The sequence below is a fragment of the Salmo salar genome, chromosome ssa15, assembly GCF_905237065.1.
Source record: "Salmo salar chromosome ssa15, Ssal_v3.1, whole genome shotgun sequence".
Taxonomy (NCBI): Eukaryota; Metazoa; Chordata; class Actinopteri; order Salmoniformes; family Salmonidae; genus Salmo; species Salmo salar.
Window position 1 is genome coordinate 65945700 of NC_059456.1, and position 144179 is coordinate 66089878.

A 144179-nucleotide genomic window follows, 5' to 3' on the forward strand; every position below is an offset into this window, starting at 1 on the left:
ATAAGATCTGGTGCAACCAATTATCTTCAGAAGTCACATAATTAGTTACATAAAGTCCACCTGTGTGCATTCTAAGTGTCACATGTTCTGTCACATGATCTCAGTATATCTACACCTGTTCTGAAAGGCCCCAGAGTCTGTAACACCGCTAAGCAAGGGGCACCATGAAGACCAAGGAGCTCTCCAAACAGGTCAGGGACAAAGTTCTGGAGAAGTACAGATCAGGGTTGGGTTATAAAAAAGTATCTGAAACTTTGAACATCCCACGGAGCACCATTAAATCCATTATTAAAAATGTTTAAGAATATGGCACCACAACAAACCTGCCAAGAGAAGGCTGCCCACCAAAACTCCAAGACCAGGCAAGGAGGGCATTAATCAGAGGCAACAAAGAGACCAAAGATAACCCTGAAGGAGCTGCAAAGCTCCACAGTGGAGATTGGAGTATCTGTCCATAGGATCACTTTAAGCCCTACACTCCACAGAGCTGGGCTTTACGGAAGAGTGGCCAGAAAAAAAAGCCATTGCATAAAGAAAGAAATAAGAAAACACTTTGGTGTTCGCCAAAAGGCATGTGGGAGACTCCCAAAACATATGGAAGAAGGTACTCTGGTCAGATGAGACTAAAATTGAGCTTTTTGGCCATCAAGGAAAATGCTATGTCTGGCGCAAATCCAACACCTCTCATCACCCCGAGAATACCATCCCCACAGTGAGGCATGGTGGTGGCAGCATCATGCTGTGGGGATGTTTTTCATCGGCAGGGACTGGGAAACTGGTCAGAATTGAAGGAATGATGGATGGCGCTAAATACAGGGAAATTCTTCCAGAGATTTGACACTGGGATGGAGGTTCACCTTCCAGCAGGACAATGACCCTAACCATACTGCTAAAGCAACACTCGAGTTGTTCAAGGGGAAACATTTAAATGTCTTGGAAAGGCCTAGACAAAGGCCAGACCTCAGTCCAATTGAGAATCTGTGGTGTGACTTAAAGATTGTTGCACCCCAGCAGAACCCATCCAAATTGAAGGAGCTGGGGCAGTTTTGCTTTGAAGAATGGGCAAAAATCCCAGTGGCTAGATGTGCCAAGCTCATAGAGACATACCCCAAAATACTTGCAGCTGTAATTGTTGCAAAAGGTGTCTCTACAAAGTGTGTGTGTGTGTGTGTGGGGGGGGGGGAATAGTTATGCACGCTGAAGTTGTTTTTTTTTGTCTTATTTCTTGTTTGTTTCACAATAAAAATGATTTTTCATCTTCAAAGTGGTAGGCATGTTGTGTAAATCAAATGACACAAACCCCCCCCAAAAAATCTAGTTTAATTCCAGGTTGTAAGGCAACAAAATAGGAAAAATTCCAAGGAGGGTGAATACTTTCGCAAGCCCCTGTATCAAGTTAATCAACTGAATGTTCATGCACTAAAACAATCAGTAGATAAACACTAACCAAAAACAAGTAAATTGTCACATTTATTTTTCAACTATCCAATATAAGCAGGGTAATGTGAAAAACTGTCACAATAACATACGAAACAACTTTTGAACAGAGTATATACAGAGTGAAGCATCATTGAACAATATACATTTATTGTATTTACTGCAGCCACAAGTACTAAACAAACCTGTATAAAACACAATTTTTTGTATATTTTTTTTTTTTTACAAATATTAGAATTCAAAGATGCACATACGATTAAGAATAACTAAACTGAAATCTAGTCAGTGGATGATCACGTTTTCATTAACTCTTCAATGCCAGAGAAACAGTGCCACCTGTGCAAGATATTCAGTAAATTGCTCTTATTTTTTTGGAAAAAGTTTATTGCCTCAGAATCACAACTATGTAAAGTTGTATAAAAAACATCTCTCCTCTACAGTAACCTGATCTATATGAGCCCTTGAGTGCAGTTAAACTTGCATTGTATAACCCAGGCCCTCAGTCAAAAAGTTGGTTTGTTACGTACATGGTCTGAAACTTAAAACGTTCCCCCGTTTAATTATTGTCATTCATGAGGTTTGGAAGTGAAGCTAATTTGAAATATCAGTCAAACTATCAGGATACTTTTTATCAAAATACAAATGTATGAAATCTGACAAAAAATTATGGCCAAATGATGAAGATGGAAAATTACATGTTTGAGTACATGCCCTGTTAATGAGGCTAATAATCACATTGAGGTACAATTATACTTCATATAATAAATAGAATAATTATTAAATAGGTGTAATAACTCTAAAGCTGGCTGTACACATAACGATTTTGGCCACGATTTAGCTGTCCCAGACAAGTGTGAGATTTTTTTCTAAACTTGTCATTGCACATCTCACACTACAAGAGAATTGCAGATTTTGTGGCAATAAAATCAAACCTGGACGTCTGGGACTGCTCGGTAGCCCTCAGATTGCGTCTTTGACCCACTCACATTAAGCGAGCGTCGCTGACGGCCGCACGCCCTGAGTAGGCAACGACATTGGGGATTTTGTCTTCGACCTCAAAAACTTGTCTGGGACAGCTACATCGTGGCCAAAATCGTGTAGCGTCCACCCGGCTTAAGACGTTGTTGCCTGTGGGTCGCTTGGTGGCTCTGCAGTCTCCTGGCAGACCATGACCTGGCATAAGACACTGCTAGGCTTGATCCGCTGACCAGTCTTACCACAGAATGTGCTCTGGAAATCCTGAGGGAGAGGAGAAAGTCACCACAGGAGAATAGCACTCTATGGCAGGGTTTCCCAAACTCTGTCCTGGGGCCCCTCCGGTGGTATGTTTTTATTTATTTTTCGCACCCAGGGGTGGCACCAAGACAGAGTCTGGGAAACCCTGCTTTATGGTACCTCAGGACATTACAGCAGCACGACACAAAAATGTGTCTGTTCAGGGCTTGACATTCACTTTTTTAGACACAAGTAGGACAGATTTTTTACTTGTCCAAAAGCTCAATTAATTTGCCCCCAATCAGACACAAATGTAAGCTACACTCTGCCTATTGGCTTCTTCGCATATTCAAGCCTGTCTCAAAATACAACACTGCCCCTTTAAGGGTGGTTGGCCAACCTTGGAAGCCTATAAAATATTGCAACATAAAAATTACTTTATAAAATTACACACAAAGCTCCTCCCCGGGCACTCAGAACAACAAAAGATGAAAGATCACTTCTTCCACTCTGACAAAAAGCGGTTTCAACTCGCTATATGCATTTGAGGTTTGGTCCAATAGAATCGCTCATGTGGACACCAAAACACGTTCAGACATCGTTTTAATGTAACAGAGGATAACGTTACCTTTCTAACGATACCCTTTTTATGTCTCACCTCCTCAAACTAAGCAAAGAGCAGACGCCTAAAATAAGAGTATGAATGAACATTGATTCTGGAAAATGAATGCTCAGTTTATTGAGCACAGCATTAGCAGAATTTTAGGCAGACTGTTATACTAGCTATCTAGTCTGTGTTTTGATAAATGTGAGAATAAAAAAACAAGTATATAAAGGAATTGGCAACTCGTTCTCCTTCTGAGAAATAAGGTAGGCCACTTGATTTCAACATCTGAACAAAGTGGCCAGGCTAGCATGCTGTTCAAACAGTTTGAGGACAGAAGGGTGCATTCATAACAATTAAACTGCTTTAGCTAGCAAATACTAGATCCAAGTTGGCTAGATTTTAAATATAAAGATTAGCTGGCCACTCACTAGCACGTGGGCTTATGCTTGAGAGATTGTTTATAAGACCTGTGCTCATTTTCTATAATGCCTGCTACCAGAAGTCGGTCATTATTAGTGAATGTGCATTATGCATGGTTCTGGTTACATTTGTAACAAAAGGGCATTTTCATAGACTGACTTGAAAACCAAAATAAAAGCAGGGTACATTTAGTTGATAAAATACATTATTAGTGGGTCTTATGATTGTGGAAGGCTTATATTTGGCCTAAGTATAATTTCACAAGCCCTGAATTCATTAGATTATTGCTGACTGTTTGAAATGCAGTGTATTTTAACTTTAATTGTACAACAAAGCTTATTTAAAGAAAAATAAATAAACAGACATATTGTGAATCGCCCAAAAGAAATGTATGATTTGTAGGGGATATCACCTATCTCTACAATGAGGCTGATGTAAGAGATCAGACCTTGATAGCGTTTTATTTATTCATATTATAAGCTCAACAATGCACAGTTGGTTGTAGGCTACGTGGGAATGTTCTAAAATGCAATTGCGGGAAAACACCATTCTCAAAAGTGTACCGCACGTGTGAGCTGTTTCATGTGACAGAGATGAAAATATCAGTTAGAAATTAAGAAAGAGGGGAGCTCTAAAGATGCATCAACTAGCATGGGTTACTTACAGTGCATTCGGAAAGTATTCAGACCCCTTGACTTTTTCCACATTTCGGCACACACCTGTCAAAATAAGTTCCAACGGGTTGACAGTGCATGTCAGAGCAAAAATCAAGCCATGAGGTCGAAGGAATTGTCCGCAGAGCTCCTAGACAGGATTGAGTAAAGGGTCTGAATACTTATGTAAATGTGATATTTCATTATATATATATATAAAATATAAAATATACAAACCCATATATATATATATAAAAAAAATAAACATTCAGCAAAAAAAGAAACGTCCCTTTTTCAGGACCCTGTCTTTCAAAGATAATTTGCAAAAATCCAAATAATTTCACAGATCTTCATTGTAAAGGGTTTAAACACTGTTTCCCATGCAACACCAAAAGAAAGACGCTCTTCTGCGTGAACGTGCCTTAGGCATGCTGCAAGGAAGCATGAAGACTGCAGATGTGGCTAGGGCAATAAATTGCAATGTCCGTACTATGAGACACCTAAGACAGCGCTACAGGGAGACAGGATGGACAGCTGATCGTCCTCGCAGTGGCAGACCACGTGTAACAACACCTGCAGAGGATCGGTACATCCGAACATCACACCTGCGGGACAGGTACAGGATAGCAACAACAATTATGTAGGCATCATCGGATTGAGCTTGTTGTCATTGCAGGCAATCTCAACGCTGTGCGTTACAGGGAAGACATCCTCCTCCCTCATGTGGTACCCTTCCTGCAGGCTCATCCTGACATGACCCTCAAGCATGATAATGCCACCTGCCATACTGCTCGTTCTGTGCGTGATTTCCTGCAAGACAGGAATATCAGTGTTCTGCCATGGCCAGCAAAGAGCCCAGATCTCAATCCCATTGAGCACGTCTGGGACCTGTTGGATTGGAGGGTGAGGGCTAGGGCCATTCTCCCCAGAAATGTCCGGGAACTTGCAGGTGCCTTGGTGGAAGAGTGGGGTAACATCTCACACCAAGAACAGGCACATCTGGTGCAGTCCATGAGGATGAGATGCACTGCTGTACTTAATGCAGCTGGTGGCCACACCAGATACTGACTGTTACTTTTGATTTTGCCCCCCCCTTTGTTCAGGGACACATTATTCAATTTCTGTTAGTCACATGTCTGTGGAACTTGTTCAGTTTATGTCTCAGTTGTTGAATCTTGTCATGTTCATACAAATATTTACACATGTTAAGTTTGCTGAAAATAAACGCAGTTGACAGTGAGAGGACGTTTCTTTTTTTGCTGAGTTTAGTTATGTTTTGTAGGCAGTGCTTAATTTGAGCCAGAGCCTGTCAGAACAGGATCCCGCACCTCTCAGTTTTGGACTGTTTCGTGCTGGAACCTATTTTCCCAGATCTGGTACATCTCCTGACATGACAAATCATTTTCACTGTTTGCAATGTAAATCTTCCTTTGAAAACGCTTAGCGTTAATTCGAGTTGCCTCCTCTGTAATTTTCCTGCCTCCTAATAAACGTAATGTAAAAATGTGCCTGGTATTCTAATTCATTTGTGTTGGGCTGGCCGGGTTTATGGTTTGTGCAACATTGTAGGCTAGCCTAGAGACTGACCAAACGTGGCCGTTACTGTTGTGAGAGAGAGAAGGGCGCCTGAATCTCCCACATAACTACAGTGAGATTCACTGAAATAATTCTGAATTCTAAATAAGGAGTAGGTCTAATATTTAGCCACAGAGTATTAATAGTTTTTTAAAAAATTTTTATAGCCTAGCTGTGGGTTGTGTGTAGCCCAATTACATGGTATAGCCTAGTCGGGAACGGGCGGCAAATCTGTCAGTGAACAGAATGCAGCCAAAACAGGCATTTCACAATATTTCAAATACAATCGCGCGAAAACGCAGGTTGGATAGCAAATCTGCCCTACCAAGCAAAAAGGCAGTAACTGCTCGTGTGGTCAAAAATGAGTTAAAGTCATTTTTGCTACATTAAATACATGCTTAATCATGTGGACAAATATCCTGCTTCTATTGTATTGTGTTTTGGAAAAAATGGGGGTCATGTTAGCAGTAATTGCATAAAGTTACTGTGAAACCAAGTTAAATAAAAGCCATTTTTCTCAGTTCCACTCAATGAGCAGTTATTGGAAACTTTGTACAATATTGTACAATATGTGTGTCTTCACACACTTAGGCCTGGATTCAAGACAAGGTCGTTGTTGTTGATCTCAGATTCTCAGTTTGTCAGTGTCAAAGTAGCCTGTCATTTCCATCATTTGTGCGGTAATACAAAATACTCAGTCATGAAATACTTTGTAGAATTGCATGAAATGCATTATAAAAGGCCACATTTTTCCCAGGACCCTCGGGTACAAAATGTTCCCCATGTGTGCAACTTCTGCAAGCCCCTCCACTCTACTGCTCTATGCCACTACGCAAAAGCAACGACAATGCATGCAATGCTTTATTATAAATGTTTTTTTTTTTTCATGCGTTCTGGTAACTCAGAGCCCGCCAGATCTATTATGTTTATTTTTAATAAGATTGTGCAAGTAGAGTAACCCAGTTTCACAATGAATTCAATCACTTTCTGACTGCACAGCTTTGATTTTAATTAAACGTTCCACACATGTTTGGCAGTGGTAGAAGTGGGCAGAAAGTGATGTTACTGGGCACAGACGTCAGTTCCGTCTATTCCATGTTGGTTCAACATCATTTCATTGAAATTACGTGGAAACAACGTTGATTCAACCAGTGTATGCCCAGTGGGACTTTTTTTTACGCGAATATGCCGATAGAGGTTCTCTAATTTGACAGATTTTGCATACTACACCTCCGCATGAGACATACATGTCATACATGTCATTGATAAATGGTTGAGTTTGATATCATTTGAAAGCCATCAAACTGAGTTGTCAAATCATTTTATAATTTCTTTAACTGGTAGAAAATTGACATTTTAAATTGAATTTAAACATTTACTTCCAATTACTCGCGCCATTCCACCCAACGTCAAATGTCAACTTGAATGGGAATGTCGATTCTATTATCTATATTTCTAGGATTTCAATACGTTTCCTATGGAAGATTGATGTTCTAATTTAAAACAGTGGATATTCCCACTCAAGTCAACATTGGACTTCCAACCATCTTTGCGGTGCCATATGAAATGGACATTTTATTCATATTTTAGTACATTTATTATAAGCGAAAGCATGACACCCGCCCTGTATTCAAGAGTATGCTGTGTCTTATAAAACTCTTTGATAACCCTGATTGTAAGCTTTCAAACTATAGCAAACTCAGCTGTTCATCTTTTTCAGTGATGAAGACATGGATGTCTCATGTTAGGGTGGGGTATGGAAAATGGAGCACCATCTCCTGAATGTTTTGGCAAATGTCAGGTGTCCCCCCCCCCAAAAAAAAATCCCTTTGTGACCAATTCTACCATGGGCAAACATTTATCAGTCAAAAAATAATAGAAAATATATGTAAAAGACCCTATTGTGAGACAGTTTTTCCCCTTGTGTAATTTCTAAAAGGGGCGCAAAGGCCCCCAAAGCAACAAGAGGAGCAAGAGTTGGTATTGAACTACAGTACAGGGCTGAGTAGATAACTCATAACTGAGAAAGTGCTTTGGCTGTGGGCCTAAGTTTAGGTTAATAATGCCTCAGTGCTTGACCAAAAATAATATGGCATGACCTTTCGATTATGCATAGGCTACACAATACTTCTTCAATTCAATAAATGTACATTACAAGCAGAACTCAAAACGTATGCAATTCTTTAAAATATTAGGCAACAATTTCATCAGACAAATCTGATAATTGATTGTGGTTCAAAATTCAAAAGGCACTCACACATCTGGGCTATCTTTGTTGCAGGTGCATGCTAACAGTTGAATAAGATGCGAAAAAAGATCTGCTCTTGCTAGCATCACCGCTCTTTATTAAGCTTTACGTATCGGCCGATATTAGCAAGAGCAGTGTGTGGGTTTCTTCTTTCTCAATTGATTGTGGTTCAAATTAAACGCAAGCGGGATAATTCCTTAACAGTTTTTATTGGCCTGTGTTCAACAAATTAAAACATAATAAAAAAGAAAAAAATGAAATAAATAATGTTTTCATTTATCCAAAAACATTTAATCATGAGATTAACCAAAATGAAGGCTTTATAATCAGTGAACAGATGACAGCAGTATGGTCTAATAAGTTTATAGGCCTACATAGAAGAAAAATAAAGAATCATCTAGAAACACAGTGTGTGACTTGACCTGAGTTTTAATCTGGAAATGCAGAAAAGCAAGTCATCTGTACCATTTTAAAACTGTAAGATGAATGAAACAAGGTACGATCAGTCATGAAATTCCCAAAATTCTGGGTTGTTTTATGATGTGCTGAAAATGACTACGTAATAGCACTAACACGTTTCAGACATTTAGTTAAAATGACAATACCAGTCAGATCTTTTCCATCGTTTTCCATAAATTCTGCAACAATCACTTTTGCCGCAGATTTTCTTACTGTATTCATAGGATATATTCAATGTGTGTAGTGCTGAAAATGGCCCAACAGATAAAAAAAACGTCAAAATTCATGCATTTTTGTTAACCGTCTCCAGTCAAGCAGGCCCTTAACTCTCCTGGGAGGTATCTGTCTGGGGGGTGTCTGTTGATTCAACCTTGTTACCATTTCCCCCCATTTCTTCTTCTTTCTTTCCACTTCCATCCTTTAAACTGTTTCTGTCACTGTCTTTTGAAAGTGAACGTTTGTGCAGACTAGTGATAACTCTGTTTGCATCTCCTTCCATGCTTGTGGCTCTTCCAATGTCTTTGTCGTTTTCCGTGGGTGTCTTTTGCTTTTCACCCACCTCTTCTCTGGGCCTGTCTGCTTCCCTCCCTCTAACCCCTTCGCTCTCCCTACTCATAGGCCTACCTGTCCCCCTGCCCCTCTGCCTTCTATGACTGCCACCCAACTCTCTCCTGTTGTCCTCAGGCAACTGCCGCTCCTGGGACAAGCGGGGCGCTGAGCCCTGGAAGTTCCCCCTGTCTCTAGGGTTACCAGAATGGCCACGCTCCTCAGAGTGGCTTTCTCTGTCTCCATAGTTTCTAATTTCACAGTCCTCTCTGGGTAGGCTTGTTCTCCTGGTATCAGGTGATTGACTATTCTGCCACTGGTCTTCTTTAAAAGCTTCTGGACTGTTGTTCAGCAAACTAATGAGACCCTCCGGGGGAGTGGGGAGTAAACCTCCTTTATGCCTCAACGGTCTTACCACTGGCTGTGGACCGTCAAACCGTGGCTGCCCCCTGTTGTCTGCGAAATTCCCTGGAGATAAGCCTCTGGGCTGGTTGAACCTCAAGGGACGAGGAGCCCTGGGGCCATGGAAACCAGGACGATGTACTTCCCTCGGTCCTCCAAAATTGTTTGTTGTGAAGTGGTCTCTTCTTATAGCTGGAATTCTCATGTCTGGATCTGGGCTTGGGATTTCTGGACACCTGTCTGGTCCTGAACCACTCATGTCTAACTGTAAGATGCTCTGGATAAGAGCGTCTGATGAATTACTCAAATGTAAATGTAAAATGTCTGGCCCTGGACCTCTCCTGTCTGGCCCTGGACCTCTCCTGTCTGGCCTTGGACCTCTACTGTCTGGCCCTGGACCTCTACTGTCTGGCCCTGGACCTCTACTGTCTGGCCCTGGACCTCTACTGTCTGGCCCTGGACCTCTACTGTCTGGCCCTGGACCTCTACTGTCTGGCCCTGGACCTCTACTGTCTGGCCCTGGACCTCTACTGGCTGGCCCTCTCCTGTCTGGCCCTGGACCTCTACTGTCTGGCCCTGGACCTCTACTGTCTGGCCCTGGACCTCTACTGTCTGGCCCTCTCCTGTCTGGCCCTCTCCTGTCTGGCCCTGGACCCCTCATGTCTGGCCCTCTCCTCTCATCCCACATATCTGGCCTTAAAACTCTCATGTCTGGCCCTGGACCCCTCATGTCTGGCCCTGGACCCCTCATGTCTGGCCCTCTCCTCTCATCCCACATATCTGGCCTTGGACCTCTCGTGTCTAGTCCTGGACTTCTAATGTCTGGACCTCTCCTATCACCCCTTATGTCTGATTCTGGATCTTTCATGTCTGGACTGGGACCTCTCCTGTCTGACCCTCTCCTATCACCCCTTATGTCTGGCCCTGGACCTCTCATGTCTGGCCCTGGACCCCTCATGTCTGGCCCTGGACCCCTCATGTCTGGCCCTGGACCCCTCATGTCTGGCCCTGGACCCCTCATGTCTGGCCCTCTCCTATCACCCCTTATGTCTGGCCCTGGACCTCTCGTGTCTGGCCCTGGACCTCTCGTGTCTGGCCCTGGACCTCTCGTGTCTGGCCCTGGACCTCTCGTGTCTGGCCCTGGACCTCTCGTGTCTGGCCCTGGACCTCTCGTGTCTGGCCCTGGACCTCTCGTGTCTGGCCCTGGACCTCTTGTGTCTTGCCCTGGACCCCTCATGTCTGGCCCTCTCCTCTCATCCCACATGTCTGGCCTTGGACCTCTCATGTCTGACCTTGAACCTCTCATGTCTGACCTTGGACCTCTCATGTCTGACCTTGGACCTCTCATGTCTGACCTTGGACCCCTCATGTCTGACCTTGGATCCCTCATGTCTGACCTTGGATCCCTCATGTCTGGCCCTGGACCCCTCATGTCTGGCCCTCTCCTCTCATCCCACATGTCTGGCCTTGGACCTCTCATGTCTGGCCTTGGATCTCTCATGTCTGGCCTCTGACCCCTCATGTCTGGCCTCTGACCCCTCATGTCTGGCCTCGAACCCCTCATGTCTGGCCCTCTCCTCTCATCCCACATGTCTGGCCTTGGACCTCTCGTGTCTGGCCCTGGGCCTCTCCCATCATCCCTTGTGTCCTGCCGTGGACCTCTGATGTCTGGGCCCGGCCCTCTCCTATCACCCCTTGTGTCTGGTCCTGGATTTTTCATATCTGACCCTCTCCAATCACCTCTTGTGTCTGGTTCTGGATCTCTCATGTCTGGACCCGGACCTCTGCTGTCTGGCCCTCTTCTATCACCCCTAGTGCGTGGCCCTGGTCCCATCATATCTGGACTTCTGATGTCTGGCCCTGGGTTTCTCCTTCCCTCACTAATATCAGGATCTCTCCTCTCTAAACTGCTGGACCGCTCACCCTGGTTGTTTGGAGAGGCCCTGTGGGGAAGACCTTGTGAGGGTATCTGGCTTTCTTTCAGAATGTCCCAAGGGCTCTGTATACTGTGCTCCCTTGATGTTACAAGTGAGGCAGGAACAGGTGTTCCCACTGGCTGTGGACACTCAAAACGGAACTGTGGCTGCCCCCCATTGTCTGCAAAATGCCCTGGAGGTAACCCTCTGGGCTGGTTGAACCTCGAGGGACGAGGACCCCAGGGGCCATGGAAACCAGGATGATGTGTTCCCCTTTGATCCTCAAAATGTCCTCTTTGAACAGATGAGGAAATCTTTGGACTGTTGAAATAAGGCGATTGTGGCCTCTGTCCTCCAAATTTAGCTATAGGTGTGAAGTGGTCCCCTTTCACGTCTGGACTTCTCAGGTCTGGATCTGGGTCTGGCATTTCTGGATCTCTCATGTCTGGGCCTGAACTCCTCATGTTTGGATTCCTAATGTTGGGTCCTGGATCCCTCATATCTGGGTGTCTCCGTTCTTTTCTCATATGTGGATCTCTCATGTCTGGCTCTGGACCTGTCTTGTCTCGCCCTGGACCTCTCATTTCACCCCACATGTCAGTCTCTGGCCCTCTCATGTCTGGCCCTGGACCTCTTCGGTCATCCAAGATGTCTAGCCCTCTCCCATCACCCCTCATGTCTGGCCCTGGACTTCGCATGTCTGGGCCTCGACCTCGCATGTCTGGGCCTGGACCTGGACCTTGCATGTCTGGGCCTAGACTCCTCATGTCTGGGCCTGGACCTCTAATGTCTGGGCCTGGACCCCTCATGTCTGGCCCTGGACCTCTCATGTCTGGGCTTCGACCACTCATGTATGGCCCTGGTCCTCTTCTATCATCCCACATGTCTAGCCCTCTTCTATCATCCCACATGTCTGGCCCTGGACCTTGCATGTATGGCCCTGGTCCCATCATATCTGGCCCTGGTCCCATCATATCTGGCCCTGGTCCCATCATATCTGGCCCTGGTCCCATCATATCTGGCCCTCTGATGTCTGGGCCTTGGTTTCTTCTCCCCTCCCTCCTATCGGGAACTGTCCTCTCTAAACTGCTGGACCTCTCACCCTGGTTGTTTGGAGAAGTCATGTGGGGAGGACCTTGTGAGGAAAAATGTTTCTCTCTCATCATCTCTGATGGACTCTGTACAATGTGTTGCTCCTTTATTTCTGATTGAACAGGCCCACCTTCATTGTCATGATGCTGGTTGTTGGCGTCTCTTGTTATTCCTAGCAGCCCTTGAAGTCTGATCACGGGCTGATGTGGATCATCAAACCAGGACCGTGGTGGCTCCCCTTTCTCTGGGAAATGCCCTGGAGATGAGCCTCTGGGCTGGTTGAACCTCGAGGGACGAGGACCCCTGGGGCCATGGAAACCAGGACGATGTGCTCCCCTTTGGTCCTCAAAATGTCCTCTTGGAACGGATGAAGACATCCTTAGACTGTTGAAATGGGGCGATGGCGGTCCTCCAAAGTTAGTTGTTAGTGAGAAGTGTTCCCCTCTCATATCTGGACTCATGTCTTGCCCTTGTCCTATCATATCTGGCCCTTGGTTTGGAGACGCTTTGTGGGGAGGACCTTGTGAGGAAAACAGTTTTTCTCTCATAATGTCTGATGGGCTCTGTACAATGCATTGCTCTAGTATTTCCCGTTGAGAGGCCCTATGCCTATTGTCTTGACGCTGTAAGTTGAGGCCTTGCTGGTTGTTGAGGCCTGTTGGTGGTGATCGCAGCAAGCTTTGAGGAGGTTGTTGATCCCCAGGTTGCTGGGGAGTGGGATTTCCATGGGGCATTTGATGGCCTGCGTACTCAATCTCTCCCTGTGGTGGACGTCCAGACTCAGAACGATCACACAGTGATTCATTAATGTCCTTTCTATCAAGAGGGGGCTGAGGTGAGTCATTAGTCGCCATGACCAGTGCTGGAGCTGGGCTCATAGGACCGATGTCTTCAGGAGCCTCTGGACCCTTGGAGTCTTCTGACACTGGAGGAGGAGAAGACTCCCTTTGACCCTTTGAGACTCCCCTAGAGGCGGAATCTAGTGTTTTTCTTGGTGTAGATGGGGATCTTCTACGGCTACAAGAGCTGCGCCGAGAAGTGCGCTCTTGATGAGGGAGATGGCGGCCTGTGCGGTCAGAGTGGTCACAATCTCTGTGATACGGTTGGCTCCTCTCACCCCGTCTATGTCTGTCCCTTCGCCTATCAGACTGTCCAGGGGACCGCCTGCCAGATCTACGAGGAGGGCTTTTGTGGCGGTCCTTGATTTTACGGTCCCGTCTTTTGGGTGAGTGAGTATCCGGTTGGCTGCTATGCTTACGCCTCCTATCAGGAGTGTCCATGCGCGATGTGCCACGACACGAGCTAGACACCGAGGAGTCACGAGACCGCTCAGAACGCCTTGCTGAATGTGATAGAGTTTTCACCTTCTCTTCTACATTCATGTCTTGCAGCTCATCAAAGATAGTGGCATCCTCTGGGTCGTAAGCTACATCAGAGTCCTGGATCTCACCAGCTTCAGGATCTGAATTATCGGTTGCCTGAATATTTTCCTTTTTAATCTCTTTTACCCGCTTCGGTGTTGCACTGGGCATTTCCACATTTCTTGACTCTGAAAGAGGTACAGTCTTGGTCTCTGTCTTAATCTCTTGTTTTATTGGTACTTCTGTTTTCAAGAGACTCAAAGCTTTTTGATTCGCTGAAGGATTTGCCTCAGACTGCTCTCCTTCAGTCTGCTGTGTTTGGAATTGAGACCGCCCAGATTTAGGAGGGGGAGACATCAAGGCATCGGAAACGGAGAAGTGGGCCATGAACATGCCCACTGCTTCTCTCTGCTGACGCAGTGCCCACTCCTGCTCCTTCAACTGCTGTTTCTGCTCCTCGATCTGCCTGTTGAGCTCCTCAAACATTCGCTGTTGTTCAGTCAGAGTAGCGGCAGAGACAATTACATCACCAGTAATGGGGAGGCTCAGAGGGGCTGGAGTGGGAGCTAGGACTGGGGCTTGTACTGTGACTGGGGTAGGAGCTTGAGCTGGGGTAGGAGCTTGAGCTGGGGTAGGAGTTGGAGATGGGGCTTTTGCTACACCGACCCCATCGTTGTGCATATCCTCAAAGATAGTCTCATCTTCAGGGTCGTAAGCCACGTCGTCATCATCAGCACAAATGGCCAGAGAGGCAGCTTTCGCCTGAAACATTTTATCCGTACAAATTGGCGCAACCAATCCATAGCCCATTGCTGGATCATACTCTTCCCCTGGGTCGTATGGTCGATCATATTCATTTTCCTCCTCCTCAATCTCTTTGACTTTGGATTTCTGCCCGTACTGCTGGACTATTGGATCCACCATTGGGAGAGGGTGAAGAGTGGATGGAGGGGGCACTGCTGCAACTGCTGGGACTGCAGGAGAGTCCATCCCAAACAGTGACTTCAGGATGGTCTGCAGGGGACTGGTGGCGGTGCTGCTAGGTGCAGCGGAGGAGCTAGTGGTGGCAGGTGGGGCAGAAGCAGGCGGAGCAGCTCTAATGGAGGACAGAAGTGATGGGATAGTCAGTGAGCCAGAGGAGGAGGAGTGTGACAGGGATCCAGTGGAAGGAGGGGAACCAGGAAGGGTGGACATGATGGGCATCTCTGGGTCATAGGGCAAGAATTCCTCCATTCTAGGGTCAGACCCATACAGCGAAGGGGGTCTAGGGAGGCCAATATCACTGGGGTCTTTGGACATGTGGATCTTGGGTCTCTTCTCTTGTGGTATGCTTCCCGCACGTTTGGGTTTCTGGCAAATAACCAGTCCCAGGAGAAGATCGGGGCGATTTCTCTCAAGGCCTGTTACATAAAGAGGGTGTAGGGAGATTACTTTGGAATGCTGTCTTAAATAATGCTTGTGTGTGCAAACTTCAGTGTGCCATCTGTATGGCCTTCTACATGTTGGCCTAAATGACAGCATTTTCTTACCTGATCCTTCGAAAGGTTGGAGTTTGGATGGAATGGACTCCTTTGCGCTGACTGGGATGAGGTAGATATCCTTGATGCTGCGGCTTTTGTTGGCCACCACCCCAAAGCGCCGTCTGCTGCTGAAGTAGGAGAACAGAGACGCGTAGGCCTCCTCCTCCTCAGTCGCTGGGTGGAACCGAATCACACACAGCTCCTGTGGACCGACAATCACCTCTTAACATTAAGATACCAACACATACACAGACCCTATCTAAATTGTATAGTTTTTTTTTCTCCATAATGACAGAGGGAGGGCTTGCCTTTGTAACAGAGGCCTTCACTCTCCCGATGTAGTCCCACACAGTTTGAGGCATGATTCTTCCACCAATCTGGATGGTATCAGGCAGGTCCTGAACAAAATAAACTTGTTGTAAATATCCACATAAACAAACAACATAGCAGTTTTGGCTATGAGATGAATTGTCTTAAATGTTCAGAAAGAAACTATCCCAATGCTCGGTAGCAAAGTTATGTTCTGTTATATTTGTTACCTCTTTGAGATATTCGGAGGGCCCTGAGACCAGATAGCCCTTGGTGACGAACTTGGCCACACTGATCATGTTGAAGAAGCCCTTCCACACTACTTCCTGCTTGGCCAGGAACTGGGCCGTCTCCCCGTCTGGAGGGGTGTGGGAGTTCATAGCCCTGCAAACACAACATCCCAATGAGTTCACTACTACCCATTCACTCAGCTGTAAAGCAAATATAGCTCATGCACAGAGGACAAAACAAGACTCATATTATGACTGAAATGACCATGCACTAATTATCTTAAAACCCTTTCTTATCAAGGTTCACTTGTAGTGATGGTGACAAGCTGAGAGGAGATACCTTGAAGAGGATGCAGATGATCCAGATGAACCATAAAAGGATGAGGAGGATGGCTTCATCAGGATAGATTTCGGTAATGCTGGCATTGGTGGCAGGGATGGGGGGGGTGGCAAAGGCATGAATGGCTTGCTCAGAGTACCACTCTGTTTCACAGGGACATAAAAGACTGGTGGAAGTGGGGCTGTAGATAAGGCGACACTTGCCATGGCAGGAGTGCAGTTGTCAGCTGTGCGGGGGTCACCATACAGAGCAGCAGAACGGTTGCCAATGGTGCGGGGGTCATGCCTTGTGATGGTTACCGTAGAAACAGCCGGGATCATGACTGGGGTATACATTCTGGACGGTGTCTTGGCTTTGCAGTTTTCTGGAATAGGGGAGGCGGGAGAATCCATAACAGGGGAGGCAGGGGATTCCAAAATGAGGGAGGCGGGAGATTCCATTGTTGGAGAAGCCGGAGATTCCATTGTGGGAGAAGTGGGGGATTCCATGATGGTTAAGGCAGGGTCATCCTCCATTACTGGGGAAGCAGAGGAATCCATGGTGGGGGAGTCGGGGGATGCAAGGAGGGGTAATTCATCTCCAGCTGGAGATGTTCTGAGATCTGTTCTGGCATACATCCAGGGTGGCCGAGACGGCCTGTCTCTCCATTGGTCTGGTTTGGTGGAGGACAACGATGACCCAGAGAGTTTAGGCTTCTTGGCTAAAGGCTCCGCCTCATCCTCGACTGATATCTGACCTGAAGGGCAGAAACAGACACCAACCCACACAAAACATCTGTTAGCAGCATCATCACCCTCTACAGAATACAGAATGCATTAAATCATTAATTTGACGTTGGGAGTGATTGTAGTTGATATCAACACTGGAGCCAACCCTGTTGCCCTTCACGATCATAGTTTGACACATTGCAAAAGACAAACAGAATTTTATGGTGTTTGTTGGATGTTGTGATGTGTACACTGTAATTGTGCTTTCTCTTTTTTCCATTTACCTGTGCAGATCTTGCACTTGAGGTCAAACAGGTGAGCTCTGTGCTCGGCAGTTGTGTCTTTCAGCATGCAGATGAGGATGTCTGGCACTGAGCTGCTCTGGCTCGACTGGTTAGGTCTGGCATTAGGGGCAGCATGGAGAGTGGTCTTCTGTTCCTGAGAAAAGAGGATCATGTCACACTCTCATTTACTAAAATGTTACAACACAGATTCACACTCTCACGCACAAACACATACACAAATCTAATAAAACGTATGGCACATTTGAAGATGAAACAAAACATCTAGGAATCAGTTCATCAACATGACCAAACAATACATGTTAGATAACATGTCAAAGGTACAGCCATGCAAGACGTGGAGGTCATGGGCAATTCCACGGTAACATAATGATGCTTTGTGCGGTGCCATCATTCTGCTACCAAACATCTATAAAGTTAATGTGTTTTTGTAAAAAAAATCTGTGGAAATTCTTAACAGTCGTCCTTCGGGCATAGAGTTTTGCAATCATTGTTTTTTGTTTCACTTTGCAATCATTGTTTTTTGTTTCACTTTGCAATCATTGTTTTTTTTAAGTGAACACCTTCATATTGAGTTGCACACCCCCAGCATACAACCCAGCAGCATTGCAGTTCTTGACACAAACCGGTGCGCCTGGGAACTACCCTGTTCAAAGGCACTTAAATCTTGTCTTGCCTATTCACACTCAATGGCACAGATACACAATCCATGTCAGCTGTCTCAATGCTTAAAAATCCTTCTTTAACCTGTCTCCTCCCCTTCATCTACACTGATTGAATTGGATTTAACAAGTGACTTCAATATGGGATCATAGCATTCACCTCGATTCACCTGGTCAGTCTGTCATGGAAATCAAATCAAATGTTATGTCACATGCGCCAAATACAACAGGTGTAGACCTTACAGTGAAATGCTTACTTACAAGCCCTTAACCAACAATGCTTTAAGAAGTTAAGAAAAAAATGAAAAGAAAATAGAAAATAAAAGTAACAAATAATTAAACAGCAGCAAGCAGGTCTGGGTAGCCCGTTGATTAGCTGTTCAGCAGTCTTATGGCTTGGGGGTAGAAGCTGTTAAGAAGCCTTTTGGACCTCGACTTAGCGCCAGTGATGTACTGAGCCGTACGCTCTACCCTCTGTAGTGCCATGCTTGTAGGAGGCCGAGCAGTTGCCATACCAGGCAGTGATGCAACCAGTCAGGATGCTCTCGATGGTGCAGCTGTAGAACCTTTTGAGGATCTGAGGACCCATACCAAATCTTTTCAGTCTCCTGAGGGGGAATAGGCTTTGTCGTGCCCTCTTCACGACTGTCTTAGTGTGTTTGGACCATGATAGTTTGTTGGTGTGGACACCAACGAACTTGAAGCTCTGAACCTGTTCCACTACAGCCCTGTCGATGATAATGAGTTGCGCACCCCCAGCATACAACCCAGCAGCACGGTCCTCCTTTTCCTGTAATCCACAATCATCTCCTTTATCTTGATCACGTTGAGGGAGAGGTTGTTGTCCTGGCACCACACGACCAGGTCTCTGACCTCCTCCCTATAGGTGGTCTCATTGTTGTCGGTGATCAAGCCTACCGCTGTTGTGTCATCAGCAAACTTGATGGTGTTGGAGTCGTTCCTGGCCATGCAGTCATGAGTGAACATGGAGTACAGGAGGGGACTGAGCACGCACCCCTGAGGGCCACCCGTGTTGAGGATCAGCGTGGCGGATGTGTTGTTCCCTACCCTTATCACCTGGGGGTGGCCCGTCAGGAAGTCCAGGATCTAGTTGCAGAGGGAGGTGTTTAGTCCCAGGGTCCTTAGCTTAGTGATGAGCTTTGAGGGCACTATGGTGTTGAATGCTGATCTGTAGTTAATGAATAGCATTCTCACATAGGTGTTCCTTTTGTCCAGGTGGGAAAGGGCAGTGTTGTGGATCTGTTGGGGTGGAATGCAAATTGGAGTGGGTCTCGGGTTTCTTCAGATTTGTCAAATGGAGGGCGAGGGAGAGCTTTGTACGCGTCTCTGTTTGTGTAGTAAAGGTGGTCTAGAGTTTTTTCCCCTCTGGTTGCACATTTAACATGCTGATAGAAATTAAGTAAAACTGATTTGAGTTTCCCTGCATTAAAGTCCCCAGCCACTAGGAGCGCTGCCTCTGGATGAGTGTTTTCCTGTTTGCTTATGACCGTATACAGCTCATTGAGTGCGGTCTTAGTGTCAGCATCTGTCTGCGGTGGTATATAGACAACTACGAACAATATAGATGTAAACTCTCTTGGCAAATAGTGTGGTCTACAGCTTATCATGAGATACTCTACCTCAGGCGAGGAAAACCTCGAGACTCCTTTGATTTCGTGCACCAGTTGTTGTTTACAAATATGCATAGGCCGCCTCCCCTTGTTTTACCAGAGGCCGCTGTTCTATCCTGCCAAAAAAGCTTAAAACCCGCCAGCTGTATGTTAATCATGTCGTCGTTCAGCCACGACTCGGTGAAACATAATATATTACAGTTTTTAATGTTCCGTTGGTAGGATATACGTGCTCGTAGTTCGTCTATTTTATTATCGATTGATTGTACGTTGACTAATAGGACCGATGGTAGAGGTAGATTACCCTCTCGGTGACGGATCCTTACAAGGCACTCGGACCGTCGTCCATGATACCTCTGTCTTTTCTTCCTGCGAATGATGAGGATGAGGGCCTTGTCTGGAGTAAATCCTTCCCATTCGACTCATCGAAGAAGAAGTATTCCTCCGGTACGGGGTGAGTAATCGCTGCCCTGATGTCAAGAAGCTCTTTTCGTTCATAAGACACGGTGGCAGAAACTTTATGTACAAAATAAGTTACAAATTACGCAAAAAAACATACACAATAGGTTACGGGATCGTAAATGGCAGCCATCTCCCTCGGCGCCATTGTAACAGATAAGAGCATAATGTTAACATTCATAATGTTTTGTATACTCAGTGTACATACCATGTGTCTATTTGTCCTGGGGGGAAGATTGGGTAGGTCAACCTTCACTGGCTCAGGCGCTGGATTTGGAAGTACACATGGGGCTTTGGGAACAGACTCCTGGACCTGCAAGACACACCGACAACAATCAGGGAATTAGAATACAGCACCTCAATCAACTAGTAAAGTTATGGGTGATCAATACAGTTCTCATTGAAGTATGATAATGGCCTTCTTTAGTCATTTACTAGTCCCTAGTAGATGCTTTGTAGATGTGCAGTAGATTTTCAATAACTGTCAACAACATTTCAACTAACTATTCACTAACCCTAAACTAAACCCTTACCCAAACCTTTATTCTAAACTTAACCAAGCAGTTGCTTATAAACAGACAGTTTGTTGATAGTTTGGCCATCTGTAGATCATCTACATGACATGACCAAAAGTATGTGGACACATGCTCATCAAACATCTCATTCCAAAATCCTGGGCATGAATATGGAGTTGGTCCCCGATTTGCTGCTATAACAGCCTCTACTCTTCCGGTTAGGGTTTCCACTAGATGTTGGAACATTTCTGTGGCTTCCATTCAGCCAGAAGAGCATTAGTGAGGCCGGGCACTGATGTTTGGCGATTAGGCCTGGCTTGCAGTTGGCGTTCCAATTCATCCCAAAGGCGTTTGATGGGGTTGAGGTCAGGGCTCTGTGCAGGCAAGTCAAGTTCTTCCACACCAATCTTGACAAACCATTTCTGTACGGACCCCCAAGCCTCCAGTGTAATGGATTCTCCCGTCTCCCCCTATTCCGGAAAACTGCAAAACCAAGACACCGCATGGGGACATTGTCATGTTGAAACAGGAAAGTGCCTTACCCAAACTGTTGCCACAAAGTTGGAAGCACAGAATTGTCTAAAATGTCATTGTATGCTATAGCATTAAGATTTCCCTTCACTGGAAATAAAGGGCCTAGCCCGAACCATGAAAAACAGCCCCAGACCATTATTCCTTCTCCACCAAACTTTACAGTTGGCACTATGCATTCAGGCAGGTAGCGTTCTCCTGGCATCCGCCAAACCCGAATTAGTCTGTTGGATTGCCAGATGGTGAAGCGTGATTCATCACGCCAGACAACGTGTTTCCACTGCTCCAAAGTCCAATGGCAGCCTCAGATGGTGATCTTAGGCTTCTGTGCAGCCGCTCGGCCATGGTAACCCATTTCATGAAGCTCCCGAAAGAACAGTTATTGTGCTGACGTTGCTTCCAGAGGCAGGTTGGAACACTGTAGTGAGTGTTGCAACCGAGGACAGATGATTTTTATGCGCTTCAGCAGTCGGCGGTCCCATTCTGTGAGTTTATATGACCTACCACTTTGCGGCTGAGCCGTTGTTGCTCCTAGACATTTCCACTTCACAATAACAGCACTTACAGTTGACCGGGGCAGCTCTAGCAGGGCAGAAATTTGACAGACTGACGTTGAAAGTTACTGAGCTCTTCAGTAACGCCATTCTACTGCCAATGTTTCACTATAGAGATTACATGGCTGTGTGTAGCAACGGATGTGGCTAAAATAGCCAAATCCACTAACTTGAAGGGGTGTCCACATATGTTTGTATATATTGTATTTGGGACTATCCAAATATGGTGTAACTGACTGCCATACTAAAAAAGAGAAAGCTATCATAATTATACTCTACCGCTAGAGCGTCCCTTTTGCTCGTCTCAGACACCTTTGTGGCCTGCATGTCCCGCTGGCTCATCCTGGCCAGTCTGAAGGCACTGACTTCACCACGGATGACGCTGTAGAACAAACCCTGGAGACCCACCCCACCACAATCAGTGAAGCGTTCAACTACATAGTGAACTAGATGTCTACTTTGTGAGAAAGGGGCACATTTGTTAAATTGAATAGTGGATTTGACTACTTTTTGAATGAAGGGCACTAACTGTATAGCAGATAGTTTTATTATATAACTGGAGTTGAGATTGTATTCTTATGATAAGGCATGTGTTTTTTCTGCCATCTGAAGACAAACCTTATTTTTGGGGTCTTTAAGGTTGAACATGATGGTTCGGTACTTGTTCATGTACTTGCTGTCTGTGTTGTTAAATATGTTAAACATCTCTGTCTCGATGCTGGTGACCAGCTTTCCCACTTCACTCTCAGACCTCTCCAAATCGTCACAGTCGCACACCCTTATAAAATCAAAATGCAATTAGTCATCTTTCAATAAAAATGTTGTCCTACACTCAAAAGAGCTCAAGCAATGCTGCTTTGTCAACCAATGTCATCCAGTGTGTGTGTGTGTGTGTGTGTGTGTGAGAGTGAGTGAGTGTGAGAGTGAGTAATGCTATCCACCATCTCTATATGCTTGCATCTTTCTATATTCACCTCTTGAACAGGATGTTGGTAAGAGAGCGTTGGATGCTCTGCCTGACCTGGTTATTGGCTGGCTGGGGGGGTCTGGAGGAAGGGGCGATTGGGGCTGGTGCCACAGGCAGGGTCCTGGTTTCATTCAGTGGGACTGGGGGTGAAGGTGAGGGTGGAGTGGGGGTGACAGGCTGCTTCTTGGGGATGGTGAAGGAGGTCTTGACGATCCTCAGGGCCCCTGTTTCGTGGTGTCTGGAGACTGAGATGTTCGGGACCTCAGGGGACGGACAGAAGCTTGATTTGGGGGGGTTGGGTTGTTTGACAGGGGGCGTATCCTCAGAGGGTTTCTTGGAGACACTGCCGATGTTTGCTGGTCTCTTGGTTTTTCCTGGAGCACCTCGCAGAGGAGGAGCGGACTCAGTGATGTTGTCTGAAGGAGAGCTTTGTGGAGAATGTGTCTGAGGAGCCATGGGCTCAATCTCAACCTGCTCACTGGCACTTTTTGCTGTTAGAAAACAGAATAACAGGGGAGCTGAATCAGTGCTGATAAGTAAATATGGCATCTGGTAGCTATGACTGGAATCAACAAAACTTGTAATAGGAAGTCAGTGTAATAAGCTGTGAGGTAAATTTGTAAGCGTATGTATAAGCGTGTTTTAACCAGTTAAGCATGAATTGTGTATGCATGTGATTAACCACTACCATTAAGACAGCTTCACTACCATTAAGACAGCTTCACTACCATTGAGACAGCTTCACTACCCTTGACTAAGACAGCTTCAATATGGTATTTCTTGGCCTGAGAAATCAGTGTGAATGTGTACTCTCTCTAAAAGTGAATACTGCTAGGAGAAGCAGTAATATAATAAACCCTGAGAGAAAGATTTTAAAGCCACCGTCTAATATTAAGATTGAGTTATGTCAACTGGTTAAATACACCCCTCAATATAGAAGAAATACCTCAATGGGAATAGGTTTGTTTTACCTGATAATTACCAAAAAAAAGATAGCTTTGAATTGTAGACAAATGATGTAGAGCTTTAAATCATGTTTGTAAAAGGTAATGTTGCTCTCATGGAATGTTATTGCTTGAATACATGTTATTTGCGTGGGAAAATGTGATGGGATGTATTTGCACTATTGTCTATGTTTTTGTTAATGGCCCACTTATTGTACAGTGTGGCTTTAATTCATTGCTCAATTCATTACTCGAAATAAGAGTCCCACTTTGTGTTAGCCCATTGTGATGTTGTGCCATTGTGAACATCACAGCTAGTAAAATCCCAGGTAGGGAAATTATGAGTTTTCTTTGTCAGCTAAATGTAAGTATTTTGATTGAGAACAGTAAGGTAAGGGAAGAGGGCAGGATATGATAACGGGAAAACCAAAATATTTATGCCGCTAACAATGTTTAAGAACGGACTGTTCATACATAGCATACTTAGATTGTAGTTGTTACAAATACTAAGCAACAAGTGAATATAACACATTTACATCAAATTAACGGGGGGGGGGGTTGCTGGCATCCCATGTCAGGTGACGCCTTCTGCCATTTAGGCAAGACAAGACACCCTTAACCCAATGCTCTGCGGCTGACCCTGTGATGCGTACAGCCTCTCGTGTATGTGTGTGTTTGCGTCGGCTCTCTCAGGTAGTTGGGTGCCGGTGTTGTGACAGCTAAACTATAACCTATAACCAGATTTACATCCAACCATTTGATGCAAGTAAAATGTTGGATACAAAAATGTCATGACAGGCCTGATGGAAACAGAAAATTTGCCGGTTAACTTTCCAAATGTCGATAAAAACAAAATATGCTTGACAAAGGTGGGATCTTTTTGTGTCTGTAAAAATAAGTGAAATGTCAGTGGAAACGCTTTTACAGTGCATTCGGAAAGTATTCAGACCCCTTAACTTTTCCGCATTTTGTTACGTTACAGCCTTATTCGAAAATGGTTTAAATATTTTTTTCCCCCCTCATCAGTATACACAAAATACTCCATAATGACAAAGCATAAAGAGGTTTTTAGAACATTTTGCAAATGTATTAAGAATAAAAAACGTAAATATCACAATTACATAAGTATTCAGACCCTTTGCTCAGTACTTTGTTGAAGCACCTTTGGCAGCGATTACAGCCTCGAGTCTTCTTGTGTATGACGCTACAAGCTTGGCACTGCAGATTTTGTCAAGCTCTGTCAGGTTGGAATGGGGAGCATCGCTGCACAGCTATTTTCAGGTCTCTCCCGACGGTGAAGCATGGTGGTGGCAGTGTCATGCTGTGGGGATGTTTTCCAGTGGCAGGGACTGGGAGACTAGTCAGGATCAAGGGAAAGATGAACGAAGCAAAGTACAGAAAGATCCATGATGAAAACCTGTTCCAGAGCGCTCAGGACCTCTGATAGGGGCGAAGGTTCACCTTCCAACAGGACAACAACCCTAAACACACAGCCAAGACAACGCAGGAGTGGCTTCGGGACAAGTCTCTGAATGTCCTTGAGTGGCCCAACCAGAGCCGGGACTTGAACCCGGTCTAACATCTCTGGAGAGACCTGAAAAGAGCTGTGCAGTGCTCCCCCATCCGACCTGACAGAGCTTGGGAGGATCTGCAGAGAAGAATGCGAGAACCTCCTTAAATACAGGTGTGCCAAGCTTATAGCGTCATACCCAAGAAGACTCAAGGCTGTAATCGCTGCCAAAGGTGCATCAACAAAGTACTGAGTAAAGGGTCTGAATACTTATGTAAATGTAATATAAATTATTGTTTTTATTTATTTTTTGGGGGGGGAAAGAATCTAAAAACTTGTTTTTGCTTTGTCATTATGGGGTATTGTGTGTACATTGATAAGGAAAAAAACTATTCCTGTTGAACGTGGAACGAGGGAGAGCTCAGTTTTGTTGTTTTGAAAGTGTATTGGAAAGTTCTAAGTAGCTAGCTAACTTTTAGTTTGGATTCTGTGACCCAGTTGAGATCAGTTGCAGGGACTGCTAGTCTCTGTCCAGTGATCCTGCCGACCAAGGATGTGTCTGAGGAGCTATTTGGGGTAGCAGCTAACTAGCCTGCAGTTTGTTGTTTTCAATCTTCCCTGTGACCTGCCCTGTCTGGAACTGCGAGGAGTAACAGCCTAACATACGTTGCTAGCTACCATGACAAAGACCAAAGCCGGTGGGAGTACCGTTTGAGGACAGTGGTGTCTATCACACGTGAAGGATCTTTTAAAACTAACAAAAATAGTTATACAAGCAGTAGTTAAAACAACAAGAAAATTGCTTCTAATGTTTTGTGCAAATACTGGTTGATTCAACTAATAATAGAATGGACGACCTGACCAGAGAGGTCCAGGACCTGAAGAACTGTTTGCAGTTCTCCCAGGGTCAGCTCGATGAGTTGAAACAGGAGAACGGCAAGATAACAGCAATCTGTGAGTCATTGAGAAAGGACATTTTTTTTATGTGAATCCATGATAACAATGATGGAGAAATCAGATTATCTCGAGGGACAATAAAGGCTGAACAAAATGGTTGTGGGCAGAATTGCAGAATCTCCACATGAGACCTGGAGTCAGATAACAAAGTTAGGGAAATGATCTCTGAGAAATTGAAGATGGACCACAGGAAGATTGAGGTGGAGCGCACCCAAAGGACTGGAAAACCCATTACAGGCCCAGGTGACAGGCCCAGGCCGATAGTGGTCAAGTTCCTGAGGTTCAAGGACAAGGTAGCTGTTCTGGAAAGAGCCAAGAACTTGAGAGGAATGTACAATACCAGGCAAAAGTTTGGACACACCTACTCATTCCAGGTTGTTTTTTTTTTTTTACAATTTTCTACATTGTAGAATAATAGTGAAGACAACAAAACGATGAAATAACACATATGGAATCATTTAGTAACCAAAAAAGTGTTAAACAAATTAAAATATGTTTTAGATTTTAAGATTCTTCAAAGTAGCCACCCTTTGCCTTGACGACAGCTTTGCACACTCATGGCATTCTCTCAACCAGCTTCATGAGGTAGTCACCTGGAATGCATTTCGATTAACAGGTGTGCCTTGTTAAAAGTTAATTTGTGGAATTTCTTTCCTTCTTAATGCGTTTGAGCCAATCAATTGTGTTGTGAAAAGGTAGGGGTGGTATACAGAAGATAGTCCTATTTGGTAAAAGACCAAGTCCATATTATGGCAAGAACAGCTCAAATAAGCAAAGAGAAATGACAGTCCATCATTACTTTAAGACATGAAGGTCAGTCAATCCAGAACATTTCAAGAACTTTGAACGTTTCTTCAAGTGCAGTCGCAAAAACCATCAAGAGCTATGATGAAACTGGCTCTCATGAGGACCGCCAAGGAAAGGAAGACTCAGAGTTACCTCTGCTGCAGAGGATAAGTTCATTAGAGGTACCAGCCTCAAAAATTGCAGCCCAAATAAAGGCTTCAGAGTTCAAGTAACAGACACATCTCAACATCAACTGTTCATAGGAGACTGTGTGAATCAGGCCTTTATGGTCGAATTGCTGCAAAGAAACCAATATTAAAGGCCATCAATAAGAAGAAGAGACTTGCTTGGGCAAAAAAACACAAGCAATGGACATTAGACCGGTGGAAATCTGTCCTTTGGTCTGATGAGTCCAAATTTGAGGTTTTTGGAACCAACTGCCGTGTCTTTGTGAGACGCAGAGTAGGTGAACGGATGATCTCCGCATGTGTGGTTCCCACTGTGAAGCATGGAGAAGGAGGTGTGATGGTGTGTGGGTGCTTTGCTGGTGACTGTCTGCAATTCATTTAGAATTAAAGGCACAATTAACCAGCATGGCTACCACAGCATTCTGCAGCAATACGCCATCCCATCTGGTTTGTGCTTAGTGGGACTATTATTTGTTTTTCAACAGGACAATGACCCAACACACTTCCAGGCTGTGTAAGGGCTATTTGATCAAGAAGGAAAGTGATGGAGTGCTGCATCAGATGACCTGGCCTCCACAAATCATCCGACCTCAACCCAATTGAGATGGTTTGGGATGAGTTGGACCGCAGAGGGAAGGAAAAGCAGCCAACAAGTGCTCATCATATGTGGGAACTCCTTCAAGACTGTTGGAAAAGCATTCCAGCTGGTTGAGAAAATGCCAAAAGTGTGCAAAGCTGTCATCAAGGCAAAGGGTGGCTACTTTGAAGAATCTCAAATAACACTTTTTTTGGTTATTACATAATTCCATATGTGTTATTTCATAGTTTTGATGTCTTCACTAATATTCTACAATGTAGAAAATAGTAAAAATAAATAAAAACGCTTGAATGAGCAGGTGTCCCCAAACTCTTGACTGGTACTGTATACATCTTCCTCAACGAGGACTATCCTGAAGCTGTGCGCCAGAAGAGGAAACAACTTATCCCAGTCATGAAAGCTGCCAGAGTGAGTGGGGACATTGCTTACATCTGCTATGACTGGCTCATTGTCCACCCTCCCTCCCAGAAGCCTGGAAGGGTTGAGAGAGCCAAGCCTATGGTTTCGTAGCTTCAACCCCGCAGCACACACACCAATTGATTATGGACTGCAGAAGGTATATTTTTTTATCTTGCATTGTTTGCTCTTTTCAGTATTATGTCTATCTCTGATAAGCTACCGAGGAAAGGGCTGAAAATAGCCCATATTAATATATGTAGCCTTAGAAATAAGGTTCATGAAATCAATAATCAGTCATATATTACTTGATGATACAGAAGTACCAATACAAGGATATAACATCTATAGAAGAGACAGAAATGCTTATGGGGGAGGTGTTGATTATATATCTCTCAGCAAAAAAAGAAATGCCCTATCACTGTCAACTGCGTTTATTTTCAGCAAACTTAACATGTGTAAATGTTTGTATGAACATAAGATTCAACAACTGAGACAAACTGAACAAGTTCCACAGACTTATGACTAACATAAATTGAATAATGTGTCCCTGAACAAAGGGGGGGGGGGGGCAAAATCAAAAGTAACAGTCAGTATTAAGTACTGCAGTGCATGCATCTCCTCCTCATGGACTGCACCAGATTTGCCAGTTCTTGCTGTGAGATGTTACCCCACTCTTCCACCAAGGCACCTGCAAGTTCCTGGACATGGCCCTAGCCCTCACCCTCCAAACCAACAGGTCCCAGACATGCTCAATGGGATTGAGATCCGGGCTCTTCACTGGCCATGGCACAACACTGACCACAAGCAGTATGGCTGGTGGCATTGTCATGCTGGAGGGTCATGTCAGGATGAGCCTGCAGGAAGGGTACCACATGAGGGAGGAGGATGTCTTTCCTGTAACGCACAGCATTGAGATTGCCTGCAATGACAACAAGCTCAGTCCGATGATGCTGTGACACACCGCCCCAGACCATGACGGACCCTCCACCTCCAAATCGATCCCGCTACAGAGTACAGGCCTCGGTGTAACGCTCATTCCTTCGACGATAAATGCGAATCCAACCATCACCCCTGGTGAGACAAAACCGCGACTCGTCAGTGAAGAGCACTTTTTGCCAGTCCTGTCTTGTCCAGCGAAGGTGGGTTTCTGCCTATAGGAAACGTTTTTGCCGGTGATGTCTGGTGAGGACCTGCCTTACAACAGGCCTTCAAAGCCCTCAGTCCAGCCTCTCTCAGCCTATTGCGGACAGTCTGAGCACTGATGGAGGGATTCTGCGTTCCTGGTGTAACTCGGGCAGTTGTTGTTGCCATCCTGTACCTGTGTGTGGTGTGATGTTCGGATGTACCGATTCTGTGCAGGTGTTGTTACACATGGTCTGCCACTGCGAGGACGATCAGCTGTCCGTTCTGTCTCCCTGTAGCGCTGTCTTAGGCGTCTCACAGTATGGACATTGCAATTTATTGCCCTGGCCACATCTGCAGTCCTCATGCCTCCTTGCAGCATGCCTAAGACATATTCACGCAGATGAGCAGGGACCCTGGGCATGTTTCTTTTGGTGTTTTTCAGAGTCAGTAGAAAGGCCTCTTTAGTGTCCTACGTTTTCATAGCTGTGACCTTAATGGTCTACCGTCTGTAAGCTGTTAGTGTCTTAATGACTGTTCCACAGGTGCACGTTCATTAATTGTTTATGGTTCATTGACCAAGCATGGGAAACAGTGTTTAAACCATTTACAATGAAGATCTGTTAAGTTATTTGGATTTTTAAGAATTATCTTTGAAAGACAGGGTCCTGAAAGAGGGACGTTTCTTTTTTTTTTTCTGAGTATATATATATATATATATATATATATATATATATATATATATATATATATATATCAGAACCATATCCCTGTAATGCTTAGAGAAGATCTTATGTCAAGTGTTATTATTTTGGGGTGTTGCTGAAGTGCCAACAGTCAGTATCTAAATAATGTGTGTGAAATACTTGATAGTGTATGTGACGTAAACAGAGAGGTCTGCTTTTTGGGGGACCTGAATATTGACTGATTTCCATTAAGCTGTCCGCTCAAGAGGAAGCTTCTTACTGTAACCAGTGTCTGTAATCTGGTTCAGGTTATTAATCAACCTACCAGGGTGTTGATCATCAGGATCAAGATCATCCACATGTATGGATCACATTTTTACTAATACGTTAGAACTCTGTATCCCTACCCATTGATCACAATATAGTGGCTATATCCAGGAGAGCCAAAGTTCTAAAAGCTGGGCCTAAAATAGTGTATAAAAGATCATACAAAAGATTTTGCTGTGACTTATGTGAATAATGTAAAATATGTGTTGGTCTGATGTGATTAATAAGGAGCATCCAGACGCTGCAGTTGATGAATTTATGAAATTGCTTTGTCCAATTATTGAGAAGCATTCCGCTGTTAAGAAACAAACTGTTAGAACTGTTAAGACTCCATGGTTTGATGAGGAATTAAACAACTATATGGTTGAAAGAGATGGGGCAAAAGGAGTGGCTAATAAGTCTGGCTCCACATCTGACTAGCTGGCTTACTGCAAATTGAGAAATGAATGTGGGGGGGGGGGGTGTACTTTAAATGAAATTATGGGCAGAAAGACTAAATCAACTCCATCTTTCATTGAATCAGAAGGCTTATTCATCACAAAACCATTTGATGTTGCTAATAATTTGAATGATTGGCAAAGTGGGCAAACTTAGGTAGGAAATGCCAACACTGAACAGTGAGCCATCGTATAAATGCATAGAAAAACTAATAATAATGAAAGAAAAGCATTGCAAGTTTGAATTTTGTAAAGTAAGTGTGGGAGAGGTGGAAAATTATTGTTATCGATCAATAATGACAAACCTCCTGGCATTGACAACTTAGATGGAAAGCTACTGAGGATGGTAGCTGACTCTATAGCCACTCCTATCTGTCATATATTTAATCTGAGCCTAGAGGAAAGTCTTTGTCCTCAGGCCTGAAGGGAAGCCAAAGTCATTCTGATACCCAAGAGTGGTAAAACAGCCTTTACTGGTTCTAACAGCAGACATATCAGCTTGCTTCCAGCTCTTAGAAAACTGTTGGAAAAAATAGTTTTTGAACAAATACAATGTTATTTCTCTGTAAACAAATTAACAAGACTTTCAGCATGCCTATAGAGAAGGGCACTCAACATGTACTGCACTGACACAAATGACTGATGATTGGTTTAAATAAATTGATAATAAAAAGATTGTGAGAGATAGACTTTTAGATCTCAGTGCAGCCTTTGATATTATTGACAACCTGTTGTTGTAAAAACTACCAGCTGAATCTGGTAATGAATGGTGTGGCTGTTGAACTAGTTGAGGAGAGTAAATTAGTTGGCGTTACCTTAGATTGTAAACTGTCATGGTCAAAACATATACAGTGCATTTGGAAAGTATTCAGACCCCTTGACTTTTTCCACATTTTGTTATGTTACAGCCTTATCCTAAAATTGATTCAATAGTTTTTCCTCGCTCATCAATCTACACACAATACCCCATAATTACAAAGCAAAAAAAGTTTTTTATAAATGTTTGCAAATGTATTAAAAATTAAAAACTGATATATCACATTTACATAAGTATTCAGACCCTTTGCTCAATACTTTGTTGAAGCACCTTTGGCAGCGAGTACAGCCTCGAATTCTTGGGTATGACGCTACAAGCTTGGCACACCTGTATTTGGGGAGTTTCTCCCATTCTTCTCTGCAGATCCTCTCAAGCTCTGTCAGGTTGATGAGGAGCGTTGCTGCACAGCTATTATCAGGTCTCTCCAGAGATGTTCAATCGGGTTCAAGTCCGGGCTCTGGCTGGGCGACTCAAGGACATTTAAAGACTTGTCCCGAAGCCACTCCTGCGTTGTCTTGGCTGTGTGTTTAGGGTCGTTGTCCTGTTGGAAGGTGAACCTTCGTCCCAGTCTGAGGTCCTGAGCAGATTTTCATCAAGGATCTCTCTGTACTTTGCTCTTTCCCTCTTTCCCTCGATCCTGACTAGTCTCCCAGTCCCTGCCACTGGAAAACATCCTCCCGACATAATGATGCCACCACCATCCTTCACCGTAGTGATGGTGCCAGGTTTCCTCCAGACATGACGCTTGGCATTCAGAGCATTGAATCTTGTTGAGAGTCTTTAGGTGTATTTTGGCCAACTCCAAGCAGGCTGTCATGTGCCTTTTACTGAGGAATTTTTCCTAAAAGTTCAAACATGGTTACATTTCATTCAAATGTTTGTAATGTTCTAGGAATGTTCTCCAACTGTTTTGAAATTGGGAATGTTCACAAATAGTTCAGAGAACATTAAGAAACAACGTTCTTCAGTAAAAATGTTAGTACTTCAGCATAACGTTTCCTACAAGTTTACTCATGGTTCTATTTAAACTCATGTTCTCAAATTGTTCCAAGAACGTAAAGAAACAATGTAATTCTGTGGGAATTTCAGTACTTCAGCAATAATGTTTCCTCATGGTTCTATTTCAAGTAGTTCTCAAATTGTTTATAGAACGTTAAGAAACAATGTTCTTCTGTGGGAATTTCAGGACTTTAGCATGATGTTTCCTCATGGTTATATTTAAAGTTCAGAGAATGTTCTAAGAATTATATACCATGAGATCCTGAGGCCCATTGCCGTGACATTTATCCGCTGCCATCATTGAGCATGTTTGGGATGCTCTGGATCAACATGTATGACAGCATGTTCCAGTTCCGGCCAACATCCAGCATGTTCCAGTTTCCGCTAATATTTACTGGCTTCTGTCTAGCCACTCTACCATGAAGGCCTGATTGCTGGAGTGCTGCAGAGATGGTTGTCCTTCTGGAAGGTTCTCCCATCTCCACAGAGGAACTCTGGAGCTCTGTCAGAGTGACCATCGGGTTCTTGGTCACCCCCAGAACAGAGCAGCACGTCTTGCTCTTCATTGTAATCAGAGGGCTGATATAAATACTATGCATGGCCTTCTCTCTTGGCTAAGAATTGAGGAGACTGACTGCATCACTTCTTTTAATATAAGAAACGGTGTGTTGAAAATCCCAAATTGTTTGCATAGTCAACTTACACACACAGCTCTGACACACACACACTTACCCCACCAGACATGCCACCGTCAGACATTTTCAGTCCCCAAATCCAGAACAAATTTAAGAAACCGTACAGTATTTTATATAGAACCATTATTGCATGGAACTCCCTTCCATCTCATATTGCTCAAATAAACTGCAAACCTGGTTTCAAAAAACAGATAAAGCAACACCTCATGGCACAATGCCTCTCCCACCTCGATAGTTTGTGTATGTATTGATATGTAGGCTACATGTGCCTATTCATTTTTTTTTTTATGTAGTTCTGTCCTTGAGCTGTTCTTGTCTATTGATGTTCTGTATTATATCATTCTGTATTATGTTTCGTTTTGTGTGAACCCCAGGAAGAGTAGCTGCTGCTTTTGCAACAGCTAATGTGGATCCTAATAAAATACCAAATGTAATCAAATTTGTAACAAAATGTGGAAAAAGTCAAGGGATTTGAATACTTTCAGAATGCACTGTATTTGTAGTATAATGGACAATAAAGATACTATTATACTTAACAAAAGTATAAACCTAACATGCAACAATTTCAAAGATTTTACAGTTCATATAAGGAAATCAGTCAATTGAGATAAATTTGTTAGGCCCTAAGCTATGGATTTCACAACTGGGAATACAGATATTCATCTGTATTAAATAAAGGTAGAGGCGTGGATCAGAAAACCAGTCAGTATCTAGTGTGACCACCATTTTCCTCATGCAGCGCGGCACATCTCCTTCGCATAAAGTTGATCAGGCTGTTGATTGAGAGGAGTGGGACAACATTGCACAGGCCACAAGGGCTGTGTAAAGTTGCTGGATATTGGCGGGAACTGGAACATGCTGTCATACACGTCGATCCAGAGCATCCCAACCATGCTCAATGATAGCAGCGGATAAATGGCACGGCAATGGGCCTCAGGATCTAGTCATGGTATATAATTCTTAGAACATTCTCTGAACTTTAAATAGAACCATGAGGAAACATCATGCTAAAGTACTGAAATTCCCACAGAGAACGTTGTTTCTTAACGTTCTATAAAAAAATTTGAGAAAACTACTTGAAATAGAACCATGAGGAAACATTATTGCTGAAATTCCTACAGAATAACATTGTTTCTTTACGTTCTTGGAACAATTTGAGAACATGAGTTTAAATAGAACCATGAGTACACTTGTAGGAAACATTATGCTGAAGTACTAACATTTTTAATGAAGAACATTGTTTCTTAATGTTCTCTGAACTATTTGTGAACATTCCCAATTTCAAAACAGTTGGATGACATTCCTAGAATATTACAAACATTTAAATGAAATGTAACGATGTTTGAACTTTTAGTAAAAATTCCGTTAAAGGAATGAAATAGCAATACTTTTTGGGGTCAAGTTCCTTAAATGTGCTGAATGTTCCAAAAGCCAAGCAATCATCCTGCACCATTCCAAGGATGTTGTGGGCGGTTGTATGCAAAATAACCATAGGACAACCACGCTCTCACCAAGCTCTAAGAAACATATGGTTCTCAGAAAGTTGTGTGCTAGCTGGGGAATTTTTGTATGGTGGTCAAAAAGAGTATCGAATTTGGTTAACAAAAAAGTTGTGAATTTGCTATGTGAGGCATATTTGATTGAATAGAACTTTCGTAATATTTAGTTTGTTTTACGAATGCACTGATATAATTGGGCGCACGTGGCATTTCGGAAACTTTTAAAAAAACAACTGTGTATCAGAGGTGTGCCTGTTCACACACGTATTTGCCCTCTCATTGTCTAGAATGGTCCTACCTGATCTCGGCTCATCCTGCCTGCTTCCATCATAGACAGTACAGTGCTTGCATCTTTGAGGACATGTATTTCCATTGTTAGAGCGGTTACTTGTCAATATAATAGATCATCTTTGGTTACATGCGTCATAAAAGAAAGGGTAAGGGATAGCAATGGGCGGCTCCAGGGAGGGGCTTGACAGTGCTGAAGCGTCCTCAAAAATAGGCCTAGCACCCCCAAGAGACCATTAGTACCATAGATTGGTGTTTGTGAAGGGGTGCTTTTAAACTGCCCCAGCGAAGAATTCCTAGTGACACCACTGGACATGACAGATTTGTTCCATACAGATAGTGTGTATTCTAACTTCCTAATTCATCTTCTGTTATTATAAAGCAGAGGTACACAAAACTAGTACTTGGACGCAGTATACACTCCCTTTTCATAAGAAACAGATTTTCAGGATTTTCAGATGGCTAATCAATGACACAAATTGATCAATGAAGTGCCAAGGAGACACGACAAGTACGACCGCCAGCATGGTAGACCCCTGTCATGGAGGGACACGCGGTACATTCATTTCTCTTTCCTTCAGACATGTAGCCCCCTTTTATGATCACTGTTATTGAAGCCTGCCTGTATATACCGGAAAGTATACTATGGGTCCTGCCATGAGGTCTGGAGCGTTATGGCACAGGCACTAGAGGAATTGTCCTCTAACTACAGTGGTCACTGGTTCAAGTGCCGCTTTAGCTGTTCTCGCTTTAATCTCTATATTGATGGAGGAATTTAAATGACCCCTGTATTCTTTCTTACTCCGGGCTTTTGTTGAAGTGTTCCCTTATTGGCTTTGGGATGTGTGTGTGCAGGATGCTCCTTAACAGAGGAAGAGCCTCCCTGTATGTTAGCACACAATGACATCTGCTAGGGCTGATTTTCTTTCTACACTGAACAAAGATATAAACGCAACATGCAACAATTTTAAAGGTTTTACTGAGTTACAGTTCATATAAGGAAATCGGTCAACTGAAATAAATTCATTAGGGCCTAATCTATGGGTTTCATATGATTGGGAATACATATATGCATCTATTGGTCACAGATGCCTTAAAGAAAAGTAGGGATCAGAAAACCAGTCAGTATCTGGTGTGACCACCATTTTCCACATGCAGCGCGACATCTCCTTTGAATAGAGTTGATTAGGCTGTTGATTATGGCCTGTGAAATGTTGTCCCACTCCTCTTCAATGGCTGTGTGAAGTTGCTGGATATTGGCAGGAACTGGAACATGCTGTCGTACACATCAATTCAGAGCATCCCAAACATGCTCAATGGGTGACATGTCTGGTGAGTATACAGGTCATGGAAGAACTGGGACATTTTCAGCTTTCAGGAATTATGTACAGATCCTTGCTACATAGGGCCACATTATCATGCTGAAACATGAGGTGATGACAGTGGATGAATGGCACCACAATGGGCCTCAGGATATCGTCACGCTATCTCTGTGCATCTAAATTGCCATTGATAAAATGCAATTGTGTTTGTCCGTAGCTTATGCCTGCCCATACCATAACCCCACTGACACCATGGAACTCTCCTTTGACATCAGCAAACCACTCGTCCACATGACACCATACACGCTGTCTGCCACCTGCCTGGTACAGTTGAAACTGTGATTCATCCGTGAAGCGCACACTTCTCCAGCGCGCCAGTGGCCATCGAAGGTGAGCATTTTCCCACGGAAGTTGGTTACGACGCCGAACTGCAGTCAGGTCAAAACCCTGGTGAAGACGACGAGCATGCAGATGAGCTTCCCTGAGACCGTTTGACAGTTTGCGCAGAAATCTTTGGTTGTGCAAACCCACAGTTTCATCAGCTGTCCGGGTGGCTCGTCTCAGACCATCCCATAGGTGAAGAAGCCGGATGTGGAGGTCCTGGGCTGGCGTGGTTACTCGTGATCTGCGCTTGTGAGGCTGGTTGGAAGTACTAACAAATTCTCTAGAATGACATTGGATGCGGCTTTTGGTAGAGAAATGAACATTTAATTCTCTGACAACAGCTCTGGTGGACATTCCTGCAGTAAATGCCAATTGCACGCTCCCTCAACACTTGATACATCTGTGGCATTGTGTTGTGTGGCAAAACTGAACATTTTAGAGTGGCCTTTTGTTTTCCCCAGCAAAAGGTGACCTGTGTAATGATCATACTGTTTAATCAGCTTCTTGATATGCCACACCTGTCAGGTGGATGGATTATCTTGGCAAAGGAGAAATGTTCACCAACAGGGATGTAAACAAATTTGTGCACAAAATTTGAGCGAAATAAGCTTTTTGTGTGTATGGAAAATTCTGCGATCTTTTATTCAGCTCATGAAACATGGGACCATCACTTTACATGTTGCGTTTATATTTTTGTTCAGTGTAGATAACATTAAAATGTAACACACAGTAACCAAAAACCTGATCTAATTTGCATAGTCATACTGAGTTTGCACCATACTTGCAACAAACAGTACAATGTTCGCCACAAGTTTCCCCAGAGTCGAAGCAAATTTGCAGCAACAGTTAGCCAAAAAACTAATTTGCATGTGAAAATATGAGTGGTAAATTAGCTAAAATATTTTCCACAACTGCTTGCCAGAAGCCTGTTTTTTCGATAAGGGTGTGTTGAGATTCTAAATTGATCCTGTTGTGACCCTACTATTTAGGATAATCTAGATAAGGTCACTTCCAATCCACCCAATGTTGATCAAGGCTATAATGATGACGTACAGATAACAATTTATGCACTTTATCAGACTTTCATATGATAATTTGTCAGATTGAGGTTAAAGTGTGTCTATTGTGCATTTGGGAGAAGTATGTCTTTAAGGCATCTGTTTAGATTGTAAAAGCAACTATCAGCTGTACGCTTAATTCTTAAAAAGTAACATTAGCAAGTGAATGAAACTGCAACCTTGCAGCAATCAAGTGACTTGGATATACCGTCCATAATGAACAATTAAACTAATTACGACCAGGGCATTAATTGTGTGTAGTTTTATCATCTCTTTCTCTGGACTTTTACAGCATCTGATATGTCTACGGCAGAAAAACGCTATCCGAAAATTAAATGAGGACATTTCAGGAATAAACATCTTATTGTCACAGTCATTGAAGTATTAGTATTGGGGATTTTTACATGACACTTGCTCGGGGGTACGTGAATGTGATATATTCTCAGCATAGCAGAATACCACAGACACACAATGTACGAGCGCACTGTTGAAACACTATTCTAATGTCTGGCCAGTAGAGGGTGCTTGTGTTTAACAATTTTAACAAGTTTAACAAGAAGAGATGATAAAATGGCAGATACACTATATATACAAAAGTATGTGGACACCCCTTCATATTTGTGGATTCGGCTATTTCAACTACACCCATTGCTGCCAGGTGTATAAAATCAAGCACACAGCCATGCAATCTCCATACACAAACATTGGCAGAAGAACCGCCTTACTGAAGAGCTCAGTGACTTTTCAATCGTTATAGGATGCCACCTTTCCAACTAGTCAGTTCGGCAAATTTCTGCCTTGCTAGAGCTGCCCCGGTCAACTGTAAGTGTTGTTATTGTGACGTAGAAATATCTAGGAGCAAAAACGGCTCAGCCATGAAGTGGTAGGCCACACAAACTCACAGAATGGGACCACCAAGTGCTGAAGCGCGTAGCACGTACAAATCGCCTGTCCTCGGTTGCAACACTCACTACTGTTAGCCGGGAGCTTCATGAAATTAGTTTCCATGGCCGAGCAGCCGCACACAAGCCTAAGATCACCATGCGCAATGCCAACGTGGAAACATCTGGAGTGATGAATCACGCTTCACCATCTGGCAGTCCGACAGACTAATCTGGGTTTGGCAGATGCCAGGAGAACGCTGCCTATCCCAATGCATAGTGCCAACTGTAAAGTTTGGTGGTGGAGGAATAATGGTCTGGACTGGTTGTTATGGTATGGGCTAGGCCCCTTAGTTCCAGTGAAAGGAAATCTTAAAGCTACAGCATACAATGACATTCTAGACGATTCTGTGCATCCAACTTTGTGGCAACAGTTTGGGGAAGAAATGTTTTGTCGAGATCGGTGTGGAAGAACTTGACTGGCCTGCAGAGAGCCCTGAACTCAAGCCCAATGAACACCTTCGGGATGAATTGGAACGCCGACTGCAAGCCAGGCCTAATCGTCCAACATCAGTGCCCGACCTCACTAATGCTCTTGTGGCTGAATGGAAGCAAATCCGAGCAGCAATGTTCCAACATCTAGTGGAAAGCCTTCCCAGAAGAGTGGAGGCTGTTATAGCAGCAAAGGGGGGGACCAACTCCATATTAATGCCCATGATTTTGGAATGAGATGTTCGACCGATACTTTTGGTCACGTGTATTTATAACTGTTTAACAGAAAGCAGATTGTGGAAAAAATACCCATAATGCTTAGCTACACCTATCCAGTTCCTTCAGATCTGCCAACACTAAAGGAATAGTACTTTTCCTTAATCATGAGGACCAAGCAGGTGCACACCTCCTGGAGTGTCTCCATTAAAGTATTGAGTAACATTGGCAAAATAAGAAATGGGGAGTGCTCCACCAAGCATTCCTATAGTTCATTCAGATCAGCAAAACCTGAGGTGGTAAAGGATTGGGGTTATTTGAATGCGGCCTAAATTTAGCTTGTCACTAAATACAGTATATGAGGTATTGGTCTGGGGCTAGATGTCTCAGTCTGTGTCCTACCATAGTATTGGTAGTCAAAAGTTATCTCAGGTAGCGTGATAGGTCATGACTCAGTCCACATCTGCAAAATACCAGTTAGGGTATGATTGCTTAAAATTATCATTTGATTAACTTGTATGTGAATCTGACACATACATGATCGATATTCAAAATTCAATTGATCATGTATAGCTATTTTTTCCATATGAATGGTGAGGGCTGATGGGAGACACTTGTGGTCACATTGAAAGGGTATTAGCAATGAGGTTGCTTTCCTCAGATGTGTTCAGGACTTTTAACTGCCAAAAATAAAAACGTAACCACAGAAAAACTCAAAAGAAACTAGATGTACATAAAATGCATGTCTGTTGTGTGGTGGATCCTTCGATGGTATAGAATAATGCTTGTGTACTTGACCAGGTTACTAAATGTGTAACTGGGAACTATCGTTCTTCCATGTGTGAACTGAAGCCCATTCATGTGCAGGATTCAAACAGATGTTCATTGATGCACGTTATCCCAGTTACCCATAAACTATAACCCAACGGTAAAGCAAAGGAGCAACTGTCATTTTGTGAGTGATAAGTTATTTCCAAAAAGGAATTATTGGAAGGAGCATTTTACAACTCCTGCTGATTTGTCAGGCATTTCAGTATTGAGCACGTCAGTGGCATTGGCCAGCTAGGTACTTCAGCCTTCTTCACTGAAATGAATCAATGTGTCTGGCATTCACTGCTTGTCAGGATCCTGGGGGAAATCCTTCCTGGCATCTGGTCATCCTCTCAGGGCCTCCATGCTGCAGCTGAAAAACTGCTCTGCTCTCCAATCTCTCCCGAGTCCCTGTTTGCATGGACTCCTCTTTCCCTCTGGTTTGAGTGTCTTAAATGTAGAGTATGTCTGTGTGTGTTGATGTCTCGTGTGTGTGTGTGTGTGTGTGTGTGTGTGTGTGTGTGTGTGTGTGTGTGTGTGTGTCTCTGTATTTTTGAATGACACTCCAGGTTGTTGAAGATCAAAATTCTTCATTACAAAAAATGACAAAAGTTCCCCTTAAAAAGAAGAAGTTTGAAGACCACACAGGGCCAAAAAAAAGGCAAATACAATAAAAAAAGGTTACCCTTTGGAATTGTTTGAGTTTGTGTTTCATCAACAAATGATATGTACTGCAATATTAAGATATTTCTTTGCTAAATGTACTAACTAGAACCTGCAAAATCATGTCAGTTGCTGGCGAGTGTGAGAAGTCAGAAATTTGTTGGGAAAACATCTGATAGACCATTTAACACTGCGGAACATGAGAACTCTTTTGAATACTAAATCTGAAGTGGCATGGGTAAAGGGGCAGCATTTACCAGAGGGCAAAGCAGAGGACCCTTGAAGACCAAGTGCCTCTGTGGACATTAGTGAAAAGGACCAATGTCCAAACTCTCAATTTCTTTGGCAGGGTGGAAAGGTTCAAACTCACTGAGGGGAAAACTGTGCTCAAGAATGTATCTAGAGACCCTATCATGCATACCCAGGTGACAACCAAATCAAGGCCCCATTCAACAGCACTGAACATGTCAATGGTCTGATATGGAAAAGGTGCAAAAGTGAGCATAAGCACTGGCTGGTACTGCCTTTGTTGGAAACAATTACTATTGCCATTACAGAAAGCTATCCACCAACACTTCCAGATGCTGCTCTACTGCCCCATTCCCTCCGTTGCTGCTTTACCCTACCCGCTGATGCCTCCACATTGGCCCGACATATGTCCCATCATGCTGTGTCAGCAATGTCGACACCCAAAAACGTACGATTGTTATGGACAACTATCTGGCCAAAAGGTCTTTAACTGTGTGCGTCTCACAGATACGGAAAACAGTTTATCCCTACTTGTATTCTCTGGTACAGCCAGAGGAGGATGGGCCTCCCCTCAGTCTGGTTAACCTCAAGGCTTATCCCCCCCCCCCTTTGCGACAACTTGACATTAAAAAGGCTCTCTGGGGCCTCCCGGGTGGCGCAGTGGTCTAAGGCACAGCATCACAGTGCTAGCTGCGCCACCTGAGATTCTGGGTTCGAGCCCAGACTCTGCCGCAGCCGGCCGCGACCGGGAGGCTCATGGGGTGACGCATAATTGGCCCAGTGTCGTCCGGGTTAGGGAGGGTTTGGCCGGCAGGGATATCCTTGTCTCATCGCGCACTAGCAACTCCTGTGGCGGGCTGGGCGCAGTGGGCGCTGACCAGGTCACTAGGTGTACGGTGTTTCCTCCGACACATTGGTGCAGCTGGCTTCCGGGTTGGATGTGCATTGTGTCAAGAAGCAGTGCGGCTTGGTTGGGTTGTGTTTCGGAGGACGCATGACTCTTCGCCTCTCCCGAGTCCATACGGGAGTTGCAGCGATGAGACAAGACAGTAACTACTACCAATTGGATACCATGAAATTGGGGAGAAAAAGTGGTAAAATAATAATTTAAAAAACTAATAAAAAAAAGGCTCTCTGGGGATATAGCAAAAAGTTGCCAACTATGGTAGCTTTCTTTCAACCACATGTATAAGCTGTACCCTTTATGAACAGATGCTTCCCATGTCTGGATAGATAGTGAAGGCTCAGGTGAATATCATCATCCTTTCCTATGATGAATAGCTGAAGCTTTATTTTAAACAGCAAAGACAGCCTTGTAGATGTGGTTTATAAGTGAAGCAATGGAGCTGGAGTAGCTAGTCATGTGGCGATGAGCTCGATCTTGCATGTAAAGACTAATGCATCTCTAGAATGGCAATTCTCCTCCCTCCTCGTCCACTCTCCTTCATGAGCACTAGTCTGAATGTACAGTGTGTTTGTGTGTGTTGGCGTCCCGCGTGTATGACACTGCAGGTCATTGAAGATAAAAAATGTTTCATTATAAAAATGGACAAAAGTGCAGGTGCGTGGCGCTCGTCCTCTCTCCTCCATGAGCACTGATATGAAAAGACAGATTACATGAAAGCCACAGGAGGAGGTTGGTGGCAATCCTTGGCCTCTTCTACATTACTCTATAAATCTAATCATAAGCAAGACTGGATGATTCTGTATATTCCTCTGTACACTCCCCCGGTAACTGGTCCAACTCCATTGCGCAAAGTGTTCAAACCAATTCCTCCAAAAGCTCAACTGCTCTGGTTTGAGAGGCAGAAAATGTGTTATCGCTCGCATTGATCTGTATCGCCTGTGTTTTTCATCCATTGTTGAATTAATCTATTTCCCATATCAGGCACTACTGGATGGCTTGAGAGGCCTTGTGTTTGGACACAGTGCGCAAACATTCATTTTCTTTGACTCAGAGGGAATGTTTGTTTTCTAACTGCTTAGAACTAAAACCATATTCATGTGTCACTCAGTGAATGTTTTGTGCTTTCCATGAAGCAGTGATTTCTATCTGTACAACTTGTATAACCTATTATTTATTTCCTGAGACAATACTCTGTGCATTAGTAATTGTGTGAAGTATTTACTAGTATTTGTAAGACTGATGTAGTTATATTTTGTTGCCGTATAAGGCTCTTATTGAACCTGATTTATTATTTGTCAAATAAAAAAACATTGACAACTATTGAAATACTGGACTGTAGAAAAATGGTGGTATTGAAGTAGAATCATCTCTGAACCCAACTATACTAAACATTCTTCTACTATTTGGTAACTGAGGAAATGTAATTTGGATTGTTAATTGGTTCGGCTTGTTTTCTTTTTCAACGTTTCCAACTAGCTGAAGAAAAACATTTTATAGCACAATTGCCAACATTAGTACAATTACTCACTGCTGCCGACTACTGCAAATAACTTTGTATCCCTACACCTAAAGATTGTGTGATGGCAGAGGTAACGTTATAGCTGGTGTCTGATGAATACCAACTGAGTGAAAGTAAAGTATTCTTGTGTTGGATATGTGTTGGATATGGATGTGCTGTGAGTGATACATACTCGACTTGTAAAACATAGATGATTCTATGGATGTGGCCTGTACTGCAGTGAGACTAGGGTTGCAGGATAATGGAGATGTAGATGTGTCAGCTTCCTTGTCCTCAACTTCTTCAGCCTCCTTCTCCTCTTCATCACCCTCTTCTTCGGGCCACTCCGCTGACAACCTCTGGGGAATCCTAGCCGACCTCTGACCCTGAGGTCAAAATATTCACAGAGGTCAACATCAGCTAATTTGGGGTTTAATTAACTAATACTATGTGAGCGAGTCAAAGTGTCAGCTTTATCTGTTTCTAAGGCGAACGTAATCTCAGCACACATTCATCAACAAAATGAAACAAGCACAACATGCAAAATGAAACAAGCACAACATGCAGAAGAAAGAAAGAAATTACCAAAAAGGGAGAAAAAAAAGTTTAGGCATTGGTTACCTTAGGGCCAGGTTTGGCTGCTGCTCTCCTCTGTGGGCGTTGCTCGGCATTGGTCTCTTGGGAGTCAGATAGGGTCTTCATAGTGGCAGCCGCATGCCGGAGGATGCAGTCTGTGCCACAGTAAACAGAGTCGGGCAGAGCGTACATACTGCACCCTGGGCCAATGCACTGGGGCAGGGAACTGTCCGTCTCCATTTCAGCCTTAGCAACCACTTCAGTCTCCTCCTGCGCCACAGCCTCCTAAGACCAGACTCGCTTGTCAGCCTAGATCTCAAACATGCAACTAAACACCATTGTAAAATGGGCAGTCCAAAGCAAGGGAAACCAAATCACACTACAAACTAGAATTGATTTCCATTCTTCCTCGCAAAGGAATCAGTATGCGTTTCTTTTCTCACCTTACTGGCCTGCTCCTCATGCACTCTCTCCTCCTCCCCAGAGGAGGGCAGTGTCAGGCAGTCAGGGGGGCTCTGCTGGGGGTCTGCCTGGCTCTGGCTCTTATTCGTGCAGTTGGGGCAGATCCAGTCCCGTCCGCTCCTCTCCAGCTTGCTGCCCTGCGTCTCGCTGATGCCAACGCAGTCGCCATGGAACCACTCCTGACAATTGTCACAGGAGATCATGAACCTGGACAAGGAATCAAACGGGCAATAAGAAAATGACAACTAAAGAACAGCAATTAACTCCAGTCCATAACCATCCAAAATAAAAAGTATGGCAGATGAAAAGAGCTGAGATGTGGTGCTGCTATACCAACAACATTAGGCTTGCTTGTTTTCAGAGGTGAATATTGTCCTAGACAACGCTACACACATACCTTTTATTCTGCCTCTGTCGACAGATGCAGTAAAGGGCATTGGGGTTGTAGCCCTCACTGTCCGATGTGCTAGAATACTCTGACTTTTCTTCCTCGATCCTCTCCTCCACCTCGTCCTTCTCCTCCTCCACCTCGTCCTTCTCCACCTTCTCCACCTCGTCCTTCTCCACCTCGTCCTCCTCCACCTCGTTCTCCTCCACCTCGTTCTCCTCCACCTCGTCCTCCTCCACCTCGTCCTTTTCCTCCTCGTCCTCCTCCACCTCGTCCTTTTCCTCCTCGTCCTTCTCCTCCTCCACCTCGTCCTTCTCCTCCTCCACCTCGTCCTTCTCCTCCTCCACCTCGTCCTTCTCCTCCTCCACCTCGTCCTTCTCCTCCTCCACCGTTACATTATCATATTGGCTGGGCTTTTCTTCTGTTGTCTCTGGCTCTAGATCAGACTCGAGAGGAGGCATAGACTCGGAGCTGGACTGTTGAGAAGGAGAAGGGCTTTGCGGTTCAACCACTACAACAGCCTCCTCGGGACTCTGCTCCCTCTCCTCCTCCTGAGGCTGATACACCTGCTGCTGTTCATACTCTTTTACAAAAATCACGTCTTCTTCATCTGCAGTGCTCGACTCTGGCTCTACCCTCCTACCCCTCCCACGCCCCCTACCTCTCCCTCGTCCTCTCCCTCTACCTCTACCCCTTCCCCTAGCCCTGCCTCTCCCTCTGACCCCTCTGCCTCTGGCCTCACCTCTCCCCCTAATGCTCAGCCGCTCCTGAAGCTGCTTCAGGGTCAGCTCATCACTGTCCTCCTCTATACTGGAGGCAGCTTCCATGTCACCACTACCCCCATAGCTAGGAAGGGCAGCCATAATTTGGGCAGGGGCAGCCGTGGTCCTGTCCTCCTCTTTCTTCTCCCAAAGTAGGGAAAAAGCCGTGCTGAATGCAGATCCAAAGTCCCGCCAAGAGGAGGGGTCTAATCTGCCACCTGGGCAGGGCTCTAGGGCCTCTGAGGCAGGCTCTGTGTCCATTGGAGTAGGGGAGCTCGTCTCGGAGTGTTCCAGGTCAGCTGGGGCGCTCCTTCTCCCCCCTCGCCCACGTCTTGAATAGGTCTGGGCCGGGCGGCCTCTGCCCCGACGTGTGGGTAGGGGCGGAGATTCTGGATCTTCAATCTCATCCAATCCCACAAACTCTCTTCTGGCAACCGTGGTCCGCCTGAAGCCCCAGGTCTTTTTGAACTCGCTGATGGTCGGCCTAGCACCCCTCTCGGCCCCCTCCACCTGCTGCTCTGCATTACCATCGCCTCTGTGCTCCTCTACACCAAGAAGAGAAGAGCAGGGATAGAAAAACAGATAAAAAAGGTAGCAATATGATGTAGAAAGTAAACAGTTTAAACATCAAGCAGCAGTTACTACTCTTAAACCTTTGGATGCCGTCTACCATAGCGCCATTCGTTTAATCACTGGTGACAGTTTTAATACTCACCACAGCATCCCGTTTCAAAAGTCCTGTAGATCAATTCATTACTCCCTTTTTGTTTACAAAGCCCTACTACACAAGCTTCCAACTTACCTAACTTCGATGTTACAGAATTAAAAAAAACATGAGATACCAAACCCGCTCACAAGGTTGGTTAACCCTCGAGGTTCCTTGGGTCTCCACCTCATTGCTGGAACCAACTGCAAAATACACTGCAATAAGCTATGGATGGCGCTTGGGCAATTTAAAATATTGATTAGGGAACTATTTTCTGAGGAATGTGGCTGTTTTTGTTGATCGTTTGTTGTGCTGTATTTTAGTTTGCTTTGTACTGTCCGATTTTGATTTTGTCTATGAATTGTATGTGCAGGGCTCCCTTGCGAAAGAGGTCCTGGTCTCAATGGTGACTCCCTGTTTAAATGAAAAGGTAAAATAGCTGGTCAATTTCCGCAACAACTAAGAGCTTTGGTTCAACTTTTCCTCAGCTTTGGTGCCCTGGCTACCACGTTGTAACAGCATGAAGCAAACCAATGCACATGCACAGATACCGGGTGTTTCTCAATATGCATACTACCGTGCTCCACACTCTCATGCTCAGAGTGCGTTCTCCCAGGACGTTCTCGAGTAAGTTCTTGTTAGGAAGAGAGTCTGAAGAACGCATAAAACATTCCATTTGAGAAGCACTCACACCCTGTATTACCTCACGCTGCACCTCCCCATTCACTGACCCTTCCTCCAGCCAGGACAACGGCAATAGAGACCAAACAAGATATACACCAGACAAATGTTTTACTTCATAACTATCAGCTAGCTATAATAAACAAAAATATAAAACGCAACATGCAACAATTTTAAAGATTTGACTAAGTTACAGTTCATATAAGGAAATCAGTAATTTGAAATAAATAAATTAGGCTCTAATTTATGGATTTCACATGACTGGGCAGGGTTGCAGGCATAGGTGGGCCTTGGAGGGCATAGGCCCACCCACTGGGGAGCCAGGCCCAGCCAATCCGAATAAGTTTTTCTCCACAATAGGACTTAATTACAGACAGAAATTCTCCTCAGCAACCCACCCCTCCTCAGACGATCCTGCAGGTGAAGAAGCCGGAATTGGCTGGCCTGGGCTGGCGTGGTTACACGTGGCAACAGCTCTGGTGGACATTCCTACAGTCAGCATGCCAATTGCACGCTCCCTCAAAACTTGAGACATCTGTGGCATTGTGTTGTGTGACAAAACTGCACATTTTAGAGTGGCCTTTTAATTGTCCCTAGCACAAGGTGCACCTCTAATGATCGTGCTGTTTAATCAGCTTCTTGATATGCCACACCTGTCAGATGGATGGATTATCTTGGCAAAGGAGAAATGCTCACTAACAGGAATGTAAACAAATGTGTGCACAAAATTTGGAACATGCTTATGGACCATATCTGTGATTTTTGTTTTCAGCTCATGAAACATGGTACCAACACTTCAAATGTTGCTTTTATATTTTTGTTCAATGTATATGTGAATCGTAATAATGTAGCTAATCAGATTGTTTAACAGGCAAAAATGACCTAAAACTTATGTTATGCAAGGTAGATGTAAATTCTTCATGGGTAGTTGGCTAGTTAACAATTCTTTATGGCTATCTGGCCAGTTAATCCTATTGACCTATTATGGGCTTGCGACCGACGCACACTAGTGGCTTTGTAGGCAGGTAAACATGCCAAAATTAACATAGGTTTATAAATACATGCTATCAAGATAAAATATTGTAGTCAGGCAACATATGAAATGTGAACAGGCAACATTTCATTCTGAAATCTGACCGTATTTTAATGGCCGCCAGTTATTTCAAGAAATGTTGCATAATTATTTGTTGTTGCGTCATATTCTTTACATACTTTCCGTTGAAGTTTGTGTCGATGCATACTCCAAAATATGTACAAATGGAGTACGCATTCGAGAAGTGTCCTGCGTGCGTTGTTTCGCATACTTTGATTTGGACATATGAATAAAAATAAATATTCCCTCGTTATGTCGAGATCACAGCTTATTTATCTCATGATCACGACATAGCAAAAAAATTTTGTCGAGATCACAAGATAAACTCTATAAATAGGAGTGGACGTATTGATGATAGATTGACAGTATGGCTGAGGCAGCAGAGCCCACGGTGAATCAGTGCATACGTATTTATTTATTTTTTTCACCTTTATTTAACCAGGTAGGCCAGTTGAGAACAAGTTCTCATTTACAACTGCGACCTGGCCAAGATAAAGCAAAGCAGTGCGACACAAACACAGAGTTACACATGGGATAAACACACGTACAGTCAATAACACAATATAAAAATCTATATACAGTGTGTAAAAATGTAGTAAGATTAGGGAGGAAAGGCAATAAATAGGCCATAATGGCGAAATAATAACAATTTAGCAATTAAACCCTGGAGTTATAATGTGCAGAAGATGAATGTGCAAGTAGAGATACTGGGGTGCAAAGGAGCAACAACAAAAAAATAACAATATGGGGATGAAGTAGTTGGGTGGGCTATTTACAGATGGGCTGTGTACAGGTACAATGATCGGTAAGCTGCTCTGACAGCTGATGCTTAAAGTTAGTGAGGGAGATAAGACTCCAGCTCCAGTGAGTTTTGCAATTCGTTCCAGTCATTGGCAGCAGAAAACTGGAAGGAAAGGCGGCCAAAGGAGGAGTTGACTATGGGGATGACCAGTGAAATGTACCTGCTGGAGCGCGTGCTACAGGTGGGTGCTGCTATGGTGACCAGTGAGCTGAGATAAGGCAGGGCTTTACCTAGCAAAGACTTATAGATGACCTGGAGCCAGTGGGTTTGGCGACGAATATGAAGCGAGAGCCAGCCAATGAGAGCATACAGGTCGCAGTGGTGAGTTGTATATGGGGCTTTGGTGACAAAACGGATGGCACTGTGATAGACTACATCCAATTTGCTGAGTAGAGTGTTGGAGGCTATTTTGTAAATGACATCACCAAAGTCAAGGATCAGTAGGATAGTCAGTTTTACGAGGGTATATTTGGCAGCATGAATGAAGGATGCTTTGTTGCGAAATAGGAAGCCGATTCTAGATTTCATTTTGGATTGGAGATACTTAATGTGAGTCTGGAAGGAGAGTTTACAGCCTAACCAGACACCTAGGTATTTGTAGTTGTCCACATATTCTAAGTCAGAACCGTCCAGAGTAGTGATGCTGGAAGGGCGGGCGGGTGCGGGCAGCAATCGGTTGAAGAGAATGCATTTTGTTTTATTAGCGTTTAAGAGCAGTTGGAGGCCACGGAAGGAGTGTTGTATGGCATTGAAGCTTGTCTGGAGGTTTGTTAACACAGTGTCCAAAGAAGGGCCAGAGGTATACAGAATGGTGTCGTCTGAGTAGAGGTGGATCAGAGAATCACCACCTGCAAGTGCGACATCATTGATGTATACAGAGAACAGTCAGCCCCAGAATTGAACCCTGTGACACCCCCATAGACACTGCCAGAGGTCCGGACAACAGGCCCTCCGATTTGACACACTGAACTCTATCTGAGAAGTAGTTGGTTAACCAGGCGAGGCAGTCATTTGAGAAACCAAGGCTGTTGAGTCTGCCGATAAGAATATGGTGATTGACAGAGTCGAAAGCCTTAGCCAGGTCGATAAAGACGGCTGTACAGTATTGTCTTTTATCAACGGCGGTTATGATATCGTTTAGGACCTTGAGCGTGGCTGACGTGCACCTATGACCAGCTCGGAAACCAGATTGCATAGCGGAGAAGGTACGGTGGGATTCAAAATGGTCGGTGATCTGTTTGTTAACTTGGCTTTCGAAGACTTCAGAAAGGCAGGGCAGGGTAGATATAGGTCTGTAACAGTTTGGGTCTAGAGTGTCTCCCCCTTTGAAGAGGGGGATGACCGCGGCAGCTTTCCAATCTTTAGGGATCTCAGACGATACGAAAGAGAGGTTGAACAGGCTAGTAATGGGGGTTGCAACAATTGCGGCAGATAATTTTAGAAAGAGAGGGTCCAGATTGTCTATCCCAGCTGATTTGTAGGGGTCCAGATTTTGCAGCTCTTTCAGAACATCAGCTATCTGGATTTGGATCTGAAGGAGAAATGGGGAGGCTTGGGCAAGTTGCTGTCGGGGGTGCAGAGCTGTTGACCGGGGTAGGGGTAGCCAGGTGGAAAGCATGGCCAGCCGTAGAAAAATGCTTATTGAAATTTTAGATTATCGTAGATTTATCGGTGGTGAGAGGGTTTCCTATCCTCAGTGCAGTGGGCAGCTGGGAGGAGGTGCTCTTATTCTCCATGGACTTTACAGTGTCCCAAAAGTTTTTGGAGTTGTGCTACAAGATGCAAAATTCTGTTTGAAAAAGTAAGCCTTTGCTTTCCGAACTGCCCTGAATCAATCTTCTATGCCTAAAACAGTCACTGCTTGGGCATTTTTGTGTCTTTTTAACACTTATACCTCGTAGTCAGGCTCTGGTTCAGAGACTCTCTTCATCGTCTCTCTCCCATTTCTAGAGTGTATTGGTTCCTAACTTCCCTGAAAAGTTGTATGTCTCGGGGGCTATTCGATGCTAATGCAGTACACCACAGGATGTTTTTGTGTTGGTCAAGGGCAGTCAAGTCTGAAGTGAACCAAGGGCTATATCTGTTCTTAGTTCTACATTTTTTGAATGGGGCATGCTTATTTAAGATGGTGATGGTTTTTGCCTGCCATATGAGTTCTGTTATACTCACAGACATCATTCAAACAGTTTTAGAAACTTCAGAGTGTTTTCTATCCAAATAATATGCATATTCTAGTTCCTGGGCCCGAGTAGTAGGCCGTTTAATTTGGGTACGTTCTTCATCCGGCCGTGAAAATGGACCAATTAGTAGATTTGGATAGAAAACACTCTGAAGTTTCTAAAACTGTTTGAACGGTGTCTGTGAGTATAACAGAACTCATATGGCAGGCAAAAACCTGAGAAAAATTGAATCAGGAAGTGGGAGAAATTAGAAATGTACTTTTTCTTTTGAATCCCTTGAGAAACTACAGTGACATAGGATTTACGTTGCACCTCCTAAGGCTTCCATTGGCTGTCAACAATCTTTAGGAACTGGTTTCATCCATCACCTGTTACCGAGCACAAAATTGTGGCTCAGTCAATCAGTGGCCAATCTGAGAACAGGTGTCTCGTGACGCGCATGCACGCGAGTTCGCTGTTTGTTATTTTTCTTCTGGGATGAATACCTATTGCCCGGTTGTAAAATTATCGCAATTTTACGTTAAAAAATACCCTAAAGGATTGATTGTAAACATCGTTTGACATGTTTCTACAAACGGTAATGGAACTTATGAACTTTTCGTCTATGGATTTGGGCCCACGCCACATGGCATTTTAAAGTGTTCTGGATGGGTCAACAAAACGGAGGTATTTGGACATAAATGATGGACTTTGTAGAACAAATGAACATTTCTTGTGGAAGTGGGAGCCCTTCCGAGTGCATTCCGCCGAAGATCAGCGAAGGTAAGAAAATATTTCAAACATATTTTTTAGAGATTTGTGGACGCCGTGGTTGTAGGCTAACTGTATAGCTTAGCATTGAAGGCTAATTTCTGTACTCAGAATATTGAACAATGTGCTTTTTCCGTAAAGTTATTTTGAAATCTGACACAGTGGTTGCATAAAGGAGTAGATTATCTCTAATTCTTTAAATAATTGTTATACATTTTGTCAACGTTTATGAGTTCTTCTGTAAATGAATGTGCCCATTCACCGGAAGTTATGGGGAGAAAACATTTTCTGAACGTCACGCGCCAATGTAAAAATTGGGTTTTTGGATATATACTGCTCAAAAAAATAAAGGGAACACTTAAACAACACAATGTAACTCCAAGTCAATCACACTTCTGTGAAATCAAACTGTTCACTTAGGAAGCAACACTGATGGACAATAAATTTCACATGCTGTTGTGCAAATGGAATAGACAACAGGTGGAAATTATAGGCAATTAGCAAGACACCCCCAATAAAGGAGTGGTTCTGCAGGTGGTGACCACAGACCACTTCTCAGTTCCTATGCTTCCTGGCTGATGTTTTGGTCACTTTTGAATGCTGGCGGTGCTTTCACTCTAGTGGTAGCATGAGACGGAGTCTACAACCCACACAAGTGGCTCAGGTAGTGCAGCTCATCCAGGATGGCACATCAATGCGAGCTGTGGCAAGAAGGTTTGCTGTGTCTGTCAGCGTAGTGTCCAGAGCATGGAGGCGCTACCAGGAGACAAGCCAGTACATCAGGAGACGGGGAGGAGGCCGTAGGGGGGCAACAACCCAGCAGCAGGACCGCTACCTCCGCCTTTGTGCAAGGAGGAGCAGGAGAAGCACTGCCAGAGCCCTGCAAAATGACCTCCAGCAGGCCACAAATGTACATGTGTCTGCTCAAACGGTCAAAAACAGACTCCATGAGGGTGGTATGAGGGCCCGACTTCCACAGGTGGGGGTTGTGCTTACAGCCCAACACCGTGCAGGACGTTTGGCATTTGCCAGAGAACACCAAGATTGGCAAATTCGCCACTGGCGCCCTGTGCTCTTCACAGATGAAAGCAGGTTCACACTGTGCACGTGACAGACGTGACAGTCTGGAGACGCCGTGGAGAATGTTCTGCTGCCTGCAACATCCTCCGGCATGACCGGTTTGGCGGTGGGTCAGTCATGGTGTGGGGTGGCATTTCTTTGTGGGGCCGCACAGCCCTCCATGTGCTCGCCAGAGGTAGCCTGACTGCCATTAGGTACCGAGATGAGATCCTCAGACCCCTTGTGAGACCATATACTGGTGCGGTTGGCCCTGGGTTCCTCCTAATGCAAGACAATGCTAGACCTCATGTGGCTGGAGTCTGTCAGCTGTTCCTGCAAGAGGAAGGCATTGATGCTATGGACTGGCCCGCCCGTTCCCCAGACCTGAATCCAATTGTGCACATCTGGGACATCATGTCTCGCTCCATCCACCAACGCCACGTTGCACCACAGACTGTCCAGGAGTTGGCGGATGCTTTAGTCCAGGTCTGGGAGGAGATCCCTCAGGAGACCATCCGCCACCTCATCAGGAGCATGCCCAGGCGTTGTAGGGAGGTCATCCAGGCACGTGGAGGCCACACACACTACTGAGCCTCATTTTGACTTGTTTTAAGGACATTACATCAAAGTTGGATCAGCCTGTAGGGTGGTTTTCCACTTTAATTTTGAGTGTGACTCCAAATCCAGACCTCCATGGGTTGATAAATTGGATTTCCATTGATTATTTTTGTGTGATTTTGTTGTCAGCACATTCAACTATGTAAAGAAAAAGTATTTAATAAGATTATTTCATTCATTCAGATCTAGGATGTGTTCCCTTTATTTTAATGTTCCCTTTATTTTTTTGAGCAGTGTAAATATGAACTTGATCGAACAAAAAATGCATGTCTTGTCTAACATGTCCTAGGAGAGTCATCTGATGAAGATTGTCAAAGGTTAGTGCTTAATTTTAGCTGTATATCTGGTTTTGTGACGGTTATCCGTGCTTGGAAAATGGCTTTTTTCTTTCTTTTGCTAAGGTGCTATCCTAAAATAATCTAATGTTTTGCTTTCACCGTAAAGCCTTTTTGAAATCGGACAATGTGATTGGATTAACGAGTAGAGTATCTTTAAAATGCCGTATAATACTTGAATTTTAATTTTGAGATTATTTTGGGGGGAATTTCGCGCCATGCTATCTCACTGGTTGTTGTCCAACCAATCCTGTTAACGGGATTTTATCTCGAAGGGGTCCTCAAGAGGTTAACCTCTATGGGCTAAGTGGGACCAAATCGTCCCACCTACTCAACAGCCAGTGGAATCCCGTGGCGCGATATTCAAATACCTTAGAAATGCTATTACTTCAATTTCTCAAACATATGACTATTTTACACCATTTTAAAGACAAGACTCTCGTTAATCTAACCACACTGTCCGATTTCAAAAAGGCTTTACAACGAAAGCAAAACATTAGATTATGTCAGCAGAGTACCCAGCCAGAAATAATCAGACACCCATTTTTCAAGCTAGCATATAATGTCACAAAAACCAAAACCAGAGCTAAATGCAGCACTAACCTTTGATGATCTTCATCAGATGACACTCCTAGGACATTATGTTATACAATACATGCATGTTTTGTTCAATCAAGTTCATATTTATATCAAAAACCAGCTTTTTACATTAGCATGTGACTAGCATTCCCACCGAACACTTCCGGTGAATTTACTAAATTACTCACGATAAACGTTCACAAAAAACATAATTATTTTAACCTGTTATGGCTAGGGGGCAGTATTTTCACAGCCGGATAAAAAACGTACCCGATTTAATCTGATTATTACTCCTGCCCAGAAACTAGAATATGCATATAATTATTAGCTTTGGATAGAAAACACTCTAAAGTTTCTAAAACTGTTTGAATGGTGTCTGTGAGTATAACAGAACTCATTTGGCAGGCCAAAACCTGAGAAGATTCCATGCAGGAAGTGCCCTGTCTGACAATTTCTTGCCCTTCTTGATTATCTCTATCCATTACAGAGGATCTCTGCTGTTACGTGACACTTCCTACGGCTCCCATGGGCTCTCAGAAGGCGGCAAAAAGCTGAATCGTGCCTTTGCAGGCTCTGGCTGAAAAAAAGTAGCTTGTTTGGGTAGTGGCTGGTTACAGTACTGTGAGACTCAGGCGCGTGCCCGAGTCGACCGAATGCTTTATTTTCTTTTGTCTGTTTACCTAAACGCAGATTCCCGGTCGGAATATTATCGCTTTTTTACGAGAAAAATGGCATAAAAATTGATTTTAAACAGCGGTTGACATGCTTCGAAGTACGGTAATGGAATATTTAGAAATCTTTTGTCACGAATTGCGCCATGCTCGTGACCCTTATTTACACTTCGGATAGTGTCTTGAACGCACGAACAAAACGCCGCTGTTTGGATATAACTATGGATTATTTTGAACCAAACCAACATTTGTTATTGAAGTAGCAGTCCTGGGAGTGCATTCTGACGAAGACAGCAAAGGTAATAACATTTTCTTATAGTAAATCTGACTTTGATGAGTGCTACATTTGCTGGGTGTCTAAATAGCTAGCCGTGATGGCTGGGCTATCTACTCAGAATATTGCAAAATGTGCTTTCACCGAAAAGCTATTTTAAAATCGGACACCTCGATTGCACAAAGGAGTTCTGTATCTATAATTCTTAAAATAATTGTTATGTTTTTTGTGAACGTTTATCGTGAGTAATTTAGTAAATTCACCAGAGGTTTGCGGGGGGTATGCTAGTTCTGAACGTCACATGCTAATGTAAAAAGCTGGTTTTTGATATAAATATGAACTTGATTGAACAAAACATGCATGTATTGTATAGCATAATGTCCTAGGTGTGTCATCTGATGAAGATCATCAAAGGTTAGTGCTGCATTTAGCTGTGGTTTTGTTTTTTGTGACATTATATGCTAGCTTGAAAAATGGGTGTCTGATTATTTCTGGCTGGGTACTCTGCTGACATAATCTAATGTTTTGCTTTCGCTGTAAAGCCTTTTTGAAATCGGACAGTGTGGTTAGATAAAGGAGAGTCTTTAAAATGCTGTGAAATAGTCATATGTTTGAAAAATGGAAGTTTTTGTATTTTAAAGGAATTTGTAATTCGCGCCACGCCTATCATTGGATATTGGAGCAGGTGTTCCGCTAGCGGAACGTCTAGATGTAAGAGGTTAAGAATTATAGATACAGAACTCCTTTATGCAATCGCTATGTCCGATTTTAAAATAGCTTTTCGGTGAAAGCACATTTTGCAATATTCTGAGTAGATAGCCCGGCCATCACAGGCTAGCTATTTTGACACCCACCAACTGTGGTACTCACCAAACTCAGATTTACTATAAGACAAATTGGATTACCTTCACTGTTCTTCGTCAGAATGCACTCCCAGGACTTCTACTTCAATAACAAAATGTTGGTTTGGTTGCAAATAATCCATAGTTATATCCAAATAGCGGCGTTTTGTTCGTGCGTTCAAGACACTATCCGAAGGGTAAAGAAGGGTGACGCGCCCGGCGCGTTTCGTGACAAAAAAATTCAAAATATTCCATTACCGTACTTCGAAGCATGTCAAACGCTGTTTAAAATCAATTTTTATGGGATTTTTCTTGTAAAAAAGCTATAATATTCCGACCGGGAAACCCTGTTTTCGTTCAAAGACTGAAAATGTAAACATGGTGGAGTCTCGTGCACGAGCGCCCCAGTCTCATTGTTCTCAGATCGACCACTATCCAAATGCGCTACTGTTTTTCAGCCATGGCCTGCAAAGTCATCATTCAACGTTCTGGCGCCTTCTGAGAGCCTATGGGAGCGTTAGAAAATGTCACGTTTAGCCAGAGATCCCCTGTTTTGGATAGAGATGATCAAGAAGGCCAAGAAATAGTCAGAGAGAGCGCTTCCTGTTTGGAATCTTCTCAGGTTTTGGCCTGCCAAATGAGTTCTGTTATACTCACAGACACCATTCAAACAGTTTTAGAAACTTCAGGGTGTTTTCTATGCATATTCTAGTTATTGGGCAGGAGTAGTAACCAGATTAAATCGGGTACATTTTTTATCCGGCCGTGCAAATACTGCCCCCTATCCCCAACAGGTTAACCTCTCTGGGGTATGCCAACAGCCAGTGAAATAGCAGAGCGCCAAATTCAAAACAACAAAAATCTCATAATTCAAATTTCTCACATATACAAGTAGTATAGACCATTTTAAAGATACACTTCTCGTTAATCCAACCACAGTCTCCGATTTCAAAAAGGCTTTACGGCGAAAGCATACCATTAGATTATGTTAGGACAGCACCTAGACAAGAAAAACCACACAGCCATTTTCCAAGCAAGGAGAGGCGTCACAAAAACCAGAAATACAGCTAAAATTAACCACTTACCTTTGATGATCTTCATCAGATGGCACTCATAGGACTTCATGTTACACAATACATGTATGTTTTGCTCAATAAAGTAAATTTTTATATCCAAAAACCCCATTTTACATTGGCGTGTAATGTTCAGAAATGTTTTGCCTCAAACTTCCGGTGAATGAGCACATCAATTTACAGAAATACTCATCATAAACGTTGATAAAATATACAAGTGTTATGCACAGAATTAAAAATACACTTCTCCTTAAAGGTCATTGCAGGCAGATTAGAAGTCAGTGCATTATGTATGTGATCTAGACTGGGTGCGCTCTATTCCTGGCAGGCTGATCAGATTCAATAGCAGCCTCAGAGACTAATAAGCCATGATGCTGCCTAGTAGGCTGTCTAAAAAGAGCCTTACATATGAAATAGCCTGCAAGGCAGCATCCTGATTTATCAGCCTCTGAGGCTGAAATGTAATCTGATCAGCCTGTCAGGAATGGAGCTTACCAACTGTAAATGTAAATATTATCCACAAAACATGAAGTGTTCCTTATAATTATACACATATCAGTTATATAAGCTAACAAACAGCATAGATAACTTGCTTGATTGTTAGCTAGGTAGCTAACAAGACTAACTAACTATCTCACAAGACTAGCCAAGTTATGTGTTGTTCCTTGCTGTGGTCTTGGGGGGCGTCACGCAGACTGGGAGACATGACTGCCTCTCAGGCATTGTTCAAGGCTTAAATGCCCCACAATGCGATCAACGCTGCCACAGGGCTTCTTCATGAAGTGGTTATCGTGCATCTGAACAAATCAATGGATGATGCGTGGTACTTTTATCTTGTGATCTCAACAAAACAACTTGTTATGTTGTGATCATGAAATAAATAAGTTATGAGCGACATAACGCGGGATAATTTTTTTAATTCATATGTCCTCTCTGGACTTCAAATGTGGGTGCTCGAAGCACGGTAGGAGGCATTTTGAGAAACACCCACTGTGTGAGAGTGAAGTCTTGCTTCTTGCTCACCTCAATATCTGCTGTCTTGCTCATGGCAACGTCATTGCCCTGAGTCTACCATTTAATATGACCGAAAATATATAATCTCAGTCCAATCACATCATTTGAACATCTAATGGTCATACCATTCCAATAAAACTAAAAGGGGGAGGAAAGAGAAAGGTCATACCTGTATCAGTGCCAGTGAGGTCATGGATCTCATTGATATCCATAAAGCCCTCCATGGAAGACAAACTGTCAAATCAAGATAGAAAAATGCATGTCAAATGTTATCCAATCTACCAGAAATGCTGTTGATTTAATTGAAGTACATTTACAAATTGAAAGACTTGTGAGAGCCTGACCTGAAGGAAGGAGTGTGCCGACATGGCCATACTCGTATTCATAATCATATTCGTAAATTAACAGTCGGATCGGATAATACGAGCAATCGGGGAAAACAATTAAGTGTTTAAATGCCTATGTTGATGGAAAAATGCACATTCTCCCTGCAAAAACGCTGCAGATTACGGTAGGAACAGCATGCACAGGGGTAGGTGTGTGTCTGTCCTCAACCTGCAGCAGGCAGCCAAGTTTGCTGTCACTTAGAATGCCCACCTGCGTTGACTTTTTCTACCTACCCTTTCCTTGCTTGTTAGATATTATGCACATTGATAGTAAACATCCTTGCCATGTGATCTATCATAGTAGCAGACAGCAGCAATCTAAATGACCAGACTGAAAACACGCGAGGAAAACTGATTGGGTGAAATTATGAAGGGAACGGACAGAGAAATACAGTTTCACTCTATCCAATCAGAGCAGCAGGATCAACATACAGCCCAACATTCTCTTTACAGATAGCCAATTGTGTTATTTAGACCACATAGAACCTCGCACATGACTGACTGGAGAAAGATACGAGCTGGCACCCCCCCAAAAAATGGTTTTCAATCACGGATAATTACACACAAAATATTCTGATCATAATTGTATCCAGAATATTGCCCATATACGTTACAATACTAGTTCTGTCCAACTACTCGGCACACCCCTACTGAAGAGACATCCCTCACTTTGAATTAATGCAGGAAATCTACATTTGCCCCACAGTTGTCATCTGTAGTTCAACAGCAGACAGTGCTGAACCAGTCAAATGTTAATAATGTAATCGAGACTACAGAACAAGTTCAGGGAAAAAATAAAAGCCTACAACACAACGCAAATAGGCAGACTTTATTTCACTCTTTATTCCCGTTGACTTGGAAGGGGGGGGAACATAACAGACAGTTTGTCACTACAAAGGTTAGCTCTGGTCCAGGGTGTTAGTGCGGTTTACTAACAATGAGCCTATCTGAGCCTATAAAAATAGAATGAATCACTGTTCTATACTGAACAAAAATATAAAACTCAACATGCAACAATTTCAAAGATTTTACTGAGTTACAGTTCATATAAAGGAAATCACTCAAATGAAATAAATTCATTAGGCCCTAATCTATGGATTTCACATGACTGGGAATACAGACATGCATCTGTTGGTCACAGATCCCTTTAAAAAAAGGTAGATTGTGGATTAGAAAACCAGTCAGTATCTGGTGTGACCACCATCTGCCTCATGCAGCTCGACATCTCCTTCGCATAGAGTTAATCAGGCTGTTGATTGTGGCCTGTGGAATTTTGCGCCCGTCCTCTTCAATGAATGTGCAAAGTTACTGGATATTTTCAGGAACTGGAACACGCTGTCGTACACGTCGACTCATTAAACCCAAACATGCTCAATGGGTGATGTGTGGTGAGTACGCAGGCCATGGAAGAACTGCGACATTTTCAGCTTCCAGGAATTGTGTACAGATCCTTACGACATAAGGCCGTTCATTATCATGCCGAAACATGAGGTAATGGCGACTGATGAATGGTACAACAATGGGCTTCAGGATCTCATCACAGTAGCTGTGCATTCAAAATGACCATCGATAACATGCAATTGTGTTAGTTGCCCGTAGCTTATGCCTGCCCATACCATAACCGCACCATGGGCCACTCTGTTTACAACGTTGATATCAGCAAACCCGCTCGCCCACACGACGCCATACACATGGTCTGCGATAGTGAGGCTGATTGGACGTACTGCCACATTCTCTAAAACGGTGTTTGAGGCGGCTACAGCTCTGGTGGACATTCCTGCAGTCAGCATGCCAATTGCAAATGTGGCATTGTGTTGTGACAAAATTGCACATATTAGAGTGGCCTTTTATTGGCTCCAGCACAAAGTGCACCTGTGTAATGATCATGCTGTTTAATCAGCTTTTTGACATGCAACACCTGTCCGGTGGATGGATTATATTGGCAAAGGAGAAATGCTCACTAACAGAGATGTAAACAAATTTGTGCACAAAATTTCAGAGATATTTCTGGAAAATTTCAGGGATAATTTATTTCAGCTCATGAAACATGAGACCAACACTTTACATGCTGCGTTTAGATTTTTGTTCAGTGTAGTTTAGTTCTATGCCTGAGCCTCCCAGAGCCCTTGACCAGAGCTATACAAAGGCCACATTTGAATTCAAAATAAGACGAAAATAAAATTCAGGCATCGAGCTAGTAGACAACACTATAAGCTCTATGGCAAGTTATGAATAGAAAAAGACAGGAATTGGATGTTCATTTCCCCATGTCCATAACATTTAATTCACACAGAATATTTCTGGTAAAGGAGCATTCCTCCCTCATTCATGCATCCCATAGAGAAAAGGTGAATTTCTAGCAAGATTTACTGCTTACTACAAGAGGCATGTAAAAGTTAGATACACTACCTGCTTGTCGAACATCTCATTCCAAAATCATGGGCATTAATATGGAGTTGGTCTCCCCCTTTGCTTCTATAACAGCCACCAGTCCTCTGGGAAGGATTTCCACTAGATGTTGTAACATTGATGCAGGGACTTGCTTCTAATCAGCCACAAGAGCATTGGTGAGGTAGGGCACTGATGTTGGGCGCTTAGGCCTGGCTCACAGTCGGCGTCCCAATTCATCCCAAAAGTGTTCGATGGGGTTGAGGTCAGAGCTCTGTGCAGGCCAGTCAAATTCTTCCACACCAAATCTCTGAAATTGTATGGACCTCGCTTTGTGCACAGGAGCCTCGTCATGCTGAAGCAGGAAAGGGTCATCCCCAAACTGTTGCCACAAAGTTGGAAGCAAAGAATTGTCTAGAATGTGCTGTAGCGTTGACTTCACTTCACTGGAACTAAGGGGCCTGGCTCAAACCATGAAAAACAGCCCCAGACCATTATTTGTCCTCCACCAAACTTTCAGCTGGCATTGGGGCAGGTAGTGTTCTCCTGGATCCACCAAACCCAGATTTGTCCATCAGACTGACAAATGGTGACGCGGGATTCATCACTCCAAAGAACGCGTTTTTCCGCTGCTCCAGAGTCCAATGGCGGCGAGCTTTACACCACTCCAGTCGATGCTTGGCATTGCGCATGGTGATCTTAGGCTTGTGTGCAGCTGCTCGGCAATGGAAACCCATTTTAAGAAGCTCCCGACGAACAGTTCTTGTGCTGACATTGCTTCTAAATGCAGTTTGGAACTCAGTAGTGAGTGTTGCGTCGGAGGACAGACAATTTCTATGCTCTACAACACTTGGCGGTCCCGTTCTGTGGCCTACCACTTCACGGTTGAGCAGTTGTTTCTCCTAGACATTTCCACTTCACAAAAACAGCACTTACAGTTGACCGGGGCAGCTCTAGCAGGGCAGAAATTTGACGAACTGACTTGGAAAGGTGGCATCCTATGATGGTGCCACGTTGAAAGTCACTGGGCGCTGGGATCAAATCTGGGACTGTAGTGACGCCCCAAGCACTGCCTTAGACCGCTGTGCCACTAGGGAGGCCCAAAAGTATGCTGTTTTAAACAAAAATCTAGATACCCTCCACACCTAGCGAGGTAGCTAACAAGCTAGCAAGTTCATGGAATGTTTGCACTAACTTTAGCTAATAGCTCATTTACGTTTACATTTTAGTCATTTAGCAGACACTCTTATCCAGTGCATATACACTACCGTTCAAAACTTTGGGGTCACTTAGAAATGTCCTTGTTTTCCATGAAAACATACATGAAATCTGTTGCAAAATGAATAGGACATATAGTCAAGACGTTGACAAGGTTATAAATAATGATTTTTAATTTAAATAATAATTGTGTCTTTCAAACTTTGCTTTCATCAAAAATCCTCCATTTGGAGCAATTACAGCCTTGCAGACCTTTGGCATTCTAGTTGTCAATTTGTTGAGGAAAACTAGAGATTTCACATGCTTCCTGAAGCACCTCCCACAAGTTGGACTGGTTTGATGGGCACACTACCATACGGTCAAGCTGCTCCCAGAACAGCTCAATAGAGTTGAGATCTGGTGACTGTGCTGGCCACTCCATTATAGACAGAATACCAGCTGACTGCTTCTTCCCTAAATAGTTCATGCATAGTTTGGAGCTGTGTTTTGGGTCATTGTACAGTTGAAGGAGGAAATTGGCTCCAATTAAGCGCCGTCCACAGGGTATGGCATGGCGTTGCAAAATGGAGTGAAAGCCTTCCTTCTTCAAGATCCCTTTAACCTTGAACAAATCTCCCACTTTACCACCACCAGAGCACCCCCCAGACCATCACTTTGCCTCCACCATGCTTGACAGATGGCATCAAGCACTCATCCATCATCTTTTAATTTTTTCTGAATCTCACGAATGTTCTTCTTTGTGATCCGAACACCTCAAACTTAGAATTGTTTGTCCATAACACTTTTTCCCAATCATCCACTTTCCAGTGTCTGTGTTCTTTTCCCCATCTTAATCTTTTCTTTTTATTGGCCAGTCTGAGATATGGCTTTTTCTTTGCAACTCTGGCTAGAAGGCCAGCATCCCGTAGTCGCCTCTTCACTGTTGACGTTGAGACTGGTGTTTTGCGGGTACTATTTAATGAAGCTGCCAGTTGAGGGACTTGTGAGGCATCTGTTTTTCAAACTAGACACTAATATACTTGTCCTCTTGTTCAGTTGTGCACCGGGAGACCCCACTCCTCTTTCTATTCTGATTGGAGCCAGTTTGCGCTGTTCTGTGAAGAGAGTAGTACACAGCGTTGTACGAGATCTTCAGGTTCTTGGCAATTTCTCGCATTGAATAGCCTTCATTTCTCAGAACAAGAATAGACTGACGCGTTTCAGAATAAAGTTATTTGTTTCTGGCCATTTTGAGCCTGTAAACGAACACACAAATGCTGATGCTCCAGATACTCAACTAGTCTAAAGAAGGCAAGTTTTAATGCTTCTTTAAATCAGGACAACTATTTTCAGCTGTGCTAAAATAATTGCAAAAGGGTTTTCTAATGATCAATTAGCCTTTTATAATGATAAACTTGGATTAGCTAACGCAACATGCCATTGGAACACAGGACTGATGGTTGCTGATATCCCCCCCCCCCCCCCAAAAAAAATAAAATTAATAAAATTAAATTAAAAAAAAATCAGCTGTTACAGCTACAACAGTCATTTACAACATTAACAATGTCTACACTGTATTTCTGATCAATTTTATGTTCTTTTAATGGCCAAAATAATAGCTTTTCTTTCAAAAACAAGGACATTTCTAAGTAACCCCAAACTTTTGAACGGCAGTGTATAAAAACTCACCAAATAAAGAAACGTCCTCTCACTGTCAACTGCGTTTATTTTCAGCAAACTTAACATGTGTAAATACTTGTGTGAACATAACAAGATTCAACAACTGAGACATAAGCTGAACAAGTTCCACAGACATGTGACTAACAGAAATGGAATAATGTGTCCCTGAACAAAGGGGGGGTCAAAATCAAAAGTCAGTATCTGGTGTGGCCACCAGCTGCATTAAGTACTTCAGTGCATCTCATCCTCATGGACTACACCAGATTTGCCAGTTCTTGCTGTGAGATGTTACCCCACTCTTCCACCAAGGCACCTGCAAGTTCCCAGACATTTCTGGGGGGAATGGCCCTAGCCCTCACCCTCCAATCGAACAGGTCCCAGACGTGCTCAATGGGATTGAGATCTGGGCTCTTCACTGGCTATGGCAGAACACTGACATTCCTGTCTTGCAGGAAATCACGCACAGAACGAGCAGTATGGCTGGTGGCATTGTCATGCTGGAGGGTCATGTCAGGATGAGCCTGCAGGAAGGGTACCACGAGGGAGGAGGATGTCTTCCCTGTAACGCACAGCGTTGTGATTGCCTGCAATGACAACAAGCTCAGTCCAATGATGCTGTGACACACTACCCCAGACGATGACGGACCCTCCACCTCCAAATCGATTCCGCTCCAGAGTACAGGCCTCGGTGTAACGCTAATTCCTTCGTCGATGAACGCGAATCTGGCCATCACCCCTGGTGAGACAAAACCGCGACTCGTCAGAGAAGAGCACTTTTTGCCAGTCCTTTCTGGTCCAGCGACGGTGGGTTTGTGCCCATAGGTGACGTTGTTGCCGGTAATGTCTGGTGAGGACCTGCCTTACAACAGGCCTACAAGCCCTCAGTCCAGCCTCTCCCAGCCTATTGCGGAAAGTCTGAGCACTGATGGAGGGATTGTGCGTTCCTGGTGTAACACAGGCAGTTGTTGCCATCCTGTACCTGTCCCGCAGGTGTGATGTTCGGATGTACCGATCCTGCGCAGGTGTTGTTACACGTGGTCTGCCACTGCGAGGACGAGCAGCTGTCCGTCCTGTCTCCCTGTAGCACTGTCTTAGGCGTCTCACAGTACGGACATTGCAATTTATTGCCCTGGCCACATCTGCAGTCCTCATGCCTCCTTGCAGCATCCCTAAGGCACATTCACGCAGATGAGCAGGGACCCTGGGCATCTTTCTTTTGGTGTTTTTTAGAGTCAGTAGAAAGGCCTCTTTAGTGTCCTACGTTTTCATAACTGTGACCTTAATTGCCTACCGTCTGTAAGCTGTTAGTGGCTTAACAACCATTCCACAGGTGCATGTTCATTAATTGTTTATGGTTCATTGAACAAGCATGGGAAACAGTTTTTAAACCCTTTACAATGAAGATCTGTGAAGTTATTTGGATTTTTATGAATTATCTTTGAAAGATAGGGTTCTGAAAAAGGGACGTTTCTTTTTTGCTGAGTATTTATATTTTTTCATACTGGTCCTCGTAGGAATCAAACCCACAACCCTGGTGATGCAAGCGCAAAGCTCTACCTACTGAACCACATGGGACTTGAAGGAGAAGTTCTTTTTTTTACAACGAAATCTCTATTATTTATGTAAATGGCATGTTATAGAAGGGTCCAGATACCTTTATGATTTTACTTGTTTGAGAAACTTACCCCAAAAGAGCAAATCACTTCATCATCCTAGTTGTGTGTTATGGGGGCCACGAAAAAAAAACATTAACCAAGGTTAAGAAACAAAACAAATATGTCCTTTTAAAAACAGCAAAGCTCTCAGTATAGTTATGCAGGTCTTCAGTTGTTGTACACATGATATTGTGTCATTCTGAACTTTATCCGTTTCCCCTATCCAGCTGTTCCATTCTCCTTGTAGCCTGCTGCTACAGGTAACTGCCAAAATAAAGGAAACACCTACATAAAGTTGTCTTAATAGCGCATTGGGACACCACTAGCCGCCACAACAGCTTCAATACGCCTTGGCATAGATTCTACAAGTGTCTGGAATGTCATGTGTGGAAGCACCCCAAGCTTTCATATACTTTGTATATTTGATTTGACCTCATTTACTCAAGTGTTTCCTTTATTTTTGGCAGTTACTTGTAGAATGGACGGAGAGGTATTGCTCGAGTCGCAACAGAATGGAATACAACGTTGCAGATAAAAGTTCAGAATGACAATTTCATGTGTACAACATCTAAAGACCGACATCACAATACTGGGAGCTTTGCCGTTTCTAAAAAGGACATATTTGGGTGTTTTTGGAGTCTTAGTTCATGTTTTTTGGGGGGCCTCATACTACACAATCGTTTTCCACCATTCATTTTCTCTTTTGTGAATTTGAGAAACACTTCAAATAAGGGCTGTTTTTTGTGTAGGCTTACCCTGGCGTGACATTTTCATAACCGTGTAAATCTCTCTCCAACAAGGTGACTTTTATAAATATATTTGCCTGTATTTACCCCCCAAAAATGAAATGCTAATTAGCTGCTAATGTAGCTATCATACAGAACTACAAATGCCCGTCTCAAGCTTCACGTCTCTCAACAGTGTCATGATGATTTGGATGACACTGACGAATCGAGGCAAAGGTAAACATCTCTGGATTAACTAATTCATAAATTGACTAAAGTTGTTTAAATTGACAATTCTGTGAACTGTCTTGGACAAGTTTTCAATTGAAAATGCCTGTTATCTAGGTAGCTTGCTCAGGGTTAGCAACATTAGCCTGGCTAGATGGCTACATTAGCCGTTTATTTGTCTAACCCTTTAAATGCATGAGAAATTCAGAAAAAAACTGTTTAGCTTTCTTTGGCTTTTATAAACCAACAGTTTAGCTTGCTAGTGAACTAGCTAGCTAACTTAGATGGTGAAGCTAGGGCTAGGTGTTCTTGATAATAATGTTTGTTTGTGTCTGTGGGTGAGGGGTAGGTAGCCTACTTCAAGTACAGTACTACCCTAGCTAGCTGTATTATTTTAGTCTGGCTTTTTGAGGGGTTTCAGAGATAGAGATTTAGAGGCTAATCAGTCTCAGGGCAACAGTGTTCTTACTTTACTGCTAGAAAACATGGATATGTTTGCTGTTACCCTCTGGACAGCAGATTATTAGTATAGCTAGTAGGCAAGGTTATGTAACATTATTTAGTCCTAGCTGCTATGGTGGGTTTTAATTTAATTGATATTCACACGTTTGTTTTTGAGGTACAATTAATGTCATGTTATTGATGCCAAATTGCTATCCTTATTTGCACCTTCTGTATTCCAGAACCAATGGGTGTGCCTGAGTTATCACATATCAACTAAGTAAGCGGTTTCAACGTGTAACACTATTCTCCTGCTTTGGTCTGATTCAGTAATTGCAGGAAGTCCTGAAGAGCAGGAGTCTGTGAAGGGTTTTGTTCCAGCCCAGCTCTAACACCAACTTAAATAATCAACATGCCGAATCACAGTGATAGGCTATAATTTGTAATCAGGTATGGGCTGGAACAAAAGCTTATTAACACTCCTGCCATTCAAATCTGGAGCTGTCCATCTGTTTAAGTCATGATTCTGTACTCTGGGTACAATTGGGCAGGGGGTTATTGATATACAGTGCCTTGAGAAAGTATTCATACCCCTTGACTTATTTAACATTTTGTTGTGTTACAGCCTGAATTCAAAATTGATTAAAAATAAATGCATTCTCACCCATCTACACACAATACCCCATAATGACATAAATCTCTCATTTACATAAGTATTCACACCCGATTCAATATGTTAGAATCACCTTTGGCAGCGATTACAGCTGTGAGTCTTTCTGGGTAAGTCTCTAAAGCTGTCCACACCTGGATTGTGCAACATTTGCCCATTATTCTCCTCAAAATTCTTCATGCGCTGTCAAATTGTTTGTTGATCATTGCTAGACAGCCATTTTCAGATCTTGCCATAGATTTAAGAAGATTTAAGTAAAAAATTTAACTAGGCCACTCATTCAATGTTATCTTTATAAGCAACGACAGTGTATGTTTGGCCTTGTGTTTTAGGTTATTGTCCTGCTGAAAGGTGAATGTCTCTCAGTGTCTGTTGGAAAGCAGACAAACAGGTATTCCTCTAGGATTTTGCCTGTGCTTAGCTCTACTTCGTTTCTTTTTATCCCCCCAAAAAACTCCCAAGTCCTTGCCGATGACAAGCATACCCATAACATGATGCAGCCACTACCATGCTTGAAAATATGAAGAGCGGTACTCAGTGTTTTTTTGTGTTGGACTTGTCCCAAACATAACACTTTGTATTCCGGACTTAAAGTACATTTCTTTGCCACATTTTTTGCCGTTTTAATTTAGTGCCTTACTGCAAACAGGATGCATGTTTTGGAATATTGTTATTCTGTACAGGCTTCCTTCTTTCCACTGTGTCAATTAGATTAGTATTGTGGAGTAACTATACTGAACAAAAATGCCACATTAAAGATTCCAGTTACAGTTCATTTGGCCCTAATCTACGGATTTCACGACTGGGCAGGGGCGCCAATCAGAATGAGTTTTTCCCCACAAAAGGGCTTTATTACAGACACCCCCCCCTCAGACGATCCCGCAAGTGAAGAAGCCAGATGTGGAGGTCCTGGGCTGGCGTGGTAACACGTGGTCTGCGGTTGTGAGGCCGTACTGCCAAAATCTCTAAAATGATGAAGGCGGCTTATGGTAAACAAATTCAAACTCAATTCTCTGGCAACAGCTCTGGTGGACATTCCTGCAGTCAGCATGACAATTGCATGCTCCCTAAAAACTTGAGACTGTAGCATTGTGTTGTGTGACAAAACTGCACATTTTAGAGTGGCCTTTGTTGTCCCCAGCACAAGGTGCACCTGGGTAATGATCATGCTGTTTAATCAGCTTCTTGATATGCCCCACCTGTCAGGTGGATGAATTATCTTGCAAAGGATAAAATGCTCACTTACAGGGATGTAAACAAATTTGTTCACAACATTTGTGCATATGGAAAATGTCTGGGAACTTTTATTTCAGCTCATGAAACATGGGACCAACACTTTTCATGTTGTGTTTATATTTTTGTTCTGTGTACAATGTTGTTGATCCAACCTTCGTTTTCTATCTCAGCCATTAAACTTTGTAACTGTTTTAAAGTCACCATTGGCCTCATGGTGAAATCCCAGAGCGGTTTCCTTCCTCTCCAGCAACTGAGTTAAGAAGAACGCCTGTATCCTTGTAGTGACTGGGTGTATTGACACCCCATCCAAAGTGTAATTAATAACTTCACCATGCTCAAAGGGATATTCAATGTCTGCTCAACTGAGGGACCTTACAGATAATTGTATGTGTGGGGTACAGAGATGAGGTAATCATTCAAAATCATGTTAACCACCATTATTGCACACAGAGTGAGTCCATGCAACTTATGTGACTTGTTAAACACATTTCTACTCCTGAACTTATTTAGGCGTGTAAACACTTTCTGAAGGCACTGTATAATGCATGCTCCACTCTCAAGTTGAACTTTAACTTGTTGACTGATGCCATGGCGAGCAGGTCGAACCAGAAGCCAAGGCAGCACAGGTCCACAGTACATCTGCCCTGTCTGTCAGGTGAGTAGTATTGGTTGGTATTGTATGTGCCTTTAGGTTCCTTTCCATGTGTAGGCTATTGTACTGGCCTGTGTGGTACAGTCTTTCATATGTGGAGCAGTTTGTTGCATCGTATTACTTAGTTTATCACTTGTGTCAACTTTGATTTCAATCTAAGCCACAGATTGTTATCTTCCACCATTTTGTACTTGACCTTTAGAAGTGCAGACCCAAAGACATCCAAGCAGCACTTTGAGAGCAAGCATCCAATGGTCCCAGTACTGGTTGCTGTGCAGGCCTAAGTGACCACACACACTCAAATGGACATACAGCTGGGGTAAGATTCTTCCATCATTCACACAGTAGACATAGTGTAAACCACCATGTTGTCAACAAAATGCTCTCCTCAATGCTTAAGTTGTATTGTCTATGGCTCAATTTGTAGAAATGCTGTGATCACTCATCGTCTTTAATATTGTGATTCACAGACACACGAAGACCACGATTTAAAATGCTGCAACAGATGGAATAACGCAGCGGGACGGGCCAGATATTTATGACAACCTAAAAGGGGTGCAGAAGCACACCAGCACCCCATTTTATGTGTATTCCATAGCCAACCATCTCTTTAACTACACCTTATTCCACACTATGCCTTCTATGCCCCATGTTCCCTCAACTTCAGGCACTTTGGAACTCTCCATCTTATCTCTATAAACCCACCCTACCTTCACTTCTTCTTCTCCTGATTTGATAACATCTAGATTCAGCAACACATTTAAAAGTGCTGTTAAATTGACAAGAATGGTGTTATTATAGCTGCGTATTAGGCATGGCTTCTTTGTTGAGTCTGTCAAGTGTGTTTGTCGTTCCATTGAGAAACACTTTTTATATAAAACCTACCTTACACATCCAGGTTTTCCATTTGTAACTCACCCACCAAATCACAGTATGCTGTTTACATTGTGTTATTTGTGCTGGTCTAATTCCTCAAATGGAAATGAAGAATCTGTGCGTTCTCAGATAGTAATAATAGTGCTCTTCGATGTCCCAGGTTTGTGGCATTGATGAATAAATCATTCAATATTTACTTAAAAATCAGAGCTTTTACATGTTATGTATAAAAGGCATATGTGTGCATTGTTTACCATTTAGATTTCTTTAAAAACAATGTAATTGATGGAGTTCTGGTGTTTGACGTGATTGACTATGTGCATTCTTGTCAAATAAATATGCTTATTAATGCATGATTATGGACACATTCTGCAATTAGTTAATCTGGCTTTGAATCTGCAGCAGAACATGTCAACAAGTTGTTCTTCTGAATTGCTTTAATACAGCAGTGCATTCTGACACCATGAATTGAAAGATTTCACCTTGTTCATTTAGTTGCCAGAAATTATAAGGGATTAAATAAAGACCTCTACCGGCTGAAGGAGAAGAGGATCTGGTAAAATATGGGTATGAGACCATCAAATAAATGGCATATAAATTACTCTTCCACAATTTCCACGTGAGCGAGAATATTGGAAATTTAATCAAAGCCTATTGGATGATAAGTTGTTTTTAAATGTATAACTGACTTTTTCCGACATAATATAGGTATCACGTTATTGTATGGGGCACTTTTAAATGTGCCTTTAGACACCATGCAATTCAATAATCCTCTAAAACAAAAGCAATTTAGGTCAAAAGAGTCCATATTAACAAAGGAAATAGGACTAACAGTACAGATAGCAGTAAAAACTGTACCATTGAGGGACAGAATAAATTAGAGGAAAAACAAAGAGAAATGAAGGAACAGCAAGAAAGATCAAGTGTAATATATTATAAAAAAATTAAGTGAACTGGATGAAAGATGGGGGGAAATGTACCAAATTATTTTTTAAATCTTCAACATAGAAATGATACCAAAAATAATTTTCTGAAACTTATTACAAATGACGGAATCACCCATTATTCACCAAACAATATTTTGAAAAGAGGAAGCAAAGTACTTTAAGCATATGTTTTCGTTTCAATCTCCTCCATCTTACTAACCAAAGTTAATTGTATGGATTTTTTTTTCAATTAATCATGTAAAATTAACAGCTGTACAGAAAGACTCAAGTGAAGGCCAAATTACAGAGGAACTTTAAGTCTGGGAAAACTCCAGGTTTGGATTGCATAACAGTTGAGGTATACCAAGCCTTTTTTGTATGTACTCAGAGGACCATTATTAGCATGTTTTAACCACTCCTACAAAAATGGTAGATTATCAGATACTGATTTCATTATTACTGAAACAGGACGGAAGTGGTAAACATAAAATTGGAGGCCCCTTACACTTCAGTGTTGTGATGCAAAAAACGTGAGCAAAGTGCAAAGCGCATAGAATTAAAAAAGGTATTGTCGGATATTATTCATCCTAATCAGACAGGGTTTTTACATGGACAATACATTGAAGATAATACAAGACAAGTACTGGAAACAATAGAACAATATTAAAAATCTAGGAAACCAGGCCTGGTATTCATAGCGGACTTTGAAAAGGTTTTGGATAAAGTACTACTGGAATTTATATATACAAACCCATTCAGAAATTATTCAGACTCCTTGATTTTTTCCACATTGTTACGTTACAGCCTTATTCTAAAATGGATTAAATCGTTTTTCAGTCTGAGGCCCAGAGAGCTCTGGAGCAGGTTTTCATCAAGGATCTCTGTACTTTGCTCAGTTAATCTTTTCCTCGATCCTGGCTAGTCTCTCAGTCCCTGCCGCTGAAAAGCATGCCACCACCATGCATCACAGTAGGTATGGTATTAGCCTGGTGATGAGTGGTGCCTGGTTTCCTCCAGACATGACACTTGGCATTCAGGGCAAAGAGTTCAATCTTGGTTTCATCAGACCAGAGAGTCCTTTAGGTGCCTTTTGGCAAACTCCGAACGGGCTGTCGTGCCTTTTACTGAGGAGTGGCTTCCGTCTGGCCACTCAACCATAAAGGCCTGATTGATGGAGTGCTGCAGCAAAGGTTGTCCTTCTGAAAGGTTCTCCCATCTCCACAGAGGAACTCTGGAGCTCTGCCAGTGACCATTGGGTTCTTGGTCACCTCCCTGATTGGTCACCTCCCCCAATTGCTCAGTTTGGCTGGGTAGTCAGCTCTAGGAAGAGTCTCTTGGTGGTTCCAAACTTCTTCCATTTAAGAATGATGGAGGCCACTGTGTTCTTGGGGACCTTCAATGCTGCAGAAATGTTTTTGTACCCTTCCCCAGATCTGTGCCTCGACACAATCCTGTCTCTGAGCTCTATGGACAATTCCTTCAACGTCATGGCTTAGTTTTTTGCTCTGACATGCACTGTCAACTGTGGGACCTTCTATAGATTGGACATGATTGGAAAAGCACACACCTATCAATTGAATTTACCACAGGTGGACTCCAATCAAGTTGTAGAAACATCTCAAGGATGATCAATGGAAACAGGATGCACCTGAACTCAACTTCGAGTCTCATAGCAAAGGGTCTTAATACTTACTTTTATTTTTTATTAATTTGTAAAAATTTCCAAAAAACTGTTTTGGCTTTGTCATTATGGGGTATTGTGTGTAGATTGATGACAATTATACATTTTTATCATCAATTTTGGAATAACGCTGTAACGTAACAAAATGTGGAAAAAGTGAAGGGGTCTGAACACTTTTCGAATGCACTGTAAATGCCTGGAATATTTCACATTTTCGAGAATCTCTTATAAAATAGGTTAAAGTTATGTATAGTAACCCTAGGTGTAAAATAGTAAATAATGGCTACTTCTCAGAAAGTATTAAACTGTCAAGAGGAGTAAAACAAGTTTGTCCACTATCGGTATATCTATTTATTATGTCCATCAAAATGTTAGCTATTAAATACACATAGTTATCAGATGTTAATGCGAGTGTAGCGAAATGCAGTAATATCTAACAATTTCACAACTACCTTATACACACACAAGTGTAAAGGAATGAATAAGAATATGTACATACAAATATATGGATGAGCGATGGCCGAACGGCATAGGCAAGATGCAGTAGATGGTACAGAGTACAGTATATACATATAAGATGAGTAATGTAGGGTATGTAAACATTATATAAAGTGGCATTGTTTAAAGTGACTAGTGATACATTTATTACATCCAATTTTTAATTATGAAAGTGGCTAGAGATTTGAGTCAATATGTTGGCAGCAGCCACTCAATGTTAGCGATGGCTGTTTAACAGTCTGATGGCCTTGAGATAGAAGCTGTTTTTCAGTCTCTCAGTCCCAGCTTTGATGAACCTGTACTGACCTCGCCTTCTGGATGGTAGTAGCGTGAACAGGCAGTGGCTCGGGTGGTTGTTGTCCTTGATGATCTTTTGGCCTTTTTGTGACATTGGGTGGTGTAGGTGTCCTGGAGAGCAGGTAGTTTGCCCCCAGTGATGCGTTGTGCAGACCTCACTACTCTCTGGAGAGCCTTACGGTTGTGGGCGGAGCAGTTGCCGTACCAGGCGGTGATGCAGCCCGACTGGATGCTCTCGATTGTGCATCTGTAAAAGTTTGTGAGTGTTTTTGGTGACAAGCCAAATTTCTTCAGCCTCCTGAGGTTGAAGAAGCATTGTTGAGCCTTCTTCACCACGCTGTCTGTGTGGGTGGACCAGTCCAGTTTGTCCGTGATGTGTACGCCGAGGAACGTAAAACTTTCCACCTTCTCCACTACTGTCCCGTCGATGTGGATAGGGAGGTGCTCCCTCTGCTGTTTCCTGAAGTCCACGATCATCTCCTTTGTTTTGTTGCTGTTGAGTGTGAAGTTATTTTCCTGACACCACACTCCGAGGGCCCTCACCTCCTCCCTGAAGGCCGTCTCGTCATTGTTGGTAATCAAGACTACCATTGTAGTGTCGTCTGCAAACTTGATGATTTAGTTGGAGGCGTGCATGGCCACGCAGTCATGGATGAACAGGGAGAATGAGGATCAGCGAGGTGGAGATGTTGTTTCCTACCCTCTCCACCTGGGGGCGGCCCATCAGAAAGTCCAGGACCCAGTTGCACAGGGCGGGATTGAGACCCAGGGTCTCGAGCTTAATGATGAGTTTGGAGGGTACTATGGTGTTAAATGCTGAGCTGTAGTCGATGAACAGCATTCTTACATAGGTATTCCTCTTGTCCAGATGGGTTAGGGCAGTGTGCAGTGTGATTGCGATTGCGTCGTCTGTGGACCTATGGGGGCGGTAAGCAAATTGGAGTGGGTCTAGGGTGTCAGGTAGGGTGGAGGTGATATGATCCTTGACTAGTCTCTCAAAGCACTTCATGATGACGGAAGTGAGTGTTATGGGGTGATACCCATTTAGCTCAGTTACCTTAGCTTTCTTGGGAACAGGAACTATGGTGGCCCTCTTGAAGCATGTGGAAACAGCAGACTGGGACAGGGACTGATTGAATATGTCCGTAAACACACCAACCAGCTGGTCTACGCATGCTCTGAGGATGCGGCTAGGGTTGCCGTCTGGGCCGGCAACCTTGCAGGGGTTAACACGGTTAAATGTTTTACTCACGTTGACTGCAGTGAAGGAGAGCCCGCAGGTTTTGGTAGCGGGCAGTGTCAGTGGCACTGTATTGTCCTCAAAGCGAGCAAAGAAGTTGTTTAGTTTGTCTGGGAACAAGACATCGGTGTCCTTGACGGGGCTGGTTTTCTTTTTGTAATCCGTGATTGAGTGTAGATCCTGGGGTAACCGAAAGGTTGCAAGTTCAAATCCCCAAGCTGACAAGGTACAAATCTGTCGTGCTGCCCCTGAACAAGGCAGTTAACCCACTGTTCCTAGGCCGTCATTGAAAATAAGAATGTGTTCTTAACCTGTCTGGGATAGGGGGCAGTATTTTCACGGCCGGATAAAAAACGTACCCGATTTAAACTGGTTACTACTCTTGCCCAGAAATGAGAATATGCATATTATTAGTAGATTTGGATAGAAAACACTCTAAAGTTTCTAAAACTGTTTGAATGATGTCTGTGAGTATAACAGAACTCATGGCAGGCAAAAACCTGAGAAAATTACAAGCAGGAAGTGGCCTGTCTGACAATTTGTAGTCCTTCTGTTGCATCTCTATCGAAATTACAGTATCTGTGCTGTTACGTGACACTTTCTAAGTTTTGGCTCTCTAAAGCCTTCAGAAAGTGGAATGACGCATCTCCTGTCTCTGGGCAGATAACAGCAGCAGAGTTTGTCAGTGGACTGCCTGGTGACAGATAGACTGGAGCTGCGTGTTCACAAGATCTCGCCATTTTTTTCTTTCACTCTTTGAATGAATACAACGTTGTCCGGTTGGAATATTATCGCTATTTTACGAGAAAAATAGCATAAAAATGTATTTTAAACAGCGTTTGACATGCTTCTAATTAAGGTAATGGAACATTTTGAATTTTTTTGTCACGAAATGGGCTCGCGCGTTACACTTTGGATAGTGACCTGAACGCACGAACAAAACGGAGGTATTTGGATATAACTATGGATTATTTGGAACCAAAACAACATGTTGTTGTTGTTGAAGTAGAAGTCCTGGGAGTGCATTCTGACGAAGAACAGCAAAGGTAATCCAATTTTGTGTCTGAGCTGTTGAATTGCGACTCTACTTTGTCTCTATACTGATGCTTAGCTTGTTTGATTGCCTTGTGGAGGGAATAGCTACACTGTTTGTATTCGGTAATGTTCCCGGTCGCCTTGCCATGATTAAAAGCAGTGGTACGCACGTTCAGTTTTACGTGAATGCTGCCATCAATCCACGGTTTCTGGAAGGGAAGGTTTTAATAGTCACTGTGGGTACAACATTACCGATGCACTTGCTAATAAACTCGCTCATCGAATCAGCGTAACGTAGTGTAGTCCATGTGATCGAAGCAATCTTGAAGCGTGGAATCAGATTGGTCGGACCAGCGTTAAACAGACCTGAGCACGGGGGTTTCCTGTTTTAGTTTCTGTCTATCGGCTGGGAGCAACAAAATGGAGTCATGGTCAGATTTGCCGAAAGGAGGGCGGGGAGGGCTTTGTATGTGTCGCAGTAATTTTTCCAGCCCGGGTCACGCATTCGATATGCTGATAAAATTTAGGGAGCCTTGTTTTCAGATTAGCCTTGTTAAAATCCCAGCTACAATAAATGCAGCCTCAGGATGTGGTTTCCAGTTTACATAGAGTCCAATGAAGATCTTTCAGGGCCGTCAAGGTGTCTGCTTGGGGGGGGGATATACACGGCTGTGATTATAAATCGAAGAGAATTCTCTTGGTAGATAATGCGGTCGGCATTTGATTGTCAGGAATTCTAGGTCCGGTGATCAAAAGGACTTGAGTTCCTGTATGTTGTTATGATCACACCACGACTCGTTAATCATAAGGCATACAACCCCGCCCTTCTTCTTACCAGAGAGATGTTTGTTTCTGTCAGCGCAATACGTGAAGAAACCGGGTGACTGTACCGACTCTGATAACGTATCCCGAGTGAGCCATGTCTCCGTGAAACAGAGAACTACATAAAAAAATCTAAATACTGCATAGTTTCCTAAGAACGTGAAGCCAAGCGACCATCTCTGTCGGCGCCAGATCCAACAATAATATCAAGGGGCTAGAAACCCAGGGTTTAAAAACAAAGGTGTCATTGTACGCGGATGATTCACGTTCTTTTAAATCCACAATTTGGATCCCTCCTCAGCCTACTTTTCTAACTTCTCTGGATTACAACCAAATTATGATAAAGTGTATATTTAAGTAATAAGGCCCAAGGGGGTGTGGTATTTGGCCAATATACCACAGCTAAGGGCTGTTCTTACGCACGATGCAACGCGGAGTTCCTGGATACAGCCCTTAGCCTTGGCCATATACCACAAACCCCAGAGGTGCCTTATTGCTATTATAAAAACTGGTTACCAACATAATTAGAGCAGTAAAAATAAATGCTTTGTCATACCAGTGGTATATGGTCTGATATACCACGGCTATCAGCATTCAGGGCTCCAACCACCCAGTTTATAATACGTATTGGTTTACAAAAAAAAAAATACTACTTTTACATTACTGTGTAGTTTACCAATAAAAATGGTTTGACAGTGATGTGGACATACTCAGTACTCATATCCCGAAATAAAGAAATTCTCACTACAATACATTTTAATAGAAAGTTTGCAAAAATAGTTAAGATCTTGCTACAATGGAAATTAAAAATACCTGTCTATTTGTGGGGGAAAAAGAATCACCCTGATTAACTCTTTAGTCACATCCCAGTTTACCTATTTGCTATGGCCTTGCCTACACCTAGCGACCAGCTTTTTTAATTATATGAGCAAAAAGGGTAAACTGAGTTTGTTTCTAGTAATCCCTCCTCCGTCAAACTTCTTCTTTGGACTTTATATGGAAGTTGGCAACCAACTTTAAGGCGCATTACCACCACCAACTGGACTGGAGTGTGGACCTCAGTTCATCTTTCAATCACCCACGTGGGTAACAACTAGAGGTCGACCGATTAATCGGAAAGGCCGATTTCAAGTTTTCATAACAATCGGTATTTTTAGACACCGATTTGCCGATTTTTTTTTATACACCTTTATTTAACTAGGCAAGTCAGTTAAGAACACATTCTTATTTTCAATGACGGCCTAGGAACTGTGGGTTAACTGCCTTGTTCAGGGGCAGAACGACCGATTTTTACCTTGTCAGCTCGGGGATTCATTTTTGCAACCTTCCGGTTACTAGTCCAACGCTCTAACCACCTGCCTTACATTGCACTCCACGAGGAGACTGCGTGGCAGGCTGACTACCTGTTACGCGAGGGCAGCAAGAAGCCAAGGTAAGTTGCAAGCTAGCATTAAACTTATCTTATAAAAAACAATCTTAACATAATCACTAGTTAACTACACATGGTTGATGATATTGCTAGTTTATCTACCGTGTCCTGCGTTGCATATAATCGATGTGGTGCCTGTTAATTTCTCATTGAATCACAGCCTACTTCGACAAACGGGTGATGATTTAACAAGCGCATTTGCAAAAAAAAGCAGTCATTGCACCAATGTACCCAACCATAAACATCAATGCCTTTCTTTAAAATCAATACACAAGTATATATTTTTAAACCTGCATACTTAGTTAATATTGCCTGCTAACATGAATTTTTTATAACTTGGGAAATTGTGTCACTTCTCTTGCGTTCCGTGCAAGCAGTCAGGGTATATGCAGCAGTTTGGGCCACCTGGCTCATTGCGAACTGTGTGAAGTCCATTTATTCCTAACAAAGGCCGTAATTAATTATGACATAACATTGAAGGTTGTACAATGTAACAGCAATATTTAGACTTAGGTATTCCATCCGTTAGATAAAATACGTCACGGTTCCGTATTTCACTGAAAGAATAAGCATTTTGTTTTCGAAATTATAGTTTCCGGATTCAACCATTTTAATGACCAAAGGCTCGTATTTCTGTGTGTTATTATGTTATAATTAAGTCTATGATTTGATAGATCAGTCTGACTGAGCGATGGTAGGCACCAGCAGGCTCGTAAGCATTCATTCAAACAGCACTTTCCTGCGTTTGCCAGCAGCTCTTCGCAATGCTTCAAGCATTGTGCTGTTTATGACTTCAAGCTTATCAGCTCCTGAGATTAGGCTGGTGTAACCGATGTGAAATAGCTAGCTAGTTAGCGGGGTGCGTGCTAATAGCGTTTCAAACGTCACTCGCTCTGAGACTTGGAGTAGTTGTTCCCCTTGCTCTGCATGGGTAACGCTGCTTCGACGGTGGCTGTTGTCGATGTGTTCGTGGTTCGAGCACAGGTAGGAGCGAGGAGAGGGACGGAAGCTATACTGTTACACTGGCAATACTAAAGTGCCTATAAGAACATCCAATAGTCAAAGGTATATGAAATACAAATCGTATAGAGAAATAGTCCTATAATTCCTATAATAACTACAACCTAAAACTTCTTACCTGGGAATATTGAAGACTCATGTTAAAAGGAACCACCAGCTTTCATATGTTCTCATGTTCTGAGCAAGGAACTTAAATGTTAGCTTTTTTACATGGCACATATTGCACTTTTACTTTCTTCTCCAACACTTTGTTTTTGCATTATTTAAACCAAATTGAACATGTTTCATTATTTATTTGAGGCTAAATTGATTTTATTGATTTATTTTAACTTAATATAATACGTTTTCATTCAGTATTGTTGTAATTGTCATTATTACAAATAAAAATATATACATTTTCTTTTTTTTCCTTCTTTTTTTTTTTAAATCAGCCGATTAATCCGTATCGGCTTTTTTTGGTCCTCCAATAATCGGTATCGGCGTTGAAAAATCATACTCAGTCGACCTCTAGTAAAAACCAATGAGAAGATGGGAGAGGCGGGACTTGCAGCGCATCAAGCGTCACAAATAGATCCAAGTTCTATTTTAGCGCCTGGCTACACAGACCCTCGTTGATGCGCGCACGAGCAGTGTTGACGCAATGATTGAATAACATGCATTTGCAATGCTCGTGCACGCGGCCAGTGTGGTCAGCATGTTATACTTAAATCCAAAATGGTTCTCTAGCAGATTAGTAAGAATGTCTTACCCCTTGTTCAAGAATGTCCTTTCCCCTTTATTCAAATTAATACCTCTCACTTTCGGTTCTTTGAAAATGAAACAAGCTCCAAAATATTGCTATTTTTAAAACAAGCCATAGAAAGTTGGTTGCAATTTCTGTTTAATCCAGCAGAAAAGACAGAACAAATAATACAACAAATATTATGGTTAAACTCAAATATAGTACTTGATCAATCATAAATAGGACTGGTGGAGTTGTCACACATGCAGCTAACATACATATAAAATATCTGCTCTCCCAAAATTACAACCAACTAATGGCAGCATTACTGCAAACATTGAAGAGGCAGAAGGTGGAAACAGGCTGGAGTGGAAGGGGGAAACAGTAAGGAATTTGTCTGTCAGACCTGCATTAAAAACCACAATTGGTTAAAGAAAATTGTGATAAACTATAACAGTTTTATACGGACAAACAAATTGACAGCTGTGTCATACAGATTGCAAAATAGTTGGGAAGAGATTTTTGAGGTACGGAATCCATGGCACTTGGTTTATGAACTGATAGGCAAAACGACGCCGGATTCAAAACGTAACATTTTTTTCCATTTAAATTACTATACAAAATTATTGCAACCAATAGAATGTTATATATATGGGGGATACAACCATCCCAACTCTGCAGACGTTGCTGCGAAGAGACAGAATTATGAGATCTTTTGTTTTGGTACTGTCCATATGTAGCTCGTTTTTGGTCACAGGTCCAGGATTGGCTGAAGAATTGCAACATTTACCTGGAGCCAACTCTGCAAATAGCACTGCTGGGTGATTTTAAAACACATAGGCAATCGATCAATAATATAATAATACTCTTAGCAAAAATCTGTATCTTTAATTTACAATCTGTATAAATTACGAGAACAGAAAGGTTCATAACTTTTGTGAAACATCACATCACAGTTGAAAAATATATGGTGCCAGGACAACAACATCTCCCTCAACGTGATCCAGACTGAGGAGATGATTGTGGACTAAAGGAAAAGGAGGACCGAGCACGCCCCATTCTCATCGACCGGGGCTGTAGTGGAGCAGGTTGAGAGCTTCAAGTTCCTTGGTGTCCACGTCACCAACAAACTAACATGGTCCAAGCACACCAAGACAATCGTGAAGAGGGAATAACAAAACCTATTCCCCCTCAGGAGACTGAAAAGATTTGGCATGTGTCCTCGGATCCTCCAAAGTTTCTACAGCTGCACCATCGAGAGCATCCTGACTGGTTACATCACTGTCTGGTATGGCAACTGCTCGGCCTCCAACTGCAAGGCACTACAGAGGGTAGTACGTACGGCCCAGTACATCACTGAGGCCAAGCTTCCTGCCATCCTGGACCTCTATACCAGGCGGTGTCAGAGGAAGGCCCTAAAAATGGTCAAAGACTCCAGCCACCCTGGTTATAGACTGTTCTCTCTGCTAACGCACGGCAAGCGGTACCGGAGCGCCAAATCTAGGTCCAAGAGGCTTCTAAACAGCTTCTACCCTCAAGCCATAGGACTATTGAACAGATAATCAAATGGCTTACACAGACTACTTGCATTGTCTCGTCCCCCCCTCCCCTTTACACTGCTGCTACTCTGTTATTATCTATACATAACTCACTTTAATAACTCTACCCACATGCATATAGTTCCTCAATTACCTCGACTAACCGGTGCCCCCACACATTGACTGCACCGGTACGCCCTGTATATATCCTCGCTCCTGTTATTTTTCTGCTGCTCTTTAATTATTTTTTACTTTATTTCTTTAGTTATTTTCTTAAAACTGCATTGTTGGTTAAGGGCTTGTAAGTAAGAATTTCACTAACGTCTACACCTGTTGTATTCGGAGCGTTTGACAAATAAAATTTGATTTTGATTTGAAACAGAAATAAAAATAAATGGATGGAGTTAAGAGATAGTTTGGAGAGGTTGAGTGGAGCTGAAGGATGGGACTAACAAGGTAACCAATGTAAAATATACTGTATCAGTAAAATGTATATAGGTTCAGAACTTATGTGAAACACCAGTCTCAACGTCAACAGTGAAGAGGCGACTCCGGGATGCTGGCATTCTAGGCAGAGTTGCAAAGAAAAAGCAATATCTCAGACTGGCCAATAAAAAGAAAAGATTAAGATGGGCAAAAGAACACTGACACTGGACAGAGGAACTCTGACTAGAAGGCCAGCCTCCCAGAGTCGCCTCTTCACTGTTGACGTTGAGACTGGTGTTTAGCAGGTACTATTTAATGAAGCTGCCAGTTGAGGACTTGTGAGGCTTCTGTTTCTCAAACTAGACACTAATGTACTTGTCCTCTTGCTCAGTTGTGCACCGGGCCTCCCACTCCTCTTTCTATTCTGGTTAGAGCCAGTTTGGCCTGTTCTGTGAAGGGAGTAGTACACAGTGTTGAACGAGATCTTCAGGTTCTTGGCAATTTCTCGCATGGAATAGCCTTCATTTCTCAGAACAAGAATAGACTGTCGAGTTTCAGAAGAAAGTTATTTGTTACTGGCCATTTTGAGCCTGTAATCGAACACACAAACGCTGATGCTACAGACTCAACTAAACTAAAGGAGGCCAGTTTTATTGCTTCTGTAATCAGCACAACAGTTTTCAGCTGTGCTAACATAATTGCAAAAGGGTTTTCTAATGATCAATTAGCCCTTTAAAATGATACACTTGGATTAGCTAACACAATGTGCCATTGGAACACAGGAGTGATGGTTGCTGATAATGGGCCTCTGTACGCCAAAGTAGATATTCCATAAAAGATCCAGGTACAATAGTCATTTACAACAATGTCTACACTGTATTTCTAATCAATTTTATTTTAATGGACAACAAAAAAATTGCTTTTCTTTAAAAAAAAAACAAGGACATGTCTAAGTGACCCCAAACTTTTGAACAGTAGTGTATATATTTTTTCAATCTACACACAATACCCCATAATGACAAAGTGAAACCAGGTTTTTAGAAAATGTTCAACGTTTATTAAAAATAAAAAAATACTTATTTACATAAGTATTCATACCCTTTGCTATGAGACTGGAAATTGAGCTCAGGTGCATTCTGTTTCCGTTGATCATCCTTGAGATGTTTCTACAACTTGATTGAAGTCCACTTGTGGTAAATTCAATTGACTGGACATGATTTGAAAAGGCACACACCTGTCTACATAAGGTCCCACAGTTGACAGTGCATGTCAGAGGACAAACCAAGCCATGAGGTCGTAGGAATTGTCCGTAGAGCTCCGAGATAGGATTGTGTTGAGGCACATATCTGAGGAAGGGTACCAAAAAAAGAAAGCCAAGTTAACTGAACTAAATGTCTATCGCCCTGTAGCACTCACTTCTGTCATCATGAAGTGCTTTGAGAGACTAGTCAAGGATCATATTACCTCTACCTTACCTGACACCCTAGACCCACTTCAATTTGCTTACCGCCCCAATAAATCCACAGACGATGCAATCGCCATCACACTGCACAATCCCATCTGGACAAGAGGAATACCTATGTAAGAATGCTGTTCATTGACTATAGCTTAGCATTCAACACCATAAAACCCTCCAAGCTCATCATTAAGCTCGAGACCTGGGTCTGAACACCGTCCTGTGCAACTGGGTCCTGGACTTCCTGACGGGCCGCCCCAGGTGGTGAAGGTAGGAAACAACACCTCCACTTTGCTGATCCTATACACAGGGGCTCCACAAGGGTGCATGCTCAGCCCCTTCCTGTACTCCCTGTTCACCCATGACTGCATGGCCACGCAAGCCTCCAACACAATCATCAAGTTTGCAGATGACAACAGTAGTACGACTGATTACCAACAATGACAAGACATCCTACAGGGAGGAGGTGAGGGCCCTGGGAGTGTGGTGCCAGGACAACAAGCTCAACAAAACAAAGGAGCTGATCGTGGACTTCAGGAAACAGCAGAGGGAGCACCCCTCTATCCACATCAAGGGGACCGCAGAGGAGAATCACTGACACATCACTGACAAACTGAAATGGTCCACCCACACAGACATTGTGGTGAAGAAGGTGCAACAGCACCTCTTCAACCTCAGGAGGCTGAAGAAATTTGGCTTGGCACCTAAAACCCTCAAACTTTTAGAGATGCACAATTGAGAGCATCCTGTCGGGCTGTATCACCGCCTGGGCTCTCCAGAAGGTGGTGAGGTCTGCCCAACGCATCACTGGGGGCAAACAACCTGCCCTCCAGGACACCTACACCACCCAATGTCACAGGAAGGCCAAAAAGATCATCAAGGACAACAACCACCCAAGCCACTGCCTGTTCACCCCGCTATCATTTAGAAGGCGAGGTCAGTACAGGTGCATCAAAGTTGGGACCTAGAGACTGAAAAACAGAATCCATCTCAAGGCCACCAGACTGTTAAATAGCCATCACTAGCACATTAGAGACTGCTGCCCTATATACATAGACTTGAAATCAATGGCCACTTTCATAATGTTTACATATTTTGCATTACTTATCTCATATGTATACACTGTATTCTATTCTACTGTATTTTAGTCTATGCCGCTCCGACATCGCTTGTCTAAATATTGATATATTCTTAATTCCATTCCTTTAGATGTGTATTGTGAAATTGTTAGATATTACGTCACTGTTGGAGCTAGAAACACAAGTATTTCGCTACACCCGCAACAACATCTGCTAAACGTGTATGTGACCAATAACATTTTATTTGATTAGAAGGGCCTTGGTCAGGGTGGTGACCAAAAACCCAATGGTCACTCTGACAGAGCTCTAGAGTTCTTCTGTGGAGACGGGAGAACCTTCCAGAAGGACAACCATCTCTACAGCACTCCACCAATCAGGCCTTTATGGTAGCAGCCAGACGGAAGCCAATTCTCATTAAGAAGACACATGACAGCCAGCTTGGAGTTTGCCAAAAGGCACCTAAAAGACAAACAAGATTCTCTGGTCTGATGAAACCAAGATTGAACTCTTTGGCCTGAATGCCAAGGGTCACATCTGGAGGAAATCTGGCACCATCCCTACGGTGAAGCATGGTGGCAGCATCATGTTTTACAGGATGTTTTTCAGCGGCAGGGACTGGGAAACTAGTCAGGATCGAGGAAACGACGAACCAAGCAAAGTACAGAGAGATCCTTGATGACAGATCCTTGCTCCAGAGCTCTCAGGACCTCAGACTGGGGCGAAGGTTCACCTTTCCGCAGGACAATGAACCTCTCTCAATGTCCTCAACTGGCCAAGCCAGAGCCCGGACTTGAATCCAATCGAACATCTCTGGAGAGACCTGAAAATAGCTGTGCAGCAACGCTCCCCATCCAACCTGACAGAGCTTGAGAGGATCTGCAGAGAAGAATGGGCGAAACTCCCCAAATACAGGTGTCCTAAGCTTGTAGCATCATACCCAAGAAGACGAGGCTGTAAATCGCTGCCAAAAAGACTTCAACAAAGTACTGAGTAAAGGGTCTGAATACTTATGTAAATGTGATTTCATTATTTATTTTTAGCAAAAATCTCTAAAAACCTGTGTTTCCTTTTCATTAATTAAGGGGGATTGTGTGTAGTTTGGGGGGGACAATTTTATAAATTTTAGAATAAGGCTGTAACAAAATGAGGAAAAAGCCAAGGGGTCTGAATACTTTCCGAATGCACTGTATATGTTGATAATATCTAGGTAGGTAGCTAGCTATATAGCTTCTTTACAAAAAACTAGCCTAGTACTCATGGCACAAATACCAAACTGCTACTAGGATAGTTCTGTACAAGACAAGTCCAAATTCATACAAATATTAGTTAAATAAAATATGTAACAGTAGATTAATGGGATCAAGGTAGCTAATAGACGTCAGCAATGGTGTCAGCGGGAGATGAGTTGCAAGATGCTAATTAGAATTTTCTACTAATAGTAAATAGAGCCTAATAAGTCACTTTGTCTGAAAGATTTACACTTATCAAAACATCACGCCAGGCTAAGCCTAAAATTGAAGATGCACTATGCAGAAATCGCTCCGCCATTTCCTGGTTGATATGTTATTAGTTTGCCTAATTTCAGTTTATGACAAAACAAGTTTAGTATAGAGAATAATTGCACCATCTAAACCATTGTGAAATACATTTTCCATAAGCAAAATATTGTATTTTCAGCTGCTTGACACTGGTGTTCAAAACCAAAAGTTAAAAAAACACAAGAACAAAACATAAGCACTGGAAGCATAGAAATAGCACACATGGAACAGATCTAGCGTTTCTTAGACTTGCTTTGAATGAGAATGACAGCTATTTAACTCACATTTCTATGCGAATTTGGATACATATTGCAGCTTTAAATGGTGAATAAACGATTGGAACCATTTCAGTGTTTGACCGCTAGGTTTTATGGGTATTATGACACGACCACTGCGGGGCTCAATTTACATATTTTTTTTAGATTTGGTTCTCAAAAAGAAAACTATTTAAAACTAGCTTGATAGCCAAGCAGAGTATATAGTTGGTGTTATTATGGATAGCAGTATAACAAAAAAAGTGAAGGTGGCATAAAAGTGAAGGGGGCATATTTATCTACCATACCAACCATCCATTATTAATACAAAACCAAAAAGAACACAGTTGGACACTAATTTACTACCATACTAGCTATAGTAGCGGTAGCTAGCTTACTGACCTATGCACAGTCCAGGGTCAAGCAGCCATACCGCGTGACTTTTTTAAAAGTGTAAATTAATTTGGCTACTTTGCATCTAACATTCTGTTGTTGTAAGATATCATTGCATACGTTAATCTAACGAGAATTGTTTCAAACAATACCTTTCTGGTTATCCAGCTGTGTCCTATCATAAGACGAAGCCTACACAACCTTCCATTTTCTCTTCTCCTCCACTGTGAGTTTTGTTCTCGCTCACGCGGTTGAAATAAATCTGTCGCGAGAAGTTTGATGTACACCGGATATATGGACGCACAGTGCTCGCGAGGTGAATTGATGGCGCAGGTGTGAGAGGTTAAATGTTTTTATTCTCACATATTTCAGTGATACTTCTATATAAACCCTACATGGAGAGCAGATGCAACTTATGACAAACACTTTGCAAGAGGCTCAAGAGTATAGCTACAAAAAAAAGCAAGTTAGTACAAAATCTGCCTTCTCTGCTTAAACAGTAGCCTACCAAGAAGTCCCAATCCTCCTTCCATTTGCCCTTAAATGCCACAATTCCTTACTTTGAATTTGTGCACACCAACAAATTACTAATTACATTTACTACATTAAAGCAAAGCGTGTCATGTCTACTTAGCCAAACCAGTTCCCAGTTGTCCAGCAGGTGGCAACAAAGCCCACTTATGCCAATAAAATACTTTTAAAAAAAACATTGGTCAGACCTGTTTAATTTTTTTTCTTAAAGACATTAACAATCCATTTACTATATGTACAATATGTAAACAAGAGAATATATGACAAAGGGGTAAATAAACATGCTCAGAATAATATACAGTCAGTCACTTTTGTTGTTTCCTTTACCCTCCAAAAACACTATCATGGTCGAAAGCAATTCTGGAGTAGGCTTATATTGTTAATGAATAACCAAACCATCGAAGGTTGATGAGACAAATAGTTCTGACAGAATCTGAACAGAGAGTCCAGGTGACATTCATATAAAGTCTTACAATGCATTTAAATAAAAACGATTTCCAGAGCCGAGCCGTTTCAAAACATTTGGAAAGTGATTTTCATTCACAAACAGTACTTAAAAAAAAAAAAAATCTCATATGCTTGTCATAGCACTATAAATATTGTCCATGTGTCTTATTACAAAAACTTTGTACAGTTTTAACCTTTTTATAGTTTTTATACATCACAGTTTATTAAAATCTATGTATACACTGAGGAACTACGATATATAATGAGTATGAAACAATAACATACACACAGGGGGTGATAACCAACTTAATGCTATCCCTTTGAATGAAATGTCTGTGTATACTGTTTATGGATTTTCAAATACACCCCTGTCAACTCCTTACAAAATAATGAAACTTTTAAACCGCATTGACAACACCTTTTAAACCACATTAACAATGTAGAATCATTTACATTTTAGATTGTTTGCGTGTCCCAAAAAGGGCTGGCACAGTAATGTGCTCGGTTTCACTTCTGGTGGCAAATAACTATAAAGACTTGTGGTATATTTTAAAGAGCAGCATCACAGGTTTCAAGTTTAAGATTGTTGTAAAAACACACAAAACATTGACGTCTGATGTTTTGATGCACTTTCCTGTAGATAACTAGCGTTAGGATAGATGGTAAGAGGGATATAAAAATAGGACGAAAAAAGGAAGGAAAGAGTTCAAATGTATACAGACTGAAGTTTGATATCCAGGTGAACTACAGTCACAAGGGCAAGGTAAGTGAATCCTCCAGTCTAGCATATAGACCTTGAGGAGGATGAAGGATGGCTTAAAACATTGGATCACGAGGCAGACGTTGAACACAACAAGGGACAGGGGATGAGTCAGCTGAATCACAAGAGGAGCAGGCCTTTATGCAAGGAGTGTCCTTGGCGTTTTAAAGCCCTAAGCCTGGCTAGGAGAGGGTGAGGGTGTCTGGTGGTTTTGATACCTCTGTGGTCTTTCATACGGAGATTCGCTGCACATTCCCAGATTAGTTGGTCGCAAAAAGGCTTGGTTTATTGGATCTGTCTCTTTGCAACAGATACATACATTTTACAGACTGCAGGATTGTAGAGTAAAAATGTGTGTGTGCAGTGTAGTGGTTAGGGCACAGTAACACTGGCACTGTCCTTGCTCTTGTCCACACCGCAAGTAGGAGAGGGGCCTTTGTCTGTGGCGGCAGATCCTGTACCAGAAGGGGTCTGGGCGCTGGAGGAGTGACCTGGTGGTTTGGCTGAAGGGTCAGCGGTAGACTCCGCCTCTGGTTCCTGCTGAGAAGCTGTTGCTGTAGGAACAGAGAGAGGCAGACATGAAACATAAGTTCAGTTAGTAAAATAAAATACAGAGAGAGAGCTAAAGAGTGTGTAATGTGTATGGCATGTTGGTGCCTGAAGTTTTAGTGCACAGGCACTTCCTTCTATGCATTCGTGCAAATTACGTTGTTTGTGTATGTAATACCTGACTGTGTGCAGGACTTCATGTGTTCTGGCCAGTGGGCTTGCTGGCAGGGGTAGTCACAGTAGCTGGTGTTCCAGCAGCAGTAGAATATGGCCTCCTTCCTGCAGTTGGCACACCACTGCTTTTTCTTGGTGTCATCCACTGCCTGCTGTTTCTCCACCTCCATCTGCTTCTTCACCTCTGCCACCAGACGCTCCCTCTCCTGCTCCAGACTCTGTCTCATCTCCGCCATAGTCAGTTCTACAGAACACACAAAGACATTTAGAAAACGTACTAATATAATTCACATTATATTGAAATAATGAATTATTAATATAAATGTAACATGCATTAAAATGTATACGATGCATGTTTTATGATTACAACACAGGAATTGAATGAGTATATTATACATACAGCTATAATGTACACACTTGCATTATTAAGATGTCAAAAAACACAGATATGAAGCCCATCTCATACACACATGAATTGGCTGACACAGACTGGTTGGCTGAAGTCATGCGTTTTGATTCTGTACGGTCAGATTGCGAGCAACAATGACAAGAACCTGCCATGTGGGGAATTGTAGGTGGCTTTCAGCTAGTTTTATCTTGTTGTTGATACCATGTCTTGTTTTGAGGTGCCTTGACTGATTTCATGGCAATGCTAATATGGCTCAAATTTACTAGCCAGCTAACCAACCAACAACTCTAACAATGTACAGTACCGGCCCGCCACAAGGAATCGCTAGAGCAAGGAAATCCTGTCCGGCCAAACCCTCCCCTAACCCGGACGAAGCTGGGTCAATTGTGCGCCGCCTCATGGGTCTCCCGGTCATGGCCGGCTGTGACACAGCCTAGGATCGAACCCAGGTCTGTAGTGATGCCTCAAGCACTGCGATGCAGCGCCTTAGACTGCTGCGCCACTCGGGAGGCCCCAACCTTGTCTGTTTTGCCCCATTGTTGCACACACACACAACGCTTTTGTTGCTAAACAACCAACCAGTCTATAGACAAACATATTTACATATTTATATACATATAATGATACCAACCTAAAAGAGGTGCATATTTTTAAGGAACAAGTGGAACAAACCAAGATTGTGCTTCATCTCTGAGAGCTCTTGCTGATGTAGCCACTGAAGTTTCTCAATCTCTATCCTCAGCCGCCGGATCTGTGCAAAAATATTCAACAGTTGTCACAAAGCAGTGAGACAGGGGAGAGAGAGGTTTACATATTTTATGGACTCAATCAAAAGTCTGTTCACCGTAGCCCTCACCTCTGCGATTGTGTTTCCTGAAGTGCTTTTGGAAAGGTCGTTGTAGATTTCTGTCATCGTTCCTTTTATCGTTTCCATCATCTGAAAAGTTCCAGTGAGATTATTACAACTCACAGATTGATGTCAGACAGGTAACTTTCCAGATCAATGAAACACAAATATCATCTGTGAATCTATAAACTTTCCCCTGTAAAGTATATTCATTCTGTGTGAAGCAGGCATATAGCATCTTGCTGACTCACTTTGTTGGTATACTTTGCTATGTCAGCTGCCACATCTGCTGAAGCTATGGGGATCTGAAAGTCTCCTGCCAGGTAAGACGAGGAGGAGGAGGCACCAGAGGTGACCAAGGTGACTGATGAGGTGGAGGTCTGGGAACCATCTTTCTGCTGTACGGCTGCAAAACACAGAAGGGGGAAAAGGAATGAAAAAAAACATTCAATAGCTCATATTAACTAAGATGAGATGAATGTGTGTATAGAATTTGGGGAGTTGTGAGTTTCTATGTACCTTTTGCTGCTTGTCTGGTCTGGTAGCGCATACTGGAAGATGCCGGCAACTGCTGCTGTGACTGGAGTTGCTGTGGGCTGCGTGTCTGTGCCTGGGTCTGCGCCGGCGCCTGGACCGGAACAGGAACCTGTGTTTGTGTTGGCGTAGACGGCTGCTCCTCCTGCTGCTGCTGCCGCTGCACCTTCTGCATGTGCCACTTCTGGGACGACGTCTGGAACTTGTTGGCCGGGTTCCACACCACCGTACGCTGCACTGCCTGAGCCGTCTCTTTGGGCAGCAGAGGGCGCTGTTTCTTCACTGCCGAGGCGACGGCTGCGGAGGAGAGGGCAGGGGCAGAGGTGGGGGCTGGAGAGGGGGTGGTGCTGAGGGCCGTGTTGGGCTGACCAGAGCCTGTGCTGGAGGACAGGTTGAGAGGAGGGTTGATGAGTGGCTGACTGGGGTCTTTGAGGTTGGACAAAATGGCAGAGGCTGGAGAGGGTGTCACTGCGGCAGGGAATTTGCCTGGTCGGAGAAGAAATGACATTGATTAAATAACAGAACAATCACGTGTTTTCCTCCTTTCTGCTGAGCCTTTAGGCCTCAGTCTTTTACAAATGTCTGATACAAAGCAACTAGGGTGCACAAATCAAATGAAACAAGACAATAACTGAACCCTCACCTTCCAGCTTGGTGCCAAGGGGCTCCTTCGTGGCCTTAGCAACTACAGCCCCTGGCTCCCTCCTGGCCTTACGGTCGCGACCCCCCTGCTCATCCCCCAGGTCAATAACCAGCTCCCTCTCCGAGTCGGAGTCCTGGTCTGGGCCAGCAAGGGCCCGGGGTGCGCCTGTCCTCCCCTCCTCTGGGGCCTTGGGCATGTCTGTTGGGGGCTGAGTCTGGGGCGTCCTGGGCTTCTCCTGGGAGTCTCTCTCCGGGCCATTGATGCCCAGTCTGTCTTTGAGCAGGGCTTCAGAGTTTTTTTTATCCCTGGTCTCTGTGACTGCCTCCTTGTCCTCTCCCTGTGTGCTCGCCTTGGGCCTCTTCCTTGACTCCCTCTCTGCTTTGTCCTTGTCGTCATGGGCGGCGCTCTTCCGTCTGTGCTCCTCATCGCTAAGGTACTCGCTGTCGCTGGAGTCAGACTTTTCGGAATCCTCTGAGTCACTGTGTTCCACACCCTTATACACGTCCTCAGAGATCCCATCAATACCTGCACAAGGACAAAGAAACAATACATAGTGTTTTTCTTTATTTTTACATTGTAGAATAATAGTAAAGACATCAAAACTATGAAATAACACATATGGAATCAAAAAAGTCTTAAATAAATCAAAATATATTTAATATTTTAGATTCTTCAAAGTAGCCACCCTTTGCCTTGATGACAGCTTTGCACATTCTTGGCATTCTCTCAACTAGCTTCGTGAGGTAGTCACCTGGAATGCATTTCAATTAACAGTTGTTTCTTGTTAAAAGTTCATTTGTGGAATGTATCTTCTTATTGCGTTTGAGCCAATCAGTTGTGTTGTGACAAGGTAGGGGTGGTATACAGAAGATAGTCCTATTTGGTAAAAGTCCATATTATGGCAAGAATAAGCTCAAATAAGCAAAGAGAAATGACAATCCAACATTACTTTAAGACATGAAGGTTAATCAATCCGTAAAACATTTCAAGAACTTTGAAAGTTTCTTCAAGTACAGTCGCAAAAAACATCAAGCGCTGTGATGAAACTGGCTCTCATGAGGACCGCCACGGGAAAGGAAAACCCAGAGTTACCTCTGCTGCAGAGGATAAGTTCATTAGAGTTACCAGCCTCAGAAATTGTAGCCCAAATAAATGCTTCACAGAGTTCACCTAACAGACATCTCAACAACTGTTCAGAGGAGACTGCGTGAATCAGGCCTACATGGTCGAATTTCTGCAAAGAAACCCCTACTAGACAACAATAAGAAGAAGAGACTTGCTTGGGCCAAGAAACATGAGCAATGGACATTAGACTGGTGGAAATCTGTCCTTTGGTCTGATGAGCCCAAATTTGAGATTTTTGGTTCCAACCACCATGTCTTTGTGAGACGCAGAGTAAGTCAATGGATGATCTCTGCATGTGTGGTTCTCACCATGAAGCATGGAGGTGGTGGTGTGATGGTACTTTGCTGGTGACACTGCCTGTAATTTATTTAGAATTCAAGGCACACTTAACCAGCATGGTTACCACAGCATTCTGCAGCGATACGCCATCCCATCTGGTTTGCACTTAGTGGGACTATAATTTGTTTTTCAACAGGACAATGAACCAACACACCTCCAGGATGTGTAAGGGCTATTTGACCAAGAAGGAAAGTAATGGAGTGCTGCATCAGATGACCTGGTCCCCACAATCACCCAACCTCAACCCAATTGAGATAGTTTGGTATAAGTTGGACTGCAAAGTTAAGGAAAAGCAGCCAACAATTACTCAGCATATGTGGGAACTTCTTAAAGACTGTTGGAAAATCATTCCAGTTGAAGCTGGTTGAGAGAATGCCAAGAATGTGCAAAGCTGTCATCAAAGCAAAGGGTGGTTATTTTGAAGAATCTGAAATATATTTTGATTAACACTTTTTTGGTTACTACATGATTTCATATGTGTTATTTTATAGTTTTGATGTCTTCACTATTATTCTACAATGTAATAAATAGTAAAAATAAAGAAAAACCCTTGAATGAGTAGGCGTGTCCAAACTTTTGACTGGTATGTATGTATCATATGTCATGAGCGTATCATTTATAGGCCTTGAGACACAATTCATGAATGGTTTGCGAGTGTACCTAGTTGGGCCTTGCAGCTCTCGATGGTCTTATCCAGGCTCCTGATTGGTCTCTTGGGGGTGGTGGTGAGGAGTGATGACCCCTGTTGTTGTTGTTGTTGTTGTTGCTGCTGCTGCTGTACTGCCTCACTGAGCTCCTTCAGGTCCATCTCAGCCTTCACACGATCTATGGCAAATGACACTCAAACTCAACACACAACCGAAACGCACAGCACAAGACAAGGTGCTACAGGAGGAGGGGAGGTTAGATGGGACCCACCCAGGTTGAGGTTGAGGATGCTGCCTGTGCCCGGGGCCCTCTCCTGCTTTGGCACCAGACCAGGGGAGAATGGCTTGGGGCTGCCCGTCAAGCTGCCTGCATGGCCCATCTTCACTGACGCAGGGGACGCTGTGGCCAGAACACATAACACTTTAACCGCCACAAATGGTTTGAGTCTTGATCCCAACCCATGTTTTGACTGTGACTATTCTGTAGATAATACCCGTGTTAGTTAGTCGTATGACGTGTTACAGAGTCAGGAGCATGTTAATTACCGGTGTAGTCCATAGACTCCTCCCCAGCACTGTAGTGGAATGGGGGGTTCCTGGGTCCTCTCTCCATCCCATCCTGCTCCACGTCAGATCCCGTGTGTACAGAGGAGTTGGTGCTCATGGGAGAACGAGGCATGTCCGTCAGAGAGATCCTCCGCCCCATCCCGCTCGACAGAGAGCTCTTGCCCAGGACCATCTTGGGAGATGCGGTCATGTCGAAGTTGAAGCGCATCTTGTCGGGTTTCTCCATCTTCACGGCCCCTGCCCCGGGGTTGGCTGGATCCAGCAGCATCTGGAGCTGGTTGTTGGGCGTGAAGGGGGTGCGGAAGGGGGCGTAGTTAAACACACCAAACTTCTTGCGGATGTTCTCCACGTAGACCTCCATCTCCTGCATGGCGCTGTTGAAGATGCTCTTGGTCTTCTTCACAGAGAAGGGAATCTCCTTGGACATGAGGTAACAGTTGTTGATGGGAACCCACGCCCTACGGGAGAAAAAAACCCCAGAAAGACTTGTTAGGAGTAGGATAAGCATAGCACTATGACTCACTTCAGAGGAGTCCAAGTAGAAACGATGAAAAGTCCCTTCCCATCCACAACTTTCATCCAACAGCAAGACTCACCTGTCATGCTGTCCGAAGAAGCGTGCGTCCACCTGTCCGTCTTTCTCCCGCAGTGCTTTGGCTGGCCAGAAGGGGAAGCCCTTCAGCTTGGCCCACACCAGGGGGTGGGTATGACCCTAAGAGGGGAGGCAGACCAGGGGAAATGTCCGATAAGACAGCATAAAAACAGAAGGTGGAATAAGATTCGCAAAGACTTTCCTGTGCTCTAAAGAGTGTTTTTGAGATTTTAAATATGACATTTAGGCTGGTCTACATTTGTCTTCGGGACAAACCTAATTGTGACCCCAAGTCACATAGTATGTGGAAGGACAAAAAGTTACATTTACATCTATTAAAAATGTTCATTGCAAAAGAAGGTGAGGAAACGTTTGTCTTACACATGGCTCGCAAAACCAGTTGTCCCTCTTTTGGCACGAGGACAGGTAGCACTCTGGACAGACCTCGATTTCATTCATCTGAAACAGACAGCAGTTTCCACATCACTGAAATGGCCATTTTACACATGGAAGGGAGAAAACAAAACACAACCCAGGCTGGCATTTCAGTCATCGTGTAAAAATGACTCACTTCATGTTCACAGATCTTCACAACGACCTTTGCTGTTGCTGTTAGTTTGTGATTACCTGCAACAAAACCAAAAGACAGAAAACCATGTTCGTAAAAGCCAAGTTGTTCATCTCCAAAACAAGTAGCAGTACAGAAAGGAAACGGTGTTAAGCAGGTGTTTGTGACCTACCACCATTGTAGATGATGCAGTTGTGCAATATCCATTTCATGTCAGCCAAGAAGGCTTCCGTGCAGCCATACATTTTCTTTTTCATATTCTACAAATATAGCAGAGAAAAATGTACATCATTAGAAAGAAACATTTAGACTTCAGTTGAATTCACTTATGGCTCTAGATTAAAGCGCCTGCGAAATGACAAATGGGAATGTAACGGTACCTTCTCCAGTGTTGCGAGGTCCATAGCATGGAATATGTACTCGGCATAGTCAGGGTGCTGCTCCAGAGACACAGGCTTCCAGAAGGGCTCAGTCTGCCCAGAGAGGAAACAGTCACAGGCATCAGTTCTCATAAACACACCATTCAACCAAAAGCCCTCTCTGGCTCACAGTGGGCACCTGGAGAATGTCAAAAGGACTATCAATGTCAATGAACGACTCGGTACTGGTACTCCCTGTATATAGCCATGTTATTTTTACTAGCTATTGTTATTCGTTATTCACTGTGTACTTATTCCTTGTGTCACTATTTCAACAACAACAAAATTGTATCTTTAACTCTGCATTGTTGGAAAAGGACACGTAAGTAAGCATTTCACTGTTAGTCTACACTGGTTGTTCACAAAGAATGTGACAAATAAAATGTGATTTAAAAACATGATTTGAACTTACCCCTGGCTGTTTCATCTTCTGGAGGGCAAACTTCAGCAGGTATGAGAGCTGATCTATCGTTAGCATGGTCATGGCTTTGCTCTGTGTCTCTATGCACTCTGCTACTGTGATTTTCTGGAAACATTTTAAAAAGTCAGGGCAAAGTACCAATGACAAACAGTAGCTGGTAATACCAAAAGGGATACTATACCAAGCACAGGGACTGGGCTAACCCACAACCACTCACAGCAGTCTGCTGGGCTGGCTATTAACTATGCATCTGTGTTATGATCTATAGGAGACAGAAGTACTAGTCCTCATAGCAGCGAAATCCATCCAGAGAGGGAAGATATAGATCCTGCCCACTTTATGTTTGCCATCCAAACAGGCTTGGGCTCGATTCCATTTCAATTCGAGACTTAAAATGTGCCATGTGTATTATCCTTACTATAGAATAATACACTATGAAAGTGACATGTCATTTTCCAGGAAGAAGCTTTGTAGTTTTTGAACTTTTGTAGGCTTTTTGAATGGTCTTCAAATGGAGAAAAACATAGCGCAATGGTCTTCCGCGCAATAATTGGCAGAAGTAAACTCATCCACAAACTCAAATATTATTTTATACATATCTTAAAATGACCGCGTTTTCACGAATTTGATGATATCATCGTCAAGCCCACTCAAAAGGTTAGGGAACTGACCCCGGAAGTATGGGTATAAGGATTTTTACATTATTTACTTGAAATTAAGAATTGAAATTGGCCCAAGCCTGCCTCCAACCCCATCACCTGACACCAAAAGAGCAAGCGGATATTAAGCTAGTGGTAAAGCGAAAATGTACCCGGGAACACTCCCACACAACATGCGCACGTATATACACCTACACACCCACGGCACACACACACAAGCGAGTACCTCACACTCTGGACAGAACCAGTCACCCTCGGGCTCTGCTGGCAGTTTGAGGCACTTGGCATGGTACACCCTCGGGCAGAGCTCACAGCAGAGCACCTGGCCCTCGCGGTGGCACAGCCAGCAGTAGAAGTCATTCCTGCCGTCCTGCGGTACAACATCAACAGGGTCTGTGGTGAGTGATGGCTGCTTCACATAGTAAAAGGGACCATGTCTTAGCTCTGACTGAAATGCGGCAAGAGAAACAGGGGGCGGGTTTCAAAACACACGCAGAAAACAAACACAAAAAGGTGCAGTGCAACAGAACACAGAGAGAAATACACAGTGGCAAGTAAGGCAGGGTAATAAGCAAGCAGGCACCAAAACACAAGACTGTTTTGGTTGGTCTCGTCAATATCAATGTAGGTCTGTCTATAAGATAGTAATGCCGTTGTTCTTTATCTATAACAGAAGTTTGTGTCATCTGTTTATGTCGTCACCGACTAAGTGCAATTTGATTGGTGACTTTACCTGGTGGACCAATAATCAGTCTTGTGTTGGATATCATGATTGACACCTCATTAACCCACATCAGCCAATCAGTGAACAAGACAATACTAGTCAGCACATATCTATGTCACTGTTCAGAACATGCAACTTTTTCATTTGTCAGCGGAACTGAATTCAAAGGTTTTGGCTTGGGGTTTAATTGTGACATGCATGTAAAACAAAGCATTCACAACAAATAGGTATAAATGTGCAAAAATATAAAATATTTGGCAAGCATACAATAATATGCATTAATATCAATTATTTCCAAAAATGCTGTTTAGGTTTAGAAAAGTAATTAAGTTATTCCACTCTATAAACAGTTATGATTACCAATCATCAGAGCAATTATTTTAACATTTAATCATCAATACATGATACACAAACATGTATGTTTTTGATATGAACTAATGCATCGATAGAACATACAGCAGTGTCTTTCATATAAACCTGGGGGCATAATAAGTTGTGAACAGACGCTAGGGCTGTGCGATAACACCTAAAACTGCTATCTAAATGTTTTATAACTTATGGGCGATTCACAAAATATATCTAGATTTTTTTTTAAATGTTTTCTCTAAATAAGCTTTGTTGTACAATTTAAAGATCAAATACACTGCATTTAAAAACAGCCATCAATAATCTATTGAATTCAGAGCTTGTTAAATTATACCAAGGCTGAATATATTCCTTCCACAACCACAAGACCCAGTAATAATTGTATTAAAATAGTTAATACATCACAGATCTGGCTTTCAGGTCTGTCTAGAAAAATGCCATTTTTGTTACAAATTTAAAATCAGAACCATGCATAATGCACATTCACTAATAATGTAGCAGGCTTTGTAGAAAATTGACACCGGTCTCATGAACAAACTCCCATGTACAAGCCCACGTGCTAGTGAGTAGGCAGCAAATACTTATATTTCAAGTTTAGCCAAATTGGATCTAGGTATAATTTCACAGGCTCTGAATTCAGCTAAAAAGGCAAAACAGTTGAATTGTTATGAACCCAAGCTTCTGTCTGTCTCCAACTGTTTGAACAGCATGAGTGGCCCTACCTTATTTCTCAGAATAACAACAAGTTACCAATTCCTTATTGCACATTTATAGAAACACAGACTAAACGGCTAGTATAAAGAATCTTTATTTGACTAAAATGTTGCTAGCAATATGTGGTACCGTAATGCGCGCGCGACAAACTGAGCATTCATTTTCCAGAATGAATGTTCATTAGTACATCCGTTTTAGTAGTGTCTGACTGTTTCAACTCCTCAAATTTCGAGCAAACAGTGTATGGTTCGAAAGGTTAACTTCTCCTCCATTAGAGTAAAATAATGTCTTAATGTGTTTCGGTGTCCATATAACTGATTCTGTTGGACCAAAGGGCTCCCGAGTGGCACAGCGGTCTAAGGCGCTGCATCTCAGTGCTTGAGGCGTCACTACAGACCCTGGTTCGATTCCAGGCTGTATCACAACCGGCTGTGATTGGGAGTCCCATAGGGTGGGGCACAATTGGCCCAGCGTCATCCGAGTTAGGGTTTGGCCGGGGTAGGCAGTCATTGTAATTAAGAACTTTTTCTTAACTGACTTGCCTAGTTAAATAAAAAATAAAAAAAATGCAAATAGCACTTTGAAACCGTTTGTCAGAGTGGAAGAAGTGATCTCTCATCTTTGTTGTAGTGAGTGGTAGGGGAGGGGCTTGGGAGAAAGAGGCAAAGCGAGAGGTATCACTCTTGCCTAAATCTGTCCAAAACAAGCCCAATGCGTTTCTATGCGCTTATTTTAAACCTAACTTGTCGCCTGCCTTCCCACCTTTGGAACAACGACTCCCATTGTTAGGGCAGAGACATGAGCATCTCGTTATTATATACAGATTTCTGGTGTAAATGGGAAGGTGTACAGCACAGAAGGAGCGAATGAGACGAGACTAAAAAGACAACATGAGAACAAGCGGACATAAAACGCTCAGAAAAATATAAATCGCCCAGCCCTAACAGGCGCATACACACACACACACCCACCACTGCGCACACACACATCTGCGCACACACACACACGCACGCACACACCCCCCCCCCCCCACCTGGTCTTTGTTGTTGCTATGGACGGCTCCAGGTTTCTTCTTCTTCTTCAGGGGGCTGGGGGAGGTGTCTGAGGGGGAGTGGCCATTGGATGAGTGGGTGGGGCTGGACACCTTCCTCTTCTGAGCCACCAGCGCCCGCTCTGCTGACCCAGGATCAGACACTAGTGGCCAAAGTACAGGGGAGACCAGGTCACCATACATACAACACGGAACAAGAGTAGCAGCTTATTAATGGGTTTCACGTTGCGTCACGATATTGTTTTGATTGTTCGTTTTAGGACTGCTGCCTAACTGAGCATTCTATTCAATGCGACCTCATTGGGCACCGATGAAGATTTGGTCTAAAGTGCATTACTGTGTCTAAAGGCGGCAAATAATTAGTTGGAAAACCTTTTGTCATTATTTTGAGGTCGCCAGATTGACTTTTGATGCAGTATAACGTTAGCTAGCTAGCTAAGATTGAAGGGAGACACAGATTTTAGCTAGCTAACATTAGCATTGCTAGTTCATTTGACAAACTTTGCTTGCTAATGACAACATTGCCATCTGTCTAAAGTAAATTTGACAACATGATGGCAAAGTTGATTCTCTACTAAATATGTGCCTACTTTAGCAATGTCATCGTATTCTCAAGCCCCTATATGTGTAATTTAGACAAAACAGTCATTAGCCCCCGTCAAACTCTTGCACATTAATATGGCTGCAGCATCTGTAGAACGTTGATGGCAATGGCAACGACGCGAACAAGTGACAGAGGGGCAACTCATGAATATGAGGCTTAGAAGGAGAGACTAGACGACTGGCATGAAAGACTAGAGAGGCAGAGACACTCCCAGTCTCAGACCAGTCTATACAACAATGACCGGCTCCATCTTCTTCAGTACTACTCAACTAATCTTTCCTCAGACGGGGATAAGAGTCATTGTGAAGGTCAAAGGCAGTGTAAAGCCTAGACCTTTCTTTTGTTAGCAGAACCCCATCACTGAGAGACGAAATACAGTAGTGCTTGCCCAGGGATACCGACCAGATAAGAGATTTTGGCCACCAAACCTTACCGCTTGGTTTCCCAATCTGGCAACGAATTTCATATGATAAGTTAACATCTGATCATCCTTGCTACGCCAACATGGCAACCACATTCCAAGAGAAGTGTGGTCGAGGGCCTGTGACAAGTGATCACATGTGAAGGATGCCTCCTTCACCAATCCCTGAGGCAGTGTTGCTCCATTACAGTGATCTGATATTAACTCAATGGCAGAATGGTTGCTCAGTGTAGCTCAATGAGATCCACAACAAACATGTTTAAATGTAAGATCAATACTAAAAGAAGAATACTAGAATAAGTGGTCCTCTCAAAACACAGTAACATTTGTCTTAGTATGCAAGGCCTTGTTCTTACCTTTGGATCGCACGGACACATCCATCCCTTCTACCCCCTCGGACTCGGTCTTTACCTCCTCCTCAGCCAGACTGCACAGAGCGAGGGCACAGAGACAAAAAGAAAGGGAGAGTCAGTCACAAACGGTGTTCACGAACCAAATCCTGCCACACAGTAAACAAGTGGAACACCACCTAAGGCAGGACCCCAGAGGACAAAGTCACCAGAGTTTCAGCAGGTTTCCATTGCTGTTTCCTCATGCCTGCTTTAATGAGAAGCATCAATAGGTTAACAATGTTAGGCTACAAAATCTAAGGTGCAACCGACGGGTCAGAAAATGTACTTGGACCTCGGAACCATGGCCTTCATGATCATCATGTCTTCCTATGCGTGTCTATAATCATTGGTAATCACAGTCAGATAAACTTGGGTGTTTGTGTTCCATGGGGTGCCACTGGAGAGGATCTCCATGGCAACAAGTCCTCTTGATTCAGCTGGGCCACAACTTGTGCTTCAGCACAACAAACAAGGCCACCCAACAGAGAGTAGGCTGTGGGCTCCTGTCCTCCAGGAGACAACGGAGAGACAAGGGCTTCAGTCCTGATGAGGGCCATGCATTGACGAGTTTGTTTGCATCTCACTTTGCCCACCTACCTACATTCAAGACGCTCTTTCTGTACAACGCAAGTTCATTCAAAAGCGGAATGCCTTGAAAACAATGATTCCGAAAACACAAACAATTGCATAGGCTATGTCACGCAAGGATTTGCACCTTCAAAATGGATGGTGAATCACAGAAAATTGCCTCAGACAGACATGGATGAGAGAGTCTCAAGCAAAGGTGCTTCTTGGTAGCCACTCAAACCCCAGCTCTAACAACAGGTGTCCCTAAAGGCTGTTTAGCCTATTCCTAGAAACCCACTGCACCAGATCACTTTAGTAAGCCTTACGGAGTCAACCTTGGTCTTATTAGCTAACTACAGGTTTTTACCTGTTACATAGGTCTGTTAACTAGCCTAAACATCATGTTCTGAACAGCCCAAACAATAAATCAGATTTCCACAGCAAATCATATCAATATATAACAATTTAAAAAAAGAGCTTCTTTCATTCAAAGAAATGCCCAAATCAAAGCCTGTAGCTTTTTGTGTCTCTGGTTCCGCTCTCATCTCATTTCCTCTCAGGAAGAAAGAGGAGAAGAAAGGGGGGGGGGGGGTCCTTAGTGATGAATGGGGTTCTTTGAGAGTTCAGCCCCTCCTTTGTCAATTCCACTGAGGGCCTCGTTCCAAGGATGTCGTCCCATTCATCGTCCTCTTAAAGAAAATCCTCCTCGGGAATGGACCCACCACAGGCCACACGCTGAACCAGTTCAGGCTCTTAGCCCTGGTGGCTCCTGGTAGAGGTGGATGTGGCAGTGGGCAAAGAACGTCTAGGTATAGGTAGTCTAACAGGCAAATATCCAGCACTGGCTAGATAGAAAAACAGCCTTTGGACAAGGTTCAAGAAGTGGTCACGTGGGAAAGTTTTGAATGAGACTAGAGTTGATCTATTCTTAAGAATCCACATCCATCATAGTCATTGATCTAAAATTTAAAAAAAAGGACTGAGTAGAAAAAGGAGACAGCACAATCCTCCAGAGCTGAGGGCAGCCATTGATGAGCCCAAGCATGACTACCACTGTAAGAGAGGCCATTAACTAAATCTACTAAACCAATAGCGCCACCCCCATTAACACACACACTGTAAACCTTAATGTCCTGCTCGTCAAACCAAGTCCATGACATTGATCATTCATAAACCCAAAGGGGGGAAAAGTCTCAATCAATGATCACCAGGTTAAATCACCACTATCAAAACGACTGTAGCATAAAATAATCCCTAATGTCATTTGGATAATGAAAGAAGATTAAGTAGACAGACACAAAAAGGAAGAAAATTACAAATAATCCAGCATATGAGCCTTTTCTTGTTTAGACACGCTGCTGAGAGATAACCCCCTCCAGGGCCTTGCTGTTCTGGACACAGAGAGTGAACAAACAAAACGAGGCCCACATGAAAGAGAGCTAATGTTAGCCAACTCTCTGTGCTACGTGTGCTAGCAGCGAGAGCACTGTGAGATGACAGAGTACTGTTAGCATGCAGCCCAGCAGTGAGCCAAGGTTTACACTCTTTTATTCACTCAAAAATAGGCTCACCGAGCAGCCAGCGTGACATAATAACCACCTGATCCTGTAGCTTCTGACTAGGCAGATAGTTTCTCTCTCTCTCAACTGGTCATCCTATGTTCTTCCAGAGGGCATTTCAGACCAGGAGCAGTATTCCAGAAACATGCCAGAACAGATAGCAGAAAAATCTTCAGGATCTGGGAATATTCCAGATAAGCAAAATTCAGGATAACATTGATAAACACCCACCCTCCGCAAGGAGGAATGCCTGATAGAAGAAAAGAAAAACACACACACACACACACACACACACTGACTCTGTGCCTTGAGATTCCACTGGCTCCTCAGAGACAGTCGAGCAGAGGCAGAGCAGGGTTCTCTCGTCACAGAAAATGGAGGCCACAGCCGGCTCCCCTCCCCCCTCTCACACATCCCCCACACAGACCGAGGCTCCAGTCACAGGCACCCCCCCACACACACACACACACACACAGGAGGACCAGAAGATCCATGGAGATTACAGTTCAACATCCAAACATCAAAACACAGTTAAGCCGAACCACGTTTGCTTCAGAGTACAGAGAGAGGGAGACCTAGATGAGAGACAGATGGAGAGAGAGAGAGGGATAGAAGATAAATCCAGCTAATTGGAGATCATTCTTATCCACTTTACCCCCCCCCCATCTTCAGTCTCGCCTTCACTGAACGCACTGCTGTCGAAGAATAATTAGGCTTAATAATAAGAGGAGGGAAGACACTATGAGAGTAAAGACAGATCTGACAAACCTATGCTGTATCCCTGAGGAGAATACACTGTTTTGGTCTCATGCAACACAGTGGTGTCTCATGTGAGCGAGGGTCTGGGTTCCTGATTAAAAACCTGCTATCCTGCTCTGTAAGTGGTGCCATAAAAGCAGGGTGGTTTTGTTGTATGCTTTGAGTTGGTAATGTGTCCTTGAATCCACTGAGAACCAGTATTGTTGATAGAGAAACAACCTGGCACCCTCTTCAACCTGCAGCCCCTGTCCTCCAGAGAGAAGACTGACTCTGAGAGACATAAGATACAAACAATACCGTCAAGGTTAAATGTACTGTTCGCTCAAGACAATATGAAACAACTCGTTTTAGGTACAGTCGTGCAGAAATAGGTGCCAGGCTTTAGCCTGCTTTATCATACTATAAGATTCATTATACACATGATTCAATTTTGTCTGAATTTCTTAACCGAATAACATGTTCTTCAACAGAGATAATTGAAGTGTGGTAGCAATACTTGTGATATAGCACAGAATATGCAAGAAAATCATTCAGCCTGGTTTTTACATTGGGCTGAAGGGGATGAAACAAAGATGGCTGTGGAATTTTCCAGAAGGCCCCTGCTCTCCCTGTGCTGCCGCTCTCAGAGCGATTTTCAAGCTTTAACCTCGGCTGCTGCTGTAATTGGCTGGAGGGTCTGCAGGGCGGGACAGGATTGGTCGGCTGTGCTATGCCACATGGCTCCCTGTGTGCAGGCTTTCCTCTTCCTTAAAAACATTTTCTGCTGCAATGCAGAGATTCCCCCTGCATTAAAACGGTGCAATTTCCCTTTGGTTTTAAAAGGTTGTCTGTTTTGAGCGTGACTGAGTGAACCGGGTAGAGGCTTTAGAAGAGGGATGACTTGTTCTTTGTGGTTGAGAGGCAGTAAATCACAATTTACGAGCAATGTTGCCTCAGCAAACCCCCAGCAACCCCAGACGATCGTCTAAAGATAACCTGTCACCAGATTACTAACATACCCACTAACATAACACAAACGGAGCACGGCATGAATTTATACACGTCTCCAAGCTCCCCTAATGTCAATGACTGTTCAAAATGAATTTTATTCCGGGGTGTTGGATCACGTTCGTTTTTGGTTTTGTCCATGAAAGTGTATTTAACATAATTCACATTAAAAAGAGAACCCTAACTTAACGGTGGTTGATTATGCTATTCGCATAATAAAGCATGCTTTGTGTCGAGCTGTACCAAGGTGGTTGAGAGTAAGGAACGTAGGGACCCCCCCGTACAGATTACAAAGCAAAAAGCTTAGAACCTAATAATCTAGGTTTGACACTGAAAGTTAGGCTTTTGCTCATCATTTTTTTCAAAGGGAAATGTGCATTTTAAGATCTGCCGTGCCATGGTAACTTATTACACATTTAGAACCTATGAATTACTTTCTGATTCATGCAATGAATCCCTGCTAGGCACTATTTGGAAACAAGTAGGGGGCTCGTTATTAAATGTGATGAATTATTTGAACTAAGAACCATAAAGTAATTTCCAATTCAAACACCAGCGGAAACAGTACTGTAAAATAAAGTACTACCAAAATAGATTCTTGTGAATTGAGAGCCAGCTATGCAGTTTCACTTACCTACTTACAAAGGGAGATAGGATTCTCTTGAACCAAGTATTACAGAAACGTCAAACCAGGCATTTAAATGAAGCAGCAGATCAATGGTGTTTTTGTCTCTACAGCTATAAATAGGTGAGCGAGGCCCGAGCGGTGCCAAGGAGGGGAAGAGAAAACAAGCACGCAAATACGGACAAATATGAGTCGAGCTGAAGACAAACACCATCACGCGTACGAAATACACACAGTCAACAATCACAAAAAAAAAATGAAGTGCTTCTCTGCCAGTTTATATCTGTGATGAAAAGAGCAGAGCTTCACACAAAATGGCCACTGTTTGAGGGGCACAGAGCAGAGGAAGCAGCTTTACAAGGATGAGTGTTACAGAGTCAACATAGCACAGGCCTGTAAACTTGAGGCCTTGGGCCTCCCCGTATCCCAATGACCTTCAAAACAACTAGCCTACAAAGGGCTATTAATGTGTAGAGGAATAATAAAAGAAATGTTCAATTGACAGGCTGAAATTCAAGAATTCCCCTCAGACAACTCATTTTTGGTTGGGACAATGAATGAACTCTGAGGACCCTGTGTGAGTTCTGATGCGGGTGAGACTGGAGAGGCATTTAGCCTCATGCGGCAGGCCTTCACTGCCTTGTTTGTACTTGCATCAATTGGTGAAGAATTATGATCATATCTGCAGAGAAAATCATTACATTCACTGACATCCTTACTGTTCACCCCCCCCCCCCACACACACACCTCTCACTGTAAGCAACCAGTGTTCAGTTAGCCATCAGCCCCTCCCCCAAAGACCCCCCCCCCATGGTCCCTCTAACAGGCACAACTGTTGCCCTCACGTCCATTCTCTCTGGCCTGGCATGACACACTAGATCACAAAAACAGAAGCAATCTGCTTACAAAAGATACATAACACCCCCCACATCCCTCCACCAAACTAACTATTTTTCTGCCACCCATCCCCCATCATCTCTGACTCTGCCATGACACACAACTAGGCTGGCGCAGCAGAGAGGAGAAAAGAGAGTGCACACTTGGATCTCACTCTCTTTAGCATTGTAAAAAAAATAAAAAGCCAAGGAAAACAAGGATTTGCCAAGGCCCACTGCATGGCAGTCTGGATGTCTTGGGCACACGTGACCCTGCTACACAGAGAGAGAGCAGGGGTGAGTCCTTATCCAACCCCCCCACCTCAGCTCTCTATGGAGCAGGGGCCTTGCGAGGCCTAACCCGCCCACAAAGCTCCCCTACTCCTTTGGGAAAGCAATCTGTGATTTTCAGGTATTCACATTTAGATTTGCACAACAGTCACACAACAGAGAAGAAGGAGAAAGGAATGTTGTAATTAGAGTTGAAATAAAGACAGGGCTTACCTCTGTGGATGCATGGCTGCCTGACACACTGTTATGTCAACACTTATAAAACATGGAGGACACTCTCAGCCCGGGAAGGCTCCTCTCTTCAGGCAAGCCGATCAGGCCCGTCTGATGGTAGCCAGGCCCTGACTGGCCCCTTTCTCACAAGCGGGATATAAGGCCGCATCCGATTGGCCGAAGCATTTCCTGAGTAATTATCTTTGTTCAGCGCAGGCAGGAGCAGCTCTGAGTGCGGGAGAGACAGGGAGAGAAAAAAAAAGAGAGAAAGCTAGGCCCTAATTACAAAATAACACATTTAACTGCATTTCTGTAACCTAAAGAACACACATAACAATGTAATACCATTACCTAAGGTTGCATCTGATGCACGTTGTGTTATTTTCACAGATAATATATTAGAAATGTCAGCATGTAGAAAATGAAAAAAGGACAACAGGGCTGCTCTGCTGTAGCCTCCATTTTTGTAGAGAAGGCCTTTGTCTAAACCCCTCCCTCCTCCTCAACTGTCTTCAGGCGAGCGAGAGAGGGCACACGGTTCTTCACCAAAACAACTACAACCAAGGCTAGAAGAAATTGCACACCATTTAGAATGTAGACCAGGGAATCTGTCCCTACAACATTAGTGGAATTAAAAATAACTAAATGGTAAATCCATATTTTATAAAAATTAGGATTAACATAAAAGGAAACAGGTTACAAATATTCTGTAATAAATATAAATGAATTCAATACAGAAGGCTATATATGGGCTTGTTCCAAAATAAAAGTATAGCTGTTATGTACACTATTTCATATGATGAGAGACAATGATCTGCTAATAGCTTTTAAAAAATGTTGGTGGAAAATTAATACTTTCATAATGAATAAATCATCAGGCCAAAAAGCATTATTTTAAAGTACAGGCCAAATAGACTAAAAGTGAAGCATGCAAGTGGGCCTCCTCAAAATGAAAGGCCAATATTGTTTTTGCTAAAATTAAGTTTAGAAAATAAATATATAAAATACCTATAAAATCACTCATTTTGGGGCTGTGTGTATGTTTGTTGTAGGGATGTCCCAGCCGTGGAATATTATATTTTGTGGATGGTTATTGTTTTGGAGTATTCTATAAGGCCTAATCCATAACATATAGGCAATTGAGGTTGGAAATGGTGCGTAATACATGAAAAAAGTTGGGGAAAGGGATGGCATTTTGTAATGCCAGACCCAAGAAGGTTACAGTGTGTGAATGTAGGTGAGTTCCAAGAAACCTCCCGCTTGCATCATGTGCTTTGTGAAATCATCAATAATTCACTATACCTAGGTAACAGCCCGCCTGTTATTGTTAGTGATCTCAGACAGGAGTTTGTCAATTAGAGTAGGTTTTAAATAGCCAACCAGGCCACACTCACAACACAGAGGTTACAAGCAATGGTAACACTGTGCTTGTAACTTCTAGTACCATTCACTGTGCCTTTGCCATTTGCCCCTATTCCTTGCCACAGGGACGGCTTGTGAATAGGAAAGTGACTATATCTATACAAAGGAAATGTTGTTCTGAGCACAGGATGTGTGCTTGGTGGAGAAGTGGGGCCTGAAGAACACAGAGGTCATTGGTTTTATAACAAACACATGTGCAATGCTGTCCTCTAGTGAATACAAGGAGAAAAGCAACAGTCAGGCTATTAAATACAGGTTCAGGCACCCCTATCCCTTTTTTATTTAACTAGGCAAGTCAGTTAAGAACACATTCTTATTTACAATGACGGCCTAGGAACAGTGGGTTAACTGCCTTGTTCAGGGGCAGAACAACAGATTTTTACCTTGTCAGCTCGGGGATTCGATCTAGCAACCTTCCGGTTACTAGTCCAATGCTCTAACCACTAGGCTACCTGCCGCCCCAAAACCCTCACTGTTTCACCATTTCCACCGCTGACTCTTCACGCCTGCCTGATGTCTCTGTATGAATACGTGTCACTGGTCAAGTGCTAAATGTTACTTTAGTCGCCTTGCCTAATTTGACAGCTGTCTAGCCTAGATAGATAAGACGTATGCTCCTCTGAACAATTTATGCTCTATGTTGCCTAAAAGGACAACTGTTTGGCCAGATGGTTATAGCTCTGAGCCTTTTGCTACGTGCTCTTTTGGGGATCTAGGCCAGGTTACAGTGAACACTTGTTTGACAAATTTGTATGGCAAATGTTGTTGAAAGGGTTAGGGCTACTTTGATTGGTTTTCAATCAGCTCATACTCCTGGTCCCTTGACAATTGTGTAATGTTCCTGGAACAGTTAAGAGTTAGCTAGGTTTAAAAAGTGAAGTGTACAGAAAAAGTCATTCATCACTGTACTCCCATTACAGGGACATGATGACATGCAGACATTGAGATATCTGATTTCTGGCATTTGTACAACTGATATGGCGAAGCCAAATCATGCCATAACAAGTTATCTCGATATGGTTTGACAATCTTTACTAAAATAAATATGTTGCACAACGTTGTTATTCTTGAATGTGAGGGCTGGGGTCAGGAGGTCAGGCATGGCTGAATAAGTGACAGGCCAGGGTAAAAGGCATTAACAGTAGGGTGAGACTATATTGTTGCTAGCTAGGTTGTTTCCTTTTGTCTATCTACAGTACTTAAATATACTTTACACTTGCAAAGTGTAGCTAGCTAACTATATCAAACTGGATTTACCACAACTTTCTTTGCGTTCAGTGGGCTCTGCTGGATAGCAAGTTAGCTAGTTAGCCTAACGCGTTACTGTACCTAGGTAGCTAATAAAAACAGCTTCCCGGTTCACATTGAGAAATATGCCGATTTTAAACGCTTTGTGTTACTAAAACTAAAGGAATAAATGGTATTTCACGTAAAACAATCAATACGTACCCGGAAATGAAGACAGCTATATAACAATATTTATGACTGGACAGAATGAAAAATGGCTTGGAGGTAACGTTTTCCCCACATAGTCTCTAAACATTCTGTACAGTCTTTGGTATCCCCTTCGTCGCTTCAACATTGGAAAATCGCATACTTCTCGCGTCTTCTCTCATCGTCTCCTTCTCAAAGTCCATTGGATGAAAAACCAAAGGCTCCTCCCCTCTAACTTTCTCATGCAATGGAGTTTTGATGAGGACGCGAGGAGTATGCAATCATATAACTAGGAATTAGATGACTTAATATTTACACATAATAATTACTAATTAAAAACGTAATGTAATAGGATATCTATGAATGCAATATAGATCTTCCCTCCCCATGACTTGGGATAGGAAGCTTCCCGACACCCCCTCCATCAATTCCCTTGCACGTCATTTGTTCAGCCTAGTGTCAATCATGAGTTCAACGAGGCGGGATTTTCTAGCTACGTGTATGGGCGGTTCATGTGTAGGAACTGGGTCAATGCTATCCGACTCCTTTGGACGTCCCTTCCCTAAACTTAATTTTACATTTCAAATTCAATGGAGTAGGGACGTCCTAAGGATCCCGGATAACACGGACCGTAAAGAACAGCCAGTAGGAAGCATTTGAATACCGTTCTCGTCCTAGCGCAAGTGTCCAACTCATTCCACTGAGTGTCTGGCTGCGTGTTTTCACTTGACCCTTGTATTTGATTGATGAATTAAGTTCACAAATTAGTAAATTACTCCCCTCACCTGGTTGTCTAGGTCTTAATTGAAAAGAAAAACCAAAAACCCGCAGACACTCCGCCCTCCGCGGAATGAGTTTCACACACCCCTATCCTAGCAACAGAATATTATATTGTTATATCAAAGTAGTGCCGTTGATTTGAAGGCTTCGACCGTTCAGGGTTGCCAGGTTCTGCACAAAATGTATTATCCCAATGACCACTCAAAACCCGCACAAAAGGTCTGAAACTAGCCCAATTATTATAATTTTTCACAGCAAGAAAGGAGTTGCCCTATCTATACAATTCATCTTCTCCTTTCCCCCTTCTGATAACCAGGCAGCGAATCGCATCTCTGCATGTCTGTCAGACATATCAGTGTGGATGACGGATCACCACCTCAAGCTGAACCTCGGCAAGACGGAGCTGCTCTTCCTCCTGGGGAAGGACTGCCCGTTCCATGATCTCGCCATCACGGTTGACAACTCCATTGTGTCCTCCTCCCAGAGTGCTAAGAACCTTGGCGTGACCCTGGACAACACCCTGTCGTTCTCTACTAACATCAAGGCGGTGACCCAATCCTGTAGGTTCATGCTCTACAACATTCGCAGAGTACGACCCTGCCTCACACAGGAAGCGGCGCAGGTCCTAATCCAGGCACTTGTCATCTCCCGTCTAGATTACTGCAACTCGCTGTTGGCTGGGCTCCCTGCCTGTGCCATTAAACCCCTACAACTCATCCAGAACGCCGCAGCCCGTCTGGTGTTCAACCTTCCCAAGTTCTCTCACGTCACCCCGCTCCTCCGCTCTCTCCACTGGCTTCCAGTTGAAGCTCGCATCCGCTACAAGACCATGGTGATTGCCTACGGAGCTGTGAAGGGAACGGCACCTCCATACCTTCAGGCTCTGATCAGGCCCTACACCCAAACAAGGGCACTGCGTTCATCCACCTCTGGCCTGCTGGCCCCCCTACCTCTGAGGAAGCACAGTTCCCGCTCAGCCCAGTCAAAACTGTTCGCTGCTCTGGCACCCCAATGGTGGAACAAGCTCCCTCACGACGCCAGGACAGCGGAGTCAATCACCACCTTCCGGAGACACCTGAAACCCCACCTCTTTAAGGAATACCTAGGATAGGATAAAGTAATCCTTCTAACCCCCCCCCTTAAAAGATTTAGATGCACTATTGTAAAGTGGTTGTTCCACTGGATATTATAAGGTGAATGCACCAATTTGTAAGTCGCTCTGGATAAGAGCGTCTGCTAAATGACTTAAATGTAAATGTAAATGTATACAATAAACCCTTTTTCCATAGTAACTTGTAATGACGTTTGAAGCTAAATTTGGGTTTCCTCAAAATAATACTTATTGCAAGCTATGACATGATGTAATAAAGGAATTTGAATATGTGACAAGAGAAAAGATAATTCTCCCATATTAAAAACCTGGATCGCTGTCGGGACGGCTGATGCGCTAACGGGTGCTAATGTGACTAGAATGATGTTGTAAGTAACAGCAACTTTCCAGGACATAGACATGTCTTATATGGGCAGAAATCTTAAATTATTGTTAATCTAACTGCACTGTCCAATTTACAGTGGCTATTACAGTGAAAAAATGCCATGGTATTGTTTGAGGAGAGTGCACAACAACCAAAAATTATCACGGCAACTGGTTTGATATATTCACCTCCAAAGATAAATAATGTACTTACATTCAGTAATCTTGCTAAAATGTAGCATAGTTTTGTTTGATAAAATCTATTTTTATATTAAAATGTAGGAACTGGGTTTTACAGTTAGAACCCCTGCTGTCTGACTCCACACCCACCCCACCCGGCCATCTAGATGTGTGAAAGTCAGTGTATAAGCTAATGATCCATCATGTGTGACATTCCTGGGAGTGTGTCAACTTAAATTTTGTATTACCATATCATTTTTGGATGTTCTCTATAGTTATGTACTTAAAAATGTATCAATTGACCAATTCGGCAAGTTTGGGCAGACTTGATACATGTAACGGCTGTCTTCTGTAGAAATGGACCAAGGCGCAGCAGGTATGTGAATACTCATCTTTAATTAAAATAAAGGAGTAGAGCATCCACTTAACAATTCAAACAATATATACGACAGGAACAGTTTTGCAGGCACACAACACGCAGTGCAAAAACAACTACCCACGAAAACCAAACAAACACACACCTACTTATGGGACTCCCAATCAGAGGCAACTAGAAACACCTGCCTCCAATTGAGAGTCCAGCACCCAAAACTACACATAGAAAAACAAACCTAGAACCTATACCAAACTAATACACCCCACTACACCACACACAAAACCCCATAATATAAAAAAAATATACCTCTGCCACGTCCTGACCAAATATAATATAAATAATACCTAAATATTGGTCAGGACGTGACATTACCCCCCCCTAAAGGTGCAGACCCCGGAATGCACCTTAAAAGAAAACACAAAAAATCCCCATTACCCCAACAAAACCAAAAAGCAATACCCCCTAAACAATAAGGGAGGGAAGGGAGGGTGGCTGCCGTCAACGACGGCACTGTGCTACACCCTCCCTCCCCAACCCACCTATCCTGGAGGTGGCTCCGGTGCAGGACGTGGACCCTGCTCCACCCTCGGCGTCGCCCACTTCGATGGAGCCGATAGCTGCGCCAGGCAGACGGACCCCTCGAGCCGGGCCGGGGGACAGGAGGGCCCCTCGGGCCGGGCCGGGGGGCAGGAGGGCCCCTCGGCCTGGGCCGGGGAGCAGGAGGGCCCCTCGGGCCGGGCAGGAGGGCCCCTCGGGCCGGGCCGGAAGGCAGGAGGGCCCCTCGGGCCGGGCCGGAAGGCAGGAGGGCCCCTCGGGCTGGGCCGGAAGGCAGGAGGGCCCCTCGGGCTGGGCCGGAAGGCAGGAGGGCCCCTCGGGCTGGGCCGGAAGGCAGGAGGGCCCCTCGGGCTGGGCCGGAAGGCAGGAGGGCCCCTCGGGCTGGGCCGGAAGGCAGGAGGGCCACTCGGGCTGGGCCGGAAGGCATGCGGGCCACTCGGGCTGGGCCGGAAGGCAGGAGGGCCACTCGGGCTGATCCTGACAGGCCGGGCACCTCTGGCAGAACCGGGCAGTCCGGCCACTCTGGCAGAACCGGGCAGTCCGGCCACTCTGGCAGAACCGGGCAGTCCGGCCACTCTGGCAGAACCGGGCAGTCCGGCCACTCTGGCAGAACCGGGCAGTCCGGCCACTCTGGCAGAACCGGGCAGTCCGGCCACTCTGGCAGAACCGGGCAGTCCGGCCACTCTGGCAGAACCGGGCAGTCCGGCCACTCTGGCAGAACCGGGCAGTCCGGCCACTCTGGCAGTACAGGGCAGTCCGGCCACTCTGGCAGTACAGGGCAGTCCGGCCACTCTGGCAGTTCAGGGCAGTCCGGCCACTCTGGCAGTTCAGGGCAGTCCGGCCACTCTGGCAGTACAGGGCAGTCCGGCCACTCTGGCAGTTCAGGGCAGTCCGGCCACTCTGGCAGTTCAGGGCAGTCCGGCCACTCTGGCAGTTCAGGGCAGTCCGGCCACTCTGGCAGTTCAGGGCAGTCCGGCCACTCTGGCAGTTCAGGGCAGTCCGGCCACTCTGGCAGTTCAGGGCAGTCCGGCCACTCTGGCAGTTCAGGGCAGTCCGGCCACTCTGGCAGTTCAGGGCAGTCCGGCCACTCTGGCAGTTCAGGGCAGTCCGGCCACTCTGGCAGTTCAGGGCAGTCCGGCCACTCTGGCAGTTCAGGGCAGTCCGGCCACTCTGGCAGTTCAGGGCAGTCCGGCCACTCTGGCAGTTCAGGGCAGTCCGGCCACTCTGGCAGTTCAGGGCAGTCCGGCCACTCTGGCAGTTCAGGGCAGTCCGGCCACTCCGGCAGTTCAGGGCAGTCCGGCCACTCCGGCAGTTCAGGGCAGTCCGGCCACTCCGGCAGTTCAGGGCAGTCCGGCCACTCCGGCAGTTCAGGGCAGTCCGGCCACTCCGGCAGTTCAGGGCAGTCCGGCCACTCCGGCAGTTCAGGGCAGTCCGGCCACTCCGGCAGTTCAGGGCAGTCCGGCCACTCCGGCAGTTCAGGGCAGTCTGGCCACTCCTGCAGTTCAGGGCAGTCTGACCTCTGGCGACTGTTGACTGGCGGGCAGCTCTGACGACTGTTGACTGGCGGGCAGCTCTGACGACTGTTGACTGGCGGGCAGCTCTGACGACTGTTGACTGGCGGGCAGCTCTGACGACTGTTGACTGGCGGGCAGCTCTGACGACTGTTGACTGGCGGGCAGCTCTGACGACTGTTGACTGGCGGGCAGCTCTGACGACTGTTGACTGGCGAGGCTGGGTTGACACACTAGACTCCTGATGCGTGGGGCTGGTATAGGACGTGCCAGCCTGGAGACACGCACCTCCATGCTAGTGCGTCTGGCGGGAAACACCGGACCGAAAGGGCGCACTGGCGGTCTTGAGCGCAGGGTTGGCATCACCCCTTCCGGCTCGATGCCTACTTCGCCCTGGCACATGCGGGGCGCTGGTACCTTGCCTACCGGCCTGAAAATCCCAGGCCTCACCACAGCCCCAACCCCAAAGCACGGGACCTGTCCAGTCTGCCCTACAAGGGTACGGGGAGCTGGCCTGGGGCTGTAATCTCGCCCCGCCAAATAGCCCTTGTGCCCCCCCCTAAAAAATTCTTGGGGCTGCCTCCAACATTCCTCCCTCACTTGCCTCTGTCCTCTTCTCTGCTGCTTGGTCCTTTGGTGGTGGGTAGTTCTGTAACGGCTGTCTTCTGTAGAAATGGACCAAGGCGCAGCAGGTATGTGAATACTCATCTTTAATTAAAATAAAGGAGTAGAGCATCCACTTAACAATTCAAACAATATATACGACAGGAACAGTTTTGCAGGCACACAACACGCAGTGCAAAAACAACTACCCACGAAAACCAAACAAACACACACCTACTTATGGGACTCCCAATCAGAGGCAACTAGAAACACCTGCCTCCAATTGAGAGTCCAGCACCCAAAACTACACATAGAAAAACAAACCTAGAACCTATACCAAACTAATACACCCCACTACACCACACACAAAACCCCATAATACAAAACAAATATACCTCTGCCACGTCCTGACCAAATATAATATAAATAATACCTAAATATTGGTCAGGACGTGACAATACAAGACACAAAATACTGTGCAGTATTGCAATGCTTCACTGGATCAATCTGAAACTTTGCACATGCACTGCTACCATCTAGTGACCAAAATCTAAATTGTGCCTAAACTGCAATATTATATTATGTCCTTTCTCTTGCATTTCAAAGATGATGGAACAAAAAACATAGAAAATGCTCTCTTTTACCAGATCGAATGTGTTATATTCTCCTACATTCATTTCACATTTCCACAAACTTCAAAGTGTCTCCTTTCAAATGGTATCAAGAATATGCATATCCTTGCATCAGATCCTGAGCTACAGGCAGTTAGATTTGGGTATGTCATTTTAGGCGAAAATTTAAAAAAAGAGTCTGATCCTTAAGAGGTTTTTAAACTCGGCAGATTATTTTCCATCAATGGATGTCGATTTAACTTGCTTGACTGCTATGATTGAGTGATAAGGCATAAGGTGGTATGTTCTTATGCATGACGCAACACAGAGTGCCTAGATACAGCCGTTAGTCGTGGTATATTGGCCATATATCACAAACCCTGAGGTGCTTTATTGCTATTATAAACAGGTTACCAACTTAATTAGAGCAGTCTAAAGCAATGTTTTGTCATACCCGTGGTATATGGTCTGATATACCATGGCTTTCAGCCAATCAGCATCCAGGGCTCAAACCAGGTTTATTATTGTAATTATGAACTGGGTGGTTCGAGCCCTGAATGCTGATTGGCTGACAGCTGTATACCACGGGTATGTCAAAACATGTATTTTTACTGCTCTAATTAAGTTGGTAACCAGTTTATAATAGCAATAAGGCACCTCAGGGTTTGTGATATATGGCCAATATACCACGGCTAAGGGCTATGATTTATGATTCAAATCTGGGTTTATGATTCTAACAAAATTGTACCATAGTTTGCTTAGATAAATGATTGCCTGATAGGCCTATATCTCATTTCAGATAGTCTACAGTAGCCTAGACAAGATGTAGGCAAGACGTAAACTGAACGATTTAGCAACTTGCTTAGTTCAACATGAATAGCGAGGCGATTTCGAAATAAGAAGTGCTTATTTCCCAATAGCCTGCTGGAATAGGCTACTGAGGATGGGGTCGAAATTTCAATCACTGAATTATATACTAATAATACGTACATGAGCTGAATATTCTTGTCAACAATAGCCAGTGTTTATTTTTGGGAATTTGTTTTACCTGTAGCCTAATCTGACTATTGTTACCGTCAATTCTTTTTAAAATATTTGTATAACTAGGCAAGTCAGTTAAGAACACATTCTTATTTACAATGACTGCCTAGGAACAGTGGGTTAACTGCCTTGTTCAGGGGCAGAACAACAGATTTTTACCTTGTCAGCTCGAGGATTCAATCTAGCAACCTTTCTGTTACTGGCCCAAAGCTCTAACCATTAGGCTGCCTGGCGCCCCAATCTAATGCGTTCATAATATCACAAGGCTACAACAACAATACACTGAAGTTAAAGGCAATTTATTACATTGGTTTGCCAGCTCCAGGTAGGCTACAAGTGGCACAAATTGATTTGCAATGATTCTAGTGATATCGTAAATTCAACATGTTTATTGTATCAAATGGTAGCCTACAAAAGCATATACATTAATAGTTTACTTGATGGCCAACAGAGGCAAATGTATAATTCTCCACATTTAGCCTAATGTCAATTTCATTGAGGACTTTTCTCCATAAAAATAACCACGCGAGGGAATTCCATAACTTCCATTTCAAATGTTCACACCAGCAGCCCCTGAGACCCAAGAAATGAGCATGCATAAAGCACTTCCCTTCATACAGTTTTCTTTTTAAGCGGCAGGTAGCCACTAGGCGGCAGTAGTGGCAGGTAGCCACTAGGTGGAAGGTAGCCACTAGGCAGCAGTAGTGGCAGGTAGCCACTAGGCGGCAGGTAGCCACTAGGTAGCCACTACTAGGCGGCAAGTAGCCGCCACTAGGCGGCATAGCCTAGTGGTTAGAGTGTTGGGCCAGTAACCAAAAGATTGACAAGGCAAAAATCTGTCATTCTGCAACTGACCAAGGCAGTTAACCAACTGTTCCCTGGTAGGACATCATTGTAAATCAGAATTTGTTCTTAACTGACTTGCCTAGTTACATTTTTAAATGTTTAATACAATTAAGCAGTCAACATTAGAATACAGTTTAAACCACCTCAGAGTGGATTTATGTAATGTGCTCTAGTGTGCCCAAAGTAATTTTTCAGTGCTTTGTCTCCATTATTTATTGATGTGCTTCTGTTCTAGAGTATTAATATGTTTTATGGAAAAAGGTTTGTAAATAAGTGTCTCCATAAGGAAAATCTAAATAGCCTACCTACAACTGGTAACAAAAATTGTCACAACACGCGCATGCTGCTCTCTCTCCTCTCGCTCACATGACTCAAGCCAATAACTGTAGTGCTCTATCAACACACACACACACACACACACACACACACACACACACACACACACACACACACACACACACACACACACACACACACACACACACACCCCTCTCCACCACTCGCTCACTCAATTCAATGGCCTTTATTGGCATGAGAAACATATGTTAACATTGCCAAAGCAAGTGAAGTAGATAATATACAAAAGTGAAATAAACAATAAAAATTAACAGTAAACATTACACTCACAGAAGTTCCAAAAGAATAAAGACGTTACAAATGTCATATTATGTATATTGTGGCAGACCAGGGGGTTTGGTCAAGACGTTTACCCAGATCAGACACGGACAAAGAAGGATTAGCTCAGTTTCAAGGGTGTTTATTTAAATAATAAAGGTCTGGGGCGCATAGACTCGCGGCCCTCTTCATGCCATGGGGTAGCGCCCGTAAGAAGCGGTCCAGGACCACTTTGTCGAGGATGGAGAGGGTGGATACATTGGTGAGGAGCCATGCCCTGGTGATGCGCAGTAGGTCGCTCATCTGAGCTCGGGGGGATGCGTCGGGTATGAACCTCCAGTCGTGGAACCGTTGAGCCCGATGGGCCAGGCTGTACCCATAGCGGCCGAGTATCTCCCGTTTGAGTCCGTCGTAGTTAGCCGCTGTTTGTTGTTCAGGTCCCAATACACCTTTTGGGCATTCCCAGAGAGGAATGGGGCCAGCAGCCTTGCCCACTGCGGCCTTGGCCATCCTTCCCAAATGTACAGAGGTATGTTTCGATGTCATCGTCTTCCGTTAGCTTGATCAAAAACTGGTTGGGATGTGATCCAGGAGACGCTCCTCCTTGCAGCTTCCTGACTTCCTCAACGAGGCGGACGTTTTGTAGTCGCTGTTCCTCCAGCGTTCGTTCCTGAACTGCCTGTTGTGCTTGTTGGGCCGAGACGAACTGAGCTATCAACTCGTCCATCCTGATACTGTGTAAACGTCAACCCTGATCTGACCACGTTATCAGAGATGCCCGCATTCTCCACCACTTGTGGCAGACCAGGGGGTTTGGTCAAGACGTTTACCCAGATCAGACACGGACAGAGAAGGATTAGCTCAGTTTCAAGGGTGTTTATTTAAATAATAGTTCAAAAAAGAAAAGGATAGGTCTCCCCCATGAGACCCTCTCCGGGATACCTTCTTCTGGGCTCCGGGTCTTGCTGTATCCTGTTTGGCACACAAACTCAAATTCCCTCGTTTCCGCTCGGGCACCGTCTCCAAATACACGAAAGTCACCTTACTTCCCCCAGTCCCCTTGTATCCAGTCCCCTTCTGGCAGCTTTATGGGCCTTGGACAGCTGGTGAGCAATCCACCCTTGATTACTCACCAGCTCCCAATCAGCCCCAATTAGTCATGGCTGGGGAGCCCATCGAGACCTGGCACGTCCAGCAGATGGAGCCATCGCCTCGTGATGTACACTCAATCTGCTACCAGGCCTCGACGAGTCTCCCCCTGGTGGCTGACCTGCAGTATCCTTCAGACTGTTGAACGCCGCTTCTGTCTCGTCCGTCCATTTCACTGTGTTCGGGAGGTGAGCCCTGGTTAGATCGGTGAGGGGGGAAGCTATAGCCGCAAAGTTGGGGATAAACCGGCTATAGTATCCTGCCAGTCCCAGGAAGAACTTGACCTGTGTCTTGGTGCGTGGAACGGGCCAGTCACGCACCGCGTGAACCTTCCTCTCCTGGGGCTTGACGTTCCCCCGTCCGATCAAATACCCCAAGTACTCCACCTCCTCGAACGCTAGCTTGCATTTCTTGGGGTTTGCGGTCAACCCGGCTTCTCTGAGTGCGTCCAGCACCGCCTGGAGGCGCGTCAGGTGTTCTTCCCAACCTTGGCTGTGGATGATGATATCATCCAGATATGCCGCTGCGTACTGCTGGTGGGGTCGAAGCACTCTGTTCATCAGCCGTTGGAAAGGTCAAGGGTGCTGATGTACCGGGCCTTTCCCAATCGGTCGATGAGCTCGTCCACCCTCGGCATGGGGTATGCTTCGAACAAGCTGATGTCGTTCACCCCCCGGAAATCGTTACAGAAGCGGAGGCTACCGTCCGGTTTGGGCACCAACACGATGGGGCTGCACCATGCACTGTGGGACTCTTCCATGACCCCCATCCTCAGCATAGCCTCCACTTCCTGTTTCACGGCCTCCCCTCGGGCCTCCGGAATCCAATATGGCCTCTTTCGTACTGTTTCCCCAGGCCGGGTACGGATGTGGTGTTCAATGAGGGTCGTGCGGCCCGGCTTCTCGGAGAAGATCGCCGTGTTCCGATCACGAGCTCCCTGAGCTCTTGCTTCTGGACCGGGTCAAGGTCCTCATTGCTCGGGACCTCCACTGGTACCGTTGGCATCCTGGGTCCCGACCATAACACGGCCAAGGCTGTCCTCTCGTGCCATTTCTTCAACAGGTTCACGTGGTAAATCTGTTGGGGTTTCCGTCTCCCCGGTTGCCGTACACGGTAATTGACAGGTCCCAGCTTCTTGATCACCTCGTATGGTCATGTTACCAGGAACTTACTTTCGGCCGTGGGGATCAAGACCAACACCCTGTCTTCCACCTGGAATTCTCGGGGCTGGGCTCCCTGATTGTAGACCTGGGCTTGGGCGCGTTGGGTCTTCTCCATATGTTCCCTCACAACTGGCCATATGGCTGTCATCCACTCCCGCATCGTCTCCACGTGCTCTACCACGCTGCGTAAGGGGTTCGGTTGGGCTTCCCACACCTCCTTGGCGAGGTCCAGTAGGCCGCGGGGCCTCCTCCCATAGAGGAGTTAGAACGGGGAAAACCCAGTGGAGGATTGGGGTACTTCTCGGATTGCGAACATTAGGTGGGGCAGTAGCTGGTCCCAGTTCTTCCCGTCTTGCTCGATGACCTTCAGAAGCATCTGTTTGAGCGTTTTATTAAAACGTCCATGGCGATGCGTTCAAAGGGCACCCCGATTATTGGCAGGGGAACCAAAGGGTTTCGGAAGTGTGCTTTTGGGGCAGTGAGTTGACACTCCGGGCAGCTGCGACAGTAGTCTTCCACGGCCCTCCTCATCCCGGGCCAGTGGAACCGGGCGGCGATCCGTTCCCGGGTCTTCTCCATTCCCAGGTGCGCCCCCAACAGGTGGGTGTGGGCCAGCTGAAGAACGGTTCCTACGTACCGTCGGTGCAGCGACAATACCTCTCGAAGTCCCCCCTTGTTGGCGCAACACCTGATACAAAAGGTTATTCTTAATTTGGAAATGGGGGTATCACCAGTCACTCACCGCCGGAAGTAGCTGTCCATCCACCGCTATCACTTGGGCGGCCGCAGCTTTCAAGTTCTGATCCTCCCACTAGGCCGTCCCGAATTGTCCCCTCAGTTGGCCCCCAGTGGGGGTCTCTACTGGCCCCTCGAAATCGATGAGGGGGAGGATGAGCTCCTCCTCCAGGGGTTCCCCAGGAGGATCGGGTTCCGGCGCCCCCTCCGACTCCGACTCCGGAGCCATAGACAGATGCTGGTTAATCGGTTGCTTCCGGGCCGCACAGGCTATTGGTCGTCCCCGCTCTTTTCTTCGGCCGGCTCGTACCTTCTTCCTCAATTCGTGCCACCATAAGGCCACGAACAGCGGACAATCCTGTTCCACTAGGAGAGGTACCGGCAGCTCTGGTGCTGCACCCACCATCATCTGACAGCTCCGTTGTGGTGTCACGATGTTGGTCCATACGATGGGATCACGCTTTGTGTCACCGTGAACACAGGAAATGAACATCTCCCTACCCCGTTCGGTCTCCTGGTTCAGCAGGCTCGTGGTTACGAGTGTAACCATGCTTCCGGATTCTAATAGCGCTTCCGTGTCGTGTCCGTCCACCTTCACCGGGACCATGTGTGCAGTTGATTCGTGGTGCGCCCAACAGGAGGTGACATAGTTCACGGCGTGACCCACCTCACCTCAGGGGCTAGCTGATGGCATCGACTCCTCTCAAGCCGCGCAATTCCAGGCAATGTGCCCCCGGGCGCCACACTCAAAACACCTTTTGTCTCCCTCTACCTGGGGTTGTCGGTGGCGGGTCGGCCCTACCCCCGCCGTCTCTCCACGGGTTTGCAGTCCTTTGGCCTTGCCAACTGTCGGGTCGGGGTACACCGCGGTGGGGCTGTCCTTCCGTCCCCTTGGACGGGTCGCCGACTCCTCCATTTTTTAGCCTGTCTTTGATATTATGCTGGCAGCACATCACAGATTTTTTTTCTTCAAAATAAGAGTCCCCTGCGAAGACATGCTAAACTTTGGGAATATCGATTGTTTTTAGCACTCTTGAGCCACTGTTTTTTACAGCATTGCAACCCCCTTTGAAAAACTAAGTGGATAATTTTACTTACTTTTATTTTGAATATTGTATTATTTATACCAACATTTCTTTAGAAAGTATACACCAAAACTGGTATGTTGAAAAGCTATTGTGTCTGCTATATTTAAAGAAATTAACTTTTAATCAGTGGTGTAAAGTACTTAAGTAAAAATACTTGAAAGTACTACTTAAGTTAGGTAACGGTGTCGGAGAAGATGGCTGCCGCTTTACGATCTCCTAACCAAATGTGCTATTGTGTGTGTTTTTTCGCGTTATTTGTAACTTATTTTGTAAATAATGTTTCTGCCCTGTTTCTTATAGGGTTGCCAACTGTCCCGTGTTAGCCGGGATGTCCCTTATATTGGGCTAAATTGGTTTGTCCCATACGGGACCTCCCTTGTCCCGTATATTCATCCAATCACAGTATAACGTAAACGGGCCAATTCCTGCAAAGTAGTTCCTGTTGTTGTTCGGTCAGTTTGGCATATCAAGGAAATATGGATAAACCTGCAAAAAAGAAAAGACTGTGCAGCTACAACAAACAATAGGAAGCAAAAAAGACGTGTGTTAAACCCGTCAGTGGGGTATGGTGGAAATTACAAGCCTATGTTATAATACTTTTATTTCATCAAATGGTTGTTTCATGCAACAGAATAGGGGGTTCTTATAACTCCCTATTGTGTCTGTGTGAACTGAAAGTGGGCCTCTGGGAGATAACACTGACAGGAGATTTATGATGTCTTTGGGGATATCGCATTCCAGAGCATGAGTTAATGTTTCTGTTCTATACAGTACCAGGTAGACATGGCTCCAGTATGGAGTTGGGGGGCCAGACACTGGTCTCTACACAATGAAAACTGTTGACACATAATTATAAGTATCTTTCATACAAATCTTAACCTTGTGACCCATTCCATACATCTGTTGGGTGTTATGTAGACTGAAGGAGGATGGACTTCGCTATAAAATGCTGTGGCTTAAACCAGCTCATTGAGTTCTCAGTGATCACCTCCAGGGGTGATTACCGACCAGCTCCATTACTGCAGTAATTAAATAATAAAGTTTGATTGTTTTGAAGAAATCTTAAAAGTCTCTCCTTTTGATTCCAATAATTCTACCACAGGTGTGTCGACGAAAGCTTTCTGTACGTTATGCCGTCAGGAATTCTCAATTGGCCATGGAGGGGAGAATGACCTAACTCAGCATGCATCCACAGAAAAGCACAAGAAGGCCACGCTAGCTAAAGGTGCTAGCAATATTGGTGCATTCTTCGTGACGTCTACTGCAGAAAATGACAAAATCGCGGCAAGTGAAGCCTCGTATGTGTACCATACGGTTAAACACGGACTCAGCTACAACAGCACCGACTGTCTTGTTAAGCTTAACAAGCTCAATGGTGCTTTGTTTCATGACTCAAATGTTGTGAAGAAGATGCACTTGGGAAGAACGAAAGCGGAGATGATTACAATGAATGTTTGCTACTCCTACTGCTCTCTCCTCGTCTGCCCACGTGTTCTCACATACCCCGAGAGCATCTGGCCAGCGGGGTGGTGGCACTGGAATCCTCATCTCTCCCAAGTGGACATTCTCTCTTTCTCCCCTGACCCATCTGTCTATCTCCTCATTTGAATTCCATGCTGTCACAGTTACCAGCCCTTTCAAGCTTAACATCCTTATCATTTATCGCCCTCCAGGTTCCCTTGGAGAGTTCATCAATGAGCTTGACGTCTTGATAAGTTCCTTTCCTGAGGATGGCTCACCTCTCACAGTTCTAGGTGACTTTAACCTCCCGACGTCTACCTTTGACTCATTCCTCTCTGCCTCCTTCTTTCCACTCCTCTCCTCTTTTGACCTCACCCTCTCACCTTCCCCCCCTACTCACAAGGCAGGCAATACGCTTGACCTCATCTTTACTAGATGCTGTTCGTCCACTAATCTCATTGCAACTCCCCTCCAAGTCTCCGACCACTACCTTGTATCCTTTTCCCTCTCGCTCTCATCCAACACTTCTCACTCTGCCCCTACTCGGATGGTATTGCGCCGTCCCAACCTTCGCTCTCTCTCTCCCGCTACTCTCTCCTCTTCCATCCTATCATCTCTTCCCTCTGCTCAAACCTTCTCCAACCTATCCCCTGATTCTGCCTCCTCAACCCTCCTCTCCTCCCTTTCTGCATCCTTTGATTCTCTATGTCCCCTATCCTCCAGGCCGGCTCGGTCCTCCCCTCCTGCTCCGTGGCTCGACGACTCATTGCGAGCTCACAGAACAGGGCTCCGGGCAGCCGAGCGGAAATGGAGGAAAACTCGCCTCCCCTGCGGACCTGGCGTCCTTTCACTCCCTCCTCTCTACATTTTCCTCTTCTGTCTCTGCTGCTAAAGCCACTTTCTACCACTCTAAAATCCAAGCATCTGCCTCTAACCCTAGGAAGCTCTTTGCCACCTTCTCCTCCCTCCTGAATCCTCCTCCCCCTCCCCCCCTCCTCCCTCTCTGCGGATGACTTCGTCAACCATTTTGAAAAGAAGGTTGACGACATCCGATCCTCGTTTGCTAAGTCAAACGACACCGCTGGTCCTGCTCACACTGCCCTACCCTGTGCTTTGACCTCTTTCTCCCGTCTCTCTCCAGATGAAATCTCGCGTCTTGTGACGGCCGGCCGCCCAACAACCTGCCCGCTTGACCCTATCCCCTCTTCTCTTCTCCAGACCATTTCCGGAGACCTTCTCCCTTACCTCACCTCGCTCATCAACTCATCCTTGACCGCTGGCTACGTCCCTTCCGTCTTCAAGAAAGCGAGAGTTGCACCCCTTCTGAAAAAACCTACACTCGATCCCTCCGAAGTCAACAACTACAGACCAGTATCCCTTCTTTCTTTTCTCTCCAAAACTCTTGAGCGTGCCGTCCTTGGCCAGCTCTCCTGCTATCTCTCTCAGAATGACCTTCTTGATCCAAATCAGTCAGGTTTCAAGACTGGTCATTCAACTGAGACTGCTCTTCTCTGTCTCACAGAGGCTCTCCGCACTGCTAAAGCTAACTCTCTCTCCTCTGCTCTCATCTTCCTAGACCTATCTGCTGCCTTTGATACGGTGAACCATCAGATCCTCCTCTCCACCCTCTCCAAGTTGGGCATCTCCGGCGCGGCCCACGCTTGGATTGCGTCCTACCTGACAGGTCGCTCCTACCAGGTGGCGTGGCGAGAATCTGTCTCCGCACCACGTGCTCTCACCACTGGTGTCCCCCAGGGCTCTGTTCTAGGCCCTCTCCTATTCTCGCTATACACCAAGTCACTTGGCTCTGTCATATCCTCACATGGTCTCTCCTATCATTGCTATGCAGACGACACACAATTCATCTTCTCCTTTCCCCCTTCTGATAACCAGGTGGCGAATCGCATCTCTGCATGTCTGGCAGACATATCAGTGTGGATGACGGATCACCACCTCAAGCTGAACCTCGGCAAGACGGAGCTGCTCTTCCTCCCGGGGAAGGACTGCTCGTTCCATGATCTCGCCATCACGGTTGACAACTCCATTGTGTCCTCCTCCCAGAATGCTAAGAACCTTGGCGTGACCCTGGACAACACCCTGTCGTTCTCTACTAACATCAAGGCGGTGACCCGATCCTGTAGGTTCATGCTCTACAACATTCGCAGAGTACGACCCTGCCTCACACAGGAAGCGGCGCAGGTCCTAATCCAGGCACTTGTCATCTCCCGTCTGGATTACTGCAACTCGCTGTTGGCTGGGCTCCCTGCCTGTGCCATTAAACCCCTACAACTCATCCAGAACGCCGCAGCCCGTCTGGTGTTCAACCTTCCCAAGTTCTCTCACGTCACCCCGTTCCTCCGCTCTCTCCACTGGCTTCCTGTTGAAGCTCGCATCCGCTACAAGACCATGGTGCTTGCCTACGGAGCTGTGAGGGGAACGGCACCTCCGTACCTTCAGGCTCTGATCAGGCCCTACACCCAAACAAGGGCACTGCGTTCATCCACCTCTGGCCTGCTCGCCTCCCTACCTCTGAGGAAGCACAGTTCCCGCTCAGCCCAGTCAAAACTGTTCGCTGCTCTGGCACCCCAATGGTGGAACAAGCTCCCTCACGATGCCAGGACAGCGGAGTCAATCACCACCTTCCGGAGACACCTGAAACCCCACCTCTTTAAGGGATACCTAGGATAGGATAAAGTAATCCTTCTAACCCTCCCCCCCCCCCTTAAAAGATTTAGATGCACTATTGTAAGTGGTTTTTCCACTGGATATCATAAAGTGAATCCACCAATTTGTAAGTCGCTCTGGATAAGAGCGTCTGCTAAATGACTTAAATGTAAATGTAAATGTAATGTTTTAGGACCGAAGACTGTGTGGGATATTTTGGATGATCTGTCCCCGACCGAAGGTGAGCCCGTGTATTTCTCAGTTGCCAGTGATGCCTCAAACAAGTTAAATAGGAAAATGTTTCCAGTGTGCGTGAGATATTTCTCTGTGTCTTATGTAGTGCAGTGCAAGTAACTTGACTTTTATGAAGAGAGTGATGATACTGCTAATGGCATACATCAAGCTCTGATGAACTGTCTGGAAAAACAGGAATTTGACACATCACAGCCTATGCAGCAGATAATGCCAATGTCAACTTTGGAAAACACCTCTCCGTTTACCAGTTATTGAGCAGTGCCAACAATCGCATTCTGAAAGCTAATTGCCCAGGTCACATAGCTCATAATGCTTGCATGCACGCCAGCTGTCAGTGGATATTGAGACAACTGTTTTAAATATCTACAGCCACTTCTCAGTATCTGCTTCCCGAAGAGAGGAACTGCGTGCATTTTTTGCCTTTGTTGACATTGAGTGGCATGAAATTCTGCGACATGTTTGCATACGATGGCTCTCTCTTTATCCAGTTGTCGATCGTCTCCTGCAAAGCTAGCCAGCTCTTACTTCATATTTCAGGTCCCTTGGGGTGACCTGTCCTGTGGCACTGAAGAGTATTTTTGAGTATGAAGAAAAAACAGAAGCTGCTAAGATTTATCTGTGCTTTCTCCACAACGTGGGCTGTGTTTTTGACCAACTCGTAAAAAGCTGGAGGAAACAACGCTCTGCATCACAGATGTTTATGAGGAAGTCCAAAAGTTCAAAATGAAGACGCTTCAGCGGAAACAGGACAACTTTTTGGATACCAGACCAAGCAGCTGATGGACAAACAATTGTCAGCACAAAGGCCCAAGCAGCAACAGGACTTTGAAGTTCTATGACACTGTCATTACATACATTGACAAGTGGTTTGATTTCTCACCAGAAAATGTAATGGTGAAACTGAAACCGATCGGCCTCTATGAGGAGCTCTCCTTCACTGACCTGGAGCAGGTGGTGGTTGCCCTCAAAATGACAGAGACAGTCAGTATGGACCAACTCTATGAAGAGTTTTGTGCTAGCCGGGAGGACATACAGAAAGCCAGACAGGATACCACAAAATCCACCAGTGAGAAGTGGGTGGCAGTTTTCCAAAACCTAGGGAAAGCCAACTTGAATCAGCATGTTCAGGATTGTCTCATTTGTCCTCAGTGTGCCAGGCTCAAATGCCTTTGTAGAGAATATTTTCTCTCTGATGACCATTAAATGGTCAGACTCAAGAAACAAATGCAGCACAGAGGCTAGAGAGAATAAAGTAGACGGCATCGGTCAAAATCGTGATTTATGAGCCTATGTCCGGATGACGCGTCCATGCCCAAATAAGGGCATCCGGTCAGGACATCCTGGCGGGAAGGTGTCACGTGGTTAGGGCCATATAGTTGCATCCTGTTCTGTCACGTGCTAGAGTGTGTGTTATTTTATATCTATATTGCATCTATTCCTTTGAAGTTGTCATGATGATTGATGTGTAGGGACCTCGTTGAACTTGGGGGGTTGTGTTTGAACATTTCAAAGAGGATGGCCCCACACCTCACCTATTTTATTGCTCTTAGGGTTGTTGTCAATGAAGTAGGAATGTCCGGGGGGGATTGTGTTGGAGGCAGACGCAGACCCAGAACAACACATGCGGCCCAAGAACACTAAACAAGATTTAAAAAATAAAACCCTGAACATTAAACAGAAAAATATGTCTCCTAGGCTAATTCTAAACAACTAAAATACCACAATTCAATTTTCTCAAACATACGACTATTTTACACCATTTGAAAGATAAACTTCTCCTGAATCCAACCACGTTGTCCGATTTCAAAAAGGCTTTACAGCGAAAGCAAAACATTAGATTATGTTAGGATACCACCACAGCAAAAAAACAACAACACAGCCATTTTCCTAGCAAGGCCAGCCATTTTCCAAGCAAGGGTAGCCGTCCAAAAGCACAAAACCAGCTAAAATTATGCACTAACCTTTGACAATCTTCATCAGATGACACTCCTAGGACATTATGTTAGACAATACATGCATTTTTTGTTCCATCAAGTTCATATTTATATCCCCAAAAAACATTTTACATTGGCGCGTGACGTTCAGAAAATGTATTCACCCCAAAATGCCCGGTGAATGTGCACCATAATTTACAGAAATACTCATCATAAACGTTGACAAACTATATAACAATTAATTAAAGAAGTATAGATGAACTATTCCTTTATGCAACTGCTTTGTCAGATTTCAAAATAACTTTACGGAGAAAGCACATTGTTCAATATTCTGAGTACTGAGACCCAAGCTATTCAGTTAGCCGTCCAGCCACGGCATCCACAAAACGCTGAAATATGTTAAAAATATTATCTTACCTTTGCTGATCTTCGGCTGAATGCACTCGGAAGGTCTCCCACTTCCACAAGAAATGTTCATTTGTTCGATAAAGTCCATAATTTATGTCGAAATAAATCCGTTTTGATGGCGCGTCCAGATCACCATTCCAAAATGCATCTATCCACCGTTGACGAAAAGTTATAAAGTTCCCTCAGCATTCGTAGAAACATGTCAAACCATGTTCACAATCAATCTTTAGGGTGTTTTTAACGTAGAATTTCGATAATATTCCAACCGGACAATAGCAGATTCATTACAGAAGAAAAATAAAAATGGCTAGCCCTGCGTGAGCGCGCACAAGGTAAGTCAATGACCCCAGCCCGACCACTTACTGTTCCAGGTATTATTCAGTCAAATTGCATTGTAGAAGCCTCAAACAAGGTTCTAATGACTGTTGACATCTAGTGGAAGCCTTAGGAAGTGCAATATGACATCACAGACACTGTAGTATAGATAGAACATCATTTGAAATGACTTCAACCATGTGAGGTCAAACTTCCTGGTTGGATTTTTCTCAGGTTTTTGCCTGCCATATGAGTTCTGTTATACTCACAGACATCATTCAAACAGTTTTAGAAACTTCAGAGTGTTTTCTATCCAAATCTACTAATAATATGCATATCCTACCTTCTGATTCTGAGTAGGAGGCAGTTTAATTTGGGTACGTTTTTCATCCGGCCGTGAAAATACTGCCCCCTATAGTGAAGAGGTTATATGACCCTTTTTTTGCATACAGGATGTCGCCCGAAAAAACGGCAACCCCGCTCTGTAAGCTCATTACAGAATATTTCTCGTTAGAGACACGACCTCGGAGCGAGGCTAGGGAAACAGATACTAGCCATTCTGTACGACCGGCTAAAATGCAACTCCAGACACCAGGCCAACAGCCCCCGAAGAGTTATCACCCCCGGACAGCTAAAAGATCAGCTGTGAAACCGTCATAATGGAGCTTTCTGAAGGTGAGTTAGTGAAAATAATATATTAGATTTGGAGAGGTATTTTCAGGGAATTTGATATCGATATTCTAAAACGGATGGACAACGATTCTTTAGGTAATATGTCAAATGCACGTATTCGTATATTTAAAAAATTTATATATAGTATAAATATATGTTAATATTAGTTTATCGTTTGTAGGGTCTCAATCCTTTACACAGTTGCTGGGGGGAATAGATGATTTGGAACAGCCTTCGTTAGAGGGGGTTTCAGTGGAGCTAAACACATGCAGCCAGTCCCCATCACACTATTGTTGATGTAAGTCCAATAATAAAATCCATAAGAATGTTTATACATTAAAAACAAAAAGTGTGAACCCTATATTTAAAGCTATTTTTTGTGTTTACAGCTGACAGACCACAAAAAAGGATCCCTGCTGCATTATGTACTCTGAACGACTTCGGAGGAGCAGATGACATAGATGCTATTCTCTTGTTCTGTACGAACGTTTTTTCAAACGCACCAAGAATCCTCACATCAACTCCCCCGGGAACCACCACACGCACGCAACGCACAACATGTGCGCAAGTGCATTGCGCAGAATCACCCCAGCCCGAAAAATGTTACTGGTCCGGAAACTTACTGCTTCAAGAAACGGTGCTACATGGACAAGGTATGAAGCCATTGTATATGTTATTAGTTATACATATTTTATTAGAATTTATACATTTTTATGATTGAATATGTTAAAACAATGACAAAGAATGTTTTTCAGACTCCAACGAGACATGCCCGGCAGAATCTGGAAGGCCTGGTGAAAAAAGTCTAGAGCCCACGGTTTCCGCGATTCGTCAGAACAGCCCGCGTCAAAAAAGCCGAGGTAATTTAATTATGTATTGTTAATATATAGTATTATGTCTGAAATGTATTTGACATTTTTAACCTAAGATATTTTTATGTTTAATAACCTATTTTCTATATATTATTTTCTATCAGACTCCTCCCCGGCGTATAACGGCACAGAAGACCATACACACCGAGAGCACGTGGAGGATTTTGGCACGCCGGACATTCCCAATAAAACAACGAAACCGGATGATTTCACCGTTTTAAATGACATTCCCGAGGTAGACGACTTGCTCCTCTGCGAATTGGCCAACCTTCTTGATTCCTCCAATTCTTATGTAGAAACACCCAAACCTGAAATAGAACAAGCTAGGTTTATTACTGCCTTTTCCAGGGCTCTAAAATCCAGAAATGTCTTGCTACACAAACGAATGGTGGTTTTACTCGAGCGGCAATACAGTCAGGATCTATCCTTCTAGCGTAGAACAATGCCCCGCGTGTAAACTTGGAATCAATCACACGCTTGGTCGAGGGGTTCATAAAAAAACGGAATTAGTGACTTGGAGATTTTGAGCTCCTACAAAAAAATAAAATTGTTAGGGATAAAAAGGGCTTCCATCTAAGGAATGCCCCACTTACTAAAAGATTCAGGGTAGTCTATGACAAGAGACTGCTTTTACCTGACGGGACCACATTGCACTTTGGCTACTGACTTATGCTACAAGCCCTGCTGGTTTTGGACGATATGCTATTTGCAGGTAGCGAACATCCTGTAATTGCACGAGCTTTTACCCAATATCCTCATCATAGAAACCTGTCCGTGCTTTACTTGTTGCAGAATGTGTTTCACCAAGGTAAAAATAGCCATACCATTAGTTTGAATGCCAATTACATGGTTTTGTTCAAAAACCCTAGAGACAAACTACAAATTAACACTCTAGCTCAGCAGATGTACCCGGGAAGGAAATCCTACTTTATGGGGAGCTATGAGGACGCTACCAAAGCGCCATTTTCTTATTTAATCGTGGATTTAAAAGCAAATATTCCAGAACACCTGAGGCTCCGAACCGGCCTGTTCCCGTGGGAGTGGCCGGCTGCGTACATTCCTAAATAGTAACCGCTATGTCTCTGCGTTTAAAAAGAAACCTGCCCCTCTTGAGAAGCATAGTTGGGGCTACAGCTAAAGAACGGAAGGCCATCTTGGGTCACTGTTCTTCAGATCTCATATTATCCCTATGTGAGATTGCTTTGAATCTTCTCAAAGGGCACATTCCACTCACCATGACTCAATTACAAAAATTAAAGAGACAAAAGACCGCGATAGAACTCTTTGCCAATAAAAGGGCCAGTCTTCAAAAGAAAAGACATAGCCTACAACAGTCTGGGGGTTTTCTTCTGCCGTTGCTAACTATAGCTGTGCCCTTCATCACCAGCCTTATTGCGGCCAGACGTGGGGGTTGAACACGGAGTGTGATGGCAAATAAAATGTACTTGGTGCCTCAACAAGAGTTGGATAGACTTAAAAAACAAATGCAGGGTCCTGAAAATATCAGACAAACAGCGGAAAATGATTTGGATACGGTCATGAAGGATATTTTGAACCGAAAAGGATTGAACCCCTATGATAAGGTCCAAAAATACACAAACCTCTTGCAAAGGTATTTGGCCTTGGTAAAACAAGGTGAGAGAGAGAGACCAACCATTTAACGCTTTCCCTACCGGAACCTTTAAAAGATGACGCGCCTAGAAAGAGCCAAGCCCCTGTAATACCTGTACCTGCGATCTTACCGGCTGAAGATCAAATTCGTGTTGAAAATAATGTTATGCATGACATGTTGACACATGTTCCAGCACGTAACAGGAAAACTGTTAGATACATTATGAACAAGACAAAAGACTCAAAGGGGACCGCTACTTGGAATGACCAAGGAGAGTTTACCCTTCAGGGCGCTGTTGTCAAGGGTTCACATATGCTTGACTTGCTTAAAAGTACCACGGCAGCCCACAAGGTTGCTGATGACCGAAGACCTCCAGGGTGGCGTCAGTTTCTTAAAGCCCTGGCAATCCTCAACATTCCCCTCTCGGGGGTACCCAACTATAAGCTTCGTCAACAGATTCAAGCTTTAAAACAAAAACCTTCACTGAGCTACAGCACCCCTAAAGATGTCCCAACAACCCCCCCCTATGAAGGGGATGGTGATGACTCATTTACCCCCCTGAACGCCTCCGGACCTTTTCCTAATCCCGATCTCTCGGGGTGGTTAGACTTTTGAATGACTTTTGAATGACTATGACTAAATTCAATACATTTTATTTGAAAAATTAAGCAATTTAACATTTGTGGCATTCTTGAAACATTTGACGTGAGCATACGCCTTGATTACACGGTCTTAAAGGACACATATTTGAACACTTTATATTTTCTAACAAAACAAGCTACAACGGTATCATTACTTCCTAAATCATCATTATAAAGAGACATAACATCTTCAAAAGAAACTCCACAGGCTCTTTGGCATAGGTAGAATACACAGTGTTGACCACATGTAGTGGAAAGGTTATCTTGTACTTGTTTGATGCTGTAGTAGATCTTTGACCCGTTTTTGGTCAAAAATTCTTTAATAGATTTGGGAAAATGTGAAAAACCGGGGGGAAAGCCGTAGGAATCAAAAAAAGTTGAGATTTTTCTTCCTCCTTCATCTTCTAAGGTCACAGCTAGCCAATGTTCACCAGGCATGTGTTTAGGATGGGTATTGACAATAAACATGGCCGGCCGCTCAGGCCATTTCTCAATAGGTAATTCATCACAAGCCCACACTCCACAAAATTGTTTTCCAATCAGGCGGATCATGAGCCCTTCCAACTCTTGGGTATTCATGTCTTTGCTCAACGATCCCTAATAATAATCCACTAAGACTTGTCTTCGGGCTTTTACTTCCAAGATTGAATCAGAGCATGCATAAACAATCATGCTAACTGTACAGGCTAAAGGTGTACGGAAACGCATTTCCAGCCTGAGGTTACCTTGGGACACCACAGACAGATTTCCTGAGGTGTCATCATCAGGGGATAAATTGAAAGCATACAATGTGTAACCCTCTGCAAAATCATTTCTGTCAATAGGTAAAGAGAGATTTTTTAGATGCCTCCCGGTAGCCAGGAATAGATTGTAAAATTCTCACACAGATATGTTGTTATTAAATTGCGGTTGGAAAGCCTTAGCAGGGACCTGACGTCCGTCCTGACAGAGAGCTACATACTCTGCATTGAGGTGTTGAAAATTAAAGTTTTTTTTATGTAAGCTGCCCGTATCAGAGGCGTGATCAACCAAACCTATAACCATGTAGCGGGGTAAAGGGCCAAGAAAAAGGTTTTCTTGACTGCAGATTCTACTGCCCACAGGTATGCTAAAGGTTTTCATAGTAATTCTTTGGAGAGGGTAAAGGGCATTTCCTTTCATCAAAGCCTGTGAGTGACCCAGACGAACTGCCGGAGATACAGACACTTTTTTAATAAAAAGCGTTGCCCTCAACACTTTTAAACTAAAGTCACCGTCTTGGGCAGACATCAGACAAAACTCTTCCTTGGCCCTGGTAAATTTTAGTCTTAAATCAACCGAATCTAAGAGTAAACGTTCTTGAAAGAAAATGTCAGAGTGTATAGGACCTAGCAGATGAAACTCTCGAGATTCGGCACAGTAGTGAGCGCGTGCCTCCAGTCCTTTGTTTGCACCGGTGGAAGGGTCTATCGATTCCATAGAGGCTCCTGCAGTATCCTTGCTAAACAGCCCGGCGCTGAATTGTGTCTTGAGAGTGTCTTCGGTGTAGTTGAGTAAACACTCTATGATGGCCCTATAGGGGTATGTGGCACTGCTTTGACTGATTAGGCGTTCCACCAAAGTCACATCCACTTGGGAGAAGATGGTGGCCAAGGGGTAATTAATGAGACTCACTTTGGCATCGTTTGCAATATTAGTACCATCTCTTTTGGTCACTTTTAGACGTAAATGCACCAAGGTGTTGTTGAGGTCCAGACAGTTGTCACTGTGGCCTGGTATGAAAAATTCTATAGGACCGTTGTCGGTAATGGCAGAGAATGGGGCTATCTCCACATAACTGGACCTGTCTATTGAATGTTGGGTTAAGGGGGCCGTGAAAAGATCGAGCTCTGTTTTTATAGCTTCAGAGGACATGCGGTGTAAAAGAGACATGTTGCTTGTTCTTTCAGAAACTACTTCCGAGTATTCTTTTTGCCGTTTTTGGTCCAGACCTCCTCACTTTACCACGTCTTTGAGTTACTGAGTTTCTTTTAATGGTTAACCTCCTCTTTTTAGGGGCAGGCCTGCGCCTTATACCCGGAGGTCTCTTTTTTGGTCTTCGAGACAACATCATAAGCCCCGAGCCTTCTTGATGCTCGGCATCTGGTGACGCCCTTCGGGTCATAGCATTGGCTACAACCTCACTTACTATATTTTTAGCCGCTGATTTTAAATGGGGTTTGGCTATGCTGAGGCTTCTCTTCATAAACGGTAAAACCATCCTAAAGAGGTTACAAAATATACCTCATATCCCAGAACCGTACATGGTCGGGGATCCATGATAGCCGGGTAACGCATTACCCACTTGATCAACATAGTATGAGACATAACGTTTAGGGTCGAGATGGTGGTTGTGTTCCATAACCATTTTAATTTATTAGTATTATGTTTATATAAAAAATAAATAAAATAATAGTAATATATATATATAAAATACTAATAATATACTGCTCCAAAAAATAATGGGAACACTTAAACAACACATCCTAGACCTGAATGAAAGAAATAATCTTATTAAATACTTTTTTCTTTACATAGTTGAATGTGCTGACAACAAAATCACACAAAAATAATCAATGGAAATCCAATTTATCAACCCATGGAGGTCTGGATTTGGAGTCACACTCAAAATTAAAGTGGAAAACCACACTACAGGCTGATCCAACTTTGATGTAATGTCCTTAAAACAAGTCAAAATGAGGCTCAGTAGTGTGTGTCGCCTCCACGTGCCTGTATGACTTCCCTACAACGCCTGGGCATGCTCATGATGAGGTGGCGGATGGTCTCCTGAGGGATCTCCTCCCAGACCTGGACTAAAGCATCCACCAACTCCTGGACAGTCTGTAGTGCAACGTGGCGTTGGTGGATGGAGCGAGACATTATGTCCCAGATGTGCTCAATTGGATTCAGGTCTGGGGAACGGGCGGGCCAGTCCATAGCATCAATGCCTTCCTCTTGCAGGAACTGCTGACACACTCCAGCCACATGAGGTTTAGCATTGTCTTGCATTAGGAGGAACCCAGGGCCAACCGCACCAGCATATGGTCTCACAAGGGGTCTGAGGATCTCATCTCGGTACCTAATGGCAGTCAGGCTACCTCTGGCGAGCACATGGAGGGCTGTGCGGCCCCCCAAAGAAATGCCACCCCACACCATGACTGACCCACCCCCAAACCGGTCATGCTGGAGGATGTTGCAGGCAGCAGACCGTTCTCCACGGCGTCTCCAGACTCTGTCACGTCTGTCACATGTGCTCAGTGTGAACCTGCTTTCATCTGTGAAGAGCACAGGACGCCAGTGGCGAATTTGCCAATCTTGGTGTTCTCTGGCAAATGCTAAACGTCCTGCACGGTGTTGGGCTGTAAGCATGACTGTTTGAGCAGACACATGCACATTTGTGGCCTGCTGGAGGTCATTTTGCAGGGCTCTGGCAGTGCTTCTCCTGCTCCTCCTTGCACAAAGGCGGAGGTAGCGGTCCTGCTGCTGGGTTGTTGCCCTCCTACGGCCTCCTCCACGTCTCCTGATGTACTGGCCTGTCTCCTGGTAGCGCCTCCATGCTCTGGACACTACGCTGACAGACACAGCAAACCTTCTTGCCACAGCTCGCATTGATGTGCCATCCTGCATGTGCTGCACTACCTGAGCCACTTGTGTGGGTTGTAGACTCCGTCTCATGCTACCACTAGAGTGAAAGCACCGCCAGCATTCAAAAGTGACCAAAACATCAGCCAGGAAGCATAGGAACTGAGAAGTGGTCTGTGGTCCCCACCTGCAGAAACACTCCTTTATTGGGGGTGTCTTGCTAATTGGCTATAATTTCCACCTGTTGTCTATTCCATTTGCACAACAGCATGTGAAATTTATTGTCAATCAGTGTTGGTTCCTAAGTGGACAGTTAGATTTCACAGAAGTGTGATTGACTTGGAGTTACATTGTGTTGTTTAAGTGTTCCCTTTATTTTTTTGAGCAGTGTATATTATATATGTAGAGGCTTTGGAGGGCCTAAAGTGGAGTTTTACAATCGTTTTACCATAAGTAAATTCTATGTTTTCGTTGTAATCCGTTTTAAGCTCAACCAGAATTTTTTCAATATATTTCTTGCTTACAGGTACGTAGTGTGGCTTGTCGTAGGTGACAGTGACTATCCCTCCATCCTTTCCCTCTATATGAACTGTTCTCAGGAGGGGCACACAACTGTCTCCTAACCTCTGATATGATATGATGTCGGTATACACAAATATGTTGTAAAACCCTGCATGTATATCCGCAGGGAATGGGGCTAATTTATCTTTCATATACGTCCATTTATTGGGAACCATCCCCAACATGTAGGCTAAATTACCGGTGGTCTTTATACCCCTATCCGCAGCCCCTGAGATTTGTACACGTTTATGAATAGGGTTGTAGCTCAAGAGTATTTCCGTATTGTTCTGGGTTAGGAGTTCGTTCAACTCTGAGACGATCCTGTCGATGGTTCTATAGAACCCTTTTTTAATCTTTATAAGTTTCGCAGGTTCCGATATCCTTTTGCAATAAAAATCCCGGTCCTTATCCTTGATATTATACCAACTATGTGGGTATGTAATCTCGCTGAGACCTACTTCCCACGCCTCGGATAACTCTATAGGCTTTGGAAAATTGGTTGTATAATTCGAATTTGGTTATTGCGATATATATATATGCAGACGCATTACTGGGGAGGGTCAGGTAGAAGCCGCTGTGTTCCATGATGCACTCCTGTGTACACGCGAATGACGTTGTATTTATCATGCATGAGGGTTTAAGTTAACCCCCGATGCCTCCACCACATCGTGCTCTAAAACCCAACTGTTGAACTTTTGGGGCCAGTTTTTCCAACGGAACAACACCCATTTTTTACCCTTTTCTCTCTTATGATCTAGAATCTCCTCCACGTCAAATACTTTGTCTTTACCCATCTGTACCTTCTGTAGTTCCTTCTCATAAAACGATCCCTCTATAAGCTCCCCGTCATAATCTTTTAACTTGTAGACAGGGGGTATGCGAGGTAGACATTCGGTAACGGTGAACACCTCATCGCCGTAACCTTGCTCATATTTTTTGTTGAAAACACCCCTCAACTTGGATATACGTACCAAGTCCCCCACTATGAATTTAAAATAAAACATTTTCTTACGGCAAAGGGGGAACAAACCATACAGATTTTTAAAGACTTGAAAAGAGTTTTCAGAAGAGACCTCTGCGGGCTTCATCCTTATACTCTTATGGTAGCTGTAGTTGTAACCCTTTACTAAATCTTGAACTATATCGATATATCTATGCGTGTTGTGAGCTGTAAAATATCTTCACATCCGCTCTTTCAGAGTTTGGTTAAAGCGTTCAACAACTGAAGCTTTCAAATCCGAGCCTGGAGCAAAATGTACTATATTGTGCTTCTTCATGAGTTTCTGAAAAGTATTATTAAAAAATTATTTTACGCCATCAGTCTGCACTTTCTTGGGGACTCCTTCCTTCAAGATAGCGTCAAAGGCCCTGGTCACCTCTGCCCCGCTCTTATTTTTAAGACCCTTACAAATGCCATTTTAGAGAAAATATCTATAACCGTTAGCATGTATCGATTTCCATAATTTTTATCTGCAAGGGCCTGCATGTCACATAGATCCACCTGAAACTGGGACAAGGGATGAGTAGAAAAAACGATATTTCTTGGAAATTGTTTTCGTACAGGTTTATGCAGAGTATAAGCATCCTGCTCGGCTAACCACTCATTCACTTGAGCAATGCCTAACCGGCTGTCACGTCCTGACCAGTAAAGGGGTCATTTGTCATTGTAGTATGGTCAGGGCGTGGCAGGGGGTGTTGTTTTTGTGTGTTTTGGGGATGGTTTATTTAGAGGGGATTTGTTCTAGTTTTCATTTTCTATGTTCTTTTTCTATGTGTGGCCGAGTATGCTTTCCAATCAGAGGCAGGTGTCTTTCGTTGTCTCTGATTGGAAGCCATACTTAGGCAGCCCTTTTTTCCTTTGGGCTTGTGGGTGGTTGTTTTCTGTATAGCCGTGTGCCTTACGGAACTGTTTCGTCGTTTGTTTATTTTGTTTGAGTGTTCTCTTTAAAATAAAGAAAGAAGATGAGCACTATTCCCGCTGCGCCTTGGTCTGTCCCTTACGACGCTTGTGACAGAACCACCCACCGAAAGAAGACCAAGCAGCGGGGTAAGGAGCAAGAGAGGTATTTGGAGTTGTGGACGTGGGAGGAGATTTTAGATGGTAAGGGACCCTGGAGGCAGGCTGGGGAGTATCATCGACCGATGGAGGAACTGGAGGCAGCGAAGGCACAGTGGCGCAACTATGAGGCGCTGTATAAGCCAAGAGGCAAGTGCGGGAGGCAGCCCCCCCAAAAAATGTGGGGGGGGGGGCACACGGGGAGTTGGGCAGAGTCAGGGTGGAGTCCTGAGCCAACTCCCCGTGCTTACCGTGGGGAGCGGGTGACGAGGAGAGCACCGAGCTATGCGGAAATGCGTACGGTATCGCCTACACGCACGCACAGTCCGGTGCGGTCAGTACGGGCTCCGCAGCATTGCAGGGTGAGAGTTGGCCGGCAGCCAGGGAGAAGTGCGCCGGCGCAGCGCATCTGGCCATCAGTACGTCTCCTCGGTCCAGCTTACCCTGTGCCTGCTCTACGCACGGCAGCCCTCACTCTCCAGCACAGCCCAGTTTGCCCTGTGCCAGCGCTCCGCCCGTGCCGGGCTACAGTGAACATTCAGCCAGGACGGGGTGTGCCAGCCCTGAGCTCCAGACCGCCGGTGCACCTCCACGGCCCAGTGTGCCCCCGTGCCTGCGCTGCGCACCCAGTCTCCTCCAGCAACGCTCCTCAGCCCGGAGCCTCCAGCGACGCTCCTCAGCCCGGAGCCTCCAGCGACGCCTCTCAGCCCGGAGCCTCCAGCGACGCCTCTCAGCCCGGGGCCTCCAGCGACGCCTCTCAGCCCGGGGCCTCCAGCGACGCCTCTCAGCCTGGGGCCTCCAGCAACGGTCTGCAGCCAAGGGCCTTCAGCGGTAATCTGCAGCCAAGAGCCTTCAGCGGTGGTCTGCAGCCCAGAGTCTTCAGAACGGGAGCTTTTGTGGTTTTTTTGTTTTGAGGTGCAGTCGGGGTCTGCACCTTTGGGGGGGGGGGTACTGCCACGTCCTGACCAGTAAAGGGGTCATTTGTCATTGTAGTATGGTCAGGGCGTGGCAGGGGGTGTTGTTTTTGTGTGTTTTGGGGTTGGTTTATTTAGAGGGGATTTGTTTTCATTTTCAATGTGTGGCCGAGTATGGTTTCCAATCAGAGGCAGGTGTCTTTCGTTGTCTCTGATTGGAAGCCATACTTAGGCAGCCCTTTTTTCCTTTGGGTTTGTGGGTGGTTGTTTTCTGTATAGCCGTGTGCCTTACGGAACTGTTTCGTCATTTGTTTATTTTGTTTGACTGTTCTCTTTAAAATAAAGAAAGAAGATGAGCACTATACCCGCTGCGCCTTGGTCTGTCCCTTACGACGCTTGTGACACCGGCTACCTGTTTCTTCGGCTATAGCTCACTGTAAACGCACCTTGCCCCCATAAGACCCCGGGTTAGAGGGGCTATGATACACGTTTTTCAACATCTGCTCCGCCATCCTTCTTGCCTCTCTGAGGTACAATAACGTTAATGAGCCACTTTCAAATAATGGCAACATTTCATTTTCATTTTGTATTTTTATTTTTGCAAACATCAAGTATTACGTATACAGACAATTCAGGATTCGTTGCAGGATACTTGTCCCCGTTTTCTCAACGATCCAAGCATGCAACACCCTGTATATTTGGTTTAGATTTACAGGCTTGTGTCGCTGAATTTTTAAAACACACACACATCCTCTATATACGTATATAAACAACAAATATGATACATGTTACAATTACACGGTGTTTCAAACAAATAAAATAAAATCTTAGACAAGATGATTCTTCTTCAGAATCATCCACAAGACGGGAGACCAGTTGTGTCCATTGGCCTTCCCTGTAGCTCAGTTGGTAGAGCATGGTGTTTGCAACGCCAGGGTTGTGGGTTCGATTCCCACGGGGGGCCAGCACAGAAATAAAATGTATGAAATTGTATTAAATGTATGCATTCACTACTGTAAGTCGCTCTGGATAAGAGTGTCTGCTAAATGACTAAAATGTATTTGTAGACTCTCACCCGTATGTCGTACATGATTTGCTCCATTTTTAGCACACGCTCTACATTAGCCCATGTATTATGGGTTGTGCAGAACGATACATTGTTCACTTTATTTTCAATAATTTGATGCATCACATTTGTAAGTTCTCTCAAAAGAAAAAATGTATTTATTCTCTCTAACATCGTATGTATATGGTTCCCCATTGCTTTACATCTAAATAACAAATATGTATTGTCACTCGTTCTCTTGGCTTTTGTTGAGCCAGAAAGTCATCACATCCTCCACCACAGCTTCCCGGTATTTGTTGTCGTCCACCAGGGTGTGTCGGATTTCTTTGAGTTTCTCGTGGATGTAGATCGCCTCCTTCAGTTCATGTAGGAAAGCCTCGGTTACCCCGTAAACTCTGGGAATAGACGGCACAAGACCCATAGACTCCAGGGCTCTGACCAGCGAAGGTATAAACCTGCAGGACCACAGTCTTTTCACCAGCACATCAAAATGGTTGAAGAAGTAGTATCTTGGGGGCTCTTATAAACACTGATGCCGGCGCTGGCTGGGGTGATTGATCTCACAACCGATGCATTTTTCTCGTATATACTCTCCAATCACCACGTTTAAAAGTGTGGCTACAGAGGCCTTGATGGTGTCCACAAAAATAGTACTGACCACCCAATCAAACACATCCTCAGGCTGTGTACATGTAGTGGGTGTCGGGGGTCTTGGCTGGGGGGAGTAGAATGGTTGGCTGCGAGGCATAGAGTCCTTAGGGTTTGGCCCCCATGACATATTCCAGTCCTGGTACCAGTCCTGGTATGTTGTATGAATATCCATGGTATATGCGGAAATGCGGAAATAAAGAACCGGAGGAGTTAAGGGCACTCCTTTTATTGTTGAACCAGTCCTATGGGGGTCAGGGCATGGTTAACGCAGCCGCGTACTTAGTTTTCTTCGGGGGCTGACCCTTCTGAAGATGACCCTTCTTGGGGTTCCTTTGAATCATAATCCTCAGGATTCGTATATATTATGCACTTCCTTAGCCGAACAATGCTCTGACGCTGTTGGCTCTGTACAAAAAGAGCGTCCAACAACTCTAAGATTTTTAATTCCATTAGATCCCAACTTTTAAAAGGAATAAGCATGCGCAACCTGAAATCCCCAGTCAGGCCACCATCACGAATGTTTTGGTTGCGGGTTTCCTCGTTGCTGATATAGAACTCCACGCAGCCACAAGGAAGTCCATTCTTTCTCTGTATTTTCACCCTGTGAAATACTCTTCCTGAGGAGTCTGGGGTACCTTCCCAATGGGTCTCGTAGCCCGTGAACAAGCTATACCCCTTTGTGATAACTCTCAGTTCGGGACACACAACCTTGCGAAAAACCGACCAGTCTTCAACCCCGTAGTCCACTCCTAAAGTCTGGTCTATATATTCTTCACCTTCGGCTACGGTATAGAGTTTCACTCTACAGGCCTGGTAATCATACTGATACCCCCAGTGCTGTCCATTAGACATCAACACTTGATCTTTCAGGGCAGTTGCGGGCGGTATTTGGGTTCTATACATACTTAGAAACCGCTTTTTTGGCGCATCATATATTGTTGCTTTATACTTGGTCTTTTCTCTATGTTTCAGCCGCGGTCCTGCTTCCGTTGTTACGGTCATCACTGCTTTGCCACTGATCACAAAATCCATGTTTATTTTTAAAATCTTGTTTAGTGTTCTGGGGCCGCATGTGTTGTTCTGAGGTAGTTGTTTGGGCTATTTATAGATGGGCTATGTACAGGTGCAGTGATCTGTGAGCTGCTCTGACAGCTGTTGCTTAAAGCTAGTGAGGGAGATAAGTGTTTCCAGTTTCAGAGATTTTTGTAGTTCGTTCCAGTCATTGGCAGCAGAGAACTGGAAGGAGAGGTGGCCAAAGGAGGAATTGGCTTTGGGGGTGAAAAGTGAGATATACCTGCTGGAACGCGTGCTACGGGTGGGTGCAGCTATGGTGACCAGCGAGCAGAGATAAGGCGGGACTTTACCTAGGAGAGTCTTGTAGATGACCTGGAGCCAGTGGGTTTGGCGACGAGTATGAAGCGAGGGCCAGCCAACGAGAGCGTACAGGTTGCAGTGGTGGGTAGTATATGGGGCTTTGGTGACAAAATGGATGGCACTGTGATAGACTGCATCCAATTTGTTGAGTAGGGTGTTGGAGGCTATTTTGTAAATGACATCGCCAAAATTGAGGATCGATAAGATGGTCAGTTTTACGAGGGTATGTTTGGCAGCATGAGTGAAGGATGCTTTGTTGCGAAATAGGATGCCAATTCTAGATTTAACTTTGGATTGGAGATGTTTTATGTGAGTCTGGAAGGAGCGTTTACAGTCTAACCAGACACCTAGGTATTTGTAGTTGTCCACATATTCTAAGTCAGACCCGTCCAGGGTAGTGATGCTGGACAGGCGGGCAGG

The 144179-nt window shown here is 44.2% G+C and overlaps 2 protein-coding genes and 1 long non-coding RNA gene across 14 annotated transcripts; 1 reads left to right on the forward strand and 2 right to left on the reverse strand.

The window, feature by feature from the left end:
• Window positions 1–8345: 8345 nt before the first annotated feature.
• LOC106571967 (death-inducer obliterator 1) lies at window positions 8346–87009 on the reverse strand. 7 transcript variants are annotated; one of them, XM_045695940.1, is made up of 17 exons: window positions 86894–87009; window positions 58424–58488; window positions 44826–46122; window positions 44410–44635; window positions 44012–44251; window positions 43584–43776; window positions 22666–23149; window positions 22310–22469; window positions 21971–22087; window positions 20300–20404; window positions 17322–17475; window positions 16331–17066; window positions 15991–16144; window positions 15760–15849; window positions 15461–15653; window positions 11050–15331; window positions 8346–10833 (listed from the first exon to the last, which is right to left on the reverse strand). In XM_045695940.1, the coding sequence occupies exons 2-17, from the start codon at window positions 58476–58478 to the stop codon at window positions 8937–8939; spliced, it is 10383 nt and encodes a 3460-aa protein (XP_045551896.1). In that variant the 5' UTR covers window positions 58479–58488; window positions 86894–87009; the 3' UTR covers window positions 8346–8936. The 7 variants fall into 7 exon arrangements, with proteins under 7 accessions (XP_045551896.1, XP_045551893.1, XP_045551895.1 ...); XM_045695937.1 differs by having other exon boundaries at window positions 8346–10624; window positions 10667–15331; XM_045695939.1 differs by having other exon boundaries at window positions 8346–10492; window positions 10646–15331.
• Window positions 87010–87448: 439 nt separating this feature from the next.
• On the reverse strand, window positions 87449–110192 carry LOC106571931 (protein kinase C-binding protein 1). Of its 6 annotated transcripts, none has more exons than XM_014145506.2 (21): window positions 109992–110192; window positions 107121–107348; window positions 101209–101279; window positions 99810–99970; window positions 97199–97342; window positions 96305–96418; window positions 95854–95946; window positions 95646–95733; window positions 95477–95532; window positions 95287–95364; window positions 94910–95025; window positions 94293–94771; window positions 94018–94146; window positions 93760–93924; window positions 91636–92160; window positions 90978–91478; window positions 90710–90864; window positions 90468–90548; window positions 90284–90362; window positions 89207–89446; window positions 87449–89033 (listed from the first exon to the last, which is right to left on the reverse strand). In XM_014145506.2, the coding sequence occupies exons 2-21, from the start codon at window positions 107132–107134 to the stop codon at window positions 88852–88854; spliced, it is 3471 nt and encodes a 1156-aa protein (XP_014000981.1). In that variant the 5' UTR covers window positions 107135–107348; window positions 109992–110192; the 3' UTR covers window positions 87449–88851. The 6 variants fall into 6 exon arrangements, with proteins under 6 accessions (XP_014000981.1, XP_014000976.1, XP_014000977.1 ...); XM_014145501.2 differs by having other exon boundaries at window positions 97199–97420; XM_014145502.2 differs by lacking the exon at window positions 109992–110192 and adding an exon at window positions 107472–107607 and having other exon boundaries at window positions 97199–97420.
• A 20831-nt stretch (window positions 110193–131023) lies between these two features.
• Window positions 131024–135946, forward strand: LOC123727291 (uncharacterized). Its single transcript, XR_006759225.1, has 3 exons — window positions 131024–131065; window positions 131168–131272; window positions 131389–135946. It is a non-coding gene; the product is annotated as an uncharacterized lncRNA (long non-coding RNA).
• The last annotated feature ends 8233 nt before the right edge of the window (window positions 135947–144179 follow it).

Excerpts from the sequence above, each read along its gene's own strand:
- LOC106571967 (XM_045695934.1), bottom strand. The coding sequence starts at position 58,478 with ATGGAGGGCTTTATGGATATCAATGAGATCCATGACCTCACTGGCACT. Across the intron at positions 46,123-58,423 it reads CCTCACTGGCACTGATACAG|AGGAGCACAGAGGCGATGGT; the intron begins GTATGACCTTTC and ends TTCTTGGTGTAG. Across the intron at positions 23,150-43,583 it reads ATCTATGTTTTACAAGTCGA|CAAAAAGTGCCAGTGAGCAG; the intron begins GTATGTATCACT and ends GTTTTCTAACAG.
- LOC106571931 (XM_014145501.2), bottom strand. Across the intron at positions 97,421-99,809 it reads ATAGCAACAACAAAGACCAG|TCAGAGCTAAGACATGGTCC; the intron begins GTGGGGGGGGGG and ends GCCGCATTTCAG. Across the intron at positions 95,947-96,304 it reads AGAAGATGAAACAGCCAGGG|ACTGAGCCCTTCTGGAAGCC; the intron begins GTAAGTTCAAAT and ends CTCTCTGGGCAG.